This window comes from Arvicanthis niloticus, chromosome 6, assembly GCF_011762505.2.
Source record: "Arvicanthis niloticus isolate mArvNil1 chromosome 6, mArvNil1.pat.X, whole genome shotgun sequence".
Classification (NCBI taxonomy): Eukaryota; Metazoa; Chordata; class Mammalia; order Rodentia; family Muridae; genus Arvicanthis; species Arvicanthis niloticus.
In genome coordinates, this window is record NC_047663.1 from 35737386 (window position 1) to 35859281 (window position 121896).

General features: G+C 38.1%; 1 protein-coding gene across 2 annotated transcripts; it reads left to right on the plus strand.

Annotated features, from left to right (window-relative positions):
• Window positions 1-30906: 30906 nt before the first annotated feature.
• Window positions 30907-119616, plus strand: Med13 (mediator complex subunit 13). Of its 2 annotated transcripts, XM_034505477.2 has the most exons (30): window positions 30907-31122; window positions 33041-33275; window positions 42783-42951; window positions 56408-56553; window positions 57258-57455; window positions 59110-59304; window positions 59869-60031; window positions 60525-60635; window positions 68573-69256; window positions 79907-80120; window positions 82192-82270; window positions 85801-85922; window positions 87518-87608; window positions 87723-87937; window positions 88273-88469; window positions 89916-90832; window positions 98147-98308; window positions 100366-100589; window positions 101913-102102; window positions 103285-103741; window positions 104835-105054; window positions 106116-106307; window positions 106644-106867; window positions 109181-109323; window positions 110008-110166; window positions 110274-110459; window positions 112730-112878; window positions 114146-114319; window positions 117202-117302; window positions 118907-119616. In XM_034505477.2, the coding sequence occupies exons 1-30, from the start codon at window positions 31057-31059 to the stop codon at window positions 119037-119039; spliced, it is 6516 nt and encodes a 2171-aa protein (XP_034361368.1). In that variant the 5' UTR covers window positions 30907-31056; the 3' UTR covers window positions 119040-119616. The 2 variants fall into 2 exon arrangements, with proteins under 2 accessions (XP_034361368.1, XP_076792212.1); XM_076936097.1 differs by lacking the exons at window positions 112730-112878; window positions 114146-114319; window positions 117202-117302; window positions 118907-119616 and adding an exon at window positions 111002-111255.
• The last annotated feature ends 2280 nt before the right edge of the window (window positions 119617-121896 follow it).

Sequence of the window (121896 nt, forward strand, 5' to 3'; positions counted from 1 at the left end):
ACTCAAACATACCTCGGTGAATTTGGCCAGCTGTTTGGTTTAATTAAGTAGACACACTTCCAGATACATTTGTCTGAGTTATTTTTAAATGACCATTGAATCCTAATTCAGCTCTCTTTAATGATTACCAAAGAATGGCATGGCAATTTCCCCCATGTCCCTAAAATTCTTTCCATTAATGGAACTGAATATATTTATTTCCCTCAATAAATGAGGCAAAACCCACTGGTTACCATCAAATAAAAACATCATATCTATTATGTCACCAGGGTAAGTAGCACAGGGCAGGATTTGAACTTGGTAACCTGTCTTCAGGATACTGTTTATAATAGCCATCCTTCCACCCACCCATCTTTGCCTTTTCATGCAAAAGCTGAACTTATCTCATTTTAATGATATGCATTTTTCATTTTTCTATGTGGGGATGATATGCCATAGCCGAGCCTTTTGTAGATTTATAACTCGAGGTGCTTTAGAAGTTATAAAGCAACAGATTTGCCTTGATTTATCAAGCCTTTGCCAGCAGTGTCTGGATGAGCTTCTCAGTCACATACTACTGTCTATGAGTAATTTAAGGAGAAGACACGGGTGGAGCTTGGGGAGATGGCTTAGTTGATAAACTGCTTGCTGCATAGGCATGATGGCCTGAGTTCAGATGCCCAGTACTTATAAAAAAGCATGGTGTGGTGGCATCCTGGTATTCTAGCACTGGGGAAGAAAAACAGAAAGATCCCTGAGGCTTGCTTTTAGCCAGCTGAGTGGAATTTTTGAGCCCCAGAGTCATTGAAAAATAGTCTCAAAAATTAAGGTGGGATCAACTGGGGAAGACAGGCAATGTTGACCTCTGGCATCTACGTGTACATACCCACATCCATTCGGACACACATGAACATGCACACGTACACATATACTACACACACACACACATACACAGAGAAAGAAAGAAAAGACATGTTAGGAAGGTGACACAACGCACAAAGCCTGTGCAGTTAATGAGAAAGCTGAAGAATCTGCTTGGGGAACAGGAAGCAGGACATTTCTACAGGCCTGAGGGCAGGAAGCCTGTGAGAGTTCAGGAGCAGAGCACAGGGACCATAGACAATAAGATTTTCAGTGTCCAGTCACATCGTCCAAGATTAAGTTCTCCAGAGAGAACAAGGCAGTTGGACTTAAGTCTCATCATGTCTATACAATAGGGGGAAGGGATTGTCCCAGTCAGAAGATTCCCACCCGGAATAAGCCCTGTATGGTGGTAGGGCTTTAAGTCCCCTCTGTCCTAAATTACTCTAGTTCTGAGCATTCCGGTGACTCATGCTCTCCTGCAATGGCTTCTGTGGCTCTGTTGGAATCCAGCATTGAGTTCTTACTACTTCTCTCCATTCCTAGGACCCACATATATCATTGTTCCCCACCGAGTCTGGGACTCTAGATGTTACGATAATAACAGTGTTCACAGCTAACAGGGAAGATGTTTGGTCTATGGAAAATTGATAGTTCTGTTTTTAGGCTCTTTCAAATGTCACAGGGATCTTGGCGCTTTCCTTCTCCAAGTAAGAGTATTTGAATATCTGTATCGTGTGCAGGGGTATTTCTTGCTGAAATACCCTTGTGTCCTACCTAGGAGATGTTTTAAATCTCATCCCTATCAACATTAGGAATAATTCTGTTTCTGTCTCTGTCTCTGTGTCTCTCTCTGTCTCTCTCCTTCCATGTATTTATTTCAAGTATATGTATGATCCATGACAAACATATAGGAGTCAGAGTTCAGTTTGCAGAAGCTGATTCTTTCCTTCTACCCTGTGGGTGTCAGGGCTTGAACTCAGGCCTGGGGGGCAAGTACCTTTACCCACTGAGCCATATCACAGACCAAAAAATTCGCTCGCTCTGTTCCCTAATCAAAAGTTCTCCAAGGTCTGTCTCCCAACCCAGGGTCTCCGAGATTATACTAATTTTTCATACCATTTCTTTCATGATATAAGAGCCCACAGTTTCCTTCCCTGACATCTCAGAGACCTACAAATGAAGTCCTTTATGTGTCAACTGGTGACTGGGTGTGCAGAGCATATTAACTGTGAGGATCCCTTGTTGTGGACAAAGGCCAGATCACTGGCCAGGGTGTATGTAGGGGTTGGGGTAAGCTCCGTGAAGAGGAATTGCTTGAAACCCTAGCTTGCATCCTGTAGCAACAGAAAGCTATCATCCTGCCCTCTCCCACATAAGGAGCCACTCTGATAAGAATCAGCACTCTGGGAATAAGGTCAAGAGTCCAGAAGGCTTGCAGGCCTGAGGAATGTGTGCTACGGGCATTAAAACACTAAAGGCACTTTCCCACAGAAACGCTGCTAGAAACAGTGGTCAGGGTCCTCAGTGTTATTAGTACAGTATTTTAGGTACATTAGGGAAATGTAAGCTTGTGTTGGGTTGGTGTTGGGGTGGAGCTACCATTTAGAACACTGTTTCTATAGGAATATTTGTTCCTGATTCTAGACAAAACAAAACAAAACGAAAAACCAAACCAACAACAAATTTTAAAAAAGGAGAGAGAGAGTCTAGGAATTGCCCATTTTGAGGCCTTCTCCAGTAAATACAATAGATTCACTGGCTTTAGTACTCAGCCAGCTTATAACCTTCTGGTCTAAGATGTTGGCTCTGAGCCCAGAAGCCCTCTGTCACCCCTCGCTCTGCTGAGAATTTTGATTTAATACCCACAAGCCTCCAGAGTCCACCAGCTGGGGCCACCTCCACCTCCAGGAGTATCTATAGGCATCCACTGGTCAAAGATAAGTATATTTCATCTTAAACTTTCTCATCTAAACATTTCAGAATTAAGAAAAACTACAAGGATATACTGTGTACATATACATTTGTCCTCAAAAAGGAAGTGTCACATATACCTGAAGTCCTCAAACCTGTCCTTGCCTTTGTCCCATCTCCCCTTCTAGTCAAGACGGAATTACATGCCTAAAGTGAGTGCCGAAGCCATGTAAACGCCCATCTGGTGCATCTGCTCTGGGCACCGCCTCTGCTAGGGCTGTAGATACCGAGGGAAGGTAAAAAATCCTTCAGGATGGGCAGATGAGCCTGCCCCTCAGGCCATGTTGTGAAGACGTCATTCTGTACAAATGAAGAAAACACTCATTTCATGTCAGGCCCAGATTCTCAGAGGATGCCAGGGAGGCAGGTTTAGGGAGAATGAAGACAGGGTGACTCTCGAGCTGGGTTTGTCTCGCCTGGCAGATGGTCTCTGTCTGGCGAATGTGGAATTAAGGCCAGGAAATTGGTAATCACAGAAAGGGGTGAGCAAGAGTGGGAAAATCTCACCACAGGGGCCCCTTTGCAGAACCTAACATTTCTAGGTGGTGGGGGTGGGCGAAAAGAGAGATAAGTCCATCCATTTCTTCATTAACATATTCACCTGACTATGTTCCTCACCCCAACCCCGTCCAGCAATGCACTCAGCATTAGGAATAAAGGGCTGTAAAGAAGAACAGGAAATGTTCTTTCCAGGTCTGAAGAAGTCTGTGGGTTAAAAGATGTCTGTTGTGTCAGATTTACAATATGACATAAACTAGAAAATGAAGTCTTTCTTCATGTTAGCTTAATAAATAGTCCAGGGGGCCGTGCTTAAGAAGGTACCTGCAGGTTTGGTGGGACATTAAGGAAGTGGAGGGATTCAGAATTCCAGATTCTACAGGTGAAGAGGAACAGGCAGGTGTCTACACTGCAAGCGCAGGTGTCTACAGGGGCTTCTGCACACAGCACATTCGACCCAGGACATACATAGAGCCTCCTCCCATAGCTACTGTTCTAGATACTACCTTCCTGACTCCACCATTTTGAACCCACAAACCACTCCAGTCCCCACGCTGCTGTGCACTTCCGCCTTGTTCCACCCCACCAGACATTCTATTCCTGTCTTTTGGAGCACCTGTCCATTGAGCAAATTCTCATACTTCCTCAACAATCTACAGCTGCCGTGCTTTCTGGAGTATTTGTGCAGCTCACAGCAGAGCCACACTTGTGGCACGCCGTTCAATATGTGCAAAATATCCCTCCCCCTGCCACGATCCTCCATTCCCCACTGACCACAGGTGGCTACAATTGGTTTCTGTTAAATGCAACCAGAAACCCAGCTAATCTCCTTCACCTTCTAGCCTGAACTGAAACCTGGCCTTCCCCTGAGGTTACTACTTCCCCTGTCGTCATTTTAAGTAAAAGCTATTTATTCTCCTGTGGCCCATATACAGGCGGCACTTCCAATATTCTTCTAGTTCTCCAGGACCTTCTGAGCAATTCTCTGCTGATGTGAAAACTCTCTGCCCCACTGAAGACAAATAGCATTCCTCCCCGCTCCTTCCTTTAAGTCATCTCTGTCACCTCCCAACCTGCCTTCATACTCACTGAATATTTGGTTCATTTCTTCATCCTTGGCTAGAGGGAGGGAGGGCTTATGCCAACTTTGTGGACTTGCCACTCGGTGGCCCAGCTTCTTAATTCCTTGACTTTTCCAACTCAGAATCTGTGCACACACATACACACACACACACACACACACACACACCGTGGCCTGGGTGTGGACGTCAGAGGACAACTTGCAGGTGTGTGTTCTTGCCTCCCAATATGTGGTACTCAAGATAATGAACTCAGGTTGCCAGTCTTGACAGCAAGCATGCAAGCATCCTTACCCACTGAGCCATCTCCCCTGCCCTGGATAAACTTTGTCACATGCTTCCTGTCAGCTTCCCTTGTCCTTTTATCCCTTAGCAATCATGACATATGTTTACTATTCTTCCCTCGTGGCTGCCCTGTGCCTTAATCAATTTAGTTATTACTATTATTCAATAAGTATTTATTACACATCTACTGGGTGCCAGCGATTGGCAATGCAAAGGCAGAGCTTTCTCAACAAGCAGCTCCCAGCCTTGGAAGGAGGCGAATCTAATAATCACACACATGAACATAATTATAAACTGTGATAAGACCTGGGTGTGGGGCTGGGGGGTAGAAAGCATTTCAGGAGGAAGAAAGATGGCAAGCAAAATGCAAAGGCAGAACGGAGCATGGCTGGAGGAAGTGAAGTGACAGCAGCAAAACCCGTATGGATGGAGGCAGAAAGCTGGGGCGTGGAACAGGTGGGGCCAGGGAGGGGCGACAGGGCAAGATTTGCATTTTGAAGGGACAGCTATCAAAAGATGACTAGATGAAACACAGGGGCTTTTTTCAGGCAACAAAACTATTCTATAGTCACTGGAATGACAGATCATGACTTATACATCTGTCAGAACCCAGGGGGATGTGCAAGAGTGAAACATTGATGTCAACATGGCCTTTAGTTGTTGTTGATTGATGATGATGATATAAATCAAGCTAGGTGTGGTGGCATACACTTATAATCAATCCTACCTGACCCCTGGAAGGTAGGAGCAGAAGGAGAAAGAATCCATGGTCATCCTTGGCTACAAGTTCTAGGCCATATGTGCTGTGCGTGAATGAATTTCAAAAAAGCAGGTGTGGAGGCACAGGATTTATTCCCAACACTCCAGAGACAGAGAATCTCTGTGGTTTCAGCGCAGCCAAAACTACATAGACTACAAAACACCCCACCAAAATCAGGACAAAAGAGTATGCACTGTCATGGGATGTCAATAGCAGGGAAACTCAGTAGGGAGGGGTGTGTATAAGGGAAAGCTTTGTGATATATGCTCAATTGTCTAGAGACCCTTAAACTTAAAACTTAAAGCTACTCCAAAGAATAAAAAATGTATTAAGTGGAAAAAAGATGACAGAAGAATCTCTGCAGTCACTGTAAGAAAAGAGGTTTGGAAGTATCGGAAACTTGGGCTTCCTATTTGAAGGGGCTGGAGTGTGTTTTAGTTCTAGAGAACTTGCCTAGCATGGATGAGTCCTAGGTTGGAGCTGAAGCCTCACAAAGAAAGAAAGGAAAGAGACAGAGATAACAGAAACAGAGAGAAAGAGAAGCAGACAGAGACTCAAGCCAGGGATGGTAGTATGGTCTATATAGTTCCATCTACTCTGAAGACAAAGGCAGAAAGATACTAAGTTCAGGTATTTGAGGTTACCCTGGACACTACAGTAAGATTCCATCAGAAACAAAGACTGCAAGGAATAAAGGGAGGGACGGAGGGAGAGAAGAAGAAGAAGAGGGGGGAAGAAGAAAAGAAGGGATGAAAGGAAAGGAAAGAAAGGGAAAGGAAGTGTACCAGAAGTACAGGCAGAAAGTTGCTGGCTCAGCCTAAGATTATAGAGAAGTAGCTGGAACAGAACGTGATATTGACAAGACTTGGTGATGAACTGATTGTGGGCTGAGATCAAGTGCCGCTGGGACTTCTGGCTTGCCTAACTTGATGAGATGATATCATTCGACAGTTGTCACAGAGGCTCTAGGACAGTTTTATCAATTCGATTACTACACACCGAGACACTTGAACATGAATTCTTAGCAAGCATGTGAATGTGATGCTCACAAAAAACCACTTTGTCGCCTGCTTTCCCGACGCTGGCCATGATCATTCCCTATGTCATACCATGAGTCCTGTTCCTGCCTCACTATGCATTGAGTAGACAAGATGAGCTGTCCTCTCAGGGCCTTGGTATTTATTCTGGTGTTATGAGGAAGCTGAGCCAGACGGCCTCTAAAGGGTACACAGCAGAGATGGGGCAAGCTAGTAGGGGTGTGTGTGTGTGTGTGTGTGTGTGTGTGTGTGTGTGTGTGTGTGTGTGAGAGAGAGAGAGAGAGAGAGAGAGAGAGAGAGAGAGAGAGATTCCCACTTTCTATGTTAAGGTAGCTGGCCATTGTGTTCCAGACATCCTCCTGCCTCCACTTGCCCAGCACTAGAATTGTAAACACATGCTACCACACTGACATTTTTATGTGGGTTGTAGAGTTTGATCTTGGGTCCTCCTGCTTGCAAGGTAATCACTTTACTGATTGAGCCATCCCCACAACCCCGAAACTGGTAATTTTAAGAGGTCTCCTAATCTTGAAAGACTCTGTGCCTCTCCTACCCCTGGGCTTCCACCATGAACACTACTACATCCAATTTGTTGTCCATGTTCTCTTGCTGTGCAGATTTGTGCCCCTGGATTTCTGTGCTCCGGCCCTCTGACTAGGGTCTATACAGTCTTTCATAACCTCAAGTAACCCTGAACCAACACCGAATACTCCTTTCCAAGTCACACGACCAGATGGTCCCAGGGGAAATTCAGTTCTCAGTGTGTTTTTATTTCCAAATGAAGCCTCTCTTCAGACAACAGAACAAATGTGCCAACATCCTGTTCCAAAGAACCAGAAAACACAAACTCCCAAGAACCACCAGCCCTTTAGTCAGTCTGGCTCAAAGAGAATGCTATTACTAATTCAAGATCCCATAACCTTACCTCCTCTTGCCTCACTGGTAGTAACATTGCACAGAACATGTAAGGAAGTGAGTCATGCTGTCAATTTGTCATTGGCTTAACGATTAGAAGTGTGAGCGGCTGCCCTTCAGTCTGACCTTCATCGACATAGTAAACTATGTCTTTGGCTTCCAGTGGGGATGGGAGTGGGGGTGCAGGGGAGTGACTCAAGGTTATAGGCTAGTATTATGTGGTGATGCTTCTGAATGGCTTCTCTAAAACACTTCACTGAGTTCTGCCCAAATAAACAAGATGACCCAAAGTCTGGCACAAGGAGCCAGTGCTGTGTTGAAATCTATGCACTGGGACCCAGACCAAGGACAGTCCCATAGAATCCTGAGTAACAGTCCTCTTGGAGATGACCATTTATCCCTAACCAGGGCTACTGATACTTTTGCACAAGGAGCTTGGCACAGGTTCCCTAATCCTTACTCTGACTATCACTTGAGTGACCCACAAGGCCCTGTGATCTGCTCAAAGCAAGCCCTGTTCACTCTCTGCCATGAACCTTCCTCAGAGCTCCTGAATCAAACAAGTAGCCTCTAGCTTTCCCTTCCACAGTGGATGGAAGGCTTCTCTGGGGTATAAGGTTTACCCCACCTCACCGTGGCAAAGGTGTCAACTTTATAGAATGTATACCCTGCCCCATCATAATCCCTTTCTTGTAAGGGAAGTTTATTGGACTTAAACCGCTGGTTGCTGTCCAGCCAATGTATTAATTGTCCTTGATCAAGTGCCAATCCTTAGTTTAATCAGCTGTCTTGACCTCAGGAGATGGGGTGAGTCACGTGGTGTTAAATGGGACAACCTGTTACTAGTGTTCCTGGGGCAGCTAGTGCAGAAAGCATTGACCAACTTATCCATGAACTCCACTTGAACAAGTACACTTAGTAAATGTGCCCGAGACAATTCCCTAATTGTTTGGCTGACATCTTTCTTTCTCTGACTAGAGAAGAAGACACATGGGTGCACACAGTAGGTACTCAATGGCTACTTTTCAATGAAAGAATAAATTCCTGCATAAAGCTGGCAGTCTGTGGGGTAGAGAGAAGTTGGAAATATCAGAAGAGGAATGTAATGAATCAAAGGTTTGGCTGAGTCAGGTTATGAGTAAGCCAAGTTATGATTAAGCAGAGCCTACGATGTGTAAAAAACCCACAGTAGTGAGCAGAAAGCATGGCAGGCACAAGGGAGGACTGAGTCACCTCGGAACTCATTCCTTGAGTCCAGAGCTTCCTCCTTACTCAGTTCTTCCTGATTCTAATAGCCTGTCCTTCCCTAGGGTCCTGTGAGCATGGAGTCTTACTATAAAACGCCCTGAGATTAACCTGAGTAAACTGATGCTTCTTGGTAATCTCGGTTTTGGGGGATCAATTATTTAGCCCATGAAGTCATCATCTCTTTCTCTGAGTAGATGGGCAGTCAAGCTGTGTGGAAACATAGACATGGTTTTATTCAAAGTGGAGATACCACCTTAGACTCAATCTAGAACTCCTATATAAATAAATTGTATTTTAATTCTTTTTAAGCTGGGCATAGTAGTGTATGCCTATAATCCCAGCACTCGGGAGGCTGAGGCAGGCAGTTTGAAGTCAGCCTGGTTTACTGGTCTGCAAAGTGAGTTCTAGGACAGCCAGAGCTCCAGAGTTACATAGTGAGACCCTATCCTAAAAACAAAACAAAACAAAAAAAGGAGAAGTTGATTTTTTTTTTTTTTTTTTTTTTTGAGACAGAATCTCATTATGCACCCTGGCTAGCCTGAAACTTGCTATGTAGAGCAGGCGTGCTTCAGACTCACAGAGATCCTGTTTCTACCTCCCAAATGCTGTCATTAAAGACATACAACACCACTCCTGGCCATAATATACTATATTTATCTCTGTTTCAATAAAATTCTTATCCTGCTGAAGCAAGAGCAAACAAATTTGCTCTATTGTATCTACATCTTTAAATTAAACATTAGTAAGAAAAATTAAATATTACTTTAGAATAGTTTTAGGGGATATTATGAAAATTGATCATCTTCATCATTACCAATATTCACTTCTGGATTTCTGTGCATTATTAATTACTTAAATACAACCTACCAAGCTATAAGTTACCCTACAGTCTTGAGTCCTTTTTGGTATCTACATCTCCTTATTTACTATTACTGCTATAACAAGTTACCATATGGTGACGTGCCTAAATGGCATGAATTCATTATCTTGTAGTTAATGGGGTAGGAGTTGGATGCAGACCTGACTGGGTTCAAACCAAGGTATCAACGGAGCTGCTTGCTTTTCTGGAAGCGCTAGGGAAGGCGTCTCACTTTTTCTCAGCTTCTACAGGCTTCTGGCTCCCTCCTTCACTTCCAAAGCCAGCACACTGTGCCTTGTTTGTGTTACATATCTGACCCTCTTTCATAGACTCTCCTCTTTCCAACTGATGTCAGCTGGCAAAGGTTCTCTGTGGGGATTCCAGAATAATCTTACAACGTCCAGTCCCTTAACCTTAATTACATCTGTAAAATCCCTTTTGTAACATAATATATTCACAGATTACCTTGGATTAGAACATACATCTTTTAGGGAAGCAATTATTCTGCCTGGCACACTATAATTACCAATCCTTCTGTGGTCTGATAAGAGCATCTAGGATCATGACAGCATTCAAGATGCATCTCAAAAGCATAAATTGCTAGAAAGAAGAAACCTCACAATACATAAAATACAGTCCTTTCCATTGGAGACCAGCAGAACTGGTTATGTTGGCTTAGGCAGGCAATCTCGGCCCTTGTTTGGCAAGGAGAGAGGAGGACCCAGAACTTGAAGGTAGGCTAGCCTGTGGTACATAGTGAGATAGCCAAAACAAACAAACAAACAAACAAACAAGAAGAAAATGGGCTGGTGAGATGGCTCAGTGGTTAAGAGCACTGACTGTGCTCTTCCAGAGGTCATGAGTTCAAATCCCAGCAACCACATGGTGGCTCACAACCGACCATAATGAGATCTGATGCCCTCATATGGGTGTCTGAAGACAGCTATAGTGTACTTACACAAAATAAATAAATAAATTCTAAAATAATAATAATAATAATAAACAAACAAGAAGAAAAGAGAAAGGAAATCAGTAGAATGAGAAGAGAATTGTGATTAGCATCACTGTGCTTGAACAGTGAGATTTGTATTAACTTTTACAGGGATCCTTTCCAATAGATAGTATCTTCATTTTATAGCCAAGGAAAGGGAGATTCTTAGTAGCTAAATACTCTGTGCAAAGTTACATAGCTGATCCTAGACGATCATCTGGAATCTCAGCTAGATCTGTCAGATTCTTAACCCCGAGTAGTTTCCCCTGTGCACGTGACCCTGCAATTTTGGTGTGCAATTTAGCCCACATATATGAAAATGGCTGGACAAAGGGTTCCCTCAGGGACTTTAGGTAGAACTTTTTTTGAATTTTTAAATTTCTACTTATCTTTTAAAAAATAGAATCTTGCTATGTTTCTCAAGAGTTAGTCTTGAACTCCTGGGCTCAATCAACCCTGCTGCCTTAGCTTCCAAGTTTACAATCACACCTAGCTAGGCTCTCTAAACATATTCTTGTCATATAATTCCAAAGAAAATATGATCCCAGGACAGAATGCTTCTTCCATTTCCCTGCTATGTTATATAGCCACTGCTAGTCTCTCCCCACCCCATTTTTCCCCAGAAAAAGGCCACAGGTTATTCTCTCTGCCATTTTGTTAACTAGGAAGGCTGTGGGTCTGAGGCTGTCTGGGAGAGCTGCTGATCTATCTCTAATCTCTTTCTAATTCCTAATTATCACTCTCTAATCTCCCCTCCCCCCATTCTGTCTTTGTATATGCATGTTCATGATGTGTGTGTATGTGTGTATAGAGGCTAACAGTCAACCTTGGTGCCACTTCTCAGGAGCCATCTACCTTACTTTTGGAGACAGTTTCTTACTGGGTTCTCAGGCTTGACAAGCAGTCAAGCTTGCCAGCTACCTCGAGCCTCAAAAGATCTGCCTGTCTCTACTTCTGCAGCAAGAGCTGCCACACTGGGCTTTCAGTGCTGTTTCTTAACTCAGGTCCTTATGCTTGTGTGGCAAATATCAGTTGACTTCAGCCATCTAATACATCACGCACACATGGGGGCAGGGAGGTGGCGGTGGGTCTCACTATGCAGCCTTGGTTGTTTTGGAACTTACTATGTAGACAAGGCTGGCCTTAAATTCACAGAGATCTTCCTGCCTCTGCTTCCCAAGTGCTGGGATTAAAGGAATGTATGGCCAAGTTGCTTTCTCCCTACTCCCCACCTGCTTAGCTCCCTGTTTAAAATTAATGGCACTCAGATCTGGATCCAAGAAGCCAGGGAGAAAGTTTCACCATCTCTCCTACCCACCCACTTTCTATCACTAGCATGACTGTGGACCGGACTCACTAAAGATGCACTCGCCACAGGAGGGGAGGTCTGTAGCACCCTTTGAAGCCAGGAGTGGCTTTTGCTTCTGTTTGGAAAGCCCTCCACATGTGCCAGGTCTGCCTATTGATCTGCCTGCTCTTCTCTGGCCCACCCTTCCTTCTATAGTTCTTCCTGTGACTCTCTCCACGGCCCACTGTTTGACCAACAACCCTCTTCCCTGCAGGTTATTTGTATGTACTTTGGTCATCCCGTTCAGCTCTGCCCTCTGGTATTTATTTGCCCTTGATTTCTGTTGATGAAAGGATCTCTGTTTCACTGCTTCTCAAAGCCCCTTGCATTTCTTGGTGTGGCCTTTTTCTCTCAGACCCTCAGCCTGCTGCCACCTTGGCACAACTACCTCTCTTCTGTATAGGGAGACCCAACATATCCTACTGTAAGCAAATCTATTTATTGAGATCAGTAATGATCTAAGAGAATGACTTGAAATTCCTATCATATTTTCCTTCATGTTGTGTGTGCACATGTATGGTAGGGGAGCTGTGTACATACCCTGGCACCTGTGATGGTCAAGGGCAACTTGGCCAGAGCAGGTTCTCTCCTTCCACCATGTGGGTCCCAAGGATCAAACTCTGGTCATCTGGTTCACAGCAAGCGCCTGTATTTACTGAATCATGTCCCTGGCCCTAGCTAGGCATATGGCTTTTCCTTGGTTCTTTCAATTTCTTAGTATTTGCGGTGTGATATGATTGTGCCGTCTAATTTATATTCTTGAATCGCATTCTTCTGCACCTCAGAATGTGTTCTTTGCAGAGTTTATTTATGCTTCTCTTGGCTGACACTCATAGAGAGAGATTCATTTTCAAATGTCTGAGCAAATCTGTTTACTTTTTCAGATCAGCTTAACACTAGCCAGTAACTAGAAGGGTGGGTATAATGACCAGGCTCACAGTGGTGTTTAACCTTACCACTCAACTTTGATTAAGTAGCCCATAAAAGCCACGTGTCATAACTCATGTAGTATTTAACCTTTCTAACAACTTTCCATGTCTTCATCTCAGTTTTATAGAGCAGGAAACTAAGGCCCCAAAAGAGTAAGTCAGTTGCCAGTGCTCCTAGCAGCCAGGATCCTTTTTTTTTTTTTTTTTTCTCTGTGTAGCCCTGACTGTCCTGGAACCCACTCTGTCAACAGGCTGGCTTTGAACTCCCTGGGCTAGAGCCAGGAACTTAACCTCACTCAGTTTCCAGGCTTCCACTACACTTCATTGCTCCTATTGGTTCAGATCTCAGCTTACAACATGGAGAAGCAATGTCAAAACCCCAGGCAAACAGCATAGAGTGCAGACATACATAGGAGAATTTTGACTATTCCCTTTTTATAGGATAAAATTGGATCACAATGGCTAAGTAGGGTAGCCTCCTAGAGAGACCAGGCTAGGGCATCTATTACCCTCACCGTCCTAGAAGGTTGCTAAGACACATAGAACCAATCCAGACAGACAAACAAGGAACCCGGAGAATAGGTAGCAACTCGGGGAGAGAAAGGGCGTAGCTGGAGGAATCCCCAGTGTGGAGAGCATTAGCGGTCCCCTATAAGAGAGCCATAGGTCAACTCATGTGTTTTTGCCAAATGCCATAACAGCTGAAAGAGAATGGAGCAGGTGAGTCAGAGATTGGGTAGGGGGCTCCAGGAGCACAGCAATGACCATGAACTCTGACAAACTTGTCTTTCTAGTGGCTGTCATTCATTCTATGCAGGCTCTCTACTCCAGTGGTCTGATGGAGAGGTATGTGGCTGAGCTGTATAGGGTTGGGCAGGAATTCTGTAGGCTTCTCACCTAAGGCAATGATGACTACCTAAATCATAGGAACTGGATGGACTTCTAGGAGCCAAAATCCTAGAAGCTAGAAGGTGAGTTTGGAGTTAGCATGTGAGTGGGGGATGTCACCAAAACAATGAATTAAAATAAACAACTGATTAGTAGAAAAAGTATATACTTTTTTTCCAAGACAAGGTTTCTCTGTGTAACCCTGGCTGTCCTGGAATTTACTCTGTAGACCAGGCTGGCCTTGAACTCAGGAATCTGTCTGCCTCTGCCTCCCAAGTGCTGGGATTAAAGGCGTGCGCCACCACCGCCCGGCTAGAACATGTTTTACTCTGTAAATTAGGAAAGAGCTGGCAAAGGACCAAGCCCTGATAGAGGAAGAAAAGGTCACGCCTTTAATCCCAGCACTTGGGAGGCAGAGCCAAGCAGATCACTGAGTTCGAGGACAGCCTGGTCTACAGAGTGAGTTCCAGGATAGCCAGGGCTACACAGAGAAACCCTGTCTCAAAAAACAACAACAAAACTAAAAACAAAACATGTTCTACACTGTAGAATCTATAGGAAGCTCGTGACTCCTCCTTCCATTGCCTCATTTTCTGTCCATCACCTGCTTTGTCCTGAACGTGTCTGCTTGTATCCTTGCTATTCAAAGCTCTGTCTGCTCAGTTTGGTTTTGGCAATTCACTGAGGTAGTCCTCTTGTTCATCTATTCCAGGTTCAACCCTTGTCTACATTGTTTGTGAACTCTCATCCTGATAACTGGTTGTTTATTCTAGGACATCCGGAATCCTTCTTGTAGGTAGGCCCCAGGTGATGTTCCTTTAATCCCACCTTGGAACCAAGAGGCAGAGACGTGTGTTGTATGAGCTGTGGGAACCATGTCACCAGTCCACCATACCCTTCCAACACTGTAATTTTTATTTGCAGAGCACGGCAGGAAATTATTGTAGCATAGGACTCAGGACAGGTTACCTAGGCTTCTCCAAATGACAAACAGGAACACAAAATTCATTTATCCAACACTAAACTTGAATGTCCTCTACTACAGTTTTAAGAGAAAGCAAACAAGGTGTTTCTTCCCATCTTTTGCTTTTTCGAGTGTACCAAGCATACCAACCACAACTTTACAGAGGGAGGGATTTTGCCAAGGTGATCACACTTGTTCAAGCCAGTCCCCAGGTCGATAAGGAGGACCCCACCTGCATGCAGTCCTTCCATACCCCAACCTGGCTCCTCCTCCCCAAATAATATCTGCTTTTCTGACTCCTAATGATTCATTTTTGCCTGGTTTGGAATTTCATACAAATAAAGTGTATACTCTGTATTCTTCCTAGTTTATTATTACAGTTGTAAGATTCCACCATGTTGTACGTTGCCACACTTCCCCACCCCCTTGTTGTATATTTCATTGTCTGAATACATTACTCTTTATCCACTCGACTACTTTTGGACGTTTGGGCTGTTCTTCGTTTTTAGCTAGTTTTATGCTAACTCTTGCTGTGAACATTCTTGTGCATGTCTTTTGATGAACATATGTGTGCATTTTGGTTGGGTCTGAATCTTGGAGTAGAATTCTTGGGTAAAAAGTATATGCATATGTTCAGTTTTAGTAGATAGAACTGCCAAACGGTTTTCCAAAGTTATAACCAAGAAGCTTTTTTTTTTTTTAAAGACAGTGTCTCATGTAGCCTAGGTTGGCCTCAAATTTATTGCATAGATGAAGCTGGTTCTGAAATCCTGATCCTTCCTAAATTCTTCATGTTTCTGACTCTACCTTCCAAGAGCTAGGATTTACAGATATGCAGCACCATGCCTTGATTTTTATTTTGTTGTTTGCTTTTTTGTTTGTTCAGAGGGAGTGAAATTGGGTATCATAATAGCCCAGGCTGGTGTTGAACTTTGTAAGTAGATGACCTTGAATTCTTTGTCTTGCCTCATCCTATGAGTGAGCCACCTAAAAGTCTAGAGATTATATACAATATTTTTTTTGTTTTTTTGTTTTTGTTTTTGTTTTTTTGAGACAGTGTTTCTCTGTGTATCCCTGGCTATCCTGGAACTCACTCTGTAGACTAGGCTGGCCTCAAACTCAGAAATCTGTCTGCCTCTGCCTCCCAAGTGCTGGGATTAAAGGCGTGGGGTGCAGAGGCAGACAGGGAGGAATGTGGTCTGTAGTGTCTGTCAGTTTAAAAGTAATCCTTCTGCTCTCAGTGGTTACAATCATGGACTACCCTTCCAGAGAGCAGGGCTTCAGTTCCCAGTACTCACATGGTGGCTCACAACAGTCTTTAATTACAGTCTCAGCGGATCCTATACCCTCTTCTGACTTCCATGGGCATCAGACATGCACATGGCCTGTAGACATATAAGTAGACAAAACATTCATACACATGAAAATATATAAATAATGTTTTAAAAAACTACTCTGCCATTGGGATTAAGAGTTGTGTGTGGTTTTTTTTTGTTTGTTTGTTTGTTTTATTTGTTTGTTTCATTGGGTTTTGCTACAGACCTGATCTTTGATTTAGTCTTCCTGCTACCTCCATGTCTCAAATGCTGGGATTATAGGTGTGTGCCAATATTTCTGGCTTGGCCACTTTTTTTCCTGCTAGTTTCTTCTCAACAAATGAGACTTGGACAACGAATGCCACCCTGCTGGAATTCTGCAGTTCAAGAACTTTGGACTTAGCTTGGTGATGGTGGCACATGCCTTTAGTCCCACCACTCAAGAAGAAGCAGGCAGATTTCCGTGAATTGGAGGCCAGCCTGGTCTACGGAGTAAGGTCCAGGACAGTCAGGCCTACAAAGAGAAATACTGTCTCAAAAGCCAAATTTTAAAAAAGAAAGAAAGAAAGAAAGAAGGAAGGAAGGAAGGAAGGAAGGAAGGAAAGAATGAACTTAGGACTTAGTATGAAGTGTCTCAGCAAAGTAGAAACGAGATACCAAGTCAGAGGAGTTAGTAAACCACAATTCTGGGCAACAGGTCAAGGACCAAAAAGGCTAAAGGAAAATACAGTGGGGAGAAGTGTAGGGTTGGCAAAATAAAGGGAGAAATACACGTAGCAAGTTGGCATAGAGGCCTTTGAATCTAGGGAGAGGAAGAAGCGTGCATGCACACACACACAGACACACACAGACACACACACAGACACACACACAGACACACACACAGACACACAGACACACACACACACACAGACAGACACAGACACACACACACACACATACACTGAAATCCAGCTTGCCGTTTTGCACCAGCCTGGGGTAGGATGACAATGGTCAGCCAACTTTAAAAAAAAAAAACAACTGAAAAATACAGAACAAAATAATCTTATCCTCCTGACAACCAATGCTGAGTAAGCCTTGTCTGGAAACTTCCTTTAAGCATAATTGCAAACTTCTGGGAACTTGAATGGAGAGGGTGGGGGTAGAACAGACAGAGTTTTCTGTCAAAGATCTGATGTTTGTGCAATACATGTTTCTCCAGGAACTCTTAATTTGGCGGCACACTTGGAAGACAGCAGCAGTACCCCACAGGATACCGCAGCCACCTTGGGTCCCTTCTGTATCTCTCAAGGATGGGGACTTGGGGGGGTGGGTTAAATGCACTTCTGAGAAGCTATTCACCGACTGACTTTGTCAACCACTTCTGGTGTGTAGCCACTTCTCTGCTGGAATGGGGAGAGGGCTTCCTCCCACCTGTTCTATAATCTAGCCACAAGAAAGGGCAACTCTGGGCCTTGTTTCCTTGGGTGCCTCTAACGGCCCAGAGGTTTCATTCAATTTTGGTTTTCATTTAAACCAAAAACAACCAAGGTGCTGTGACTTCATAATGTGCCACACTCAGAAACCATCTCTCTTTATTGGTGACAGGTGACTCCCTCACCCTATCCCTGTAATAGTAAATAATTACTGTGTGGCCTTGAACAAGTTACTCAACATCTCTATTTTTTTCCCATGGGTAATATGGGAAGAAAAATATCAACCTTTACGATACAGTGAAGGTTCAATAAGATGATTTGTACAAGGGTCATAATTCTCTGTCTTTATCTCTGTCTTTTCTGTCTCATTCCTCTGTCTCTCTGTCTCTGTCTGTCTCTGTCTCTCTATTTCTCTCTCTCTATCTATTGTCTGTCTTGCTGTTTTTTGTCTCTCTATCTCTATCTCTCTCTCTCTGTCTGCTGTCTCTCTGTTTCTCTGTCTCTGTTGTCTATCTCTTTGTGTTTCTGTCTCTCTGTGTCTCTGTCTGTCTCTGTCTCTCTGTCTCTCTGTCTTTCTCTCTCTGCTTTGACAGGTGACAGGCTTGGCATCTGAACCCAGCCTGTTCTCAGTTGCAGAGCAGGCTCAATGTGAAGTGTGATTCAGTGGGTGTCCATTTGTTCTCTTGGAGTTCAGTGTTCTTTGTTTTCTATGTCACTGACTTAGTGAGAGTAGGAAGTGAGGATGGGTAGTGACGGAGGGGGATGAGAGTGTGGTGGGAAAGGGGATGCCTGCAGCTTAAGGTAGAGTTCTGGTGTTCTTGATCTAATAGAGGGCTTTAACTGGCTAACATTAGAAGTAATTTGGTTATCCAGCTCTACTTAGTGAAACTACTCTAAAACTTAGTGGCTTAAGTTTGTTTTAATTTCTCAAGGTTATACAGGTTGGCCCTTGGGTGTTCTGTTGAGCAGTCCTACAGGTCTCACTTGGGTTTCTTATGTGCCAAGAGGTGACGTCCATGGGGTGGGGTGAGGTTGGGGGACACTAATGTAATGGACTTCCAAAGGAAATCTTAAGTTCAGTTTTATCTTTAGTTGCTGTGCTTAGTAAGTGTATTCCAGGATTTATCTGCCTTCCGTCTCAGGCTGTTCTTTCTATATGAGACCATCTTCATAGAGCACTTTATGAGAGGTTGGAGGGTCTTAGCCCACAGGAAAGTCAGACCACTTTTCAGCCTTTTAAAAATAATTTTAAAATTACAAATCATTTATTTGGAGCTGGGCACATACTACAGCAGTGCATGTGGAGGTCAGGTGACAGCTTGGAGATCTGATTCTCTCCTGTTTGGGTGCCTGGGATCAAATTCAAGTCATTCGATTTGGTGGCAAGTTTTTTTTTGTTTGTTTGTTTGTTTGTTTGTTTTTGTTTTTTATCATGCAGCCCCAAATGTGCAGGAAGAGACTTGAATTAGGGGAAGGGAGGATTCATCAGAATCAGAGACAGCGTGTGTGGGAGCAGAGGAACCTGAGCAGGCAGGACTCGCCTCTGCACCCCAGCACAGGCACTGTACAGATGGGCAGAGCTTGGGGCCTCTCAGCTGGAAGGATGTTGAATGGACACCAGGCAGGTTCCTTTACCTGGGAAGCATCTCACCAGCACTGTCTCTTTATTTCCATTACTCTGCATACACATATCCACGCATGGGCACAAATCACATTCTTGTCATTTTTGGAAACTACATGAGATTCCATCATATTTGGATAGCGTTGGCCCATTGTGAATCATCATTTTGAGCTTCACACCAGAAAGAAAATGAGCCAATACTAATGTGTATTCATTGTCTTTAAAAATGAAAACAAACTTTTTCAGTACGAGGAATTAACCCAAGGGCCTTGTGCATTTTTTTTTAAGTCACAGCGACAGAAAAGCAACTAACACAGTATATGTTTGGGGGCTCTGGAGGGGAGGCTCTGTGTGTGTGTGTGTATATGTGTATTTGTGTGTATATGTGTGTGTCTAAGAGGACAACCTTTGAGGGTCGGCTCTTTTCTTCTACCTGGTGGAGACAGGATCTCTTTTTATTTATACTGTACTGTGTACACGGTACTGGACTGTGAGCCTTGGGTGATTCTCATGTCTCTGCCTTCTATCTTGATGGAGGGCTACTGGAAGCACAGACGCTCACCACCAGGTTAAGGTTTTCCATGTCGGTTTGGGGATTGAACTCAGGGCTTTAGACTTCTGTGGTATCTTGTTCTATTTCCTGTTGCTGTGATAAAACATCCTGACAATGGCATGTTAGAGCAAGAAAAGGCTTATTTTAGTTCACGGTTTCATGTTACAACCTATCTCATCTTTAAACTTAACCCCATCCCTGCATAAGACACAGGAAGAATGCAGCCCAGATTCTTGTCCATATATATATATTTTGTAAGAGTGAGCCTTAGTCCAGTCTCCAACAAAGTCCGTGTTCCTTGCTAAAATCTCCTGAGCCAGGCCCTCACTACTCACATCCTTTTCAGCATTATTGTCTTCTAAATTCCCACTAGAATAACCCATTAAGCTCTACTTCCAGGTTTGCAAACCAAAGTTCCAAACTTTTCCATATTCCACCCACAAAATAGTCCCAAAGGCTCGAAAGCCATACAACCAGGCTTATCATGGTAACAACCTCACTCCTGAAAACAAATTTTTGCCTTAGTTTCATGACCTGTTATTATAATCTAATAGCCAGACAAAATCAGCTTAGGGGAGAAAAGATTTCTGTTCATGGCTCCATTTTACAATATATCACCAAGGAGATGTTACAGCAGCCAGCTGGGACAACTGGATTTGTTATATCCATATTCAGGAGGAATGTCTCTGTGTGAGTTCTTAGCTCATCTTCTCAACTCTTATACAGTTCAGGATCTCCTGTCTACAGAGTGGTGCTATGAAGACCTTCTAACTTCAATTAACATAATCAAGATAGTCCCCTATAGATATGCTCACAGGCCAACCTGATCCAGGCAATCCCTCACTCTCGTCCAGGTAATCTTGATTATGTCAACTTGACAATTAAAACTAGTCAGGTATGGTGGTGCATGCCTTTAGTCCCAGTCAGGAAGTAGAGGCAGGGAGATCTCTGTGAGTTTGAGGCCAGCCTGCTTTACAAAAAGAGAGTTCCAGGACAGCTAGAGCTGTTACACAAGAAACCCTGTCTCAAAAACAATCAAACCAGACCTAACCAAACCAACCAACCAAACAAACAAACAAACTAAAAGCCAGACAATTAAAACTAAGCATCACACATTGGCATGATGGTTTTACCCACTGACTGAGCCATCTTGTTGGCCCATAAAATGCTTTAAAATAGAACTAGATAATATGATGTTTTAAGTATGGCATACTTGATTTAACTACTCAAGATAGAATTATTTTTGCAAGGACGTTGGTTGAAAGGATGATAAGCAAAGGGACATAAAAAAAAAAAAAAAAAAAGAAAGAAAGAAAGAAAGAAAGAAAAAAAGAAAGTCATGATGCAGCTGTGAGCTTCAGAGTCAACCGAAACCAAGAACAGCCCTGCTGTCATGGAGGAGGATGTTAAGTCAAACCTGACTTGAGTGATAGGTTAGAAAGTGATGGACTTCTGACACTAGATAAGAGGGCCCCTTGGAGATTCTGCCGTGGTTGTGGTCTCTTTGTGAAAGCTAGATGCGATGGAAACAAAAAGTTCCTCTATCCAGACCCATGTGAAGAGAAACTAAGGCCTTCTGTGAGCTGCCAGAATCAAGCTGATATCCATGTGAGTGAACTCTATGGGAAGAGGTCCTACCAGCCAGAAACCAAGACTTCAGATGGCCAGCCTTATAGCTGAAACTCTAACTAGAGCTGTTCAGCCAAAGAAAGTATGAGAGATAAGGTTGATTGTATGAGCCACAAAGTTTGAGGTAATTTGTTTCAGAGTATTATTAGTATGCATGCTACTTTTCTTTTTCTTTTTTTGCTTTATTTCTCTTTTTTCCTTCCTTTTTTTTCTCATTCTGTAGCCTAGGCTGACCTGTGTAGCCAGCTCTGACTGGCCTCAACCTTGCAGTAATCTTGCTGCCTTAGCCTTTTGAGTGCTAGGATTAAAGGCATAAACCACCATGCCTAGCTTCTCCCTTTCTCCCTCTCTCCCTCTTTCCCTTCCTGCTTGGGATTGAACTCAGGATTCCTTGGACACGAAGTATATACTCTGCTGCTGAGCCATACGCCCAGCCCCTTCATGCAGTCATTTAAACATTGCTTTTACCAAAAAGATATTTGTTCTTTTTCTAATATGAGCTCACTGTTACCCAAGGTGTACTTCTGTGGTCCTTTTAAAATCGCCAGTTCTGGTCAAAAGAAGTCTTCTCTCTTTTGACTCATTTAAGAGTGCCATTTTAGGCCAGGCAGTGGTGGCTCACACCTTTAATCCCAGCCCTTGGGAGGCAGAGGCAGGTGGATTTCTGAGTCCAGCCTGGTCTACAGAGTGAGTTCCAGGACATCCTGGGCTATACAGAGAAACCCTGTCTGGAAAACCAAAAAAGAAAAAAAAAAAAGCCATTTTAGAGGGGCATGCTAAAACATTTCATTTTTCCCCTGAGGATCTTCCTATTTTAAGAAAGTTCCTCTACCACATTGAAAACATAAGGCAAACACTATGGAGCTCCTGAAGCTCGGGCCTTGTTTCTTCCAACCTGCTGAACCGAAGGTAAAGGCAATAAAAAAGCAAAATGTTGAGAGCATAATTTCTCTGTTTTGCTAGTTGTACAAAGTAACCCTGGTTACAGTTAAAAAAGAAAGTGTATTGCTATAATTAAGTAATTTAGGTAGGTAATTCTAACTTTTCACCTAGCAGTGGGCAAGCTTCAATGACTCCCAAGACCTTAGGACCAGGGTCGTCAGATACATTGCCCTGGGTGACTCAGCCTCTACCACTGTTGTTTTACACATATGTATGTATGTATGCATGTATGTATGTATGTGTGTATGTGTGTATGTGTGTATGTGTGTATGTGTGTATGTGTGTATGTGTGTATGTGTGTATGTATGTATGTATATTGTTATTTTCCTTCACGTGTTTATTGCTTCAGCCAAACTAGACTGTGATATTTCTTGTTCCTCCTTTTTCATGCTAGCTATGATGTATGTGAAAGCAAAACACAAAAACAGGGTTTGTGATCAAAGGAGTTGGAGAAAGCTGCATGCTCTAGAATCCTCGGGAGATTGACAGCACACATTAGCATATTCAAAAGTCCTGAGGAGTTCTTCATTAAAGAAATCTGTTCAGCTCAATAAGACTTACTTGGATTAGTCAGAATCCAGAAGAGAAAGTAACATCTATTTCAGGGACTTTATTAACGCACACACACACACACACACACACACACACACACACTCACAATTGTAAATGCCTTAAAAAATGAAACAAAACACAGGAGGCATTTGAATGGTAACAATAGACTGATAGGTGATTCCAGGATGTGTGACTTGAGGAAGATGTCACTTCCAGGACTGGAAGGAGTAAGATAGGTCTAAAAGGAGGATGCTACATTCAGAATGCTAAAACAAAAGCCGACACCAGGAATATACTAGGTGTGGACATTTTCTTGTTTGTTTTTGTTTTGGGTAAGAAGAATCTCAGCCCTAATTGGATCTTGAGATAACCATAGCCCTAACTGACACAGGAATAAAATTATTAATACATAACTAATAACTATACATATTAGGGGTTATTGAGTGATATTTGGGTATATGAGTGTATTGTGTAGTCTGGCCATGTCTGATGCAATCTTGTGAGAAACTCTCATCTAGAACCACCTGGCCAATTAACATCTTAGATTCCCAGTTCTCAGAAATTATACAAAATAATTAACAATTGTTGTTTGAAACTCTACCAAGTTTCAAAGTATCTTTTAAGCAACTTTTCTGTTACTGGTGTTCTGTTGTAGCAAAATCCTTACACTCAGATGTGAACTTGGAATTTGGGCAACAGTTTTAAAAACAATGTTAGATAGTAAAAAAAAGTTTTGTTTGAGACAGGGTCACATATAGCCTAGGCTGGCCTCAAACTCTCTAAGTATCTGAGGTACCCTCTTTTGCCTCCACCTGAGCGCTGGTATTACAGATGTGCACCACCATGACCTGCCATTTTCCTACTTTGGGACAGGAATGTGTACAGACATTATTGTTACTCTTGACTCTGGCTTAGTTATCTCTGTTTCACAGATATTCAGGAAATGTCCTCAAGGAGTTGTACTTAGGGAACTGCATCCGAGGAGCCTCAGTTCTGCCTGAACCTAACTTAGATGCTGAGATGCTGGACTTCAGGCTAATGCTATAGTGAGATGATAGTTCTGTTGACTTGGTGGAGGGAGTGTATGCATTTTACACTTAAAACAGACATGAATCACTTGGAACCAGAAGGTGGGCCTAGTTGCTAGTCTCCAAGATAGCAGCTAGTTTCTAAGACAGTTCGCTTCTAGTTATCTCTGCCTCCTGATAGTCATACCCTTGTGTGGCTCCCTCCTACTCTCTGCTACAGTTGGTCTGTGTGACCAACAGCTCGTGGCAGAAGTGATGGTATGTTACTTCTGAGATTAGGTTGTGAAAGACTGTGGCTTCCATATGGAATCTCTCCCATCCCCTCTCACCCCCACTCCCAGTCTTGGATTACTCCCTGTTGGAGAAGTAAGCTTCTTGCTGTGCGGAGTCTCAGAAGTCCACTTGGCAGAAAACAGCTGGGCAGGAAGTGCTGCTGCCCGTGGCTGTAGGAACAAGCCCGAAAGTGAGATCTTTAGCTCTGCTCTGGCTCTAACCAACATCTCCACGACCTCATGAGAGAATATGAGCCAGAAGCACCTGGCTAAGCCAGCCACCCTCTGTTAATAACTCTCAGGAACTACTCGAGATAATACCATGTTTGTTCTACGCTGCGGTGTTTCCATGCCATCTCTATACAGCAACAACAACAAAAACCCAATAACTAACGGATAGACAGATGTACATTCAGGAGCCAAGACAGCCAAGCATGCAGCACAGGGTCTTTTCTTTTCTTCTCTGAGATCATCTCAAGTGGATCAGGCTGCCCTTAAACTGGCTACATAGCAGGAGATGACCTTCAATTCCTCATCCTCCTTGGCACCTTCCAGGTGCCAAGACTCCAAGCATGCACCACCACACAACTCTGGATTCCAAATCAAACCACAGGGGAATTAGCGAGGGAACCTGATGCTTGCCGTTTGCAAGGAACAATCTAGCACAGAGCAAAGGAGAAGGCAGAAGTGAGGATGAATGGGCAGATTATCAGTACAACCAAGAACCTCCCTTTCAACAAAAGTCCCAATAGCACTTTTCAGAACTTTGGAACTTTGCTTGCCCTCAAACTCCAGCTGGAGGAACATCATCTAAATTCTTCATCCTAAAAAGCAGGACATGCCCACATCTTATTCATCAGTGAAGAAGTCCTAGGAGAAACACAAAGTTCTCTTTGAGCTATTTCTTCTTCAGTACCTAGGGTAGTCCCCCCCCTCCCCCCCCAAGCACCATCACATTTGATCCTCGGCCATTTAAACCATTTGGAAATACAATTACAGAGCTGTTTATTGTATGAGACATAATAAGTATTTTAAGAGTCTGGTCTGCTTCTGATTCACTGTCATACATTGCCCCATCACACCACTTAGTAAATACCAGAGCACGGTAAGCGAATGAATGAATGTCAAAGCCAGGGGTTGAAAGGCTGTAACAGGTATCTTCGTTTCTATGACTATCTCATAAGCTGTCCTATAAGCTTGTGGTGAAACCAAGAGATTGTAGAATAAACTTGTCTTGGCTGTCATACGTTTTGAACTTCTTTGAACTTTTTCTTGAGGAAAGAGAGTAATGAAATTGAGAACTAGTTTGTATCTGGGCAGGAATAATTATCCCGTGAGACCAAAGTTCTGCCTGGATTTTTCTTTTCTTTTATCCTCCTCCTCCTCCTCCTTTCTTCTCCCCCTCCTCCTCCTTCTCCTCCTCCTTCTCCTCACCCCCTCACCCCCTCCCCCCCCCTCCCCCCCCGCCTGAGGAGTAGGCGCAAAGAATTGCAATCCTCTTCAGTTTTGGCCACTCAGGAAAAAAAAAAAAAAAAAAAAAAAGTCACCTCAAGGAAGAAAAATGTAGTTGGCAGTTTGCCTAAGTAATTTCCTCTACTTCCCCAGGTTCCCTGCTGATGGGGTAAATGATAGTGGGGTAAATGGGAAACAGAAAGGGTGTTTGGTTTGTAGACAAGCTCCTTTAACTCGGGTCAGGCCTCTTCTCTCTTCTTCCTGCCTGAATTGCCACCATGCCCCCCAACAAATCTCCTGGCAGCTTGTTTCTGAAAACAAATTTTAGCTTGTCACACTTATGTTTAATCTTTTATGGAAAAAAAATAAAGCAAACTCTTTATGATTAAGACCCAGGATCTCTGCTCTAACCAAACTGTCCAGCCCTTCTTCCCCTACTTCTTCTTCTAAGATTTCCCCTCCCCCACCAGTCTTTTCCTGGCTCAACCAAACTTATCCTTCAAGATTTAGTTTCAACTGTCCCTCCAAGACGTTTCTCTGGAGCCCTTAGCCTGTTTCAGGGGCTGCTGTGGGCACGGGGAAGCTATTTCTAGATCTCAACATTTTAATCTAGAAAAGTGAGATAATATAATACCTCAGAAGCTTGGTGCAAAGTTACAAGAACCCTGTCTGATATGAATTGCCTGTCATGTATTAGGTGTTTATGGAGTGGCCGTTTAACCCAATCTCTTCGTCTCTTCATAAGAACAGGAGTTACAGCCAGTCAGGTAATTTGGCTGGAATAAAGTTCGAATTCTTTGGAAGGAGACTGCACTGCTGTTTTGCTACTAAAGGTTTGCTAACCTAATTCCAAAGTAACTGAGTTAGGAGAAGTTGATTTCAAAGTTCATGCTAAAATGAAACATTTGATAGAAAACTTGAGGCTGAGTGTAGTTAGAAAACTTGAGGCTGAGCGTTGTTACGTTTTCAAGAAAAGTAGCAATTTAGGTTTTTCCTGGATGGAAAGACAATGTTTTCTTTTCTCACCTCAGCAATTCCCTTTGCTTTGTTCCCCACTTTTGTATCTTCACATTCCCTGACTGAAACGTTGTGTAACTTCTTAGTCCTTTTTTCTATTGAATTAAGTACAACATTAAACCATTAACATGACCTTAAGAAAAATCAATACTGTCTCTAGGCTGAAGATCACTCTCTCTAGGGCTTAATTGGTTCCTTCTTTGCTTTCAGCTTTTGACTCTAAACTTGTATTACCCAACACAGTAGCCATTAGTCACATTTAGCTATTGGGGCCTTGAAATGTGTCTGGTCTGAATTGAAATGTCCTTTAAGAAAAACAAACAAACGTGGATTTTGGAAGGTTTAGCTAAAAATTAATAAATTAAAAAAGGAATGGCTATATGGATATATTTTATATGAACTACATATAAAATGATATAGTTCCTGATATATTGACCAAAGATTTTAACATGTCTAACAAACAGTAATTGAAATTATAGGACTTATTTGGCTTTGTTTCATTTCTATTGGCTAGTTCTCTAGACTTGGTTCCTCCCCCCCCCTCCCCGAATCAGGGGTAGAGGATTAATCCTAAGGTCAAGCTCTGTCCTTTCCTGGACTTCTCTATATCAAGTAAGGAGTCCACAGGCCAGAGCCTCCACCATTCCATAGAGAATGGAGCTCTGAGAACCCAAAGGAGTTACAGAATGGTTTTAGAAGGAGAGATCACTGAGTGGATCTGTGTTTCAAAGAGAAGATAGCCAGTGGTTATTGACCCAAGGCTACCTCTCAAAGTCATTTTGAAATTCCTCACTGGGTCACTGTGAGGTATTTTACTTGCAGTCTCAGTCACTGCATCATCTCTCACAGCTGGTGCCATGTTACGGATCCATTTTATAAATGAGTCAGTCAGAATTGTGAGGCTAGAAGGAATAGGCGTGACTTCATTTGGTCCAACTGTCCAGATGTCATATCTTATTCTTGCATGTCCTTACACACACACACACACACACACACACACACACGCACACGCACACGCACACGCGCACACACACATACACACACACTGTGCTGTGTAAACTGTATAAGATGTAATCTCAACTATATAGAAAAGGATTAAAGAGAAAACTGGAAAGGTTTGTTTGTTTATTTATTTATTTATTTATTCATTCATTCATTCAAAGTCTTGCTATGTGGCCAAGACAGGTCTCAAGCTTGCTCATGATTCTCCTGCCTCAGCCTCTTGAAAAAATATATATATGCTTTTTTCATACTTTAAAAAAAAAAAGGAATTGATGAACCTACATTGACACATCACTATTTCCTAAAGTTTCTATTTTTGTTTCTCTTTAACTCATACAAAATGTCATCTTAACACAATGTAGGTGGTTCCCAGGACGCTCTCTGAGAGTGATGCTGGCCTCATTTTCTCCCTTTTCCCTAGGTTTTCATTCCTCTCTCTGCTGGGATCTTAGCCCTCCACTGTGCCTCTTCATTCCCTTTCTCTGTCTCTTCTGCTGTCACCTCTGCCCTACTCCCCCCTTGGTCTCAGAGTTCTTTCCTTCTTAGGCAGTCTTTTTTGTTGTCAGATTCTCCTCTCTTTTGGAGAAGATTGACATTCAAATGAAAGTTCAATCAAATGTTACTTCCTACGTGGTGGATTTCAGGCAGATTCTACCTGCCACTGAATTCCTAAGGTATATTATGGGTATGTGTATATGTGTGTCTGAGAGGAGGAAGAGGAGGAAGGGGAAGGGGTTGGGAAAGGAGAAGGGGATCGATGAAGGGGAAAACTAAGGAGGATGGATATACTTTAGAAAAGGAATGGGAGAGGACATTTCAAGCTGGGGAAAGAAACAGAACAGAGACTCGAGGATTCTCTCAGAGAAGGAGAGATGAGTGAAGGATCTTTTGCCTTACTGGGTCTTGGGATCCCTGACTCCTGGTGCTGGCACTCAGTTATAAAGGATGCCGACCTTAGTTGATTTGAGCTCCTGGATTGAATTAGTCCTGGTTGTATAATTGACTTTGATATGTGGCCTTTGGATCTGAATTGGGCTTAATAAGATTTAACTGCTTCAAAGAGCTTTATAAGAATTCATTCTATCCTTCAAATCTGATTTCAAATGCTGCCTACTTGACGACGCCCTCTCAACTTGGATACTCCTCCTCCAGTGCTCCTGGTGTGTCACAGTTGATGCCTGTCTTATTCAGGTCACTGCCTTTTATCTTATTCTGTAGGAATTGTTTCTTCAGAAATCCTGAGGAACAGGAAGATACTCAAAAAATTATTTTTCTTTTCTATATGAGGAAAACTCTTGCAACTCCCCGAGGCTGGTCTTGAACTCTCTCACTCTGTCTTCCTGTCTTAGCCTCCCAAGGACGAGACTGCAGATATGTGCTACCACTTAGCCATGATTTAAAAAATAAGTTTAATGGTTAACATTCATGTGATTAAGGAGGCACTGGGACAAGCACTTATGATCAACATTATTTCATCAAGCACTTGAGGAGAAAACTACTCTTATTATCCTTGATTTATGATAGACTAATTTGATTTAGGGTCAGATTTGATCTAAGGTCAACTGGCAAGCGGCAGAACTTTTTCTTCAAGTTTTTGTCTTCAGAATCTTAATCAGCATAGATGGACAAAAAGGTAGAGGAAGAATACTTTTCATTTTATGGCTAAAAAAGCAATCTAGAAGAGTCTACTCTTTTACAGAGATAATTATGACTTAAAGTTATGATAGTTCTTAACTGTTGTCTCTTCTTCTTCTTTAGACAGGGTCTTACTATGTAGCCTCGGCTAGCATGGAGCTTGCCCTGTGGATCAGAATGGCTTCAAACTCAGAGATCTCCCTGCCTCTGCCTCTCCAGAGCTGGGATTGAAAGCTTGTGTCTTCACACCTGGTATCATTAGCTCCCAATTTCCCCCATTTCTCCCTCATCTCCTCCCAGAGTCCTTTTAAAGTTCTCATGGAAAATGTTTTGAATGCTTCACTGAAGAGTAATCTAGCCCAGAATAATTTTTTTGGGAAGAGATTTTACATCCTATGTGGTTCTTCTTATTCATTTTTAAGTTTTCAAATATCAAGTACCTATTGTGTGTAGAACATTTTAAGGCATTGGACAATTATATAAACAAAGTATCAATTTTCATGATTCTTACTCTCAGAGTTCACCTGCTTCTCAAATAACCATAGAAAGAAAGGATGGCGATATAGCAATGCATGCCTTACACTGCTTATTTGCTCCAGGCACTAGCCTAGTGTTCAGGTTGTATTAATGCATCATATAACAAACATAACGTTTGTTCCCCTCATTTTACATATGAGGAAACTGAGTCACAAAGAGGTAGAAGACTGGCTCCAGCTTCGAATCCTGAACAGCAGGAATTTATTCCTGGATTATTAACTACAAGGTCATATCATTTCATTTATACCTCTTTATTATAACTTAAACAGAGAGGGTGAGGTTGGTGTCTATCCACCTCTGATTCTCTAGTCCTAGAGTTTTGCGATGTACCCTGGCGGCCTTACGGAATAAGTGAGAATGCATTGGAATTTCTTTCTTTTCCTTTTTTTTTTCTTTTCTTGCCAACTTTCTCTTCCAAAGAATTCGAACTGATTTCCAAGTAATTCTGGATTTTGAAGTGAACCTTCCTGTCCTGCACATTCCCAAGCCACCAGAAAGCTAGGGCCAAGGCTCCGGTCATCTTAACCGGGGCATCCAGCAGATGGCGCCATCTTAGTAGCCACCAGCTGGCCGCCGGGTCCCCGGGGCTCCGAAAGCCTCCCTGCCCTCCCTCACCGCCTTCTCTCTCCCCCTCCCTACGGAGCCCGGCCCACGTGACCTCACGGCGGCCAATGGGCGAGCAGAGAGGGCGAGCTGGTCCCTGTGGCCGCCATTAAAGCGAAGGGAAAACCCGTGAATTCGGATTAAAGGGGGAAAAACACCGCCCGCTGGGCCCACAAAATGGGGGAGACTACGGCGTCCAGGCGGTGAGGCGGCAGGAGAGCAGACGTTAGGCAGGCTTGGCCCAGGGACAACACGAGGACACAGCCGGAGAATGGACTGAGCCGGTAGACGCCGCCACCACCTCCACCGCTGAGGAGACTCTGGGCTTAAGGACATCGCCGCTGCCGGGCCAGGGGCCCGGGGTGCTCTGCCGGTCCTCGCCCTTCCCGCCCCTCCGCGGGCGTCCCCGGGCCGCGGAGAACCCTCCCGGGCTTCAGGGCTCGGCCCGCTCGGACTCCGGCTCTGACTATTTATCGTGTACCTGATTGTTATTTTTTTTTTTTGTTTTTCGTTTTCTTCTTCTTCTTTTTTTTTTTTTTAAATCTTTTTTTCTGGTGGAAGGGACAGACATCCCTTCCCCTCTTCTCCGGAGAGGGACGCGCGTCCGCGGGCTCCGCAGTCCCGGCGGCCGGCCGGCTGAGCGCGGCGCGGCCCTCCCGCCTGCGGCCTCGGCCCCGGGCGGCTGGGTGCCTCCGGGCGGCGGGGGCCGCGGCGGCGCCGGGGGGCGGCGGGGAGGGCGGGCGGCCCGGCGGCCTCCTCCCCACCGCCCCCCGCCCTCCCCGGTGTCTGTGTTTCTCTCTCTGGTCGGAGGCGGCGGTAATGGCGGATGGTGGGTTGTGGCGCCGGCGGCGGCTGCTGTGAGGGACGATGAGTTCCTCCTTCGTGTCGAACGGGGCCAGCCTGGAAGATTGTCACTGTAACCTCTTCTGCCTGGTGAGTGCGGGGGCCGCGGGCGGTGGGGGAGGGGGCCGCGCCGTGCGCCCTTGGGCCGTGGGGGAGGGGGTCCGGGTCGCATCCAGATGCCGGTGTCCCCCGGCTAGGCCCCGCCGGAGTCGGCCTCCTCCGAGGCTCTGCGGCCGCCCCGGGAGACAGCGTCGGCTCACCTACCGGCCAGGGCTTTGCTGGGAAGAGTCTTGTCTTTTCTTTTCGTCTTTCCCCTCCTCCTGTCTTGTTTTGGACTCTTTTCCCCATCGTAGTCTTGTCCTTAACTTAGGCTTCTTATCTGGCCGGATAGTAATATTTTCTTATGTGCTTCTTGCTTACGCCCCCACCTCCGCCCCCCCGTCCCCTTGTATCGAACGGTGTGTCCCTTTTCCACACTTTGCACGAATGCCTCTGCTTCACAGCCTTTATGCTTTTCCCTTGTAAGTGAGATCCTCTTAAACAGGACCCCCCAAAACTTATGTATTAGAACTCTCTTCGTTTTGTAAGTTAAACTAACACGGGTAGTTTCCTTATGGGTGACTTCAGATCTTTGTGTAAAAACTGTGTATGCCAGTTCATATGTTTTCTTTTTAAACTTTGAAAACATTTTGCCATTTTGACAATTTCTAGCCATCTTGCTTTTATTAGAACATTATGTTTTTGTGAGAGTGGAGGGGCAAGTGGAGGAGGTACTGTGGTTTCGCACTAAACGTTCTATATTTGTCTGTTTTGCTTACGTTTTAAGAATGTTTTGAGTTGGCTGTTCCTTTTATTGAACTGAAAAGTCTGGGGAAGCTGGAATTAGGGATGTTCTAGTATATGTATGTAGGTCGGCCCAAATCGGATAACATCTAATAGTTAAGACTTTTGTCAAAAGTACCAACTGTTGCAAATATCTAGTCCTGAGTTAAACGATAGCCGAGCTTCCTGAATGACTTTAAGTTGGAGTGACTTTTTCATTTTTCGTGTGCTCTGAGAAGTATTAAGTCTATCATAGGTAAGTGAATTAAGTGGGCGGAGCATAACTAGTTGGCAAGCGTAAACTGCCAGTCATGTATCAGCAGTTTCATTTTTGGCACCTTATGCTTTCTGTCACTAAGTTAGAAGAAAGAATTACTGAGTTTCCTTTGTTGAATCTCTTTCACGATGTGGTAAATGGGGATCTTTAACGTACTTCTGCCATACAGCTTAGGCTTGTTTTCTTGACAGTGTCCATTAATCAGCATCTTGTCACATGTAGTAAAATGTACAGCAGGTTTAACGTTTCTGTCTTCCCCAACTGGATCTATTTTTGGCACTTTGGGTTTTTTGAAGATAGATGAGCACAAATCTGACAGCTCCTTGGAAGTAGTTCTTTTCCTGAAGATGTTTGCTTGTGGAGAATTAACAGGCTTTTTTTTTTTTTTCTTTAGAAAAATTTTTTAGATGTTTTCTCATTAGAGCAGTGACATCTTACAAACTTGGAATGAGGGTCTTTACTTTTCAGTTCACCAAGGAACAGATGTGACTGACAGGAGAGGAATGTAGGACAGAGAGGAAAGATAGACTTACTGTGCAAGCTTAATATCATTGTTTCATGTGGTCAGCTCTGGATGTGTGGCATTTACTGTAGACTTACTACTCAGCGACATCTTTGATATTTTATGTAACAGTTTTGTGTTCTTTTCCTTAAGTTCTTGTTGGTTGAAACATTAGAATTATTTGCTGTGGTGTTTTTTTTGTTTGATTGTTTATTTTGGTCATCATCTTTAGGTGCTTAAGCATGCATTAAAAATAGTGATATTTAATGAAATCAAGGACTTTATAGTGAATATATATTTTATATATAAGTATATAAATAATATAATATGTTATTTATTTAATAATGTATATATATTATATGAGTGAATGTACAATAATATAGATATTATGATTTCTTTTCCTGCAGGCTGACTTGACAGGAATTAAGTGGAAAAGATATGTATGGCAAGGCCCAACTTCTGCCCCTATTCTGTTTCCGGTGACAGAAGAAGACCCCATTTTGAGCAGTTTTAGTCGATGCCTTAAGGCAGATGTACTTGGTGTTTGGCGGCGAGATCAAAGACCTGGAAGAAGAGAATTGTGGATATTTTGGTGGGGTAAAGATCCCAATTTTGCTGACCTTATTCACCATGACTTATCAGGTGAAAGCAATTTATCCTTTTTAAATGTGACTTAGTGACGTTGTACACTTTTCCCAATGTGCTTATGCTGTGGTAGATTGCCTTGTCAGCGTGGTGCTGTAAGAGGGTTTCCATGTTGTGCCTCGCCATCCTTGTTTTAGTTTCCTCAGGTTACCTAGTAGATTACAGGAGACTTGAGCTTTGACTGAGTTTCTTCCTCTACCCCCCAGCTCCCTTCTGTAATTTCTCACAGGCAGTTTGTATCTAGGGAGAACATTTTCATTAACTTGAGAAAAACTGATTCTGGAAGCATGGTGTTTTCACAGTTATATAATAGTTTTGAAGTCAAGTGTAACTCACCTTTGAGTCTATTTTGCTATGTTCTTTTTTGTCAGACCCTGTGGGCGGGTCTAGAAATGTAACTTTGTTTGGCATGTATTTTCAAAAGTATAGTTTTATTTTATTATTATTTATGATTATTAACTCAGGGAGGCCTATGCTTTTTTTTTTTGGGGGGGTGGGGTGGGAGTCTCTTTTTTGTTTGTTTTATTTGTTTGGTTTTTGTTTTTTTGAGACAGGGTTTCTCTGTATAACCCTGGCTGTCCTGGAACTCTGTAGACCAGGCTGGCCTCGAACTCAGAAATCCTGCCTCTGCCTCCCAAGTACTGGGATTAAATGCGGGAGCAACCACTGCCCGGAGGGAGCATCTTTCAGATGCTGCTTCATCAAAGAACACTACTAAATACAAGTGCCATCTTATTAACTTTTAAAGGACAAAGGTGATTAATCTGAAAGGTTGCACAGAAATAGTTTATTATGAGCACATGAATATTTTTTATTTTCTTGACTTCTAGGGTCAAATGTACTTTAGAAAGAAGCTGTAGCCCTTCATGAAAATTACTGGTTATGTTTATTTTAAACTCAGTTTAAGTGTATCTTTGACTGTTATACTTGGAGGAACCAAGTTCTAGTTTGATAAGATTTTTGACAGTTAAATTGAAATTTTTTTAAGGTCTTTTTAAAATTTTATGTGTGAGGAGGTAGTGTAGGTGTGGGTATGTGTGTGTGTCACCATGTTTTGTAGAGGTCAGAGGACAACTTTTTTAGAGTCCTTTTTCTTCCATCTTGTTGAAACAGATTTTCTGATTGTTTTTGCTGTTATGAAGCTTATTTCAGGCTACCTGGCCTTCTGTTTTCTGACCGGTTCCTATCTCTGTTCCCCATCTTAGTATAGGGCACTGGAATTACAGATGCAACACATCTGTTTTTTTAACGTGGGTTCTGGAAATTGAACTGAGGCTGGCTAGTGCTTTTACTCTGTTCCCTGAGCCATCTCTCCTGTTCCTTAGGTCATTTGAAAAAAAGCTTTCTTATATGAAAGTTAGTTTTTTGTGGTTTATGGTTTTGAACTGTAGGATCTATTTTATTTTGTATGAAATATAATCCAGAAGTCATGTAGCCGTATATAAACACCTTAAGTCTACTCACAGAGTTTCTTGATAAAGTTGGCATAGCATCTGAATACACTTTTTTTTTTTGAGTCTGTCTCTTGTGTTGCCTTGAATTCAAAGCCCTCCTCAAACTCAGCCTCATGCTGGTATTACAGGTGTGTGCTACCCTGCACAGCCTTGGAACAAACCTTTCTATGGAACCATTGTGTGACCTTGAACTTGTATTCCTTCTGGTTCCTGCTGGAATTAGAGGTGTATACCATCAGACTAGGTTCCAGATAGCCTCATCTTGAACTAATACTTTATGAGGTCAACATTTGTTTATGCCTTCTATATATTTTAAAATCACCTTTTGTTTTAAATGAATCCTTCATCCAGTATTTCAATAGTGGTGCAGTTGTTTTATGATAGAGCATTCTGGCTTTCCTGAGATGTTACTGAAAAACCTAGTCCATAGTTGTAAGTATTATGATGTATTTGTGATTTTGTTTGTTTTGAGACAGTGTTGTACATAGTCCATTAGGGCATTGAACTCCTGATCTTCCTGCCTCCACTTCTCAATGCTAGGATCAAAGGTGTGTGCTACTCCACCTGACTTAATATAGTTGTAGAGAGTAAAGAGGTGAGTGTGTATCTGTAAGTGTATTACATGTTGTCTGTGTGTGTATCAGAGTAGCCTTAGTGCCTTTTGGCAAGGTGATACTTTCTACCTCGTGTACTAAATGCTAAGCATACCAGCTCCTTTTTCTTTCATTGACTTAGGTGAGAGTTATTTTAAACATTGAAATGACTATTGAAGTCACCTCATTAAAGTGTTTGTAGGTTGTTTGTTTGTTTACTTTCTTTTCTTTTAAGTACTGAATCTTGGGCCGGCTGTATATGTTAAACCTAGTGCTTTACTATTGACCTTTATCCCTGGCTCATTGTTAAAATGTTGATAGACTGTTTAGACACTGCTGTTAAATTGAAATGTTTAAGCAAACACAGTTAGTGTTAAAACTACAGTGGTGCTCAGAGTGTTTGGCTAGCATGTATAAGGTCCTGGCTTTGAACCCTAATACCACAAGAAATTATATAAATACCTTAAGTCTACTTATAGGGTTTAGTCTTCTTGATAAAGTTGGCATAGCATCTGAATGCACTTTTTTTTATTTGGGACTGAGTCTTGCTGTGTTGCCTTGAACTCAAAGCCCTCCTCAAACTCAGCCTTAGTGCTGGTATTACAGGTGTGTACTACCCTGCACAGCCTTGAACAAACCTTTCCGTGGAATACATTTTGTGTAATCAAAGATAACTTGAAATACATAGTGGTTAGTTTTACCATAGTGATACTAATGTTTTGAAGATTAAAAGTCTGTTAAAGTAGAATATGAGCTGTTTATTAACTATGTTGTTAAAATACTTTGTATAGCTATTTTTCTTCTGGATTTTAGGTCATCAGAAGTGTGTTCTCAAGCTTGGTTAGAGTTTAAACTTTTCCTTTTCTTTAGCATAATTTTTTTTGTTGTTTTTTTGTTGTTGTTGTTGTTTTTTTTTTTGTTTTTCGAGACAGGGTTTCTCTGTGTAGCCCTGGCTGTCCTGGAACTCACTCTGTAGACCAGGCTGGCCTCGAACTCAGAAATCCTGAGCCTGCCTCTGCCTCCCAAGTGCTGGGATTAAAGGCGTGCGCCACCACTGCCTGGCTAGCATAATTTTAAAATGATAATATTTGCACTCTAATACAGATACTAATCCTTGAGTATGATAGTAAATTTTGGATATCAAATTTTTATTGCTGTCAGATTCTGCTGAATGCTATTGAATAACTAAATATTTTTATCAAAGTGGGAGTGATCCAAAGAGTAAACACAAATACAAACAGAATGTAAACATGTCTGCTGTTTCAAAGCTAGCCCTGGACTCTTGGTTTACAAAGTCAGTGGTATTTATATAATGCTTTAGCTTCTTTTTAACATGTCGTTTACTTTAGAATGTTGCTTAAATCAGACTATCTTAAAGAATAATAAGGTCTTTTCAGATGGAGTATATTTATCTTGCCCTTTTTTTTTTTTTTTTTTGCTCCAGGGACACCGTCTGCCTCCCTTTTGGGGTAATTAGTGCGCCTCTGTGCTCTAGCTAACCCCCTTTTCATTTCTTCCCATCTGTGGCACTCGGTTCCCTTCTTTTAAGCTCCCTTGAGAAGAGAGCAGCTGGACAGTAGGGGTGGCATCAGCTGCACGAGGCAGTCCTGAGCTCCAAGTGGAGGTGTAGCAGTGAGGAAAGAGGACCAGGAAGGACCCAGGTGGTAACTAAGCAGCTAGTTAATTTGGCTTGAGCCTACTTGTCTCAGGCAGTGTCCCTCTGTTTGGTTCAACACCTACTACTTCTTGTTACTGACATGTTTGTGATTATGGTAATATTGCCCTCCTTCTTGGGGGTAGGAGTAGAAGGTAGGCATTCATTTTTGTAAAGGGCAGAATTCTCTGGTTTTTAGGTTTTTTTGTTTTGTTTTTTTTTTTTTTTCACTGATGTGTTCAATAATAAAACCACAGAGTAGCTTCCTTTACTCTGTCTCATCTACAGCTATTTTTAAGAATAATTTTCTTTGAGGTAATTTTAGATTTACGTAAAACTTGACAGGATAGTGTGGAGAGTGCCTGTGCATCTCTCATTTAACTTTCTTTATTAATATCTATATCAGAATGATACAGAGTTTTAAAAACTCACAAATCAATATTGTTATTATATTAAAATATTTACTTCACTTGGATTTCTTTATTTTTACCTAGTTCTCTGTTGTTTTTAAGATCTGGCCTAGGCTGCCAAATGATATTTACCTGCCCTCTCATTTTTTGCTCTTCTAGGCTTTGGCAGTTTCTTGGGGAACCTCCCTGTTCCCCTTTGATGATTTTGACAGTTGTAAGAGTCTAGAGTATAGTCAGGTTTCGCAGTGCATGCTAAATTTGCCTTCCCTTGCCTCATACCATTTAGCACATGTCTGGGTTAATACTAAGTTTAGCTAACATAGAGACAAAAAACATAGACCAAGTAAATTGTATTCCATACTTTGAATTTTTCTTATTTTGTATCATTAGTACTTGATGCTGTTTCACAAAGTAATTTGGGAAGGCGGGTGATTTTTAGATAAGGATTTGTGCTCATTGGTATTAGCTTAAGTATAACATTCCAGAAAGACATTTGTTTAAAAAGAAAAATCCCTTGAATTTCAAAGCCAAATATATGAGTTTTTATTATATTTCTAGGACAATGGGTACTTGAATCCATGTTGGTTTATTTTGGTAGAAAAAGAATTAGGGAAGAACTTTCTGGTTACAGGTTTTTGAGTCATTTAGTAGTTGTGTGATAATGAATGACAGAGATGTACAGTTGGTGGTGGGAAAAATCTTAGCTCACTGGCTCTTGTCAGGTCTCCAGTGGGTATGATTGATTGGCTCTTTTACATGTACTGTTAGTTTGCTGTTTTAAAAAACAAGATTGTTTTAATTTCATTTGGTGTATCTTTGAACATTTTTGTGTATTTTATTCTGTATCCTAAGATTTCAAAATTTTATTGCAGCCATTGGTTTTTATTCTTAAAAACAAAACTATTTCCTCTCCCAAGATTGTTGTCTTAAAAAAATCATAAGGGAGATTCTGATGAGACTTGGGATTCCTTGAAGTAAAAAGTATGCTGAATCAAGCCTAACAATATCCTTTCTTTGTGGTTTTGAAGGTCTATATGGGAGTTCAGCAACATGTCCAGATACTTTTATTATAGTAGAGTTTCATAATGCATACTGCCTAACTGGGTCATTATTCCAGATTTAATTTTGGATGCTTTTATCAGAGGACATTAATTATAATGGACTTTTAACCTTAACAGGCAGCTTTTAGCAGAGTTGATAGACACAAAAGCAGCAAGCTAAGCCATGCTAAAGAGTTATTTCTATCTTTGCTTTAAACTTCATAAACTGTGTCCCATTTCCTTGGCTAGTCTATGAGTGATGACTGTGTGTATGCTCTATAGTATTTTTTGAGCAAGAAAGTGTTATCGTTTAGATGGTCATGTCAGATATAACAGTCACCTCACTAAGTTGTTTTAAATAAATCTTCAAGTTTTGGCCCTAAATGAATGATGTGATAGCTTAAGGCCGTTAGTGATATTTGTTGATTTAATGAGTTATGAATGAGAAATAATTATTAAGAGAAACACTGATTTAGATGTGTTGATTTTTTTCAAGAAATCTGTGCTATTTTCTAACATGCTAATTTTTGTGTCATTCCTTATTCATTGGCATATGTTGCATCTTAGCTGTTTAGCAAAATTATACGAAAAAGATGCCTTTTTAAAAATCGGCCGATCACCATGGAGATATTTAAAGAGGTTAGGTTATTTTTGAGGAAAATATTAAATATTGGTTGTATCTACTGTTTTGCTTTTGAAACTGATTTTTTTTCTAATTCATAATTATTTTGATGTCCTATGCCACATCCTTTGGCACTCTTATAATCTGTGTTCTTAGGAAAACATACAGCTTTAGCATTTGAACTTTTGTGTTGCATTCTACAAATAATTTGCAAAACTTTCTGAGTATTGCTGATGGTTAAGAGTTCTAATATCAGTAGTAATGGAAAAGTACTAAAAACAGAATAGAAACTTTGTTTTCTCTGGGGATTAAAGATACAAGAGGAGGAAAACATTTATTTAAATGCATTAAGCAGACTTTTTTCCATTAGCCTCTGGTTAAGTTCTAAAGTGCCTGCTAAAGCTTCCATGTGTTCCCTCCTTCTTGCTTTCCTTGTTACAGTGCTGGTGTTGATTCAAGGAGCTTTTAATTAGTGTAAGATAAGAGATACATAGTACTTGTCTTAGGTGGTTGGTTCTGCCATTCACTGTTTATATCTGTGAATACGGTATGTAGAAAGTCCTTTGGGTTTTTACAACATCAGGGTATTAGAAACTTGATTCAGTACACTTTTTGTTTCTAGGTGATACTCCTCCCAAAACAGAACCTACATTTCTTTAGACTTTTCATTGGGCATTTTATTAGGAGTTAGTATTTCGTTAGCAATGAAAAATGAAATAGTTACTTGGTCACTTACCATGCAGATGAAAGTGTATTTCAGAGACATTTTTGCCTTGGGTGGGTCCTGTTTGTACTAATGAGCTTTTGGGACAAGAGCCTCCTTCTGAAAGCATCAAGTTCATGTTAAGTTTCTCTAGATAAAAGTTAAAACAATGAGACAAGTCCTTGAAAATATGCTTTCAAAAAAATGTGTGTGTGTGTCTGTGTGTGACACATGTGCACTGCTTACATGTGGAGGTCAGAAGACAACTTTATGGAGTTGTCTCTTTCCAATCTTATATGAGTTCTGAGGTTCAAACTCAGGTCATCAGGCTTGGCAGCAAGCAATCTTACCACTGAACTATCTTGCTGGCCTTGGCTATCTAAACCACATTTGGTATTCTTAGCTAAGATTTAGTTGAAATAGGTTTTTAAAAATAAAACCATAGTTTTTAGGACATGTAAAAATGTATAAACAACTGTAACTTTTGCTTTTCTAAAGATTTTTGTTTTTAAACGCTAAGCAGTTCATAATTTGCTAAACAGTCTTTTTTAAATTATGAACTACATTTAGATATTTATTTATTTTTCTTACTGTGTATGTCTGTGGCTGTACAAGTGCAGTGCACACATGTGGAGTTCAGAGAACATCTGTGGGAGTCTATTTTTGCCTTCTACCAAGTGGGTCCTGGGATTCAAACTCAGGTTGTTAGGCTTGCTGAGCCATTATTATTGGTTCAAAACAGGCTTTTAGTGAATTGGAGCTTTGTGTTTAACACTGATTTAAACTGTGGGAAGAGGTAAATTATTCATAAGTTTTAAATGAATTTATTTGAATTATTCTAAAATAATTAAATGAATAATAACTTGTAGCTTAGATATGTATAGATATGTAACTGTGTATCTTGACTTAGCAGTAGTTAGTACCCATTTTGGTAATGGCTACTTCTGTAATGCAGATGTTAGAGCCATTGGTGGTGTTTAGAAGGTGATAAAGGACACTGAACAGGTGGGGACTTGGGGGCAGTTCCAAGTTCTTTTGGAATTATGAACACATGTATTTCTATTACTATTGTCATGTAATTTGAGTACATGTTTTAATGAAGCTATTTTATTTTGAAATCAGAAGTCCTTATTCAGCTAAAAGATGGCTTCTTGTTTCCTTTCAGCAGCTCACATATGCTTGTGATCTAGACCTTAAATAAGTGAAGTCACTATGTGCCGGCTTCTTTTCTCTCAGGGTATCTTTATAAGATGAGACCCATAAGCATTTTAGCTTTTAGTGAAATAGATAAGGATCTCTAACATAACTGAATGTGAAGTTTTCCTACTTAAAATTACTTTATTCTAGACTGCGAGTATTACTGTTTTCCTTTGTTTTTCTGTAGAGAAACAATATTAGTTGCTTTGAAAGGCCTGACAATGATTTAGGAAGGAACACTTGAAAGAACAACATAAAATCAGTGTTAACCTTTGTAGTGACAGTTTCCAGTGTAGTTAAAGTCCACTGTCATTATGGTTTTTAGTTAATGTTTACTCTGACCATTTGTTGTAATGCTTTCTGAATATAAGCGGTTACTCTTAATGCATCTCTGTTTTTATTCAAAAGCTCATAGTAAATGTTATTTTTCTAAGTATACCATATAAGTTTGTGAAGTGAGAAATACTTGTCCTTTTGTTTTAATTTATTTGAAAATTAAATGAGAGCAAGACAGGTCTGCAACCTCAACACTTGAGAGGCTGAGACAGAAAGATCATGAGTTCAAGGCTAGCCTTACAGAGCAAGCTCCTGTCTCAAGAAGAAAAAAAAGATGATGGTGCATAAGTAGAAAATGTTTATAGCTGGGAGTGGTAGCTCGTACGTACAATCCCAGTATTAAGTATTGGGATACTGAGACAAGAGGATTGCTGAAAGTTCAAGGCCAGCCTGGTCTATGTAGTTAGTTAGCTCCAGGACAACTGGGTTAAAAAGAAAGACAAAGGAAAGGTCATATAAAGATACAGCATATTAGAAGATTCTTAATTATATTTGGGCTAACAAAATAAAATGTAAGTTGCTGAAGTAGTATCAGTCATTATTTGTTACCCTTATTGAATGTTTTGTTGTAGAGTGAATTTTGTTCTCTCAACTGTGTCCAGACTTACTAGTGATAGATTTCTGTCCCCTACCTCCCACCCCTGAAACTAATAGATTCAGTGGGAAATTTGAGGCTATGTAGTTAGTGAAGAGCAATACTTCTTATGACTGATATGCCATTTAAAATATGTCTTTAGATTTCCTCCTATGCTGAATAATCATGTGAGTCATTGAAATGAGATCTATTTGATAATTAACAGGTTGCTTGTTAGACTTGGTGGCAGCAGCTTCCTTTATACTCGTCACTTAAGTTTTGTAGTTGAGTCATAGATTAGGATGCTGATGGTCATGAAATGTTTTGAGTTTAATTATTAACTGATAGGCTTTCTACCCCTCCCCCTTCAGGTTAAATGATTAGAAGAATTAGGACAAAGTAACAGGTGAGCCAGTTTAGAAACAGGCATTATATGGTATGTTTAATATTTTCCAGGTTATCAAGTAAATAACCTTTTTTAAAATACAGAAAACAAGTCTTTTGTTTATGATATCATTGCTATCTTTTATATTGTGGAAAATAATTTTTAGGTAGTTTTGTAGACTCTTAGGCATTGTCCAGTTTGTAGGATATATTTGAAACCTGATACTTTGGTTTTTAAAGATGTATTAAAGGACACCAAGTGTAGTGGTGCATGTTTGTTATCCCAGCACTCAGAAGGTAGAGGCAAGATTGCTGTCAAGTTCCAGCCATCCAGGTCTAAATAGACTCTCAAAAAACAAACCAACAGCCACCACCATACCCCCACACACAGTTCAAGAGATGGAAAGATTGCAGCTCTGCATTCTGAAATAGAGAGAGAGCTATGGATGTAGACATTGATCTGTCACATAATTTAGTTCTCCCCGAGAAGATATAGTCTCACTAATTTACTTTCTACTTGATTTTTTTTTTCTTTAGAAGAGGAAGATGGTGTATGGGAGAATGGCCTTTCCTATGAATGCCGTACTTTGCTTTTCAAAGCAGTTCACAATCTGTTGGAGCGATGTTTAATGAACCGAAACTTTGTACGAATTGGCAAGTGGTTTGTGAAGCCATATGAGAAAGATGAAAAACCTATAAATAAAAGGTAAGCTGTCTTATTCTCCTCTTTTGATAGCTGTTTGTTAATTTTATAAGATGTATAATAGTTAATATATTTTATAGACATATTCAGAAGTTAATGTTGGCAAAGTACTATAAGTATTTAATTTTTGTAACTACTTCCCTCTCTCTTTATACATTTTAAGATTTTCTTGCAACGGAATGAGCTATATATACTTTTTGGGGGGACAGAGGCCGGGGGGGGGGGGAGTTATTTTTGAGCAGTGTCTCACCGTGTGGACCTGACTTGACTGGCTTGGAACTTGATTTGTAGACTAGGCTGACCTTGAACTTCTGATGTTTGACTATGTTTTGTGTAAGGTTGTCCTATTTAATTTTTAAGGATTTATTTTTGTTTTACATGTGTGTGTGAATGTCTCATATATATGTATAGCATGTGAGTTCCTGAGGAGGCCAGAAAAGGGTTTTGGATCCTTTGGAACTGGAGTTAAAGATGGTTGTGAGCTACCATGTGGGAGGTGGGAATGGAACCCAGGTCCTCTGCAAGCAACTAGTGTTCTTCTTAACTTCTGAGCCATCTCCAGCCCCTAAATTCCGCAATCTTAAGTTGCTTTAACTAAAGTAAATTGTTGTTCTTCTGCATAACATGTGTTTAATTTTAGAGAATTTAATTTTTTTGAGCTTTTAATTAGATTCATGACACAGAAAAGTAGAAAAGTTGCAGATGGAGATGCATAGGTCTTTAGGGCAAGCATCCTCTTTTCTATTCTCTTCTCTTTTTCTTTTTTCCTTTTCTCCTTTTCTCCTTTTCTCCCTTTCTCCCCTCCCCTCCCTCCCTCCCTCCCTCCCTCCCTCCCTCCCTCCCTCCCTTCTTTCTTTCTTTCTTTCTTTCTTTCTTTCTTTTTGAGATAGGGTCCTGGAACTCATTGAGACCAGGCTGGCCTCTTGCTCACAGAGACTCATCTGCCTCTGCCCCCCAAGTGCTGGGATTAAAGGTATGTGCCACTACTGCTTGATCAGATTTTTTTTTTAAAGGGAAAAATATGTTTTTAATTTTTTGAGATAATTATATCATTTTTCCTTCTCTTTTCTCCCTCTAGCTCCCCCCTCCCTTATTCTCTCTTGCTCTCATTTAAATTCATGGACTCTTTTTCTTTAGTTGTTGTTGTGGTGGTATGTGTAAAACTCTGGGCATGCTTTGGAGCAGGTCTATAAGCACAGCACTGTGGGAGGTGGGGCTAGGAGGGTCCCTAGCTCTTGCTGCCAGCCAGCCTAGCTCTAGATTCTGTCTTGGGCTAAGATGGAGAGTGGTAGAGTAAGACACCTGAGATTCTCCACTGACATCTTTGCTTGCTTATATAACACACACACACACACACACACACACACACACACACACACACACACACACGCGTACATGCACACCACCTCACTGTCTCTGTCTATATTGTCTGTCTTGTGTCTCTCTGTCTTCCCCATCTCTTTCGTGGTATTAGGGATCAAATACTTGCCAGGCAAGTGCTCTCTCCACTGAGTTGTATCTCTAGCATTTAGTATTTTTATTTTGAGGCTACCTTTCTAAGTTGCCCAAGTTGGCTTCAGACTTGTAGTCTTCCTGTGTCAGCCTCTGGAGTAGTTGGAATTGTGGCATGCACTATATGTTAAGTCCAGGGAGCTATTCATTTTCTACTATTCTGGACGTAGGCGCAGTTAATTTTTCTAGTAGTTTCTAGGGACCGAAAGACAGGAAATAGAGTCACTTTCTAGTTATGCATTGAGGATAGGTATAAAGAACCCTTACATTTATGAGTAACCATTGAATCAAATTAGTCTTTAGATAATTGTATAAAAGAACATCTAATATTTTATCTTAAATAGTTGAGGAGTTGTTCTGCAGTGCATGGGTTTTTGTGCTAGTCACTAAGTTTGCTAGTAAGATTATAGGCAAACTGTATGGTATAAGAACCAGTGACTTTTTATACTTGGGATGCTTGATAGTATATCTGAGTAAGACTGTCTTGAGTAAGAGTATTATTGAGTTTGTATTTTGTTAAACATTTTGTCATGTTGAATCTATTATAGCTATTTTTGCTGAGTGGGCAGTTAAGTTTTTACATCTGGCAAGATTTTCTTTCTTTTGAGTCAGGTCTCATTGTGTTGTCCATTGATTTCTGGTGCAGTTGATCTTCCTACCTTGCCTTTGTACTAGTTGGTAGGTATTATGGGTAGGTCCCACTGTACTAGCTTGACATTTTTTTTTTAATTATTACATTTATTTATCCATTCATCTCCCCTTCCCATGTGTGTGTGTTTATGTTTGTATTATATACATGAGTGATGGCCTTCATGTACCGTATATCACATCTGTGACGGTCACTGAATATCTTTTAGAAGTTTGTTACCTTTTGTTAATGTGGCTCCTGGGAACAGAATTTATTGTTAGATTTGATGGCAAATATCTTTATTCACTTAGCCAATCTCCCAGCCCCTCACTTAGCAAGTTTTAAAGGCTTCTAGAAAGATATACAGGATAGAATGACATTGCTCTACAACTCTTTTTTGATACAACTAATATATCTTACAGAGTACATTGACATAGGGGATTTTGCTAAGTAGCAGATGATATTATATACAATATTACAAAATTTGTAGCTCAGACTGGCCTGGAATAACTGTATAGCCTAGACTAATCTAGAACTTGTGGTGCTCCCTTCATGCCTCAGTGTTCAGAATATTGGGTTTACAGTCATGATTTACCACATCTGGCTAGTATTTGATTTTAATATATACTATAATCTTATCCCATACATTCAGTCATAGATATGTAACTTTTTATAAAAACAATATTGCTAATTTTGTTAGTCTTTGATGTCTTTATTCTATTTATGTTTTCTTTAGCCTCAATTTTAAAAGGCAACATATTTTACAAAACATACACATGATCATGCATACACACACAAACATGCATAAATACAGGATAAAATAAATATAAGATAGATATAACAAAAAGGAGATAGGATCAAGACTGTGGTTCAGTGTGTTCTTGTGTCCTGGGAAAGAACCTGATCCACAAAGATTAAGATGTTCTTGGTTTTTGTTTTGTGGGGAAGGAGAGAAATACCTCAAGCATTTGTAGTAAATTGTTATAATTAGAATATTAAAAGCTGAGCATGGTGGCACATGTCTGTCTGTAATTCCAACACTTCAGAGACTGAAGCTGCAAGTTCAAGATCAACCCAGACTGCATAGTGAGTCTTATTGTACCACAACTTCCCCTTACCCCTCAAAAAGAAAGAAAAGGAAAAGAACATTAGGATGAAATATTAAAATATAATGCTTTTTTTCTCTTTAAAGATGTTTTACACCTATACTGTTTACTGTGATAGCCACTAGCTGCTTGCTGCTATTTAAATCCAATACATTTTAAATGCTTATTCTATATAATGGCTACTGTTCTGTATAATAACGGTTCAGAGATGGGGCATTCCTAACGTTGTAGAAACTTCTTTTGGATGATGTTGCCTTTATAACTAACACAGTGCTTTTAGTGTTTTATATGAGCAGTTGGTCAAGTGTTTTTTTTTTTTAAATCAGTATGCAAAAGAATATGCTTTTATGCTTTAAATTGCAGTAATAAAACTGTTTACTCCTACATGTGACTTTTACATTATCTCCTGATCTCCAAAATTAATTAAAAATAAGCACCATGACGTGTAAATCTCTTCTGGAAAAGAATTAGTAGCAATTAATAGGTTTAGGATGATCTTTGTTCCTTGGATGTTTTACCACCTCTGAAAAGTTCAAGGTAAGAGGTATTGCTGTGTGTTGTTGTTACTGTTTATTGAGAGAGTGTCATGCTTAGGCCTAGCCTGGCCTTGGCCTGGGCCTGTAGGCATGCATTACCTTCTCCTTTACTAGTATGTTTCTTTTCTTTGTATCTTCCTGAGTAGCATAAAGAAACAAGACAGACTGGAGCCACATGCATAGTGTAAAATTTCTGTTACACTGTTAACTGAGATTGGTGATGTGGTTGACAGGTGCGCATGTACACATACACACACACAGAGAGAGAGAGAGAGAGAGAGAGAATAATATTAAAGCTTAAATCAGGTGAAACTAATTTTAAGAATATTTCACTTAGTTTGGTATACTTGAAATACTTTTAGAGCATAAATCTACAAGGGATACTACCACTGAGATAGTTTACATTTTTTTTGTGTATGAGGCCTTTGAAGTTGAAGTCTAGTGAGTATTTTATCCTCAGAGCACATCTTGATTTGGATTGGCCATAGTCCAAATGATTATAATGACATGGTGATTGTTTAACAACTAGATTCTAGGGTTTTAAACTTAACTTGTTAATGTTGGTTGCTTATTACCTAATACCTGGTGATCTCTTCCTGGAACTAATTGTGTCCTAAGTTGTGTGTGGAGTAGAGTCCCAAAAGTCCTTGTGTCAGGGTATCTCCTGTCTGCCCAGTTTGGCTTAGTTACTTCAGACTGTCCATTTTCCCCCTTCTGTAGTTTTTCTCTACTAATTTGTTCTTACTGAGTCTGATCTTGCAGGGTGGTATAATACCTATACCCTTATGTATTTTGTTATGGTGCTTAAATCATTAGGATTTGTATAGCTTTTAATATTTTCATCTTTTCTAGGAATATTTTGAAAAAATTAAGTCCTTAGAATGACTTTCCCTTTTCACTGATTTTTTTCCTTACTGCTATTTTCTACTACAGTTCTTAGTATTGACACAAACAAATCTTTTTTTTATGATTGTTTTTAGATGCTAATGAGCCTTTTTTTTTTTCTAAAATGAGGAAGAAACTAAGGGGGAATTGCCTAAGTAGGACTGATAAGGCACTGTTCAGAGTTAAGAGTTTACCATAAATGACTGCAAATCTTAAACAACCCTATTATTTCTCTAGCTTTATATGTAATGAAATGGAAAGCACATAGCAGTTCAGTCACTCCTTTCCACAGTGCTACACAGGACTAAAGGATGGAGCTAATTACTAGGATATGAAAAAACAAGTGAACCTGTAAGCCCTATTAGGCAGATGATTATATTTCATACACTTACTTAAAGAGTAGTAGTAAATAGTAAAAGCAGAGAATAGCAAAAGGAACATATTAACATTTTCAGACTTTATAGAGTAATAGTTTTCTAAAGATTCTTTACTATATAATGTTCAATAACGTATTTACTAAATGTGTAGAAGTAATAAGAAGATTCACCAATACATTCTTTGGGATTTTAAAGTAGATACTTTGTTTATGGAGATATATTAAGACTGTTGGACATTGCTGATTAATGGTGGCTGCAAAGTTGTCTGAGTATGGAAATGCTCTGAAGAATGTTCAAAGATTATTGATGATAGGACTGGGGCTGTAGTTAGTAGGGAACTTGCCTAACAGCACAAAACCCTGAACTCACTTTGTAGTACCCTGCATTTGGGAGGTGGAGGCAGGAGGACCAGAAGTTTATGGTTGATTACATAGTGAGTTTGAGGTCAGCCTGTGCTGCATGAGGTCCTGCAATCAATCAGTCAATCAATCAATCAAATTATTGCTTGTGCTGATGTCTTAACCTGAGCCTGTTACATGGGCTAACCTTAATGTTTAAATTTGAAAGCTATTAGCTGGGATTGTGGGACATGCCTTTCTCAGTCCCTGGGAAGCAGAGGAAGGTGGATCTCTGTGAGTTTGAGGACAGCCTGGTTTACAGAGAGAGTTCCAGGACAGCCAGGGCTATAGAGTGAGACTGCCTTAAAAGCAAAACAATAAAGAATAAATTATAAATAAATAAAAAATTAGAAAAATAAAATTAAAAACTAGGAAACTGTTGAATTCATGGAATAAAAGTAATCTGGGAATTTAAGATAACTAGGTTTAAAATATTATAAAGACACACGTGACAAAATTAATCATTTTTGCCTTTTTTCCAGTATTTCAGTGGTATCAAGGAAATTGAGATGGTGGTATAATTGGCATCTTCTACCCTTTGGCCCATGGCGAACAACTTTTCTGTTTTTTTGTTTTTTGTTTTTTTTCCTTCCTTCCTTCCTTCCTTCCTTCCTTCCTTCCTTCCTTCCTTCCTTCCTTCTTTTTTTTTTTCTGAGACAGGGTTTCTCTGTGTAGTCCTGGCTGTCCTGGAACTCACTCTGTAGACCAGGCTGGCCTCGAACTCTTCCGCCTGCCTCTGCCTCCCAAGTACTGGGATTAAAGGTGTGTGCGCCACCACTGCCTGACAACTTTTCTGTTTTTTTTTTTTTTAATGAGTGTTTTAAGCACCTCATATAAGTGAAAGCATATAATATTTGTTATTTTGTATTTGACTTATTTCACTTGGCATATCTTCAAGTTTATCCACATTGTAGCATGTGAGAGGTTTTCTTTCTTTTTTCTTTAAGACTATAAACAGTAACCCCATTGTACATGTTTACTTGCTCATTGACTGGCATCTGAGTCATTTCTGTGTTTTGACTATTTGTTGTAAACACTGGTGTGCAAATATTTCCTCAGGTCCCTGTTTTTCATTCTTGTGGTTACATACTCAGAAATAAAATTGCTGCATTTTGTGACAATTTTAAGTTTAATTATCTGAAAAATTGCCATACTATTTCTCATTGTGGCTATAGTGTTTTATAATTTCATTGGCAATATAAGAGTTTCAGTCTCATTGCATCTTTAACAATGCTTGTTATTTACTGGTTGTTTGTTAAATAACCATTTTTGTTGATATGAAGTGGTATCTTATGTTTCTGATTTGTAGTTCCTTAATTACTATGGCTATTGAGCATAGTTTCTTATTGGCTGCTTATATATTGTCTATGGAGAAATACCCAATTCTGTCTATTTTTAATTGTTAGGTTTACTATGTTTTGCTTTTTTTTGAGTCAGTACTTTGATTTTGTGATGTGTGTTTGTGTATTTGTGGAATCAGTAGATCAATCTTGGAGATCAAAGCCAGAATTCACATGTGCTAGACTACTGCTGTACAACTGGGCAGCATTCCTAGCCCTAAGTTTTTGATTTTAAAATAGGTCATAGCTTTGTGTGGTGGCACATGCTTTGAATCCCAGTACTAGGGAGGCAGAGGTAGGCAGATCTCTCTAAGTTCTGGTTTACATAGTGAGTTCCAAGACAGCGAGGGCTGCATAGAGAGACCCTGTTTCAAAAATAAAAACAACCATCAACAACAACAAAACCAAGTCTCATAACCCTCTTTGGGCCTCAAATTCTCTACCTGCAGAATGGAAGATTGTTATTTCTATAGCTTCCTAACACAAATGCTGAAAATAGATTATTTGCTTCCTAGTACTACACACACAGGCACATGCATGTATTTATGAAGGCACACACCTGTTATCCTGTAATCTTGGTACTTCAGAAATCGAAGCAGAAGATCTCAACTTTGAGGCCAGCCTACAGGACAAGTTCAGTGCTAGTCTGAGCTACATTATGAGACCTTGATCCAAAGCAAGTCAGCAAGCAAACAGAAAACTTGTACTCTCTCTTTCTTCCCTTCCCTTCCCTTCTTCCCTTTCCCTTCTTCCCTTTCCCTTCTTCCCTTTCCCTTCTTCCCTTCCCCTTTCCCTTCCCCTTCCCCTTCCCCTTTCCCTTCCTTCTTTCTTTTTTCTTTCTTTCTTTCTTTTTAGATGTCTCACTGTGTACCCAGGCTGCCTTTTTTATTTCTCTGCTTCCTTCTCCTAAGTGCTGGGATATCTAGCCCTAAAGGAGCTACCTCTTTGATCTTGATTGAGTATGTCTTCTTCACCGTCATCTTCTTCCTCTGTCTCCTTGTCTTCCTCCTTCCATTTTAGAAAATAATCTTTTAGGGGGCCTATGAGGTAGATTAGTAGGTAAAAGCACTTGGCCACCAAGCTTGATGACTTACCTGAGTTTGATCCCCAAAACACATGTGGTAGAAAGGAGAAGTTGACAGATACCTACAAGTTGTCCTCTGACTTCCACAAGTATGCCATGGCATGTTCATAGAACATACACACATACAACATATATAAAACAAAACTCTTTAATTTTATAATATAGTTGAGGAATGTTTCTATGATACAGTTGTTGATTTTTGCCTCATTGATAAATAGTGTAAACGTCTAGAAAACAGTGGTCTTTACTGTTCTTTAGAGTATCTAACAGTGTAAGTTCCTTGGCTTGTCATTGTAAAGACATTTGTTCACTTTTCCTTAGTACTAATTGTAGGTGCCTCATGGGATGATACTATAAATGATAACATTTCTTTTCTGAAAGAAGCCATTCTGAATTTAGTATGTAAGTGCTAACCTACAATTCTCTGTACTGTGATATTCTGTGACTAGAATATTGCTTTCAATATAAGAATCTTAAAAATATGTATCCTGTTTTAGATCACTTCTCCCCAATATTATATATACACAAGCTTAGTTTGTCAATCATACTGTATTGAAGTATGAAGAGTATATGGGGTCATTTGCGAGCAGTAAGGGAGGCATGGTCTTCCTTGTTGGGATCAAGAGCTGCTTGTAAACAGGGTATTGTAGATACACAGTAGGAAGTAGGACAGTGCTGCATGAATATTAGCTTCTCACAGATACTCCTTGGGGGCTAGTTTATCACCTTATACCAGAAAGCCAATGTTTTTTTTGTTGTTGTTGTTGTTTTGTTTTTGTTTTTTCTAATTTAAAAGTTAAATGGGGACAGAGAAATGGCTCAACAGGTAAAGGCACTTGCTTTCAAGCCTAATGATTTGAGTTTGGTCTTAGAGACCAATGTGGAAGAGGCGAACTTACATCTCCTGGTTGTCCTCTGACCCCTATAAGCACATACACCACACACAAATAAAATCGAATAAAATCTAATTTTAAAATTTACATTAAATAAAATATAATTTAAAAAGAGAGTTAAATGGCCAAATGCTCATTGCATATAAGTTGTTGGGGAATTTGAGAGATTGGCCTTCATGCTGTTTTTTTGTTTTGTATTGAGGAGAGGGACACATGGCCCATGTTAAGAACTGTTTCATCCTTGTTGACACAATGAGTGCCTCTTTAGTTTATGTTGAAACATGATGTCGCTATGTTTGCTGAGCTGAAAAAAGTAATTGTAAGTTTCCTAATTTAATATTTCTTTTCAGAAATGAAACACAGAGTGGACAGAAATATTTTGGAGAACTTCATTGTTTAGAGAATCCTTAGATATGAAGGTATATAATTCAGATCTCCAAACCAACCAGCCAGCCAACCAAATTACCTCCTTCTTTCCTTCCTTTCTTTCTTTTTCAAGTTAAAGAACCTATATCTGTTTTAGGTTGTTGCTTATACTTTCAAATACTTTTGGAAGTATTACCATTTTTTTATATTGAAGAATTTGCTATCCCGTGGATTGTGGAGATGACTTAGTCATCAGAACTGCTTGCTGCTCCTCCCCATTATGCACATAAAAAGCCAGGTATAATAATGTGTGCCTGGCGTCACAGTGCAAGAGTCGCAGAGACCCAAGGATCCCCAAGTTTGCTGACCAGCCAGTCTAGCCAAATATAAACTCTAGGTCCAGTGAGAGATTCTGTCTCAAAACTAAGGATGAGAGCAATTGAAGAAGATACCCAACTTGATACACATGAGTAGAGTACATGTGCTAACTTGTACACACATGCACTCACACACACAGTGTTACTGTGAAGTTACCAAGTACAGTTTTTGTAAAGAAAAGGAGGTGATGAATAGGGACCAATAATGAAAATTTATACTGATATTAAAGTTAAAATTCTTTTCCAGGTATTTATAAATTGGTAAGGAATTAAAGGAATTTTGAGTCGATTAGGGTGTGGAGACAAGTGTGTGGCAAATAAAGGAGATTTTGTGGGTTAGGTATCATGGTTTACAAGGTTTGGTGAGGATCAGATTCTAAAGGTATTAAGGTGCTATGTTAATGCTTTTGGATTTAGTCCTGAACATTAGGGAACCAGTGATGATTTTAGGCTTTCCAGTTATGTGTTTAGCAGTCCTGAGTTCAGTTCCCAGCAACCACATGGTGGCTCATAACAATCTGTAATGGAATGTGATGCCCTTTTCTGATGTCTGAAAACTGTGACAGTGTACCCACATATATAAAATAAATAAATAAATCCTTAAAAAAATAGAAAGTAGACTTAAATGGTTAGTTATAAATAAGTTTAGATGCCAACTTTATTTTATAGTATTTAGTTGTATCAATGCACCAGATTGCTTTGTGTCAAAGACACATTGGGGGCACAATATAGAGGAAAGACAAATTCCTCTTTGGTTACCTTCTGGACAAACTATGAGAAATGCATAAAACTAAAATATTCACGACAGTGATGCTTCCTTTAGCAAAAACACCCCTACTCTCCAAAAGAGCAATTTGAAACAGTATAGATTCATTAGTGAAGTGCCTACTTTGAAGAAATTATTTGAACAGAGTCCCAAAGAAGGTGACTTCTGAGGGTTTAAGAAAAAGACAAAAACTAAGGAACAAAGGCAGGCCTGTTTAAGGAACACTGGAAGACTAGACCCACAGAGGTGAGATGGGAGAAGTGATGAATATTGAAGGTAGGTGGATGGCTGTCACCATGGGTTATGGGAACAATCCGGAGAATCAGATCCAGGCTCTGCTCTCTTATTAGGAATTAAACTTGCATTTTCAGTACAGAGTTCTTTATGTTAAGGCATTTTTGTAACATCCTATACTTGTTTTGTCTCATAGCACCTAACATAACTAAGTTCATGCCATAGCGCTTAACAGAAAATATTGGTTGAGTGAAGGAATAACATTTGCTCTCACTTAGAAGCTAAATATGTACTGCATATGGATGTGACTACAGCACTGTTTAATGTAGTGGTATTAAGAGTGTGTGTGTATGTGTGTGTGAGTATTTAATTATTTTTAAAAATGGTTTGGGGATAGGCTTGTGCTTAGTATGGTCTTGATAACACAGGTACCTCACTAGAGCATACTGGATAGCAGTGGTGCTGGATAATGTCAGTAAAATTAAAAATTGAGTGTTTGCTATAAATGAGTACTTACAATGGGTATTTTGGAGATGAACAGCTGTCAGAGCTATTAAATTTCTTTACATACTTGGCTTGATGACTAAGGTTATGCTCCTTTATCATACTGTCTGTATATAATCGTCATAATTCCTCAGCCAAACCTATTCCAATAAACATTGTAATCAGAGGAAAAACAAGTTTAATTTAGCTTTTCCCCTGTATTAAAAACTATTAGTCCTGGAGAGAGTGCCCAGTGATTAAGAACACTAACTGCTTTTCCAGAAGACCTGGGTTCAATTCCCAGTACCATCTGGCAGCTCACAGCTGTCTGTAACTCCAGTTCCAGGGGAATCAGATGCCCCTCTCTTGGTGTCTGAGGGTACTGCATACATGAGATACATAAACACGTATGTAGGCAAAATATCCATATACATAAAATAAAAATAAATCTTTAAAAAACTTGCTTAAATATTGTATCTTGGATCAGATCTTTAATCAGAAAAAAAAGCTTAAGTGGTTAATCCAAATAATGAGTAATTCAGTGTCAGTACTTAAACAAATATAGCATGGCTATTGAAAAATACTCATACACTGGAAAGCCGGATGGGTATGGGAACCTCCTATATTATCTCATTTTATTTTTTTAATATAATTTTAATTATTCTGACATGTAATTACATATGAACAAAAAAACTAAGCTGAACATGGTGGCACAACAGTGTAATCATAGTACTTGGGAGGCAGAAAGCAGAGATTTGGGCGTTTGGGGCCAGTCCAGGCTATTAAGACCTGTCTCAAAAATAGCAGGAATAATAATTACAAAACATAAGCACAGCAAACATAGTAGGTGAGAAAGATGTAGTGATCATTAACTAATGGGTAGAATTCACAATTTCAGAAAAGTTGAAAGAAGTTGTAATATAAATAGAACCAAATGATATAAAATATTTCAAACTCAAACATCTCAGTCCTATTTCTATAAGAAGCCTGGTTCTGTTTTTTGCTTCTTGTTTAGTTCTTATCATAATTAATGTCCTAGCTCCAGAGAATCTTCTAATTCTAGGCCCCAGTTTATAAATTTCAGACATTGTTTATTGTTATTGCTAAAGACAAGATTAATTTTATGTTAGCTGCTTTGGCTTTGTATTGGGTTTACTAGTGAAAAGTCTGGACTAGTCAAGTGCAATAGTGAGAAAGGAGTAAGAGGAGAACAAAATGGAACCTGGGACACATGTGACTAGTTGGTGCAATCCCCCTCACACCAGCTTATGTCAGATACTTTAGTAACATCCACAACACTTCAGGTTCAGGTTCTGCTTTTGGCTGTAGACATTATTGACTCCTACTGTCTGATGAAATTCTCAGTTCTATTACTTTCTGCTTTTTTTTTTTTTTTTTTAAATTTGGTTTTCAAGGCAGGGCTTTTCTCTGTAGCCCTGGCTATCCTAGAACTCCATAGACCTGGCCTTGAACTCACAGAGTTCTGCCTGCCTCCCTGTGCTGGGATCAAAGGTGTGTGCCACCACTTTCCTTTTTATTACTATTTCCTACTTTTATTAGGTCTCTAGTATAACTTTTACTATCATTTAATATATTTTTTATATATTATTTTATATTTACTATCATCATATCTAGTATAACTTTTACTATCATTTAATTCTTTATTGCCTTTTCCTGAAAAATATTAAATATGTATATACACATTATATATTGGTTTGGAGTTGATTAGTGGTTATTTAAGGAACTGGCTTTAAGATGAATGTATGCTTAAGACAGTTGTGTGGAAAAAGATTCTTAGTGTATCCTGCCCAATCCCCTTTCTTCCACTTGATTTTCTTACCCTTAAATTTAAAAATATATTTACTGTCTTTGAGAATGTATTTTCTAGGATTTGACAAAACAAATAGGTCATCTCTATTTGTGCCTCAGCCCTGAGAATTTTCTGATTTGCTTTCTTGACTTACTTCTGTGGTCATATAATAATTGCATTTGTGGTTTACCTAACTTGTTTTAACTGGTTTCTTACATCTATTTGCACTATAAACAGTGTTGTGAACACTTTATCTTTGCTCATATGGATACTTTTTCTCCCTACAGATAATAAAGACTTCTGAGCTAATGTATTCATTTTTTGTGGTATAACTTCTTAATAAAGCAAAGCATGTTGATTTGGTAATATAGTTCCTTTAGTAGAGTGCTTGGCTTTCATGCATGAGACCTCATGTTCCCGGGATCCAGAATCACATAAACAAGGCATGGTCTCACATGCTTGTAATCCCAGCACTCAGGAGGTGGAGTTAGGATGATCAGAAGTTCAAGGCCATTCTTGGCTATTTAATGAATATAAGGATAGCCTGAGATATATGGATTTCTGTCTCAAAATAAATTGAAACATTAAAAGCAAAGCACATTATTTTATTTTATTTTTTTTGCTATTAATCATCACTAAACTATAACTTTTCCTTCTTTATTAGTGAACACTTGTCCTGCTCTTTCACCTTTTTCTTGCATGGAGACAGCAATGTTTGTACCAGTGTGGATATTAACCAACATCAACCTGTATACCTTCTCAGTGAAGAGCATGTCACCCTTGCTCAACAGTCTAATAGCCCATTTCAAGGTAGCTTATTTTTTTGTCATAGGCATTTGATTACTTATTCTAATTTCAATATTGGAGATTAAAACTTTCACGTTAGCAATTATATTAGTAAGACAACAAAATAAGAACCATTAGTGAAATTATTTAAAATTCGTATGAATGGGAATTTTAACATTTCTGTGTTTTCTCTAAATAGCATATTATATTATGGATATGTTAATCATTTCAAGCCCTTGTGTGTAAGCTGTCTTTAGCAGAGCTACCCAGGGGAACTTTTGATGTCATTTATACCATGAATTGTTGACCTCAAGAGAAGTAGTTTTATAAGGTTGCTGATTGCTTTTTAAGTACTGGAAGTATCTTCTTTAATTTTAAATGTAGTGTGTGTGTGTTTTAAAATTTATGTGGCAATACTTGATAAATATTTAGATTTATTTATCTACATTTTTTTTCTTCAAGTTGCTTAGAGTCAGAATAAATTGAATGATATACAAATATTCCCAGTTCATTTTGAAATAGGATTATATTTTGATTTTTAGGGTAGGCATATTTTAAACAATTTTCAAAATCTTAGCATTGTATTTTATATTAAAATGTATAATAAATTTGCTTTCTTGGAGTGATTATAACGGGTTTCCTTTTTTATTAGGCTTACATCATAGCACTTTATTATGATGATATTTGCTGTAAATCTGTACTTACTGGGTATCTGCTTTGGTTTCTAGTTATCTTAAGTCCATTTGGACTAAATGGCACTCTCACGGGACAGGCTTTCAAGATGTCTGATTCAGCTACGAAAAAATTAATTGGTGAATGGAAGCAGTTCTATCCTATTTCATGTGGTTTGAAGGAGATGTCTGAGGAAAAACAGGAAGATATGGATTGGGAAGATGATTCTTTGGCTGCAGTGGAAGTTCTTGTTGGTATGAATTCTGATATTAGTCTGAAGTGGAATCCTGTGTATTTTAGTTAGATTTTGCTTAATAACAAACAGCTCTCTTGGCATTCAATACCAAACGTTTGTTTCTTGGTTATTTTCTCTGTACATTACATAAGGGCTACAGCTTGGCTGTGATTGCTCTATGTATGTTCTTCTTGTACAGTCCAGGTTAAAGAAGTACCCAGTGTCTGGGACACAATGTTCTTAGGAAAACAAAGGAATAACAGGGATCAAGCCCAACGATGGAAGTGCATTAAAGCTTCTGCTGAGATGAATGAAAATGGTCTAAAGGAATGGTACATTTGCTCACAGTGAAGTAGACAAGACCGGCTACCTGTCCAAGTCAGAGTTATTGGGACAGAGGAACATACTCTGTTGTCTATATTGTCTAGGGGGCAAGAGTAATTGTGAAGCAGTTATTATTTGGGGGCTAGAAAAATTGACAGCCTGTATTATGTGTAGTGCTTGAATGTTTAGTAAAACTTTCAGTAACAGAAAATATTCCTAAATAACTTCTGGCATTGGTGTATTCTCCCTAAGTCAGTTCTTTCCAGATTAGCTCTAGTCCGTATGTCATGTTCAAGGTGCAGATTAGCAAAGTGATCTGTTTCTGGACATATTCATTACGTAGAAGAGACAAGTAAAAGAGACCGAACCAATCCCTCTAAGCATATTTAACTCTGTTAAGATGTGGTATACAGTCAAGCCTGGGAGACATGGACAATGTATAACTGAGCAGATAATTGGAATTAGTATCTATAGTACTGTAGTTATATAGTTATGAAGTTACTGTAGTTATAGGAATGTCTCATGAAAGGATTACCTCATAGGAGTTTTGGAGTTTTTAATTAGGTTTTGGGGACTGTTTTGCCCTGTAACCCAGGTTGGCCTTGGACTCAACACTCACCTATTCAACTTACTGAGTCCTGGAATTACCACCATGCATAGCTTTTTTTAAAAGTTGAAACTGTTCTCATTCAGTTTCAGTAAATACATGATCTGTTATTGGAATAGTTATGACAGAAACAGAACAGATGTTTATTAGACTTGAAAACAGACACGAAGACAAAATGGTTCATGATCTTAAGTGTTCACATTACCTTTATTAAATTTATAAGTTAAAATTTATAATGCAGTGTACATTGATCAACTGTACATAAATAGATTTAAAAAACTCAATCATTTACAGTAGAAAGTCTATAGCTTATTGAGTTAAAGGACTTGCTATACAAGTCTGAGGATATGCGTTTGGATTTCAAAATCTACATGAAGCACAAATACAAATATAGTATAGTGCATTCCTCTAGTCTCAGCAATCCTGTGGCAGGACGGGAGGCTGAGATAGGAGTAGACCTGGAAGCTCACAGACTAGTACAGTAGCCTGGAGAACTTGTCTCAAACTAGGTGGAAAGTGTAGCCTGACACCTGAGTTTATCCTCTGCTCTCCCTCCACACATGCACCATAGCATGCACAGCTTCACTCACGGACAGATACAGTGATATCTTTATTTATATAAATATGAAATTAGGATAATTTTTACTGCGATGCTTTTTAATGAAATTAATTCTACTACTGCCACAGTGGTAGCTGATTTGTGATTTTTTTTCCCTTTTTTTTTTGTCCATTTTGTTTTCAGCGGGTGTCCGAATGATCTACCCAGCATGCTTTGTTCTAGTCCCTCAATCAGACATTCCTACTCCTAGCTCTGTGGGATCCTCTCACTGTTCAGCTTCTTGCTTGGGTATCCATCAAGTGCCTGCTTCCACAAGAGATCCTGCTATGTCTTCGGTGACTCTCACTCCACCCACATCTCCTGAGGAAGTTCAGACAGGTATTTCCCTAGCTGCTTCAGCATCAGCTCTAACTATAAATCCATTCTTTTGAATACATTAGTACTTAGCAATTTTTATTTTGAAATTGTTAAAACTTACTGGAAAATTGTAAGTTTAATGTAAAAAACTTACCTAAATTTATACTTAACTTTAGCTTTTTTATGCTCTGTGTATGTATACATTGATTATAAGTTGGTCTTTTCTGACCTATTTGAGAAAAAGCTATAGACATGCTATTTTCTTATTCCTACATATTCATTTCAGAACTAAGACCATTCTCATATATATGTGCATAATACATGTGTACTCCCACACACATTTTGTGTATATGTGTTTGCTTATAGTGCTGCTAATTAAACCTAGGACCTTATTATATATCTCTCATTCAAGTTATCTCATATTTCTTTACTCTCTGCATTTAAAGAAAAATTTTTTGACCTCAGACTATCACTAGAATTACCAAATAGAGCAAAGCATTCAACCAATTAACAAAAATTCCAACTTGTTACTTTCTGTTTGTTTTTACCTTTCTGTAGCCTCTGTTTTTGTTTGTTTGTTTTCAGTTGATCCTCAGTCTGCACAGAAGTGGGTCAAATTTTCTTCAGTATCCGATGGCTTCAGCACTGACAGTACTAGCCATCATGGTGGGAAAATACCCAGAAAATTAGCAAATCATGTGGTGGATAGAGTCTGGCAAGAATGTAATATGAACAGATTACAGAACAAGTATGTATCTTTATTTTTATTTGCCTATCTATCTACCCCCCACCCATCTAATCCATCTGTCTGTCTGTTGTGTAGCTTTGGCTAGCTTGGCACTCAGTATATTCACACATCCTCAAACTCACAGTGCTTGTCCTCTCAAGTGCCGAGATTAAAGGCACGCACCACCATGTTCAGTTATATATTTTGATATTTAAAATTTGCATGCTGGTTAATTAAGAGTATGGAGTAAAAACTGAGAAAAAATAATTTTTAAAAATTAAAGATTATGCTGGGTGGTTGTGGCACATGCATTTAACCTCAGCACTCTGGAGCAGAGGCATTTGGATCTCTCTGTTTTTTGCCAGCCTGGTTTATAGACTGAGTCCAGGACAGCCAGGGCTACACAGAAACTCTGTCTTGAATAAAAACCAAACAAACAAATGAATAAATAAAATTAAAGATTAAATTTAGCTCTAATCAAAATATATTAAGGAATTTGTAACTCACACTTTAGGAGGAAGTATTCTGCTACATCCAGTGGCCTGTGTGAGGAAGAGACAGCTGATAAAATAGGATGCTGGGACTTTGTTGAAGCCACACAAAGAACAAGCTGCAGTTGTTTGAGGTAAGTTTATTTTCAATTGGTGATGCTTACGTGTGTGTATATATTATAGTTATAAGACTAATATTTGTTTTGGGTAGCTTATGTAAATATGTTAAGATTCCCCCATCCTCCCCAAGGAGATAATTGAGAAAAGATAGCCAGGAATTTAAAGCTGATTTAGAGAAGAACATAAAATTTATGGCTTTTTTTTCTTGCCAGATGTGGGACTGGGAAAGCTTTCCCACTAGCCAAATAAATAAAATTTTTTACTGTGTTCTAGTATATATATCACCTGTAGATACCCTTTGGTGGTGGTTTTGAGGCTCTAACTGTGATACTCTGGCTGACTTTGAACTTGAGATTTTCTCATCTCAGCATTTACAGTACTGGGATCACAGTCATGGTCACCATCCTTGGCTCATACATCTCTGGAGGAACACATTCCTCAGCTGCATTGTATCTGAGAAATTTTCCCTGGGATTTTTATAAAAGAAATAATTTTCATAATTTTTAAAATAGTAAATACATTATTGAGTTTCATGTAGCAAGTTGTTATTCTTGGGCAACTATCAGTAAGTTGCTAAAATAAGATAAAGAATTAATGATTTTACAGGAGACATGACCAAAATACCAGCTTTCCAATTAACTGTATTACCGAAAGATTGGCAGCAGAATGAATGGTGTAACGTAGGATTCTTGGGGCAGTTGGATTGATTTAATATTTTGAGATCTTTTGATGAGATTTGATTTTCAGGCTTTTGTCAAGTTTATTAGTTTTTGGCAGATTAGAAGTAGATTATATGCTTTTACCATCACATAAAACATAAATAGTGGCTTTGACGTCTGTTAACATAATTTGTGATTGAATATGTACCTACCCGTGTTTCTCCATGAAAATCATCTAAAAGAATGGAGTCCTTCCAAGTTGTAGCCAAGGTTGTAGTTTTTTTGTTTTTGTTTTGCTTTTTATACATTAACTGGGTTTACTTGAATATGTTGATAGACTTTCAAGTGTTGTGGTATGTTTTTGTGTAAATTTAAGTTTTTACTTAGTTTTTTTGGGTTGAACCATCTACGTTTTGAAAGGTAACACTGTTGAAAACTTGCCTCTGTTGGTAGATTAGAATCAGTGTATGATACATTAACTGATATTTTATTTATTTATTTATATTTAATTTTTAATTTTTTTGGTTTTTTGAGACAGGGTTTCTCTGGATAGCCTGGGCTGTCCTGGAACTCACTCTGTAGACCAGGCTGGCCTCGAACTTAGAAATCTAGCCTGCCTCTGTCTCCCAAGTGCTGGGATCAAAGGTGTGTGCCACCACTGCCTGGCTCATTAACTGATATTTAACAGATTAAGCTAGTTAACTATAATTGTTCTTGAACAAAATTTAAGAACAAGATTGACAACTTTTATTTACTTGGTTAAATGTAGTCCACTCCCTTTTTTGTTGTATGGCCTGTGAGCTGAAAATGATACTTAAACGTTTAAACAGAAAGGGCCAGGCCCAGTGGCACAGGCCTTTAATCCCAGGGGAGGCAGAAGCAGGCAGGTCTCTGAGAGTTGGGAGGCCAGCCAGGTCTACAAAGCAAGTTGCAGGACAGCCAGGGCTGTTTGTTATACAGAGATACTTTGTCTTGAAAACAAACAAACAAAAAAATGAAACACGTAATTGTATTGTTTAAGGGTGTTTTGTCTGTGTGTATGTGCATCCATCCTGTGTATGCATTGATGCACAGGTGAGAGGAGGTGAGAGGAGGTGAGAGGAGGTGAGAGGAGGTGAGAGGAGGTGAGAGGAGGTGAGAGGAGGTGAGAGGAGGTGAGAGGAGGTGAGAGGAGGGTGTAGGATCTTATGGGACCAGAATCCCAGACACTTGTGAGCTGCTGGGGATCAAACCTGGATTCTCTAGAAGAGCAACCCCTGCTCTTAACAAGTGAACTATTGTTCTAGCTTTCTGATTTGTACATTTTAAAGAGTTTGAAAAGGCTAAAAAATGTATTTTGTGGTACATGAATTATTAAATTCAAATTTTAGTATGTATAAATAAAAATTTATTGGAACATATCCATATCTCATTTTCATATTGTCTGTGATACTTTCACTTGGCAATGGCAGATTTGACTAGTCATGTATCACTGTATGTAGGTATACATTTTTGGAAATTCTGAATCCTTTGGCTCTTATGAGACCACTGTGTGTGTGTGTGTGTGTGTGTGTGTGTGTGTGTGTGTGTGTGTTCATTCGTGCGTGCGCACACGAACAGCTGCAACACTTACTGTCTAGTCTCAGAAAAGAAGGCTTTCTTTCTCTATGTGGAGATTTTTATTGGTAGCTTTTTTGTTTTGTTTTGTTTATAATGTGCTTTTGTTTTAGTCCTCTTGAAATACTGGATTTCAGTTTTTTATTTGAAGTGATTATAGAGGAAGACACTAAAGGATGATATTAATAATTAAATTCTTGGCCTTAAGACAGAAGTTTGCTCTTTAAAAGTTACATTCTGTTACATTTTAAGGAAATTCTTTCTAGGTTTATAGAGATTTTGATATACTAAATCCGTAAATGTGATTTTCTATATATTTTCTGTAGGGGTGTGTGTGTGTGTGTGTGTGTGTGTGTGAGAGAGAGAGAGAGAGAGAGAGAGACAGACAGACAGACAGACAGACAGACAGACAGACAGACACACACACACACACACACACACACACACACACACAGACATACATACATTGATACCTAGTACCTAGTTTTGGACAAGAGCTCTCCGGGGCTCAGAGTACACGAATGAACAAGCCTGTAGCTGAAACCTATGCTCTAGTGGAAGTGAGAATTTGCTTACAAAAAATTCAGGTCTCTTTCTAATTTTTTTTTTTTTTGGTTTTTTGAGACAGGGTTTCTCTGTGTAGCCCTGGCTGTTCTGGAACTCACTCTGTAGACCAGGCTGGCCTCGAACTCAGAAATCCACCTGCCTCTGCCTCCCAAGTGCTGGGATTAAAGGCGTGCACCACCACCGCCCGGCTCTCTTTCTAAATTTAAGAGTGATAAGTACAAGTCAGAAAATATACTGGGTAATGTGACTTTTAAACTCTTGTGACTTGAATTTACTCATTTCAAACTCAGAAATTTGAGGCATCATATTTTTACATATAAAGGGTTTTCTTGTGCTTGTACTAATCTGAAAACTGTCCCTAGAATTGTCATTATTGAGGAGGATAAAATTATTTTAGTTGCATCTTTACATTGGTAAGGGGGATTAGTAAGACTAGTAGGAAAAACTCTGGAAGAGATCACTTTGTCTACTGTGAGGGTGACAAGTCCTTTGGGAAGACTCACCCATTTTGTTTAGTATGAAATTACTGGTAGAACAGTTCTGTGTAAAAAAAGCCTTAAATTTTGGAAAGGTCTATATTGAATAACAGGATGGGGACTTAATGTCAACAATTTTAAAGAGCTACTGCTAGTAATATTTGTAAGCCCTAATTTAGTAGTTTCTTATTCAATAATGAAGTAAATAAATATGACTGTTTACTGTTCCAATTCCTTATACATAAAGTATAGCCATGTATTTCATTTCATCAGTGGTTATCCTATTTTGTCCCCTATATCCCCCAATGTTTTCTCTGTGTAACCCTGGCTGTCCTGGAACTCTCTGTAGACCAAGCTGGCCCTGAACTCAAAGAGATCTGATGTCCTCCTGATTAAAGGCATGTGCCGCCACACCGGGCTTGGATATGGTATCTTTATTATTGCCTTGTAGGAAGTAGACTCTCAAAGTTCGTATCAGGTCTCATTTATACTCTTAAAAGTTACTGCTAGAATTTAAGGATGTGATTCATTGGTAGAATATTTGCCTGGCATGGAGAAGACCTTGGTTGGCTTTGATCTCCAGCACCCAGAGAAACAATAATTGAACTCTACAGTGGTTTTATTTATGTGAACCTAATTTATATTCATTTTAGATACATTTTAACGTACTACTTAGTTAAGAAATAATTCACTTTAGATACAGTTTAAACCACTGCTTCATTAAAAAAAAAACAAACCAAGAAACCTAATATACATCCACATGAACAAAGTATTCTTTTAAAAATTAGATTAATTTATTAATTTATGTGTATGAGTGTTTTGCCTGCATGTATATTTGCACCATGTATATACCTGGTACCAATAGAGGTTAGAAGAGGGTGTCAGATATCAGTGGAACTGCAATTACAAACTAGGAACTGCCACGTGAGCACTTGAAAATTGAACTTTGGTCCTTTGTAAGAACATTAAGTGATCTTAATAAATTATTAAGCTTTATAAATTATTTTCATAAACATTTTTTTAAAGAAATTATTTAAATACTATTTTGATTGAATTTTTCTTTTTGGGGTGTTTGTGAAATACTGTCTCTGTATGTAGTCCTGGCTATCCTGAAGCTAGCTTTGTACACCAGGCTGGCCTTGAATTCACAGATCCACCTGTTTCTGCCTCCCTTCAAGTCCTGGGATTAAAGGAGCCTGTCACTATGCCCAAAGTCAGTTGTAGTGTGGAAGCTAAATCTACTTTAATAAAACGGATTCCACTGATGATTGGAATGATGTTTTTACATAGTATGATTTTATAACATCTAGTATTGGTTATTTGGAAGACAGTGGTTTGCTGAGTTATGCAAATTTGAGTGTTGGAACATTTTGTTGTATTTAATATTAAAAACACATTTATGTCACCAGTAGCCTAATGTAACTTCAGATTTTTAAATGTTACTCAAAAGCTCAAATTTATCAGTTGTTCTTAATTAAAATGGCAAATTTACTATGTTTTTAAAGAACCTTATTAAGCAATTTTACCAAATAATGAAAAAAATGGATAATTATGGCTTATCGGTGGTTATTTTCCTTTTTTTGCATGTGACATGATTTTGCTATATAGCCACAGGCTAGTCTAGCTCGCATGAAGCTGGTGGCTGGCCTTATGCTCATGATTATTCTGCCATATTCAACTCAGTGATTTGTTTTTCAAATAAAAATATTATTTCATGAAGAAAAAAGGCTAGTTTCACTTTAACCTCAAGCAACAATGTAAGTAATTTTCCTCAAAGCAACCAACGACCTCAGTTGTGTAGCAGACAGGCTGCATATGGACCCGTTTTTGTCATACAGAATATGGAAAGCAGTACAAGTATATAAAGCTGTTGAAGTTTAATAAAGTGTGGTTTCTCCCCCTCCCCGGTCTTAGTAGAACAAACAGTGAGACTGAGTTTAAAGTAAAATTGGCTTTAAGCATGTTCAGAATTGGTAGTATGCTTCTGTAGCATACTGCTCAGGCTCTGGGTTCAAACTTCTGTACAACATACAACTCAGAAAACAGACTGAGAGAGAAGCTCCTGTTAACCTGGCAGTGAAGACCACAGCCATCAGCACTAGCACATTTGGTACTTACTGCTCTAAGGGTCTGACCGCCTGCCGCTCTTTATGTCGGCATAATGGGAAAGGCAAAAATGTGCTATTACGAAAATAATTTTAACTGGGTGTGATGCCACGCATTTGTAATACCAGCATTTGGCAACCTGAGACAGGAAATACTGTCTCAAAAATGTTTTAAATTAAAAGTTTTAATCCCCGCAACAGGCAAGTATTTGAGTAACTGAGAGATGAGTGATATTGTCATTATTTTTACACCAATTTATTTTATTATTAATTTTTTTGCTTCGTGTGTGTGTTTGTGTGAGTGTAGTGTGTGTGTGTGTTTGTGTGAGTGTATATTTGTGTTACTGTTAAGTATCTTTATCTTTCCTTGATTAGGCTACCATAGAGGCTTGGCATTCTATGTTTGTTCTTGAGTCCTATGTTACAGCAGTATGTGCTGTTAATTACTGAGCCTGAATTTCAGCATCTAGGTTAGGTTCTTAGAGCCACATACAAGGCATTTTAAAAATATTTTATTTTTATTTTATATACATTGGTATTCTGCCTACATGTATATCTGTGTGAGAGTGTTGGTTCTCCTGGAACTGGAATTACAGATAGTTGTGAGCTGCCATATTGGTGCTGGGAATTGAACCTAGGTCCTTTTGTTAGAAATAGCCAGTGCTTTTAACCACTGAGCCATCTCTCCAGTCCCATATTGGGCATTATTATTATTGTAGTAGAAACTTATCTTAGAGTCAACATTTTTGGCAAGAGTATTTCACAGACAATTGTTTTGTAATATGCCACATCAGAAGAGACACAGGATCTGGTTACCCTTCTTCTGAGAATGTTTAAGTTTTTTAACTAGTTGTAGTGGCCCATGCCTTTAACCCCAGTTCTTGGAGGCCAGTCTGGTGTACAGATAATTCCAGGACAGACAGATATGGCTGCATAGAGACCCTATCTTTAAAAAAAAAAAAAAAAAAAAAAAAAAAAAAAATTAACTTTGATCTTTGCACTGAAGTTTATAACTATCAACTACAAATACAGTTTTTGTTCTTTTGAGATATTTGATTTCTTTTTTTCTAAAAAATTTATTTTTATTATTTTTAATTACATGTCTGAGTATGAGAATGTGCCAATCAGTACGGGTACCTGGAGGGCAGAGGCCTAGGATTCCCTGGAGCTAGAAGAGTTACAGGCAGTTGTGAGCCACCTAATAAAGGTGTCCCTTCCAACAACCGAAGGACTCAACCACTGAGCCATTTCTCCAGCCCAAGATGTTTGATTTCTTTTTTTGCCTTGTTGTATTGGATATATTTTATTTAAATATTAAGTAATAATGTGTAGTTATTACTTGGTTATTAGTAATAATTGTTCCTTTGTTTTTTCATTTACTCTGTTAATGTAATGAATACTACTGATTTATTTTTCTTTTCTAATGTCATACCCTAATTTTTAGCTAGAATAAACTTCATTTGCTTTATGATGATTGTTTTTATTCACTTTTGTTAATGATGTACACTTGTGTTCTTGAAGAATATTGGTCTGTGATTTTCATACATTGTCTTTGATTCTGCTGTCTGGGTAATGGTGGATTTGGTTTCTCTATGTCCTTTGGATATAGGTCTTTTTTTTTTTTTTTTTTTTTTTTTTTGATAGTATCTAGTTAGATGTCCCAGACTTTGTGAGAAAGAACTATTCAAAATGTTTTTTATCAGAAACTTCTGTGAAAAAAAAATCACTGCCGTTTTTTTTAAAAACATTTTGATTTGTTAAATTTGTTTATTGGGGTGGGCATGCACACGCAGCAGTGAGTATGTGGAGATCAGAAGACCACCTGTAGGAGTTGATTCTTGCCTTCCATGTGGCTTTCAGGATTGAATCAGGTGGTTAGCCTGTGCTACTGTTCTGTTGGTAGCTTTGATTGATTTAGCTACCAAATAAGGCTCCCAGAATTAAAGAAAAAAAGTGTGAAATAACAGGTACATTTATAAATGAAGACATTTCAAATTTCCTTATACTTTTTTATCTTAACTAGGTTTATTGAGAAGCCACAATAGTAAGATGATATAAGTTAATTAGCTATTTGAGCACAGACCTATTAAGTGAATATCAGTTGATTTAGAATTCTTTTAGAAGATATATTTTATGTGCATGAGTGTTTTGTCTGCATATATGTATATGTACCATGTGTATTCCTGGTGCCTGAAGAGGTCAGAAAAAGGCATGAGGTTCTTTGGAGCTGGAGCTAAATATGGTTGTGAGTTACCACATGAGTATTGTGAATTGAACCCGAGTCCTCTGCAAGAGCCAATGCTCCTTAACCATCATGCCATCTCTCCAGTTCTGTAAATTGGCTTTTATGGATTGTTCTGTATGCTGTTATGCTTAAGATTACTGAACAAGTGATTTGTAAATTCAAATCATCTTATTTTGCGTATGAAAAACCAATGATGTCACGTGTCTCAAAAATCACTTTATATGCTTTCTATAATTGTGTACATTAACATAAATAACTAAATCTGTTTTTTGTTGTTGTTGTTTTTTGTTTTTAACTTTTCAGGCATAAAAGTCTCAAAACAAGAAATACTGGGCAACAAGGACAGGCACCATCTTTAGGGCAGCAACAGCAAGTACTTCCTAAGCACAAGACCAATGAGAAGCAAGAAAAGAGTGAGAAGCCACAAAAGCGCCCCTTGACACCTTTTCACCATCGTGTATCAATTAGTGATGATATTGGCATGGACACAGATTCAGCCAGCCAAAGACTTGTGATCTCTGCTGCAGATAGTCAAGTGAGATTTTCAAATATCCGAACTAATGATGTAGCAAAGACTCCTCAGATGCATGGCACTGAACTGGCAAATTCACCTCAGCCTCCCCCACTTAGTCCTCATCCATGTGATGTGGTTGATGAAGGAGTGACTAAAACACCTTCAACTCCCCAGAGTCAACATTTTTATCAAATGCCAACACCGGATCCCTTGGTTCCTACCAAACCAATGGAAGATAGGATAGACAGTTTGTCCCAGTCTTTCCCACCTCCATTTCAGGAAGCGGTAGAACCTACCGTGTATGTTGGTACAGCAGTAAGCTTGGAAGAAGATGAAGCTAATGTAGCCTGGAAGTATTACAAAGTCCCAAAGAAAAAAGATATAGAATTTTTACCACCTCAACTTCCAAATGATAAATTCAAGGATGATCCAGTTGGACCTTTTGGACAGGAAAGTGTAACATCAGTTACAGAGTATGTATTTTTTGTTTTTAATAGTCGCTACTATAAGTTAAGAGTAAAAGGTGATATAACTTCTTAATGCTGGGACTCTAGGCTTGGTTATAGGATAGGAATTACAAAAACATATTCTGGGTATTAAATTTGAATAATTTCTTTAGTATGTTTATCTCTGAAGGAAACTTTTATTATTAAAAAAAAAAAACATTTAGCCACAAAAATGTGGAGAAAATAATATGTAAAAGCTTTAGTTTCTGTCATCCACCTAAAGGGGTTGCCTGTGACAAGATCCATCTATTCTTCTACTTCTTTCACTGGCCTGAATTTGGCACTTAGTTCTATACATGCCTTATGTCATACAGACTTAGTTACCTTGTATAATTGCTTTGTGATCTTCTATTACTAGTGGATCAGCTATAGCATCTCTATTTTCTTTTAGATGGACATCATTTTGTATGTTTTTCTTGGCAACAAAGTAGGTAACAGTGAGGAGAGTGGGTACACATTTGCTTGTATAAGAATTTCTTTAGGAGGCCTGGAGAGATGGCTCAGCAATTAAGAGCACTGACTGCTCTTCTAAAGGTCCTTAGTTCGATTCCCAGCAACCACGTGGTGGCTCACAACCATCTATAATAGGATCTGATTCCCTCTTCTGGTGTGTCTGAAGATCGTTACAATGTACTCATAGATAAAATAAATAAATTTTTAAAAGAGTTTCTTTAATAAACATTGTGAAAGAGGAATTGTCACACCTTGAGATTTGTCCCTTTTCAATGAAAAGTGTTGGAGCCAGTTTGCTCTTCAAACAGCTGGCCTACAGTTAATGCCATCATAAGGCAGCAAACCATGAAAATACTGTTGGTTTGGTTTTTATTTTTATAAGTCCTTGGCATAACACTGTTTTAATTGCATGAAGAATGGCAAGGCATTATTTTGATGGATGTTTATAGATTTCTAGTAATATTAAACACCATTTAAAATATTCATTGAACAGTTAGTGTTTTTCTTCTGTGAATTACCTGTCTAAATTTTAAGGTTTCTTTTTTCTTTTTTTGTTTATTTTGGTCCTAGTCCTGTACTATTAAATGTAATGTAGATATCTCTCTATATCTAGTTTGCCATCTTTGTTCACTTAATATATGGCAAACTTTGGGTAGAATGTGGCTTTCTTTTGGTTCTTCCTTTACATTATATACTGATTGGAATACAATCTTAGCCTATCTAATAAGGCCTTTTTATTTTTAATGTGTAAATTTTTCTAATAGTGTAAATCAACCAGCAAAACATCTTTATAAACATTTTTAGATTTATTATGAGTATGGATATTTTGCCTGCATATTTGTGTTTGTACTGTAGGTGTTTTTGATGACGTCAGAGTCCAGAGGAGGCTGTTGCATCTCCTGGAACTGACAATTGTGAGCTGCCATGTGAGTGTAGGGGATTGAACTCCTGTGCTCTGAAAGAGCAGCCAGTGTTTTTAACCATTGGCCATCTCTCTACCCACTATTAGTCTTAATGTTACACGATATATTAGATTTTATTAGTTGCTTAAAATTGGACACATCCTCCTTTTTCTTTTTGTTTTACCTGTAGTCCTGGGCATCAAATCCAGTGCTGGGTGAATGCCAGGCAAGCAGTCTGTTACTGAGCAATAGCCCTAGTGCTTGGTGGGTTTTTTTTTTTTTTTTTTAAATTTGCTTGTTTGTTTGTTTTTGTGTTTTTTTTTTTTTAAGTTTGCTTTGCTTTATGTGCATGGAACATTTCAGCCTGCAACACATGCATGCCTAGTAGAAGCTTTAGAATCCTAAGAAGCCTTTGGATCCTAAGGTTGTGACCCTCTGTGTAGGTATTGGCAGTTGATCACAGTTCCTCTGTAACACTGAGAAGGAGGAGTAGCACCTAGAGCTGGCTTCACATTCAGGAGAGAATGGTTCATTTCTTCCTTGTGGTCTTGGGTGCACTACACAGTCAGAGAAACTTGTCTAGTAACAAACTGTAGAAGCAGTGCCTGGAAATGTAGTCTTTTAAAGAAGTTAAATACAAAGGAATGTGTTTCCTTCTGCCATTTTCATACCAATTTGTCATCATTCTTTGTCACTAGCTCCTCACAATTGCCCTTCTCTGTGCCCTCCATCTGTGGCTGGTTCCCTTTCATTGTTTTTATTTTTTAAATCATGTATTTCATTACCCTTTTTAAAACTTTTTTCCCTTAAGACCTTTCTCACTTTATCTTTTTAGCTTCATGACCTATATACACATACACATAGATGAATATACACATATATGTATATACTTGTGTATATGTGTATGTATGTGTGTGTGTGTGGAGATACATACACATATACACAAGTATATGTGTACATATACATACATACATACATACATACATATTCCATAAGTAAGTTCCTTTCTAAGTCTGGCGTATTTTGCTTAACATGATTTCTAGGTCTATCCATTTTCCTGCAAATGTCATGATTTCGTTTTCTTTATTGTGTACATAAAATTCCGTTATGTTTGTACCATACTTTATTCATTGGTGGATGTGTAAACTGCCATCATTCACTAGCTTTTGTTTAGTAATGATTCTGCTATAAACACACTTGGGTGAGTATCTTAATGGATCATATGGTTGCTCTACTTTTAGTTTTTTTGAGGAACCTTTATGAGAGTTCCATTTTGCTTATACTAGAAGTGAGTAAGTGTTCATTTTCCCATATCCTTGCCTGCATTTGTTGTCTCTCCCCACTGTTTTTGGGTAGCCATTCTGACTAGGGTGAGATAGGATCTTGAATTTGCATTCCTGAACTGCTAAGCAATGTTCACCCTATCTTCAACTTGATCTCTGACTTATTATCTACAATATCTTCCTTTTAAAAAAAAAAAGAAAGGGAGGTCAGGCTCATGGTTGTTCTGATTACATTAGAGAAGCAGAGAACCATTTACTTTTTTATCATTTAGTGTTGCTTGAGAGTTGTTGGGAATTTTTATGATTATTCTGTCCAAGTTATGGTCCATCTTCATTCTACCAAATCACCACCTCTCCTATATAGCATTTTTAAAAATTTGTTGCTAACATACCTTTATATCTGAAATTATGTATTTGTTAATGGAATCTTTTCCTTGTTAAAATGTACAAGGGCAAGTTCTCTTGTTTACTGCTCTACTTGTCTTAACACAAGAACACACAGGGTATACAGGCAGACATACACCTAGAGTAGAGTAATGCCGTGCACATTTTAGAGATCCCACAGATATTTGGAGGAATCAGATGACAGTACGGCTAGACACTTTAGTATTCTACAACTTTTTTTTCTTTCCAGGTTGGATTGTCTTACTTATTGTACAAACGTAGTGATATGAATATTTTTACATCAGAAAACTTTAGGAATGAGTTTTTATGGGCACATTATATTCATAAGATCTAAGAATTCTGGCCATAGCTTTAAACACATGTATTGGTTGTTTGAGCTTATAACATTTAACATCAGAAGCTGTTAAAAAAATTACTTGACATTTTTCTCATTGAATACAAATGAAAAGAAGCATAAAGTAGAAAACCACCATGCTGAGTAGACGAGGTCATGGTTATGTGAGGTCAGGATGGAACAGATCTTTACTTCTGGCCTTCCATGCATACCCCTCAGTCATAAAAAAGGGAAAAACAAACAAAAACCTTGAATAAAAGGTTTGCTGTTGGTTTTATTTAAGCAAATTTAATTTTTTATTTTGTGGAATTGTATGTCTTTTGTTGTTATACCAGATAGAAAACTATATTCTGTCAGAATTCCTCTTTAATTCTAAGCCTTGTCTTGTAGTACAATGATAGATATCACATAAGGTCCCATAACAAGTTTTGTTTTTATGTTAACTCAGAAGCATTTATGAAATATAACAGTTTTACACTCGGTAGATTAGTAATAGGAGCAAAAGATTTATGTGTGTTGCCTTTTGGTTCTGTCATTTTCCCTGGAATCGCTGGAATGACAGGAATTCTCAGGTGGCATTGGCTGGTGTCCACTTTTAGTTTTTAGAACTAAGGTGTGTTTCTGACATCTGGTAGGTAGAGAGTAGAATGCTGCTGAGTGGCTATTTAGTGTACATGGTAGTATCTATCCCACAACAAAAAAGTTACGAAGGGCACAGTGCTGTTTTGTCTTAATGTGTCTTAATGTATCCTTTATTATAAAAACCTGGCAAATAGAAAGTCACATTCCAAAATTACATCAGGCTTAAAGTCTGTGTACAACTTGATGAATTTATATACAGTTAAAATTAGCATAAAATATATTTGATAATGTGACTTTTATAGAATTTTGACCCCTAAAACTGTTGTCAAATTAAATGGTCCAAATGTACGTAATTATTAGGTTCTCTAGAATTGTACTATCTGCCTGGACAGTGGTGGTGCATGCCTTTAATCCCAGCACTCTGCAGGCAGAGGCACATGAATCATACACAAATCTCTGAATATGTGGCCAGCCTGGTCTGCAGAGTGAGTTCCAGGAGAGCCAAGGCTTCACAAGGAAATTCTGTCTTGGAAAAACAAAACAAAACAAACAAAAAATGAGAGAGCGAGAAAGAGAGACAGACGGACAGAGACAGACAGAGACAGACAGACAGAGGGAGGGGAGATAGAGATAATGATAGTTTACTATTTTAGTCCCCCAAACCACTTGTAAAATATTTGGCTTGGTAATTGATGTTGCTGTGAAACCCAAATCTTTTTAGAAGGACTTGATAATTCAGTACCTGATATTAATACTTTTAGTTGATAGTTTGAAAATTCAGAAGAACATTTATCTCATAGGAAGTGGCAAAGAATAGAGACAGACGGTGTCCCTTATTGAAATGTTTATGATTCACTATTATGTTCTTTTGATTGCATCTCAACAACCTAATTTATTTGGATGAGTTGTTAACACAGTCTCTCTTCTATGCAGTTCTGACTGTCCTGGAACTTACTAGGTTGGTCTTGAACTCATAAATCTATCTGCCTCCTTCTTCTGGGAGTGCTGAAAGGCTTATACCACCACTCCTGGCCTCTTAATGATGTCTCTTTGTAGGAATATTGATTGATTGATTGATTGATTGATTTTTGAGACAGGGTTTCTTTGTGTAGCTGTTGTTCCTGGAACTTGCTTTGTAGACCAGGCTGACCTCAGATTCAGAGATCCACCTGCCTCTGCCTCCCAAGTGCTGGGATTAAAGCTGTACTCCTCTACCACCTTGTAGTTTTGATGTTTTTAAGCAGGTTAAGACTGCAAATTATTTGTCTTTCCTAGGGAATTAGGAACAAGAAGAATGGGAAGAAATATGGGATGTTATAGATGAAATTGTTTTTCGAAATAGAACTGCCTTGAAACAACTGAAAAATTTAAAAAGTAAGATCTTAGTAAAAGTTAAGGTCTGGCTAAGTAATGACATCTTTATAAAGGAAGGGGAAATATGTGTACAGTGATAGAAGAGAGTCTCTAGATACATTATGCACTTTAGATCTTAGGTATATGGTATGTGCATGCATACATGATCTTCTACTTTGTGATTTTTGGTCATTAATTAGATGATATAAACAGTACCTGTTTTCCTAGAGAGGGATCAACATACTCTTGATCTGTCTTTCTGTCCTTCATGACTTTAGCTATGTGTATATTAGAAATGGACACTGCAGAAATATGACTTTAGAAGTATGAAATGCCAGCAAATTGTAATGTGTTAAAAAACAAGTGAGGTATAGACAGTACAGAGAAGAAATTCATCTGAAGAATTATTTTCTTTATGAGTGTTGCCTTTTATAGGTCTGTGCCTTCGTGGATAATTATCAGTTGGAGAAGCTTAAAATTTCTGTTTCTATTTGGTGTAAAGAGTTGGTGTTTACTGTTGGTGCTTCAGTGTGGCACTGTGCCCCATAGGTGGGTGGATACAAGAGAGCTGTGGATAAAGTCAGTTAAAAGGGTGCTTGCTTGGTAGCATGCTTGAAGCCGAGTTCAATCCTCAGCACTGCATTAAAAAATCAAGTGTGGTGGTGTACATGTGTAATGTTAACACTTGGAAGGGAGGTGAAAGCCAGAAGATAAGGAATTAGGCATCCTTGAATTCATAGAGAATTAGAGGCTAATCTGGGCCCTGAGACAGAATGGATAAGTGAGGGAGAAGCATTGATCTTTATGTTCTACAGGGTTTTTTTGTTTGGTTGTTTGGTTTTTTTGTTTTGTTTTTTTTTTGTTTGTTTGTTTAAATTAGATATCAGATCTCCCTGTGACTGGAGATAGAGATGATTGTGAGCTTTCTTGTTGGTGCTGGGGACCAAACCCATAACCTGTTGAAGAGCAGCCTTAAGCTGCAGTGCTTTGGACACCTGAGTCATCACTTGAGCCCCAGTATTCTACATTTTTAATAGTTTTGGCTGCTAAACTAATACAGAATAATGCAGTTCATCATTTCTCAATAAAACTGCATTCTTATACTTTCATGCATAGTACTTTTTGAAAACTTTTTCATGAGCTATGCTGAATTATGATTCCTTTTCTAATCTGTTGGAATTTATTAGGAGAAAGGGAAAGTTGGGGATATATAGTAGTATAGCATATTCTATATGCAAGGTGTATACATCTGCGGCGAATATCTTTATTTTTCCTAGTTATTTTCAGTTTGTTAGTATAATTGAAACTGTTTTAGAGTAGAGGCCAATGATTTTTTAAATTGTGTAGGTTATTTAGGGTTTTTTTTTTTTTGAGACAAGGAAAGTCTTGGTACCTTTGAACCTGCCTGCCTCTTTCCTTTCTTTGCCTCTTGTCTCCTGAGTGCCACCTCTGGCCTAGGGATTTAAAAGTTAAAGATAGCTTTTGTGCAGTGCACATCTTTAATTCCAGTAATTGATAGGTAGAGGCAGGCGAATTTCTGTGAGTTTGAACACAGCCTGGTCTACATGGCAAGCTCTACATGGCAAGTCCAGTACAGTCAGGGCTATATAGAGAGACCCTGGCTCAAAACAAACTAACAAGCCAAAAAAATTTAAAGATAGAAAAATCCATGCCAAGAAACATGGTTTTGATGTTTTAAAAAAGGATTTAGCATGTTTTAATGGAATTTATAGATGCTTAAAAACAATCTGCTATTTTTATTTAGATGGTGTTTCTAAACCCTGAGCAGAGAAAATTTGCTTGGGCCTAGCTCTTCATATTTTCTTCTATAGTTAGGATATATTCGAATTTTTAAATAATAGTCATCAGAAGAAAGAACTCTTGTGTTATATTAGATCCACCAGATATTTTATTGTATGTATATAGTTATAAAATGCATTATTTGATCTTTGAAAATAGTAATTTTGAATGTCTTTGTTTCATAGAAAGAAGCCTGTGATGAAATAAACTTGTTTTCATTTCACTGTACTCACACCTTTTAAGAATTCTGTTTGCTATTTATTTTAATGCAATAAAATTATACTTTTGACAGCTCAACGATGGTTTCTGAATATGGAGATGTTACTAGGGCTAGTACCATTTAAAGAAAGTGAGAGGGTTTTGAGATACTCAGTTCTTCTGTTTTTAACATTTCCTTCTTTAGCTTATCTCCTATAATTGTCAATGCATATTGTCAAAACTTGTCTGGAAGAATTCTTTTGAATAAAGGCAGAAATGTTTTATGTGGGTGCATACCAAGAGAGTATGCTGTTATTTTAGTGAAAGGAAGGAGATGTAATAATGAAAACTATACAGGCAATTTATTGCCTAGTTTGGGCTTTTCAATGCTTTCTGTTATTATTGTATCTGATCTTCCAGTTTGTTTTTAGTTTTGTATCTAATTGAAATTACCTTTGTAGTTAGTAATTTGACTATGTGTGAAAGCTCCTTTTAGGAAAGGAGAGGTATTATTTATATTCAGAAAAGCTGTGTACTATATATTTGGATAGAGACATGATGATTTGTTTGAATCTGGCACTTTAGAAATTTTACTAAGATTTTAATATAGAATGTATAATGTTATTTTATATCAGTTTTATTGTGACTTGATATTAATGAGTACATTTAAAATTTTTGCATATGCCAATGTCTCCAAGATCACTTCAATAAAATAAGAAAACGTTGTCTTTTGGCAGTGCACTTGGCTTACTCTTCTTTACTTTTAATAGTGCTCTGTGCAGTATGTTCACTTCTTTTAATAATGTGACTGCACACCAGTTTAATAATTATGTATTTAAACAATGTGGCAGTCTTTTTGCTTCTGCCAAAGGATGGCTTGATAAGAAAGAAGATTTGTTCACTTTCACAGATTTGTAGTGTCATTCAGTCTAGGTGCAAGGGATTTCATTATCTTCTACTATCCCGGTAGGTATTAGAAGACGACTAGTTTAGTGTTTAAGTTTTTAATCTGTACCTTTGCCACTAAGTGACTTTGGCACAAACTATTTGTTGCTACATAATTCTAATCACTTAGAGACCACCCTCTCTATCCATCATAGTATGGATATGAGTAATTCATATGTCTCTATTGACAGTTGTGGCACAAGTATGTTTTTATGAAACTGTAGACTTGCTATGTTAATTTTGGGGATTTGTTTAGTATCTTTAGAATAGTAGTAATTGCTTGAGCATCTGATAAAACATTCAGGAAACACTGGCTTTTATTTTGATGGACTCTGTTTCACTCTGTAGGGAACCAAGTGGAGGCAGTGCTAGGTGTTAATAATAGATTGAGGTTTGATATCAGTCATACAGCTTACAGTCTGGGTAATAATTTCCTGCTCCAAACTGTACATAATTTTTGTTTAAGTGTTCAGAGGAGATGATGAGTGGCATCAGTCCTTGGTTTTTCTTCGATGTTTGTTGAGGGTGTATATATTTGAGATGAAATCTCATTCTGTAGCTCAGTCTGGCCCGAGTGCTGACATTGCCTGTGTGACTGTGACATCTTAGTGCTTTCTAGTGTAAAAGAATGGTTTATTTTACTTCACAGTACAAAATACTAATGCTAATTATTTTAGTTTTGTGCTTTGTTTACATCTCATTTATTATCAAATATTAGTAACTACTTACCTTGCGTTTTAGCTTTCCTTCAGTATTAGAGATGATTCAGTGAACCAAGACAAGATGGGGCTATTATTCTAATGAGAATGAGAGTTTGAAGGAGTAATGTAGTATATATGTTTGGAGATAACTGCCCCCAGAGGGTTTGGGTACAGTTTTAAATAGGTGGTTATAATGTACAGAGAAGGTGACATTCAATCAAAGCACTGGAGGAAGTAAAGGAAATGGGTGGACTAATATTACAAGCAAAAGGAATAGTCAAGGTGGTGTGTGTCCTCCTGAGGAGCATCAAGGAAGGCCCTGGAAACAGAGAGGATATGTAGTAGAAGCAGATGAAACTGGAGAGGAAAAGAAGAATGAAACCTTGGGAGATTTACTTGGGTATTACAGGCTTTAGTGTTAGGGTTAAGTAGTTTCTGCAGGATGTTGAAAATGTTCTGACTAGAAGCCTGGCTGCCTTGCTCTAACAGGTTGACAACTTGAGGTTTATAAACCCGAGAAAAAAGGAATTTTGAAGTTTGAAAGTGCTTTATTAACTGGAAGTTAATGATTTTTTATCCACATTCTGCTCTGGAATATAAACAGTGAACATTGCAGTTCAGAAGTATGGGTCCTGAGGCTTTACAGGGTTTTCCTTGTTGTGGTTCTTCCCCTCTTTAGCCTTAAAATTAAGGCCTAGATTTCTTTGATAAATTAGCTTCCTCTTGTTTGTCATTTGAATTTCTCTGCTGTCCTTTCTCTGGTTTTAAGCGCCTTTGTTGTCTTATTAGAGTATGAGTGGAAATATACGTTTTTTAAAATCACTGTTTCCAGCCAGGAGACTGGTAATACACAAATTGATCTTCCATTGCAAGAGGAAGAAAAGAAAACTGAGTTCCTTTTTGGCCTGGTGATTTTATTTTGTTTTGATGACATCATTACTAATAGTAAAAATGTTACTTTCATGGAGTAGAAACAAGGCCTTAAAACTTTGATCTTATCTTTTCCTTTCTCTTTCTTTCTTTCTTTCTTTCTTTCTTTCTTTCTTTCTTTCTTTCTTTCTTTCTTTCTTTCTTTCTTTCTTTCTTTCTTGGTTTTTCGAGACAGGGTTTCTCTGTGTATCCCTGGCTGTCCTGGAACTCACTCTGTAGACCAGGCTGGCCTCGAACTCAGAAATCCGCCTGCCTCTGTCTCCCAAGTGCTGGGATTAAAGGCGTGTGCCACCACCGCCCGGCAAAACTTTGATCTTAAAACATGTCCTTTGCAAAGAAGAAAAGGATAATTATTTTCCTTGTACAAATTATATGAAAATGTCTTGTCTATGAAACTCCCACCTTGATAATTACTTCAATTTGTGTAGTTGAAGATTTCTTCTCAGTACTAGGCTTTGGACAAGTCACTATGCTTGTGAACTTGAGAACATAGCACATGACTAAAAAGGCAGCTTGTTCTGGTGGAAGGACAATAATGTGTAGAATCAGGTTTTAGTTTCATCTTTCTGTTAAAATTGAGGTTATAATAAATCATATGGCTTCAGTTCCATTTGTAAAATTGGAAATTATAGGATAAATACTATGAGTAATTCTAAAAACAATACTTAAAGTTAGAATTTTCAAATGCTTGTTTGGATAACACATACTAATTTTCTATGTTTTCTGTGCAGGTTAATGGTGCAGTGTAAGAAGCCTTTAAAAGTTTCTGATGAAATAGTCCAGCAATATCAAATTAAAAATCAGTATCTTTCAGCAATAGCATCTGATACAGAACAAGAACCTAAAATTGATCCATATGCATTTGTTGAAGGAGATGAGGAATTCATTTTTACTGATAAAAAGGATAGACAAAATAGTGAGAGAGAAGTTGGGAAGAAACACAAGGTGAGTAGCAGAGATCCTATCCTATCAGTATGCACACTGCAGTGCACTTGCACATTCGATGCCACACTCGGGCACTGCTTGCTTTGTTCTTGGTGGTATTGGTCATTGAACCTAATGCCTTGGCAATGCTAGGCAAGCACTCTGTTATCACTGAGCTGTATGCCCGGCCCAACTCATTTATTCCAGACTAGAAAGATTGATCATATGTATATAAATATGTTTATGCTACCATGGTTAAGTCAGGTATATGGCACACTTTGACTTAGTTTCTGATGGAAAGATTATTATTATTATTATTTTTTTTGTTGTTGTTTTTTTGAGACAGGGATTCTCTGTGTAGCCCTGGCTGTCCTGGAACTCACTCTGTAGACCAGGCTGGCCTCGAACTCAGAAATCCGCCTGCCTCTGCCTCCCAAGGGAAAGATTATTGTTGTGTTTTCATATTGGATGAGGAGTATATTAACTTTGGTCAGAATTAGAACATTTAAGTACTCTGGTACTAGGTTTATTAAATATGGGATATTTTTTGAGTATGTGATTTAGCAAGATTACCTTCTTTTTAAAAGCAAAACCTTAAAGGATGGATAATGAAAACACTTATCTGGGGCTGGTGAGATGGCTGAGTGAATAAAGACACATACTTCTGAAAAGTTTTATTTTAACAGGAAGGGTGATATGTAGGAGGAGCTAAGGTGGGAGGAGTACTGAGAGGAAGAGATGGAGTAAGGAGAGGAGGAGAAGCTCGGTGATGAGAGAGAGAAAGAGGGGGCAGACAGGGAGGCAGATGTTCATGTATCTCCATCAATCAAAGATAGTTGATATATCTAGGTTGGGTAGTGGGTTACACCTCTTGATTGAGCATTACCAAACTTATAAAGCCTTTGATTAACATTTTTAAAAATATGTATAAATGCAAAAAGAAAAAGGGGGCACGGGATAGGGGTTTTCTAAAGGGGGGGGGAATGGGGAAAGGGGATGGCATCTGAAGTGTAAATAAAATATACAATAAAAAAATACTACCATTTTGTATAATGCATTTATGTGAAGCAGAATTTTCAACTTTTAGGGTTGTAAACAAATACTATCAATGAACTCTGAACAAGATTGTAGCTATTCTGTGCCTTATGGTATCAAATACTTGGTCAAGAGTTAATTTTTATATGACAAATAAGTGTATCCATCCCCCCCCCCCAAAAAAAAAAAAAAAAAAAGACACTTCCTAGCCTGGGAATCTTGAGTTTGATCCCTGGGTTCTACATGATCGAAAGAGACATCTCGTTTAAGTTGTTCTTTGAGCTCCACACTCATGGTGTAGCATAGACAGACGACAGACAGACAGACAGACAGACAGACACACACACACACACACACAGACAGACACTGTAATTTTCACAGAGTTTTACTTAGCTGTATTATATGCCAGTTACTTAGTCTTACCTGTTTGTAAATATGAAACCAGTAGTATCTGGGAAGGGTATATCTACAGTTCAAACTCAACACAGACTTGGAAAATCTATACTATGTCAGAAGTTCCAGTTCACACCATCAGTCATGATTCCTGTGGCAGATTCGTTAGCATCCTTGTATAAATGATTGATCTGTAAGGTGAACATGCTAATTGTTTACTTTAGGAATTAGTGATAGCTAAATGTAATGGCATACATGTTTAGTCTTAGCACTCAAGAAGCTGAGGCACAAGGATCTCTCTGAATCTAAGACTAGCCCTGTCTACATGTCAAGTTCCTGGCCAGACAGAGATAGAGATCCTGTCTCAAAACAAAAATCCCAAGCCAACCAAACTAAACAGTGAAAAAGAATGAGAAGCCAAGTATAGTGGTGTGTGCCTTCTAGTCTAGTGTATGGGAGACAGGCAGGAAAGGACAAATATGAGGGCAAGCCTACATTAAACCTTGTTTCAAATGCAACTCCCTGACTCCAAAGCAGCACAAGAATTAGTGGTAATGCATTTAGTACATTTATAAGAATGCTTGACACATAGCTACTCAAGAATTGATAGGTTTTTATTGTTGGTAAAATGTAAAGCACTGCCTAATCTGTAACACTGTTTTAGGTGGAAGATGGGACATCTGCTGTCACAGTGTTATCACATGAAGAAGATGCTATGTCATTATTTAGTCCCTCTAAGCAAGGTAAAACTTCTTTCTAGTCATGAGTTATGCATTCGTTCCAGTGATGATTTGAGTATGTGATTTAGGGAAATTACCTATTCCTTAAAAATCAAAATTTTATGAAGTATGGGTAATGAAAACACTCATCTGGGGCTGGTGAGATGGCTTTGTGGGTAAAGACACCTACTGCTTAGCCTGATGTGACAATGATGGATTTTTAAATAATCCTTTTTGCACAATTTATATTTCATGGAATTGTTAGATTTATTGTATTTGAAGAAGCAAGTTCAAATGATAGCAATTCTTTTTAGAAGTTGAGATGTATAACTTTTTGGTGTTTTGGCTAACTAAGACCAAGTATTATGGAGCATGGTGGTGCACGTCTTTAATCTCTGGAGACAGAGGCAGGCAGATCTCTGAGTTCAAGGCTAGCCTGGTGTACAGAGTGAGTTCTAGGACAGCCAGGGCTACATAGAGAAACCCTGTCTTGAAACCCCAAACAAACAAAGAACAAGATCAAATGTAAATTGCTGGAATGTCTTCCTTTTTTTTTTTTTTTTTTTTCTTTACAGCTAGAAATAGGTCTGTGTAGTGAGATAAGATCATCGCCTAAAGGTTCTTCTGATCTGAAAACTCAATATTTAGGGTTTTGTTTGTTTGTTTTTGTTTTGTCTTATTTTAAGACAGTTTCTTTTTGAGTAGTTCAAGCTGATCTCATTCCTGAGGTCTTGAGCACCTGAGTGTCACTGACATTACAGTTGTGTGTCACCATACCTGTCCTGAAGAACTCAGTTTTTAAATTAAACTTACAAAACTTTGATTCTTCGCATGGCTTGAATATGTAAGAGAGCATTTAGTTTCTGTTTTTCCTTCTCCTCCCCCCCTTCCACTTCCTCCTCTTCTTTCTCTTTCTCCTCTTCCTTTTCCTTCTTCTTTTCTTCCTCTTCCTCTTCCTCCTCTTCCTCTTTTCTTCCTCTTCTTCATCTTCTTCCTCCTCCCCCTTCTCTTCCTTCTCCTTTGTTTAGCTTTGTTTTTAGTTTTTTGCTGGCTTCTAACACTCTGTGTGGTGGCTGCACTGTATTGAACTTTTTGTTCTAATGTATCTACTTCCTAAGTACTGAGATTGTATCATGTGTCACCATACCCATCTAAGGATTCTTTTTCTGATGCTATTCCTTCAGTGTTCAGGTTTTTGTTTGTTTTTGTGTTTTTTTGTTTTTGTGTGTGTTTTTTTTTTTTTTTTTTTTTTTGAAACAGAGTTTCTCTGTGTATCCCTGGCTGGCCTTGAACTCAGAGATCTACCTCCTGGGATTTAAGGCATGTGCTACCACTGCTTATCAGTTGAGCATATTTATATGTTCCAGACAATAGAGCTATAGTAGTCAAGAGTCCTTTGAAAGTATCTGACCTGTGTGAAGAAGGTATCTGTAATTTTTAAAATTGATAAGCATGATATATCATATATATATATTTATGATGTACAGTTTGTTGCTTTCTGTGGACATTTTAGAGTGCTAAGTCAAGCTATTATGTATCATCTCATATAAGTACTTTTTTGGAATAAAAACACAAAGATCTTTTTGTAATTTTTTTCTTTTTGTAATTATTAAGCATTAGTTATTAGCATTAGTATATATAATATAAATTAAGTTTTTAAATAGTCACAGTTTATCTTTTGTTGTGTACTTTTTGAAGGCAACATTTGTTTTAGTATTCTGAGAATAAAGAAGTGAAAATAAGGAAAAAATTTCATATAAAGAAAGAGCAGGTAGTCTTTCCTAAGGCAGCTTAGTGTCTCTAAGTATTGGTGGGTAACATCTTAGATTCTTTGATGAAGGAGTCCTTATCAAAATTCTAGTGGCATGTTGCACAGAGATAGAGTAAATACAATCCTGGACTTCATATTGAGGCTCCAAAGAACTTCAGTTGCTGGTGAGGTACTGAGTAAAAAGACCAAAGTGCTGAGCCAAGTTTTGTGATATATGGCTGTACTTGCAGCACTCAAGAGTTGACAAGGAGTTCATGAGTTGCAGATTAGTTGATGCACATAGTCTCTTCTTAATTCCCCTCTCCTCAATAAAAAGCTGTTTATCAGCTGTGTCATGGCACACACCTTTAATTTTGCCCACCTCTTTCGAAGCAGAGTCAGGTTCTTGAGTTCAAAGCCAGTCTGGTCTATAGAGTGAGTCCCAAGACAGCTGGGGCCACACAGAGAATCCCTGCTCCATCCCCACTGGTTCACTATATTGTCTGACTTTAAAATATACTCTACAGCTAATAGTAGTGTAGCCCTGGCATTAAGGAAAAAAGACAAAGGCATAGGTCAGTAGAACAGAGTGGCAGATCTAGAAGTAAGTCCATGCATTTATGGTCAGGATGTCTGTGCTCTTAACAAAATAAACATGTAATAATCGTATGTGTGTGGTACAGACATAATTATTTTACTATGTGTATCCCACATACATTATCCAAATCAGGGTATTTTGTATTTAGTTTATTAGGAGCCTTAAAGTTCCTCTTCCCTAGTGGGTTTTTCTTTTTAAATGTATGATTATAGGTCAAAATACTTGACTCTGAAGTATAATCACTCCTCTGTGCAGTAGAGGAGCAGTAGAACCTATTTCTTTTATCCAGTTCTTTTTTGGTATCTATTTTGTATCCTCTATTTTCTCTCTATTTTTTCCCAACCACTAAGAATCATACACACAAAAAATAATAGTGGAAAAGAGCATATCAAGCTTCTAGACAAGTAATAATACTCCACTATTATCTGTCAATATTGTGTTTTTTAGCAGATACTTAAAATGTATTTATCATACATAATTAGCTTGATATTCCGTGATTGTGTAATTTTTATTAAGATGCTTACATGCAACCTCATTTACTTAAATAAATCATTCTGTTTCAAAATAAAGAGATAAGGGCTGGAAAGATGGCTTGGCTTTTAAGTGGTCTGGACAAGCATAACAATCATAGTTGGGATCCTCAGTAGCCACATAGATGTCGGGAAGTGTGATGGGGCCTACCTGTAATTCTGGCATGAGAGAAGAGGAGATAGGGAACTCCCAGAGAAAGCTGGATAGCTAGACTTATTGAATGAATCAGTGAGCTCTAGGTTCAAAGGAAAGACCATACTTAAATGTATTACTTAGGATGCAGCTAAGGCAGATAACCCATGTCAACCTCTGGCAACATTATGCATTTGATCTGTGCACAGGAACCTGTGAATCCAATCACATCTCATAACGCACACAAAAAGAAAATGTGTTTAAGTCTACCATTCTAATAGCATTTATATTTTTATGACTTATCTACAGAGTTTAACTATGGTATAGATTATGTAACTTTTGGAGCTTCCTAGGGAAAATACTATTGTTCATTTACAACTTTATTTCTGAGAAAAATTTTCAGATTTTAAATAAGAAACTAAGAATAATTTGTGTTGCATAGTTGTCCTTATGAACATTAGGCTTTCTGTCTTGTTTAGATAAGTAGACCACTACTTGGCTAATAGTTGAGTTTTCAGTTTATTGTTTCTGATCATCATGTAGATGCTCCACGCCCTACTAATCATGCCCGTCCTCCATCAACCAGTTTGATTTATGACTCTGATCTGGCAGTGTCTTATACTGACCTTGATAACCTCTTCAATTCTGATGAAGATGAATTAACAGTGAGTATCCCATTAATGATTAGGATTAAATTTAATTTCATTGATTTCATAACATTTCAAGTTTTGGAAGTGATTTATGACTTTAGTACTATGTTTTAGCTCCGAACAGTAGGAAATATTTTATAAATTGGTTGATTTTACTCTCATGTTAGAATCACCTTAACATGGTTTCCTGTGAACCTTGATGTGGGTATGTTTGAAAGATAGGTGATCAAGTTTAATTGAGCTCTGCCATGTAATTTTTTTTTTCAGTCTTTAGAATGATTTTTCTGTTTTTTGATCCTGTAGTTTGAGAAGTGTCTCTGGAATTGAATTAGTGAATGTTTTAAATAATTAACATTAGAACTTTACACCTTACCAATTTAATAAAAAATGCTAGTTCTTCTGAAATTGTTTGAGATGACTTCTGTTACTATCAGACATAGACTTGAAAACAGAAAATACTACTTCATTGTTCACACCTGTTTTCAGAGAAAGTTGAAGATAAAAGTAAAAACTTTAAATTTCCTACAGTAGGATTTCCTAGAATGTCAGTTGTCTAGCAGTTAATGAATTGGGTGCTACAGTATCATAAAAGGCATTCCTTTTCCATCTACTTAAAAATAGTTTAGGACCTGACTGGCATATTTGGTGTTTGTTGTCTAATATAATATATCCTATGAGGATATTTATCACACATGTTTCAACATATAAATCTATTACAGATATTGGTAATGTCAGATATAGTTCTATGTGAATACTTACCCTTTACTCTCCAGTATAGTGTGTACTAGGTTCACTGGGAAAAGAACTTTGAATATGCTTCATATAGACAGATCTTGTTTCTGCTAACATGCAGACAGCAGCTGTGGCTTGTTGGAGGTAAAAAAATTTGTCATATAATGTGCTTTACTTACAAAGTGTTCAGCGTGAGACATAGAATACACGTTCCTTCTAAAAACACTGGTAAGAGCTGGATGTAGTTGCACATGTCTTTAATCCCCATTCTTGGGATATGAAGGCCAGAGGTTTGGGAGTTCAAACTCAACTTTTGTCTACATAAAAATGAGAAGCCTACTTAGGTTACATGAGGCTCTATCTATCTCAAAAAACAATCTAGCCCCAAAAAACAATGGTGGTGATGAGAGATGCTAAAACTTGGTTTGATAGGAAGTCTCCTTGAGCTTATGCTCAGTATTAGATCTGTAAAAATATTTTTACAAGAATAACTTTATTAAACCAAGGTGAAAATTAAAGAAGAATTAAGAGGAGTTATTAATTATATAGGAAATTTTAATATCTTTTAAATTAAAAGACAGATCCTTTGAGTATCTTTTACTAAAAAAAATTCTGGTGTTAATTTTATATTTCTTGCCTTTTATTTGGCTTTATGTTATTGGTTATTCTTGCCTTTTTATGTATTTTCTTGAGGATGTCTTTTTCTCTGTAAATTGAGAGACTTAGCAACTACATGTCAGTGATGTGATATTTGGCTCTGTCATTGATTCAGAAAACCATTTTTGATGACCAGTATTTATCCTTTAGCTTACATATAAGGGATTAATACTGTGTGATTACTTTGGCTTTCAGATTAATATATCTTTTTTTCTCCATAGCCTGGATCTAAAAAATCAGCAAGTGGATCAGATGATAAAGCCAACTCCAAAGAATCAAAGACAGGAAGTCTGGATCCGTTATCTTGTATAAGTAAGCATCCCAGATCTGATCTCTAGCTTGGTTTAAAAACTTACTCCCAGCAGACTCCCTTCGATTTAAACACAGACTCACCTCTTATGTTAACGTGTGTTGTATTGCACACAGGCACTGCAGACCTTCACAAAATGTACCCCACGCCACCGTCACTGGAACAGCACATTATGGGCTTCTCTCCAATGAATATGAATAACAAAGAATACGGTAGTGTGGACACAGTACCTGGAGGAACTGTCCTGGAAGGAAATAGCTCTAGTGTAGGAACACAGTTCAGAATTGAGGTTGAGGAAGGATTCTGTAGCCCTAAACCTTCTGAAATTAAAGTAAGTATTTTTCTAGAAAAGTTATTCCTCCCTGTGTTTTCTTAGAGAAATAATTGCTGTGTTTAAGAATCTTTTTTCACAGTTGATTTTATTATTTTTGTGGTTAATAAATATGAAGAGTGAATTGTGGGAACACTATGTAAAATGCATTAAAAAATAGAAACAGAAAATATTTATACTTTTGTCCATTTAAAGAACAAGGTAAAGAAGGCAGTTGCTTTGATTCTGGGTTTTTTTTGTTTGTTTGTTTGTTTGTTTGTTTGTTTGTTTTTTCCTGTTTTTGTTTTTGTCCCTGGAATATAAGGCACTGAAAGTCCACGTTCTTTATATTGTAGGATTTTTCTTATGTCTATAAGCCTGAAAATTGTCAAGTTCTAGTAGGATGTTCCATGTTTGCACCTTTAAAAACTCTACCAAGCCATTGTCTGCCTCCTATCAAATTGCCAGAAGAGTGTGTTTACCGGCAGAGCTGGACTGTTGGAAAATTGGACTTGCTTCCTTCAGGCCCTTCAATGCCATTCATCAAAGAGGGGTATGATTGATGACGTTATTATAATACTGAATGCTTGTATGGGAGGTGTGTGTGTTTGTGTCTGTGTGTGTGTACATGCACATGTATGTGTGTGTGGGTGTGTTAGAGGGGTGGCATTGGAGAATATGCATGCCTACAAGCCACATGTATTGCCCCTTTACTCACTTGAGACAGTTTCTCATTGGACCTGAAACGTGGTGTTTTGTCTAAGCGGACTGGTCAGCAACCTCCTAGAATATACCTGTCTTTGTCTTCCAAGTGCTGGATTATAGCTTGTTTAGTTAGTCATACCCAGCTTTTTCACGTGGTATCTGGGAATTTGAACTCATGTCTCCAGCTTACACAGCAAGCATTTTTACCCATTGAGCTATCTCTGCAGCTCAGATTTTGTTTTTCTTGAAGTACCTGGTCTGCTGGAAATAGAGCATTGGTTTTGGAAATCCTAAGTGAATAAATAAAATGATTCTTGTTTATCATAATGACAATAGAGATGGATAAACCATTTGAAACCATATGCCATTTATTAATTTTAGAGGCACCTTTTTTTTTAGTCTACAATTCTGAATTGTTCTCATTTATATGCTGCCATTTTACAGTTACTTCACTTTGTAACAGATAAAGTTTTGCATTTTATTATCAGTTGTATTTTTAAAATTACTATTGCCAGCTGGGCAGTGGTGGTGTGCGCTTTTAGTCCCAGCACTTAGGAAGCAGAAGCAGATGATCAAGTTTGAGGCCAGCCTTGTCTACAGAGTAAGTTCCAGGGCAGCCAGGGCGTGCTACACAGAGAAACCCTGTCTTGAAAAACAAAACAAAATACCCACTATTGCAACTTTTTAACACATAAACACCCCAAAAGTCAGAATTTATTTTTTTTACTATCAGTAGCAATTAGAGTCAATAAAATATGGATATTTGTAGCATTAGAAATTTATAGATAGTAAATATCATTGTCTAGATGTGGCTAATAAATTTACGATTTTATAAGTCTTAAAATTTTATGTGTGTACCTTTACATGACTTCATGTGCACCACATGTGTTTAGGTGCTTGCAGAGACCAAAGGACATCAGATACCCTGGAACTGGAGTTAATAGGCTGTTGTAAGCTGCCTGATATGGGTCCTGGGAACCAAACCTCTGAACCTATGTCTCCCCAAAATGCAGCAAATATTTTAAACACTAAGCCATAGTTTTAGCCATTGCCTCATTTTAAAATCTTGAATCTAGTTCATTATTATATTTTGATTCTAGTTAGCTCACAAGAATCTCCATAGTGGACACAATAAACCTGAAATAAGTCTTATTTATCCCTCTAATCTTGTAATGATTACCATATGTAAATTTTCAGTGTTGTTTAGAAGCATATGGAGGATGCTTTTTTGTGTTCCATATTATTAATGTCTTATTTTATGAATTTGTTTCTCTTTCTACCCTGGTGACAACAGTGATGGCAGTAATTTGGATCAAGACTATGGTCCCGCCTACACACCGCAAACCCATACTTCTTTTGGGATGCCTCCGAGCAGCGCACCTCCTAGTAATAGTGGAGCAGGAATTCTTCCTTCACCATCCACCCCTAGGTTTCCGACTCCAAGGACTCCAAGGACTCCCAGGACTCCTCGTGGAGCTGGTGGACCTGCTAGTGCTCAAGGTTCAGTCAAGTATGAGAATTCAGACTTGTATTCACCAGCTTCCACCCCATCTACATGCAGACCCCTCAATTCTGTTGAACCCGCAACTGTCCCTTCCATCCCTGAAGCGCACAGTCTTTATGTAAACCTCATCCTTTCAGAATCAGTAATGAATTTGTTTAAAGACTGTAATTTTGAAAGTTGCTGTATTTGTGTCTGCAACATGAATATCAAGGGTGCCGATGTTGGAGTTTACATTCCAGACCCAACGCAGGAAGCACAGTATCGGTGTACCTGCGGCTTCAGTGCTGTCATGAACCGAAAATTTGGAAATAATTCAGGATTATTTCTTGAAGATGAACTTGACATCATAGGACGTAACACAGACTGTGGCAAAGAAGCAGAAAAACGTTTTGAAGCTCTCAGGGCTTCCTCTGTGGAAAATGTTAATGGAGGCCTAAAGGAATCTGAAAAGGTGCCTGATGAATTGATATTACTGCTTCAAGATCAATGCACTAATTTATTTTCACCCTTTGGAGCGGCAGACCAAGATCCTTTTCCCAAAGTGGGTATAAGTAGCAATTGGGTGCGTGTTGAGGAGCGGGACTGTTGTAGTGACTGCTGTCTGGCCTTAGAACATGGGCGTCAATTCATGGACAACATGTCAGGAGGAAAAGTTGATGAAGCACTTGTCAGAAGCTCATGCTTACACCCATGGGCCAAGCAAAATGGTAAGTTTGTGAAAGGAATAGTTCTTCACTAATTTGATTTTGGCTTCTTTTTTCCTGGGGGGGAAACTAGCAGAAGCATGTAGCCAGATAGGGATGCTGAAGTTTGAACTTACCCCCATTTAAAGACAGCTGGGTGTGGTAGCTCATGCCTTTAATCTCAGCAGAGGCAGGTAGATCTCTGTGAGTTGGAAGTCAGCCATGTCTACATATAGAGTTCCAGGATAGCCAAGACTGTAAGAGACCCTGTCTCAGAAAAACAAACAAACAAATAAAAGAAAACAAGACTTGTTACCTAAAGTGAGACTTATTAGCTGTTTAATTGAGTTTCACCAATAAAAATATTATCATACATCTTTTATTATATACTTAAATAGAAATGTAAAAGGCATCGTTTCATGTTAGTTGGCAGTTTAGTGATTGTTTCATGCAGCCATCTAATTTGTCTTTTGAGGTATCTGCACTCCACTATTGAGCTATGCCTGGGCTATCTCAGTAAATACTACAGAGAACCTTGTTTATGCTCAGTACTGTTTGATGCTCACTGTTGAACAGTCACAACAGTCTTTGGTTTTGAATTTTTATTTGATTGTTTTGTTTGTTTTTCCTTGTACATGTGGGTACATGATTGCATGTGTTTATGGAGTTCAGATACATAGAAGGATAGCCTTCTGGGTCATTCCTAAGAAGCTATCAACCTTGTGCTGTGCCCTCCCCCAACCCCACCCCCATGGATCAGGTTTTTCATTCACAGGGCACTGACTGGCTAGGTTAGAATCTCTTGTCCTCTTGAGCCTATGATTTAATGGAAGACACAGTTAAATAACAACAACAACAGAAAAAATATACTTGCATTACATACCAGTTACAAGTACGTAGAAGAGAAAGCAGGGCAAAAAAGCATGTTTGCAGGGCAGGAACCTTATGTGCTGTTTTATAAATATGGTCAGAGATGTTAACAAGGGGGAAGGAACATTTATAGAAAGGCCTACTTGGAGTGGTAAAAGTGAGCAGAGTAGTTAACTGGGGGAAGAATGTTAGCAGACAATGTAGTTCCAAATCCTTGAGGACACAGTTCTCTTGGTAAAACTTAGAAACATAGGTAGTGTTAAGTATGTTGCGTGATGGTCAAACTGATACATGATGAAGTGTAAGAGGTGTCCCAAACACTTACCTAATTTGTGTGTGAGCATTTCCATGTTTGGGTGCACATGTGTGCTTTGGAGAATGTGTAGAGGTCAGAGGACACTAGAGGGAGTTGGTTCTTTCTCCATACCATGTTGGTTCAAGGATTGAACTCAGGTTGTGAGGCTTGACAGCAGGTACTTTTACTCTGGTTCTTTATGTGGGTTTTTAGGCAGTGCCTTTAGCATTTATTTTAAATGCCTTGGGAATGATTCTTAATCGGAAAGTAACATGGCTCTATCTTTTTAGCTATAAATCAATCAATCAATCAATCAATCAAATCACTGGCTATTTCAGAAAAAATATCGTGGGATGGGAGGTGAGGGAAAATGAGAATGGAAGCAGTAACTTACATTAGAAATAGTCAGTCAGTGAAGATGGCAGCTTGGAAAAGACTGGAAGTCGTACAAATATTAGTAGTAGATTCTAGATTAGATAGAGATATAGACCTACAGAATGTGCTGGTCCATTTAAGTAAAGATGAAGCATATAAGCATGGTTTGTACAAATTCTAGTACTACTGCAGAGAAAGAAAATAGGAGGGCAGGCACAAATTTGGAGGTTAAAACTCAGAAGACTGATGGCTCTGGAAATGAAACATCTCATGTATGTGGGTTATTAGTATTAAATACTATGGAAACCCAGCACTGGGAAAGTGTAGGAAAGAATTCAAGATGATCTTTGGCCACATAGGTAAGTTCAAGGTTACCCTGGAATATATGAGGCCCTTTCTCTTCAAAGGCTGGAGCTGGATGGGAAGTTTTGGGGAACTTCCCAAAAGAGGGTCAGGAAGGAATCGGAGAAGGAACACGGAAGTGATTGTTCATGCATGTATAAATATGTCTTGATAAAGGTGCAGTGTGACAAGACCACTGGATGTGACCCCATGAAGGGAGTTAAGAGACCTAGAGAATCAGTTCTGCTCAACCTGATTAGAGTAGGGTGTGAGGAAATAAGAAACAAACTTGAAATTTGGTAAACACTGTTATAAATAGGTTTTATATTAGGGTTAACACACACACACATGGAAAGTTATTCTGTAGATCAAAAAATTTAAATTGACAATAATTTCATATAATTAAGTAAGTGGTATTTTGCTATATGAATCTATGATAGCTTATCTATCACTATTTTTATAGTGACTCTTAAAATCTTTTAGCAATTTTAAAATATACAATACAGTAATAGTAGCTGTGCTCATCATGTTACTATGTAGACCTCTAGAACATAATCTTCCTACCTAACTGGAAACTCACTCTCTTTCCAGTCTGACTTCCTTCCTTGGGAAGAATTACCACAGAACAAAAGGTACTATTGTAGGAGCAAAGTCATTAAATAAGTGAGGGGTAATAGAATACATTCCAAGTAGAGGTGTATATTGACCTTTATATAGGAACATGTCCATTGTAGCAAGAATAATAGATGGACAAGAAGAGGAAAAGTGACCCTTTTAGTGATTTCTTTTGTAGTGGGTGAGAGCAGTAGGAGACACTGACAGGGTCATTTGATGCTGATGTCTTAATTCACACACTAGCAGCTTCACACAGTCCCACTTTGTTAGAAACAAATTCTCCCATGATCTTCTCAAACAGATTCTCCCATGATCTTCTCAAGCAGATTCTGGAGATAGGAATCCCTTTTGTCACTCATTACTAATGATGTCTTTGAAAAAGTGATATATTATCTTTATATCTTTGTCTGTAGTGTGTGTGTGTGAACCCAGGTGTAAAAGTAACTTTTATTCCCCTGATGTAATTGTAGTTTCTGAAGTTTCTTGCCTCTGTCTCCTAACCTAGACCAAGTCCTGGAGGCTTATAGTCTCCACACAATCTTATTTAGGCCCAGAGTGTTTTCGGCCTCTGAGACTTACTGCTGAGTAAACTCACCCTTTCTAGTTCTTTCTGAGTTGTGACTGGCTGGTTCAACTCAGCTGTTCTGGCTCAAACTCCTTTCCAAGCTGACTGATTCAATCTGACTTCTCCCTCAATCTCTGAATTGCTCTGCTTGGCCTCAAACTAATATTGGCAATATGTTCTTACCTTCTGGTTCCTTTTCATTCTTGGACTCTTTCTGTTTTCATTTTTGTCTAGTGTTCTCTCTCTCTCTCTCTCCTTTAATATTTATTTATTTATTTATTTATTTATTTAATGTATACGAGTACACTGTAGCTGTATTCAGACACACCAGAAAACGGTATTAGATATTATTACAGATACTTGTGAGCCACCATGTGGTTGCTGGGAATTGAACTCAGGAACTCTGGAAGAGCAATCAGTGCTCTTCTGAGCCATCTCTCCAGCTCGTTCTCTCTTCAACCTGTCTCTGTAAAACTGTCCTGGTAAAACAGCCTCCTTTCTCTCTTTCTAAACTGCTCCCTCAAGTAGCTTCCTTTCCTCTCTCTCCTCCTCTGAAAGTTCTGCATATCCTCTTCTGTCAGAACTTTCTCTGATTCATCACTTTGTCTGCCACTCAATTAGTCTTTCAAACATGGGTGCCTCCTTCTACAAACTTAACTTTACTTTCATTTGGGGGGGGGGGGAAATTAAAGATGTGTACTAAGGGTTTGTCTGTATTCCATCCAGAGAAGCCAGCCATGTTGCTAGATTGAAATCCCTCCTGCACCCAGGATCTTGTGTATGCTAGGCCAGTAGTTTATAACTGAACTATATCCTCAACTCACTTTATTTGTAATAATGAAATAAAACTAGTATTTGACTTGATTAGCATTGTAAAGATTTAATGAGTTCATTCATGTAAACATAACAGATCTTATGTAGTCCTTATATATTGTACCAGTTAAACCATTTTCTTTTTCTTTTTTTTTTTTTGTTTTGTTTTTTTTTTTGTTTTGTTTTTTTTTGGTTTTTTGAGACAGGGTTTCTCTGTGTAGCCCTGGCTGTCCTGGAACTCACTCTCTAGACCAGACTGGCCTCGAACTCAGAAATCCACCTGCCTCTGCCTCCCAAGTGCTGGGATTAAAGGCGTGCACCACCACCACCCCGCCAGTTAAGCCATTTTCAAACAGTGGGCTTTGTATTTGGTATTTGGGGGAGCTATGGAGATAAGAGTCTACATTTTAATTGTTCTAGCCACTAAGATAACTAAAATTATAATCAGAGAAGTAAACGATAATCGAAATTCCTTTTTTTTAAAGATTTATTTATTATTTTTTAATTTTTAATTATTTATTTATTTACTTATTTAGTTAATGTATATGCGTACACCATTGCTCCCTTCAGACACACCAGAAGAGGGCATCAGACCCCATTACAGATGGTTGTGAGCCACCATATAGTTGCTGGGAATTGAACTCAGGACCTCTGGAAGAGCAGTCAGTGCTCTTAACCACTGAGCCATCTCTCCAGTCCCCAAATTCTTCTTATTGATAGGAAAATCCTATTATTAATAACTGTATATCGACAGAATATTAACAAGCCCTGAAATTGAAGAAAATTATGTGACTATGATCACATATAATTGATGAATTAAAGATTAATTATAGCAATAGTAGTTTGAGGGTGAGGTCAGAATACTTCTAAAGTCTATAGTAGCATGTATTTTTTTTTTTACATTGTGTGTGTTTTTTACATGTTTTCTGTGTGTGCAGACATGCACTCACATAAGCACACACATGCCATGTTACACGTTGAAGTAAGAGGACACTTGCAGGAGTTGTTTATCTTCCATTCAGTGAAGTCTTTAGGCTTAGCTGCAAGTGCCTTTACTCTGTGAAACATCTCACCACCCCAGTTAAAGCATACCTTTAATGCAGTTCTGAAACAAGCAAAAGTAAATGTGTTGTTCATTTGCACATAAAACTCAGGGTACTGGTTATTTCTTGAGATTTACACATGTATAAAAAGGAGCAGGGAATAGAGCAGGAGGAGGCATTTAATAGACTGTGAGGAAGTGTAATACCTCTTTGGCATGGTGTTGCATATTGACAACTTAGTACTGTGTAAGTGAGATTCTGTCTCAACAAAAACAGGGTTTTTTTTTTTTTGGCAGTGAGATCATAACTCATAATTATTTTCATCATGATAGTAAAAGTAATTTGTGAAATAAAGCAAGTGGACCCCACTCATGGGCTTGTTATTCATGACAAATCATGATTCACCTAATTCATTATACTACATTATACATTCATTATATTACAGGGAAGAGCCAGTTAAAATAAAGCCAAATCAGTGAGTCCCTGGCACATAGACCTCCAATGTTGCTCACTCCAACAGCAGCAAATAGCTTCAGGAGCGCCCTTTATTATTAGTTTATTGGGATTACCTCTTTGCCAGGTAAATACTAAGTTTTACTTGGTGCACATTTATACTCTGATGAAAGTATAGCATTGTTGAGTATATCTACAGAATTACTACCTGCGCATTAGGGCCTGTGGATTTAGCTGTCTGCCTTGGTTACCTTTCTCCGTCATATTTAACTTGGGTTCGTTCTTGTCTCCTTTAACTCTTCTTGTTAGATGTTATGTTCTGTATTTGCTTATTTCTTATGTATGCAATAGAATTTATTGATTGATCTCTTATCCCTTAAGTACACCCATGCAAGTTCTGTGTAAGGGTATTCATATTTCCAACACTGAGAATAGTGAATATGAATATTTGTTCAAATTAACTTAAAAGTCAATGAAGTAGGTTGAGAATGTAGCTCTGTGGCAGAACAGTTGACTGGCATATTGTCCTGAGTTTAATCCTTACTACAGAAGAGGAAAAAATAATCTACAAAATAGTTTGCATATTTAAGGAGCAGCTTGTTCAAGATTAAAAAAAAAAAAAATGCTCTTAATTTTCTCATTTTCACTGTCCCAGCACCTCCTGATCATATATAAAAAAAACTTATAAACATACCATATAATTCATCTATATAAAATGTACAGTCAAAAATTTAGTATTTGCAGTTTTAACTATTTGTACAAACAATTTTGGAACATTTGTGTCACTCCAAAAGTAACCAATACTTAGTAGTTATTTGCTATTTTTATCCATCCCTTTCTTGTAACTGTAAGCAACCACTAATTAGCCTACTTAGTGTTCTGTCTGTATAGATGGGCAGTTTGGGGCATTATATATATAAATTGAATAGTACAATATTTGGGCTTTTGTGACTTCTTTTCAAAATTTTTTTTTTTTAGTTTATTTTTATTCTATGTTCATTGGTGTTTTGCCCTCATATGTCTGTGTGAGGATGTTGAGTTATTTAGTGATATACTTTTTTCTAAATCTTGAAATTAGGCATTTGAATTGAATGCACTTTGGCTTCTGTGAACATGTGTGTACGATTTTATGTATGCTTGTGTTTCCATCATAGTTAGATTTCCTTGGTCATAGAACTCATATTTTTGAAAGCATTTGCACTACTTTAAATTCTAACATTAGATGATTCCACTTTCTCCAAAACCACACCGATACTTGCAATCTATTTTTTATTGAAGACATCCTGGTGGTTATGAAGTGGTTTCTTGCGGTTTGGCTTTGAATTCCCCTAACAATGACTGATGCTCAGTGTCTTTTTGTAGATACCATTTGTGTATCCCAGGAGAAATGCTTCTTAAGATCCTTTGCTTTACTGGGGAGTGGGACTGAAGTGTTGAATGTTCAAAGGAAATATCTCATCCCACAGCCCCATCTGGGGCTTGTGAGCCTTCAGCTTCACCAGGTTTTATAATTTGACTTTTTAGTTTTTTAAACTTGTACTTCATTCTTGTTTTTAAGTTATTTATCTGTAAGAACTGTGGATAGAAATTCTTTTTTGGTTTGTGTTTCAAAAATATTTTCACAGCCAGGCATTGGTGGTGCATGCCTTCAATCCCAGCACTTGGGAGGCAGAGGCACGTGGATCTCACTCTGTAGATTAGGCTGGCCTCAAACTCAGAGATCCTACCTGCCTCTGCCTGCCCACCAGTCCTCACTTTCCTGTCTGTCTGTCTGAATTCAGGGATAGATATGTGCTGCTAAATCTGACTTCTGGAAGGTTTTATATAGTTTTCTATGTATGCAAATGTTTAGATTTTTTTTTTATAATGAACAGTTAAAATACCTCAGATGTATTTCTTTTAAACTCTATAAAGTTTGTGTCACCAAAAAGCAATTGCTACTCAATTTTTTTTTTTAATGATTGTAGATGGGAGTGTGCAGTGTTCACAGGATATACTTCGGATGCTCCTTTCTCTTCAGCCAGTTCTTCAAGATGCTATTCAGAAAAAAAGAACAGTGAGGCCTTGGGGGGTTCAAGGTCCTCTCACATGGCAACAATTTCATAAGATGGCTGGCCGAGGCTCTTATGGTAAGTTGTGTATTGTACTCGATAATAACTGATTTATGTCTCTTCTCAGGTATGAGCCCACCATGAATAAGTACATTAGTTCTTAAGTATTTGAGGATACTGTGGTCAGGTTCCAATTCTAGCCGACCTTTCTTTGTACTTTTGTAGCATTTAGTTTTCCTGGTTTCTTTAATCTCACATCAGCATGAGTAGCTGCACTATCTATACATACCTAACATCCAGTATGATTTTTATCTGAAGGAAGGGTGATGATTTTTGTAAAATCCCCAAATGACTTAAGTTGTAAATTGAACGAGATGAAAGATTGTGGTCAAATAGAGGCTAATACTTTTTTAAAAATGTAAGATTTACCACATCAAAAGTTTGGACAAAAATAGAAATTTGCAGGTATGACAAAAGCAGTCAATGAACACTTAGTAGGTATATGTTGACTTGTGCTCACCTGTAAGGAGGAGGCTCTCAGATGGTTGAAATACTGTTTCTGCAGTAGCACTTAAGTATATTTGACTGATAGCTGGTTGTGTTTTGTAGTGTTGGGATTGAACCAGACCCTCACACACAATAGGCAATTATCAAACCACACTCCCAGCTCTGGAATTGTAGCTGTTACCATTAAAAGTTCTCTGTGGTTTCAGAATGTATTTTTCTGTTTTATTAATGGCTGAATAATTCAAATGTCATATAAATTGATAACCTATGAAAGGTTCAATTTATTGATACGTTTTAGTTTAAACTTTACATTTAAAAGAAGAAAAAAAAAGCTGGGCACTGGTTGCAATCGCCTTTAATTCCAGCACTTAGGAGGCAGAGGCAGGCAGATTTCTGAGTTCAAGGCCAGCCTAGTCTACAGAGTGAGTTCCAGGTCAGCCAGGCTACACAGAGAAACCCTGTCTCGAAAAACCAAAAAAAAAAAAAAAAAAAACCTTTACATTTTGCTCAAAACCAGAACAGATTTATTTCTGTACCTGATTTTGAAGATTATTTCTGTATGTATTTTATCAATACATTATCTATAGACATATAAAAAGTATTTCTATCATTTATCATTCCACCCATATTTCATAATTCCAACTATTTTCAGTGATTTGTTTATGCTTGTCTTAAAATCATATGTGTAGTTTAAATTTTGTATTGCTAAATTATACTCAGCAGTATCAATTTAAACTCAATCAGATAAATATTTACTGTCTCAGACTTGCCAGTAAATTGTCAGATAGTTGAACAAAAGAACATTTATTTCACTATAACTTGAGATGCTGAGAGTGGGTTTTCTGGGTTCAGATTCCTACAGTGACTTCTTTTATGATGCTGGATAAGTTGTTTACTAACAGTGTCTGCCAATGTATTGTGTTTGTGAGAATTGGTATAGACAGCAATATATATATAGTATAGACAGAATTAATACAGACAGTGTATACACACAGTATAGATAGTATTAGTATAAACAGTATAAACAGAGTGTGGTGTTGCAGTTACTTTTTAATATTCAGGCTACTTTCTTAAAAGAGATCAAACAGCTTTCTTTGTCTTTGTTTGTGTGCTTTACTCATTTTAAAATAAGGTAATTTATCTTTTTTTTTTCTCCTAATAATGTGGTAAGAACATTTAACCTGAGATCTACCCTTTTAATTCAGTTTTAAGTAAAAAATATAGTATTGTTGATTTTTGTATAACATTGTATATCTGATGATTTTCTCATAGATTTATGAGTCCTTTTTATGGGAAATATATTAACTCCATATCAATTACAAATTTGTTTACTATTAAGTCAGTTCATGCCAGGTGTGGTGACTCATACCTAGAATTTGAACATTTAACAGGCTGAGGAAAGGAGGATTGTTACAAGTTCAAGACCAGACTGGGTTGTAGAAAAAAATCAATCTCAAGTAAAGTAGCAGTAAATATTTTAAAGTGACCACTTAAGGATATTTTTAATTCTGAAAATATGTCATTACTTGCTTTTTATGTTTCTGTTTTTAATATTTTCCTTATTAACTTTGGAAATAAAGAAGATGACATGAATTGGCTTCTTCCTGATTGCCTTCTTTATTACTCAGGAACTGATGAATCTCCGGAACCACTGCCGATTCCCACGTTTTTGTTGGGTTATGATTATGATTTTCTGGTGCTTTCTCCATTTGCTCTCCCTTACTGGGAGAAACTTATGCTGGAACCTTATGGATCTCAAAGAGATATAGCCTATGTTGTACTCTGTCCAGAGAACGAAGCGTTGTTAAATGGAGCCAGAAGCTTTTTTAGAGATCTCACTGCAATATACGAGGTAGGTATTTTATAATTTATAGTTTCATGTTTAAAATGTACTGGGTGTTTCTACTGGTTGATGAAGAACGCTAATGTTGATAGTAGTCTTAGTAATGAATTATATTCTTACTATATTTTTGCTAGTCTTTGTTAGATATGTATGTCATGGGCCACAGTGGAAAACACAGTGTTAAAGGAATCTGTCAAGGGCATAAATGTGTTCTATTTAAAGCAACCTTTGGTATGCTAGGTGTGGTGGTGCATGCCTGTATCTCAGGTGTATTTGGGTAGAAACAGGAAGAGTCTCCAGGCCAGCCTGGATTACACAGTGAAACTATGTCTTGGAAAAAAACATATTACTGTGGGGAGCTGACAGAAGGCCGCTATCATCCTTGCAGCCATCTTGAGCCATAAACCCTGACAAGAGACTTGTTTACAACAGCCTACAATAGCTGAGCACATTCTGATAACATCTTGTTTTAGATACCCAGGATTTTCCCTTGGGTGTGTGAGACTTAAAGGTAAGACTTAAAGGTGTGATTTAGAGATAAGTCTTAAAGGCGAGACTTAGAAGTGAGACATATAAAAGAGGTAGACAGAAGAAGGAACTTAGAGAGAGGCTTGAGACTTAGGACTTGGAACTTAGAACTTGGAACTGGGAAAGAGACTAGCAACTTAGAACTGGATAAGGACTTGAGACTTATTACAGCTGGAACTAGGATTAGGACCCGAGACTTGGTACTAGGAACTAGGGACTTGGAAGTTGGGACTGGGACTAGGGACTTGGGGAGAAGAGAGACTGAAGAATAAACGGGATTGAATCACACTCTGGTCTCCATTCTTTGTGTCCGTCCTCACTCTCTGTCTTGCTGAACCCTGACCCGCGTACTGGAGCAGCTTGGGGAAGTGTGGACTCTAACAGTTTAGCCCTCAAGGCTTTTGGCAGTGCGGGTTCCAACATTGATAGAGAGGTCCCCAACATTCTGGCCCCCAAAACGTGGGATAGTGCGGTTCTCAACATATTACCAGGGGTGGTAGTATATGTTTGTAATCCCACCATTTGAGAGGTAGAAGCTGGAGGATCAGAAAATCATTTTTCAGCAATGTAACAAGTTGGAGGCTAGTTTGGGTTACCCGAGACCCTGTGTCCAAAAAAAAGCAGCTGGAAATTTCTAAAGGAAAACAACCAGTATCTTTATGGTTACCCATGCTATTCCAACTCAGTAGTTAATTATAAGTGATAAGGCTTGTTTTAAATGGCTGACATGCTTGGATTTTTATAATCTGTATCCAAATTGTACAGTAAATTCACCAGTTCTGCCTTTTATATATATTTTTGTAGTCCTGTCGATTGGGCCAACACAGACCTATTTCTCGACTGTTGACGGATGGGATCATGAAAGTTGGAGCTACTGCATCAAAGAAACTTTCAGAAAAGTTTGTAACAGAATGGTTTTCTCAGGCAGCTGATGGTAACAATGAAGCATTTTCTAAACTGAAGCTGTATGCACAAGTCTGCAGATACGATTTAGGTATTCAGTTTGTATTCATCCTATAAGAGCAATGTGAGCAGTGTGGGTTGTTTCACCATCGAATTTTGTAAATAAAATCTTAGTGTCATATAGCCATCTCCATTTTTTTTTCAAACACTGTCTCTGCCTGCTTTTGTCCTCAAAGTCAGAACTGAGTAGATGTGGCAAAGGCTGTGGTTTCAAACTTACATATGTATTGTTTGACTGTCCACATAGAGATTCTAGCTCTGTATATGGGCATGCTATCAAGTAGACATTATTTGTTCCAAAATATTTTTGCTGTTTCTGTGGAGTCTGATGTTTTATAGAATTGATCCCAGTATTCAGGAGGCAGAGTCAGGAGGATCTCTGAGTTTAAGGCCAGTGTGGCCTACAGAGTGAGTTCCAGAACAACAGGGCTACACACACATAGTAAGAACCTGTCTTTAAAAAAATTTTTTTGATTTGTTAGTAATTTACATACAAATAATTTCTAAGTAACCTGTAGTTTCGAGTATGGCTGTTATTTAAATCTTTTTTGTTATATCCTGAAATTATCAGTGAACTTCCTTTACACTTAATCCAAAGAGATGCAATACCAGACTACTGAACCTAATTAGACATTTCTGAAAATTGCACCTTATGGTAATATTCCTCCATTTTGTATTTTAATTGGCTATCAATCTAGACAGTAGTTCTTTAACTTGTGATTTAACAATAGTCGCAGTGGTTTGATGAAAATTTGCTACATGCTGATAGGCATTTGTTGATGGTTTCTAACTTTTTCTTATACATATTACTTGTGTGGGCATATATGCCACTGTGAACCAGTGGAAATCAGGACTACTTGGCAAGGTTGGTTTTCTCTTTCTGCCTGGTGGTTTCTGGGGATCAACTTAATCACCAAGCCATCTTGTCAGCTTTTATTTATATTTAATTTTGCCCAGGAAATTCTTACATTTTCATACTATTTAAAATTTGAATGAAAATATGGGTTTATTTTTATAGTTAAATTTTAAACTTTTTTCTTCCTTTTTTTTTTAAGTTTCTGGGAGAAAATAGAAAGTTAGTTCATGCTGCACTGTTAGTAAAGCAGATAAGGAAGATAATTGCCATAAAAGTATCAGGTACATTGTTATTTCTATAGTAGAATAAAAATTAGTCAGTGAAATCAAGAATTAAATACCCGTTTTTGTTCTTTAGGTCCATATCTTGCTTCTCAGCCGTTGGACAGCTCTCTGCTCTCCCAGCCAAATTTAGTTGCCCCTCCAAATCAGTCTTTGGTTACTGCACCTCAGATGACAAATACTGGAAACGCTACTGCTCCATCTGCCACCTTAGCATCTGCGGCAAGTAGCACTATGACCATGACTTCAGGTGTTGCCATATCTACTTCAGTTGCCACAGCTAATTCAACTTTGACCACAACTTCATCTTCATCATCTTCCAGTATGAGTAGTGGAGTATCATCAAATAAACTGCCTTCGTTTCCACCCTTTGGCAGTATGAACACTAGTGGTACAGGATCCATGTCTGCACAAGCAAGTACGGTTCAGAGTGGCCAGCTAGGAGGACAGCAGTCATCATCTCTGCAGGCAGCCGGAATATCAGGGGAGTCGGCTTCACTTCCCACTCAGCCACATCCTGATGTGTCTGAAAGGTACTGTTAAATATTGGGATGCTTGGGGTTGAAAGATAGTTAAGTAGTAAGTAGCACATGTGTTTAACATGAATAAGTATAAACAAATTAAGTTAGTAGAAATACAGAATCTATGGTCTCTTTAAAGTTAGAATAAGTATAAAGTACTTCATCTTACTGTGGAATTAGTCTAATCATGTTAACTAATTTATGTATAAAATTAAAATAAAGATTGTTTTTTACAATTTTCATCATAGAATCACAGGGTTTGGTGTTAAGATCTTAAAAATCCTATTCAACTCCAAATATTCCTGTGATTGAGTCTGGCTGTGTCATAAGCAAATGTAATTGTTTATGCATACTACACAAATGGTTTAGACATCACTTTGGAGCCTGCGTGCGTGCGTGCGTGCGTGCGTGCGTGCGTGCATGCGTGCGTGTGTTAGAAACTCATCCCTGGAGCTTGCACATGCTAGGCAAAGCAACCTCTCCCTGTGCTGTACTTCTCCTCTGGTTTGGAGACTTTAGATTCTTAACAATACTGAATTTCGACTCTGTCTTTTAATCACTTTGTGATAAGGGGAGGTCTAACTTCTTTTAGCGTTGTATCCATATCTGATGTGCAGCAATTATGTTAGTGGTAATGGATCTCATTGTTTTTATATGAAAGTCCTGGGGAACCTCCCTTATGTTATGGTTCAGATAGTCTGATGCTCATTGCTCATTCATTCTAGGTAGCTGTTGCTACCTAGGTAGTTGTTCATTTTAGGTAGTTGTTCCAAAGCCACACTCATAAATATGGGTAAAAGTAAACTATTACCTAAACAGAAAAACCTGGCTTCTTTCTGGACTAGCTTTGTTTTTAGGTAGGCTCCTGAGCATGGCCAGTTACTAAGATACCTGTCAGAGAGACCTTTAGTCTCTTACTGTTAAGCTGTTTGAGAAGTCTATTCTTACTTTTAAAAGCACAAAGCCTTTGATTTGTTAAGTATCCTGATTATCAAAGAGGTTTTCTGATACCTTGTACCAATAAAAGAAGGAGGTAAGGATTTGCTTTGGTGCTGTACCAGGCAGACATAATACAACTTTGTACTATTTCTACCTCAATTTTTAGCACAATGGATCGGGATAAAGTGGGGATTCCCACAGATGGTGATTCACATGCAATTACCTACCCACCTGCAATTGTTGTTTATATAATTGATCCTTTTTCATATGAAAATAAAGATGAGAGCACTAACTCTTCTAATGTATGGACTTTGGGGCTTCTTCGTTGCTTCTTGGAAATGGTCCAGACTCTTCCTCCTCATATCAAAAGTACTGTTTCTGTACAGGTAAGGATTTGATGTTTCAGAGATTCAGTTATTTTTCTGTATTCAAAATAATTTTGTTAAAAGGTTGTATTGATTTTACTTAAATATTATAGGAATTTTAAGAGAGCTTATAAAAGATAAACTTTATAGTCCTGGGGGTTGATTAGATGGCTTAGCAGTGAAGTGCTTGCTGCTCTTCCAGAGGACCCAAGTTTAGTTTTTTGTACTCACATCTGGTGCCTCACAGCTGTCAGTAATATCAGCAACAGGGGATCTGTTTTGTGGGTACTGTCATATGCATAGAATACACACATAGAGACGGACAGACATACACACATAAATCTTTAGAAAACTTTATTACAGTCATTCTACAATCATAAGAACTATGATGATGTTGGCTGTAGATGGTAGTGTGTGTTTCTAATTCCAGGAAGCGGAGGGAGTACGATCAGAAGTTGGAGGCCAGCATCAGTACATAGTGCCAGGCTAGCCTGGGCTATTTTAATAAGACGTTTGTTTGTTAACCCTCTAGTAATCCCTCCCCCCCACCCCCCACCCCCCGCCCAAGATTATATTGAGTGTATTGCTTCTCTTGTGTTACTCAGTAGGAAAATAATGCTTGTATTCTATGTGTTAATTTTAATTGAGACAGGTTCACAGTAAAAGTAGAAGAAAATTAAGCTATGTATAGAAATTTCAAAAGATTTCTAGGTGGTCCTTTAGTTCAGGACCCGTATATATAAAAACTATGTAACAGAGGCAAGCAGGCTAGATGGCTCAATGGCTAAGAGCACTGCTTGCTTTTCAGAAGACTCGTATTCAATTGCTAGCACTCATAAGGCATCCATAACTCTAGTCCTAATGGATCCCAGTGCTCTCTCTAGGCTCCACAGGTAATAATGTATAAGTGTATATGTGTATATGCAGGCAGAACACTCATGCACATACCATACAGATTAAAAACACTGTGTAATAGAAACCACTATCTTTCCATTAGATGTTGCTAAAGTTTGTCTGAAGGGATTTCTCTTACTGTTCCAAGTTACTCTGTTAATGTTTGTAATACTTACCTTTATCTGTAGATTGTTCCTTGTCAGTACCTGTTACAACCTGTGAAACACGATGACAGACAAATCTACTCCCAGCATTTAAAATCTTTGGCTTTTTCGGTGTTTACCCAGTGTCGGAGACCACTTCCAACATCAACCAATGTAAAAACACTTACTGGGTTTGGTCCGGGCTTAGCTATGGAAACTGCTCTTAAAAGTCCTGATGTAAGTATTATGTTTCCCATGATCAAAGCTATCAAGGTGACTTACATTTTAAAATTTTATATACAACTAAATGGCGGGGCAGTGGTGGTATGCTTCTTTAATCCCAGCATTCTGGGAGGCAGAGGCAGCAAATCTCTGAGTTTGAGGACAGCCTGGTCTACAGAGCGAGTTCAGGACAGCCAAGGCTACAAAGAAACCCTGTCTCAGAATACCAAAAATCAAAACAAACCAAAACAAAAATTTGTTTTAGTCTAATTTCCAGTTACACTTGGATAAATAGTAAATATTTTCCTAAGATTGCATAGTTCTATAGTACTTTTATGTTTTATTTTACAGAGACCAGAGTGCATTCGACTTTATACACCACCTTTTATTCTGGCTCCTGTGAAGGACAAACAAACAGAGCTAGGAGAGACCTTTGGAGAAGCTGGACAGAAATACAATGTTCTTTTTGTGGGCTACTGTTTATCACATGATCAAAGGTGGATTCTTGCATCTTGCACAGATCTGTATGGAGAACTTCTAGAAACATGTATCATTAACATCGATGTTCCAAATAGGTACTTATTTCCTTAAACGTGGTTATCCCAATTTAGAATGTTATTATATGTCCAAGTGTACAAACTGTTTCATATTAAGTAAATAACCATTTGAAGTTATATATATTATATGTAATGATATTAATTGTTGAGGTTCTGGGTATACTTTTATCTGCATTTTATAGTTGCTGCTTATAAGGTATAATTTAGATAATGAAAAACAATTTGGACAGGTATATGTCTTTAATCTCAGCTTTTGGAAGGTGAAGACAATGAATCTTGGAGTTTGAGGCCAGCCAGGACTACATAGTAAGATGATCTCAAAAACAAATGCTCCTTTTCCTTGTTAATCTGTCACATAGATAAAAAAGATTGCGCTCCTTAAGTTTTATGCTATAATGCTTGCAACAATAATTTTGGATGAACAGTTTGAAACTTTAGGGCCTGGCAGTTAACAGTTTCTTGACATCCACATCTGGTGGCTCACAACTCTTGTTACTCTGACTTCCATAGGCCCCTGCATTCATGGCCACATTTACCTCTCCTCCTGATACATACAATTAAAAAATAATACAAATCAAATACAAGTTTTTAAACATTAACTTAACTCTTTTACTCACAAAAGTGAATCTGCTAAGCTGAGAGTGGACGTGTGCACTTTTAATTTCAGTACTTTGGAGGCCTAGGCAGGCCAATCTCTGAGTTCCAAGATAGCCAGGGCTATACAAAGTATATAAATATGAATATATAGCATAAATAGAATTTGTGCTTATAGCATAAATTCTACAATGGCAATCTACCTACCTACCTGGGGGAATACAGGCATTATTTTTCTAGTTAGGCTTTACTTTATAACTGTTTACAAAGGAACACAGGAGAAACAATATACTCAACATAACCTTTGAGGGGGTGTGGTTAGCAGCTTTTCTCCCTCCCTCCTCCTTTCCTCCCCTTCTCCCTTCTTTCCTTACCTCTCCCTCCCCCTCTCATTTTTTTGACAGACAGGGCCAGTATAACTTCCCTGGGTATCTTGGAACTCTTGTTTGTAGAGCAGACTGGCCTCGAACTCTTCCAGTCTCTTCCTCTGCTCAGATTAAAGATATGCACTGCCACTCCTGTGTGGCGTTTTTAAAAATCTAATTCTTTCTGTTTGTTTTTTGAGATTGGTTTGTGTGTGTGTGTGTGTGTGTGTGTGTGTGTGTGTGTAGCCTTGGATGTCCTGGTTTGCACTATGTAGACCAGACTAGCCTCAAACTCAAAGGGATCCACCTGCCTCTGTCTCCCAAGTGCTGAATTAAAGGTGTGCACCACCAATGCCTGGCTCAAACTTAATTTTCTTTAAATACTTTTGAGTGAGATAGTTGCATTAGTTATGAGATAATTTAAGAAGAGTATACTTCTCTGTGAAGGAAGAGAAAGGATGTCACCACTGTCAGGCTTAGGTTACCATTTTACTTTGTTAATCAAAAGGTAAAAATGGGGGTAGGAGAGACAGCTCAGCATTTAGAACTATTATTTTTTAAACTCCCCCTCTCCCCCAGCTATTCTTGTAGAGGACTGGATTCCATTCCCAGCACCCACATCGTGCTTCACATCTTCTATAACTATGGTTCCAAGAAATCCAGTCTTTTGCTGTCTGGGTACCAGGTACACCTATAGTGCACATACATACATGGAAGCAAAACACCATGTATAAAATACAATAAATCCTTCCATAAAAGTAGAAATGGAACCCACATGATGGAGAGAGCCAACTCCCAAAAGTTATCCTCTTTGTACTTGTGCCATGGAATGTGTATCCCCACGCAAAATAAATTAAGATGTAATAATAGTTATAAGATGTATTTAGACCTGTTTTCAAATACTACCCCTTACTGGTTTCTTACAGGTTATATGATATGGGGAAAATCAGGCAGCTGAGCTATAGCTTATTGATTTGTAATGTCTGTAGAGTAGTTGTCTCTGCCTCATCAGTGTGTTCTGATGAAATGAGTGTTGTGTGTACAGCACCTCGGCTGTATATTTGTAGCAGAGTCCATGCTAGCAAGTGCTAGCTGTCGTTCCTCATTTGGACAGGGCTGTGTTACAAGCTTGCCTACCTAATGAAGTGCGTGTATTAGAAAACATACAACAGTGTTATTTCCTGTGAGAAATGTAGTTTGTGTTGGATATTCTTTATCTTTTAAGGTGTAGAAATTCTGTTTCATAGACTGGCAGCAGAGCTTGTGTATGATATGCATACATGCCCCCAATTCCTTGTTCTTTACTTTTAGCCATCTTATAAAATTTCATCATGTGAAGTTTTGAAATATTTACAACCATTTCATTTAATAGGGCCCGTCGGAAAAAGGGTTCTGCTAGAAGATTTGGCCTACAGAAACTCTGGGAGTGGTGCTTAGGACTTGTTCAGATGAGCTCATTACCATGGAGAGTTGTCATTGGTCGTCTGGGGAGGATTGGACATGGAGAATTGAAAGGTGATTTGTGATTTTTACCTTTTTTTTTTTTTTTTTTTTTTTTTACTTTGTTTTACGTTGATATATATTTGGTTCAGAGAACATTAAATAACATGTTGAATAAACTGATAAACGTCCCAGCATCTTCTAGAGGGTGCAGGTTTGCTGTATATAGTGCTCACCTAGTGCCTCACAACTGCCTATAAGTCACATTTCAGGGGATCTGATGCCTTCTTTTAGCCTCTGCAAGCACTGCATATGGGTGGTATACAGGCATATATGCAGGCAAGATACTCATATATAAAAATAAGGCTTAAAATGCTAAGGATTATTAGTAAAAGATTTTTTTTTAAACAAGGAACTGTATATATAATACAATAGATATAACTAATATCTATTAAATGTACTATATAATTATGTTATATAATTATAAATATATAAGTATATATAACAATTTTATACATATATAGTCATAATTATATATTTTATATACACACATATTATACACTGACTTGATACTGAAGGTAAGGAGATAAGGGATGCTAAATATCGTCATGTTTAAAAGTTTTACCTTGATGATGACCCCTATGTTAAAAATTCACTAATTTAAAAGGCATTACATATTTCTCCTTTATTGTAACCTTGACATAATCTCATAACAGAGCAGTAACTTTAAGTACTGTCCTCCCCTATTGATATCCACAGATTGGAGTTGTTTGCTGAGTCGTCGAAACTTGCAGTCTCTAAGCAAAAGGCTCAAAGACATGTGTAGGATGTGTGGCATATCTGCCGCAGACTCTCCGAGTATCCTTAGTGCTTGTTTGGTTGCGATGGAACCCCAAGGTTCTTTTGTTATCATGCCAGGTTAGTTATGTTCACTGTATGTCAGATTTAATTATCATTGTATGTTTAACTTAAGTGTTACATAAAATTCTGTACTTACAAAAAAGGAAAAATGCATTTCTCTTTAGATTCTGTGTCAACTGGTTCTGTTTTTGGAAGAAGCACCACTCTAAATATGCAGACACCTCAGCTAAATACCCCACAAGATACATCCTGTACTCATATACTTGTGTTCCCTACTTCTGCTTCTGTTCAAGTAGCTTCAGCTACTTACACCACTGAAAATTTGGATTTAGCTTTCAATCCCAACAATGGTAAGTTAGTTGAGCTTTAAAATTTTTATTTGTTTTGAGATCAAGGTCTTGCTATACAGCCCTGTTTGGCCTGGTACTTGATATTTAGCTCAGGTTTGGTCTTGAGCTTCTAGCAATCCTCCTGCTTTAGTCTAAAAGTTCAGGGCTTACAGGCATGTCTAACTGTCGCTGCCTTTTTTGTTTGTTTGTTTGTTTGTTTTTTGTTTTTTTGTTTTGGAGACAGGGTCATGCTGTGTTGCTCAGGTTGGTGTAGAACTCCCATGCTTAAGCCTTACTCGTGCTTCAGCCTTCCAAGAAGCTGGTACTATAGGCATACACCACTCTGCCTAGGCTCCAGATTGGTTTTAAAATCAGTAAAGCAGCGAGAGTTTTTGTGGAATGAATAGCATGTCCTGAAATTAAGAAAAAAAAAAAGTTTGGAGATAGAGCTAAGTATATTGAGATAGAGAATTTTATCATATATTATGCAGGTGGGACTAAAAAGCAATAGTATGTGTCTTATAACAAGGAAGCAAAGAGAAAGTTCAATATTTACCCAATAGGAAAAAGCTGTTGGATGGAAGAAAAGGATACAAAGTCAAAGAGAAAGGCTGTGAGCCAAAGCATGCAGTTCAAATCACTGGAAAAGAAAAGGAAACAGATTATTAAGGCTTTTGCCTCCCAAACATTAATGAAAATATGTGTTTTCTTATTCCAGTAAGTGCATGGTAATTTGTAAAGAGGCTCCAGGTAATGACTACACCATTTTATACTGTATTAGAATTGGTTATTGATATGAATTCTGTAAATCTTATTTTGAGGAGTTATTGGTCATAAGTTTTTATATATTTATGCTGTGCTTTTGAGCTTCATGTATTTCTCCATATATCCCGTTTTATCTCTGCCCCCTTTGTTTAAGCCTTACTACAGATTAAACCTAGGCTTTTTTGAATGCTAGTCAAGATGTGCCAAGCCCTTCTTTATTTGTCTGTTTGCTTAAATAAGGCTTTATATAAACTGCTAAAATATAAATGTAATTTAATGAACCTTTTAGGTTGTGTTTAGTAGAAGAGAAAAAAATAGTGTTTTTTGTTACTCGAAACTATTTTTTTGGAAATGTTAGATCTCCAAAGGTGCACATATATTTTAACAATAATAATTACTATTTTGTTTTTCAAGGCAGGGTTTCTCTGTGTGGCCCTGGCTGTCCTGGAACTCGCTCTGTAGACCAGGCTGGCCTCAAACTCAGAGATCCTCCTGTCTCTGCCTCCCACATGCTGGGATTAAGGATGTGTGCCACCACTGCCTGCCATACCTCATCATTTTACTCTATTATTATGTAATAACTTGAATATTTTACTTTTTTAAAGAATAGGGTTCTTTAAAACACATTTGCATTTCTTGCTATCTTTCCTTTTTACTGGTTGCTTTTATAACATTATTAATTCAGTAGCTTAAGAAAACAGGAGTTTTTTATATTGTAATGCTCAAAGTCATTCTCATGAGTTAGTCTGGGTTTCCTGTTGATGTCTCAGATAGCCTCTGTTTCCTTGCCTTTGCCATCTCTAGAGGCCATGATATTCTTTGACCCCTGGCCTTTCTCTCCATTTTGAGTGACGGCAGTACTTACTTCTTTGTCATCCACTCTTCTCTTTTCTTCATATTAGTCCTCCGATAGCTGGGGTTAGCTCAGTGCTTACCTGTTATTTGTATGGCCCTTGGGTCAATCTGTGGAACCACATTTAAGAAAAAAGAAAATGACTTTTATGATTATAGGGCCCATTGGAAAGTTCAGAATAATCTCCAATATAGGTCTCTTTTGATTGACCACTACTGCAAAATCCTTTCTGTGGTTATTGGCATAATACTTGGCACATGGTTGTTGTTCAGTAAATGATGTTCTCATTGACTCATTTTGCTTTAAGATATTTTTTGGTTGGTTTTGTTTTTTTGAGGCAGGGTCTCACTATATAACACTGACTAGCCTGGAGCTCACAGTAATCCTCCTGCCTCTGCCTCTGAGTGCTGAGATTAAAAGCAAGCATCAACATGCCCTGGCTGTTGTTTTGAGTTAGGATCTCACTGCTTGTAAAGCCCAGGCTGGCCTATACAGACCAGGTTGGCCTTAAACTCATAGCAGTCCTCATCATCTAGCCTTTTAAGTCATAGCATTATGGGCATGAGCAATCATCTCTTGCCAGTCCCATTTTGGTTAAAATTTATTTTAGTACTTTAATGTCAATAATCATGGTATACAGAAAATAGAATATTAATTTCTTTTCCCTGTACAGATGGAGCAGATGGAATGGGTATCTTCGATTTATTAGACACAGGAGATGATCTTGATCCTGATATCATTAATATCCTTCCTGCATCTCCAACTGCATCTCCTGTACATTCTCCAGGCTCTCATTACCCCCATGGAGGTGATGCTGGCAAGGTAAGTTGGTTAAAAAAAAAGTTTCAGTGTATAGAAATGCCATCTGTCAGTCCATCCATCCACCTATCCATCCAGGGTTTATTATATGAAATAGAACATCTTTTCCTTTAGAAATTAGCAAGAGATGGATATCAATTGAGCTCATGTACTTTTATTTAGCTATTAAAGCTTTTCTTTTGCAATGATCTTCCTGCTTGTACCTCAGTAGTGTTGTAGTCGCAGGCATGCACTGTCTGCAACCTTTTTCCTGTGGTTTTTTTTTTTTTTTTGAGTTAGAGTCTTTGTAATGCAGCTCAGGGTGGCTTCTAATTTGTGAGCCTCCTCTGTGCTAAGATTGCACCAATGTCTGGTTCTTTTTTCTTCTTCTTCTTCTTTTTTTTTTTTTTTTTTTTTTTTTGTTTGTTTGTTTGTTTGTTTTGTTTTGTTTTGTTTTGTTTTTCTTTTTGCTTTTTTTAAACATTAGAAGCACCATTAATTCTATGATCAAAACTCATTATATGAAGTTCTCAAAGAACTAATAAAAATGTGGGGGCAATGCCATTTTTACTGTCTTGTCACAGTAGAAAGATTAATGGTGCTTGAGGTACTGACTGATGTAATGAATATTTTTATTACGCATTTTATTTTTCTTTTATCCATTTCTTTAAAATAAATGCTGAGAAATTCATTGGTCAATTCAAAGGGAATGGATAAAAGTTCATGGTACTATAATGTCTTCCAAAACACTGTTGAAATTTATGACATTGTATAAATAGTGCTATGGGAACAGAGAATGAATCTGCCTTTTGAATTGGGGCGAGGAATTTGTTGAGCAAGTATTAGGACATAAGTGACATACTCATTTTGTCTCACAGTTTTCATAGCGATATTACTACATTTAGTTAATTATTAGGCTTGGAATTAAATTTAAATGTCACACATGTTAGACAGGTATACTGCTGTGAACCTACATCCACAGCCCTCTTTTTATTTTGAGCAGTCAAGTTATCCAGGCTAACCTTGAACTTACTTTGTAGCCCAAGCAGGCCTTTAACTTCTTTTGATCCTCCTGCTTCAGCCTCTGAGTAGTAGATATTATTGGCCAGGTTAGACATAGTACTAATTGAGACTCTTAGTCTGTGACCATTTAATTTTTAATATTTTATGTGGTTTATTGAGGTTATGTGGTAATATGAGATTATTAATTGTTTTAAGTCATTTGTATTTATATTTGTTGTTTAGAGATAGATGTATTGAATGAACTAATACTACTCTTGTTTTTTTTAAGGGTCAGGGTACTGATCGGCTACTTTCAACAGAATCGCATGATGAAGTAACTAATATTCTTCAACAACCATTGGCCCTTGGATACTTTGTATCAACTGCCAAAGCGGGTCCATTACCTGACTGGTTCTGGTCAGCATGTCCTCAAGCACAATATCAATGCCCCCTTTTTCTTAAGGTATTATTAATATTTCTGTGCCAATTCCTAACAAATCCTAATTGATAGTTTTTAGTCCTAAGAATTACTGAAATGGCATTTTAAAGTTTTATGGCTCATCTGAATCCAAGTTCTTAAATGCTTTGTTGTTTGTATTTCTATAAATGGTGTCATAAAGAGAATTAACTAATATGAAACACATAAAAAATTTATATGAAGATTGACTGTTATTCTTAAAGTCAGGCTCCTGGAGCTCTTGCTTTTAAGTTGTATTTTCAATGCAGTATAGATGCTTAGAGCCTACAAGCACTGCCCTGTCTCTTTCTGTTCTTATCCTCCTCTAAATATATTGTAATTTTGGAAACTCACTCATCTAAAGTCATAACTTTATAGTAGACATCAAGAGTAAAGCCTGGGTCTTTAGTGATAATTATGTTATTTGAATGGAATCACACTACACTCCTATTTTATTATTTTGGGGATTAAAAAATTTAGCAACTTTGTAATACTTAGTTTTTGTTTAATTTACCTGCTCTAAAAAGTTTCCTTTGTATAAATTACTTTTGAGTAGGATGAGTGTGATAGCCCATGCTTTTAATCCCAGCATTCAGGAACCAGAGGCAGGAAAATTTTTGTAAGCTTGAGGCTATCCTAGTATACATGGGGAGTTCTAGACCAGCCAGGGATACATAGTGAGACTTCTATCTTAGAAACAAGCAAATAAACAACTAGTTTAGTAGGTTGGGTATGGTGACTTGGGAGGCATAGGCAAGAAGTGTACCCCAGGAGTTGAAGGCCAGCTTGAGTTCTAGGTGAGCCAGTTGGAAATAGCTAGACTTTATCAAAACATAAACTGGTGAGTAGGTTTTAAGAAGTGAGATTCTCAGACCTATAGATACTTATTTTTTCAACCTTCATTTTATAGTCTAAATTATCAGGTGGTGAAGTAAAATGAGTTATAAAAGCCCTCTGTGTTTGATTGTTAGAGTTGCTAGTACCGTTACAAAATAATAAATGAAGATCTGACTCACACAGTGTAGAAACTACTGTAAGTGGGCTCTTCATGTTTCAGGTCAGATGATAACATTTTAATTTCTTGAGAGTATATTTTAGTAATTTCTTGAGATTTATATTTACCCTGGATGTATACCCCATTCTGTGAAAGCCATTTGCGATTAAACAATGGGCTTCTGTAGTACATTTATAAAGACTATTCTGTAGCACACTTATAAAGGCTGTTAACTGTAGTTAATAATCTGATTTTTTTTCTCCCCTTTTGAATGTGAATTATCTATGCTAGGCAAGTACTCTGAGCTCTCCCTGCCCTTGAATTGACTATTAATAAAAATAATAGTTTATCCTGTGACTTTTATTCCTCTCCCAGATGTTCATTGGTCTGTCATAATCTCATTTTCATGAACATCTTCCCAAGGGGTTTTCTCTAGAATCATAGGATGGAGTCTCCACTAAGCAGAGTTCCTTGGTTCTTTGGGAAGTGCTACCCATGCTGTTTCCCCCACGCAGTCACAGAGCCTGGGTGTACACTAAAGTTCTCAGAAAAGCAGGAAATAACTATGCTTATCTAGCATTTTCCAAATTTAGTGTAATACCTATTTGTAGTTCATGGCCTTAGTGTTTCAGGGCACACTTTTGTTTAGTAAACACTTTTATGAAAAGTCCAAGGGACTATCCAGATTCTTTTCTACTCAATATTTATTTACAGAGAGGATAGTGTAAAGTGAGCATTCACCCTCAGATACAGTGTAACAAGATTAGGACTTCTGGTTCTGAATCACAGGTAAGGCATAACTTAACATAATTTTGTTCACTTTTTATTTTTTTCATGTATCCCATTTTAGTTCTGTACTATAGTCAATAAAACCACGTTGTATATTTCTTTTTACTTAAGAAATCAGTGGGTTCTAGATGGATAAAAATAATTTTATTTTAAGAATTAAATCAGCATTCATTTACTTTGTAGTGATTGGCCAAGTGAGACTCATTTATAATTCATAAATCCAGAATTTACAAACAGTTCAAACATAAGTATTTTTGGCTATATTTCTGTATATACTTTATAAGAGCTTATACATATATGCAGTTGTGGTAGAGAATGCAGATTTGTGTGAAGAAGCACCTTTAAAGAATATAGAGAACATTGTGAAGGATTCTCTGTGGTGAGCATCCCCACTGTATCATGGCATTAATACCATTATACAACTTACATACTAGATGATTAATTTTACTTACTTGAAATGTGAAAAATAGTACCACATTCCTTCTGCCCACTTCTCATTGCTATCTCTAAATGTGTGCAGTTGTTTATAAGTCTCTGATAATAAATGTATTGCACAAATAGGTATGTGTACATTGTATTGTTCATCCAGAGGCAATTTTGTTAAAATTACAGCTTTGCCTAGATAGATAGATAGATAGATAGATAGATAGATAGATAGTGCAGGATTACTCCCTTGACATCTTTTTATTTTTTTCTATTTTATTTTATTTTTTTAGCATTTAGGTCCTACATTAAGTGTGGCTGCGTGGTCTCACATTTTGTGTAACCCAGGGACAGGGTACACTCAGGCTTATGGGTTCAGTGTTTCCTTAATCATGCGTTATATACCTGGGCAAATTATATTTAGATTTTAGATGATAACTGTAAAGCTTTTTTTTTAAGATTGCTATATAATAGAAATAATAAAGCTAAAGTAAAAATTGTAGAGAGATACAATGTAAGTTTTACAACTTAAAGTTTCCATCAAAACCATGAATTTTTATAGTTGCTCCCACAGATAACACTCACATAAGATCAGTTTCATCAAGATAAATCCATTGGGAGAACACAGTGAAATTAAATGATGGTTTCACTCCCTGGCTGACTGATTTCCTTCCCTTTTTAGGCCTCTTTGCACCTCCACGTGCCTTCAGTGCAATCCGACGAGCTGCTTTACAGCAAACACTCCCACCCACTGGACTCAAACCAGACCTCAGATGTCCTCAGGTACAGCCCTCGGGATGCTAGGTGTTCAGCTCTGTTTCAGCTTGAGCAAAAGAGAATGCTATTAAATATGTTAAATATATTTATTCTTTTTGGTAAGAGTTCACAGGATTTTTTTTTTTTTTTTTTTGAATCATTGGATGAATTGTACTTTTAAATGACTGTTTCAGACTTAAGGCACTTTTTTTTTTCCATTTTTTTTTCTTCTCATAATATAGACAAAGCATGGGGCCTGTGCTTGTTGGCAAATTGCTCTACCTCTGAGCTAAACCTAAATAATTTAGCAATTATTTCTTAAAAACAATTTTATTCTTTTTATGTTAATATGTATGGGTCTTTTGCCTGCATACATGTTCATTGCGCCAGTGGAAGCCAGAAGGCATCAGATCCCTACCCTGGAACTGGAGTTCTAGACTATTGTTAGCAGCCATGTGGGTGCTGGGAATGAATTCTGCTTCTCTAGAAGAGTTTTGCTCTTAAGCATGAGTCATCTCTCCAGCCCCAACTTCCTTAAATTATTGAGAATGAATGCCTTTCTAACCTGAGTAAGTTTTTGAGATTCCTTTCCCCCCACCCCCAATTTATTCAAAAAGGGGTCTTATGTATCTCAGGATAGCTTCAAACTTATAATGTGGTGAAATCTATTCCTTATCTATTATTCTTTTTATTGTATTTTTTTTTTTAGACAGGGTCTCACTGTATTGCTGCGGTGTGCCTGAAGCCAGGCTTTCCTTGCACTTAACAGAACTTGATCTACTTCTATCATTGCACCAATAATGCATGCATGCATGCATGCTATTTATTTATTTATTTATTTATTTATTTATTTATTTATTTGGTTCTGATTTTCCTGGACTCAGAATAGGCTAGCCTTGGACAGAGATCCACCAGCCTTGTCTCTGGGGTGCCAGGATTAAAGGCATGTGATGTCATGTCTGGCTCTGTTGCTCTTTTTAAGAAAATGATTGTCTGTATTTGGTGGTCATATCTGTAATCTCAGAATTTGGGAGGGTTAGACAGGAGAATCATTACAAGTTGAAATTAGCCCATCTTAAAAATGAAAACACAAACAAGAAATAAAACAAAAAAAAACAAATAAAGTAACTTTGGCCAAGCATGATGCCATTCAGGAAGCCAAAGTAGAAGAGTTACCATGAGTTTGAGATTAGCCTGTGCTATAGTATGAAATTTTTAGCAAAGAGAGTTTCTGTGGTTATGGTATTGATGTGGTCTCATTGTTTAGGCAGCAAAGGGTGGCGCTCTCTCTCTCTCTCTCACACACACACACACACACACACACACACACTTTGGATCTTAAAAGTACTACTAAAGTTTATATTGAAATAGAATAGAATTGAAATAGAAATAGATGGATTGGGCTGGAGAGATGGCTCAATGGTTAAGAGCACCGTCTGCTCTTCCAGAGGTCCTGAGTTCAATTCCCAGCAAGCACATGGTGGCTCACAACCATTTGTAATGAGATCCTAAGCACTCTTCTAGTATGTTTCTGAAGATAGCTGCAGTGTACTCAGATAAATAAAAAATAAATCTTAAAAAAAAAGAGAGAGAGAGAAACAGACGAATTTACACAGTTTCTTTGCTTTCAGGTTTGTTTTGGAACAGTACAATGCACTCTCGTGGCTAACCTGTGACCCTGCAATCCAGGACAGACGCTCATGTCTCCCAATTCATTTTGTGGTGCTGAATCAGTTATATAACTTTATCATGAATATGCTGTGATCTTCGTTTGATGGAATTACGCAAGGAAAGAACAGGAAGAAAGGATATTTTGCTGCAAGATTAAGTTACAGTTCTCAGTGGAAGTCATTTGTGATGGGATCTAATTCTTATTACTTCAACAAATATTGTTTTGACTTGGGGGGCGGGGCTATAACCCTATTTTTCATTGACTTTACTGAGCTCTTTAGGATGATGACTGATTATTCAAAACGTATTATAACACTTTCGTAGCAAAAATTAACCTTTTTTTTTTTCCAGTCACAGTATTTGTGAAAAGTAATGAGCCATAGTACCCATTAATGTTAAAGACTATTAAAAGCATGGAGAGGAAACATGAGGAACAATGAATTTCAACATATGGCTTTAGAACATCAAGATGTTCTTGTATTGGATATAGTATCTAGTATTCAAAAATGCCTGCATCTCTTATTTATTGTAAGTTTTTAAATGTATAAATTGTCTTATATTTCTTAACCTCTTTTATAAAAATTTTCCTAGAAGGTTTATACTGCCTTCTTGCTTTAAAGCAATTGGTCTAAAATATATGTAATCGTCTTAATTAAAAAGTTGCAGTAGGGTTGCTTTTAGAGTATTATTTTTTTGTAAGGGGGTGGGTTGGACAGTAAATTTGTATTGTCTCAATGTACAGTTTAACAGGGATAGAGGGAAATAATGTCCATACCATTGTGTGTGGAAGATTTACAGCTAAGCTGTAGTTGCAGAGTACATGTACAGTAATGAAGTTCACTGTGTTTATAAACTGAAAAGGTACCAGGTCTTACAGCATTTTATATATCACACCTTTACAGAATAACATGATGGCAATATACATACGTGATATTGTTAGGTGGAATAACTTAGAATAAAATGAGAATTCTTCAGTTATATTTTGTACTATGGTTTAGGGCTATGACTAATATTTCAGGCCATTTCCAGTGAAAGAACTTAGTTTTACAAGAAAAACATTTGCTACTGAATGCTTAAACTAATTTTGGTGTTTAATGTTACATGCTTAAATTTTTTTCAGTTTTCACAGTGGCATATTTAGGCATGGGGATATTACTAATTATGAAATTTTTCTGCAGGATCTGTTATAAGGTTGAAGTTTAGCCCAGCTCTAGGCATTTTGCAAATTATTTTAAGAGCAGTCACTCTTGATTGTTTTACTTTTTATTTTTAAATTAAAGATTGGGAATGCATGTGAGAATATGCATATGCATGGCAGAGAGAGAGAGAGAGAGAAAGAGAGAGAGAGAGAGAGAGAGAGAGAGAGAGAGAGAGAGAGAGAGAGAGAGAGCGAGCGCGTGTGTGTGCAATCAAACTGTGGTGTAAATAGATCCTCAGTGAATTCTGGTATTCAGACTCTGTTCCACTAGTGAATGAACCATTTTCTAAACGTTTCCCTTTGACTTTTTTATTTATTGAATTTTCTTGGTTTGGAGATGGCAGTCCCAAACACCAGAGTCTGTACTTTTCTATGACACAGCTCAAATTAAAGTAGGGCACATGCCAAGGAGGTTCTCACCTCCCTAAAGAAGGGACTTGAATTTTAGGGACTTTAATTCACCCCTTCCTTCAATCTAGCTTTCCCCCTTCTTGTTTGCACATGCCAAGATAACTGCTTTGATGCAGGCTTTACCCCTAAAAAACTCCTTTCTACAGTGCTGCTCACGAGAGCCCAGCCAGTCTCCTGCCTGCATTGCTGACTTGAACTCACAGTCGCCAAGTCTACCTATCTTTCTTGGAAGCAGTCTTTCAAAATTCCACTTGTATATTCATTAATTGTTGACAAGGACAAAATCAGTTGTATTTACAAAACTCTTAACTCAGTATGTTTTTTTTTTTAACTGAAACCTGTTTTGTAAATAGTATACATTTAATGTTGCTTAGCATAAAAAAAACACTTTCTTACAGCTATCTTCTTTAAATTGGGTATATGAAAACATTACCAACTCTTGTTTTTTTTTTTATAAAGAAACACAATAACAAGTTTTCAAATTATTTCTTCAACATTAATAGAACAATCCAAGTGTTGAACATATTTTGATATTAAAGTAAAGATCACGTCTCTGTTTTTAAATTATGCTAACACCACCACAGATTATGTTGACATACTTTGTTCTGTATTTTCTTGGTGGGACTTAAGATTTGATGGAAAAGATGCTTATTTGGAATTTCTATTAAAAACTATCCTTGTTATTTTCTTAGCTCAATAATGACTCAAGAAAAATAAAATATTATAATCTCAATTTAAAATTACTAATGTGTGACAACCATACCTCAGTTTGAAATAGATTTAACAAGATTATTCCCTAACATTTTCTTCCATGTAACCATAAGCAGGGACCCAGCATACAATTCTTCTTACCTGGGAATCAGGAACTAGTCCCAAATATATACCATTGATTCATGCTTTGCTTTTTTTTTTTTTTTTTCTTTCTTTCTTTCTCCCCTTCACACATCAGTTTTTGCTCAAATAGGAGGTTACTAAATAGCCATTAGAAGAAGAAATGAAGCCTTTTGTGCAGGGCGATAGATCTAACTTATTAAATGAACTGTCACAGCACATGGATCATTTTATTTGAGTAGGTAAACAAATTTGCACACTTTCCCCCCAGTGAATACCCAATACCTTGACTTCCTCATTTCAGTGCTAATAATCTGTTTTGTGTGCAGTTATCCATTCTGAAGCAGGTGAAAGGTCAGTATTTTAGCATTTTAAAAGATGAGTTATATAATGTCTGCTTCCAGCCAGTCTGCAACATCTAGCCATACCTTTCTTATGCAAGCCATTCAGTTATCAGGACTGTGAATTAACACTGTATGAATACATTTCTGTACACCTTATTGTTTGGCC

Bases quoted from the DNA above. Each gene is read 5' to 3' on its own strand.
- Med13 (XM_034505477.2), top strand. From the start codon at position 31,057: ATGAGTTCCTCCTTCGTGTCGAACGGGGCCAGCCTGGAAGATTGTCAC. The intron at 33,276-42,782 runs GTGAAAGCAATT...TTTTTTCTTTAG, and splicing joins TATTCACCATGACTTATCAG to AAGAGGAAGATGGTGTATGG. The intron at 57,456-59,109 runs GTATGAATTCTG...TTTTGTTTTCAG, and splicing joins TGCAGTGGAAGTTCTTGTTG to CGGGTGTCCGAATGATCTAC.